The 144,179-nt window shown below is 42.4% G+C and overlaps 2 protein-coding genes across 5 annotated transcripts; one reads left to right on the plus strand and one right to left on the minus strand.

The window, feature by feature from the left end:
* The first annotated feature begins 3,089 nt into the window (after positions 1–3,089).
* tmem267 (transmembrane protein 267) lies at positions 3,090–17,123 on the plus strand. Of its 2 annotated transcripts, XM_078409647.1 has the most exons (4): positions 3,090–3,373; positions 5,685–5,794; positions 9,814–10,199; positions 16,305–17,123. In XM_078409647.1, exons 3-4 carry the CDS (start codon positions 9,843–9,845, stop codon positions 16,638–16,640), a joined length of 693 nt encoding a protein of 230 aa, XP_078265773.1. In that variant the 5' UTR covers positions 3,090–3,373; positions 5,685–5,794; positions 9,814–9,842; the 3' UTR covers positions 16,641–17,123. The 2 variants fall into 2 exon arrangements, with proteins under 2 accessions (XP_078265773.1, XP_078265782.1); XM_078409656.1 differs by lacking the exon at positions 5,685–5,794 and having other exon boundaries at positions 3,092–3,373; positions 16,305–17,122.
* A 7,064-nt stretch (positions 17,124–24,187) lies between these two features.
* On the minus strand, positions 24,188–98,750 carry LOC144609070 (interleukin-11 receptor subunit alpha-like). Of its 3 annotated transcripts, none has more exons than XM_078427601.1 (14): positions 98,628–98,750; positions 74,213–74,283; positions 73,618–73,701; positions 72,075–72,168; positions 69,239–69,295; positions 63,625–63,791; positions 61,091–61,205; positions 57,988–58,154; positions 50,598–50,755; positions 36,913–37,054; positions 34,714–34,815; positions 34,051–34,141; positions 32,416–32,487; positions 24,188–31,007 (listed from the first exon to the last, which is right to left on the minus strand). In XM_078427601.1, the coding sequence occupies exons 5-13, from the start codon at positions 69,253–69,255 to the stop codon at positions 32,418–32,420; spliced, it is 1,029 nt and encodes a 342-aa protein (XP_078283727.1). In that variant the 5' UTR covers positions 69,256–69,295; positions 72,075–72,168; positions 73,618–73,701; positions 74,213–74,283; positions 98,628–98,750; the 3' UTR covers positions 24,188–31,007; positions 32,416–32,417. The 3 variants fall into 3 exon arrangements, with proteins under 3 accessions (XP_078283727.1, XP_078283588.1, XP_078283652.1); XM_078427462.1 differs by having other exon boundaries at positions 69,235–69,295; XM_078427526.1 differs by lacking the exon at positions 73,618–73,701 and having other exon boundaries at positions 69,235–69,295.
* Positions 98,751–144,179: the final 45,429 nt, after the last annotated feature.

Below are 144,179 nucleotides of genomic sequence, written 5' to 3' on the forward strand. Positions count from 1 at the left end.
CAGTTCTTTGTTTCTATGTGGTGGGCTGAACTGTTCTATAGTTCTTTGCAAGCAGAGATGCAGCCTGCCCTGCTGAGTTTCTCCAGCATTTTGTGTCTACCGTCAGTTTAAACCAGCATCTGCAGTTGTTTCCTGCACTGAACTGGTTTTTTCTGCTTTGGATGAAATAGCACTGATTTAATAATACTAATTTGACAGTCCTTCAGCACATAATTGTGCGAGGCAACAGGTTGTGTCCCACTGATAATCCCGGGACCTATGCTGCACTCCCACAATAGCAATAATGTCCTTCCTCAAATTAGGAGACCAAAATTACACACAACACTCCAGTTGTGGTCCCATCGGGGGCCTGTACAACTGCAGTAGGACCTCCTTGCTCCTAAACTCAAATCCTCTCTTTATGAAGGCCAACATGCCATTAGCTTTCTTCACTGCCCGCTGTATCTGCATGCTTACTTTCAGTGACTGACACCATTCAGATAATAATCTGCCTTCCTGCTCTTGCCACCAAAATGGATAACCTCACATTTATCGACATTATACTGCATCTGTCATGCATCTGCCCACTCACCCAACCTATCCAAGTCACCCTGCAGCCTCGTAGCATCTTCGTCGCCGCTCACACTGCCATCCAGCTTTGTGTCATCCGCAAACTTGGAGATGTCACATTTAATTCCCTCGTCTAAATCGTTAATATATATTGTAAATAACTGGAGTACAAGCCTTGAGGCATCCCACTAGTCACTGCCTGCCATTCTGAAAAGGACACGTTAATTCCTACTCGTTGCTTCCTCTCTGCCAACCAGTTCTCTCCATGACAATACCCTACCCCCAATACCATGTGCTCTTATTTTGCACACTAATCTCTTGTGTGGGACCTTGTCAAAGGTTTTATAAAAGTCCAGGTACACCACATCCACTGGCTCTCCCTTATCCATTCTACTTGTTACATCCTCAAAAAATTCCAGATTAGTCAAGCATGATTTCCCCTTGATAAATCTGTGCAGACTTTGACCGATCGGGTCACTGCTTTCCAAATGTGCCGCTATAACATCTTTAATAATTGACTCAAGCATCTTCCCCACTACCGATATAAGGCTAACTGGTGTATAATTCCCGTTTTGTCTCTCCCTCCTTTCGTAAAAAGTGGGGTTACATAGATGGCTATCCTCCAGTCCACAGGAACTGATCCAGAGTCAAAACAACATTGGAAAATGATCACCAATGCATCCACAATTGCTAGGGCCGCCTCCTTGAGTACTCTGGGATGCAGACTATCAGGGCCTGGGGATTTATCTGCCTTCATTCCCAACAGTTTACCTAACACCATTTTATGACTAATGTGGATTCCCTTCAGTTCCTCCCTCCCACTAGATCCTCGATCCCCTAGTATTTCTGGCAGATTGTGTCTTCCTGAGTGAAGACAGAACCAAAGTACTCGTTTAACTGTTCTGCCATTTCCTTGTTTTTCCATTATAAATTCACCTGTCTCTGACTGTAAGGGGCCTATATTTGTCTTTATTAATCTTGTCCTTTTTACATATCTAAAGAAAATTATTTCTTTTATATTCCCCACAAGCTTTCTTTCATGCTCTTTTCCCCCCTCTTAATTGAATTGAATAAAATTTATCAGCCAAATATGTACACATGCAAGGAATTGACCCCTTTGTCTGCCTCTGTTGAGTTCTAAATTTCTCCCAGTCCTCTGGTTTGCTGCTTCCTCTGGCCAATTTATATTCCTCTTCCTTGGATTTAACACTATCCGTGATTTCCCTCGTCAGCCACGGTTGAGCCACCTTCCCCGTTTTATTTTTTTGCCAGTCACGCAGATTATGGGACTACGCAGATTACAGGACTATGCGGGACTACGCAGTTGCAGCATGGGATCCATACACAAATAGAAACATTTCTTCCATCGAACGGATCCAAAGACAGGCAGCTCGATTTGTTACGAATGCCTTTGTGAGAGAAGCGAGTGTAACCAAACTTCTAAATTCATTGGGGTGGAACCCGCTCCAAGACAGACGTATAGCCCACCGTTTGACCTGTTTTTACAAAATGTTAAATGGTCAGCTCAACCAAATCTACACCAAACCCAACCCTATCAGGAGTAGACGAGGGCTTTCGATTCAATTTGAGTTACCAGCTACCAAGACAGATGTGTATAGCAATTCATTCTTCCCTCGCACAATTAAAGCATGCCCCATAGAATAGTCTTCACCCTACTATAGTTACTCAACCAGGCGCAAATAAATTTAAGGTAGCTCTTCTTCTCCAAGAAGCCCTTCTTGTTTAAGTCCATACTCCGCCACCTCCAGTTTAAATTCCATTTGGAATATTTTGGAGGACGAAGAACCAAAGGATGACCAATCCCATGCGGTCTTTACATTTTGTGACTGACCCATAGGACAGACATTAAGATCCACCAATGGAGCGGAGATGTAGCGGCTCGCCGGCCAATGGGGACGTTGGACCGGGCAGAGGGGCGGGTGTAGTGACGTAGCTGGAGGGGGTGGGGCCATACGCGTGACTGACATTGAACATCACCAATGGAGCGGAGATATAGCTGCTCGCTGGCCAATGGGGACTGGGGAAAGGCCCGTGGTGCGGGACCATACGCGTGATTGACATTGAATGATCAATGGTACGGGTCTAGCGCTGACGGCCGGACCACACGCGTGTGACGCTAAGGAGCGGGTGAAGCGGCCGCCGTGTGACTCTGAGGCGCGGGTCTAATGGTCCCCGTGTGTGACGTTGATGGGCGGGTGGCGCAGCCCCAATGTGACGCTAAGGAGCGGGTCTAACGGCCCCCTGTTACGCTGAGGGGCGGGTCTAACGGCCCCCGTGTGTGACGTTGAGGGGCGGGTGGCGCAGCCCCCATGTGACGCTGAGGCGCGGGTCTAACGGCCGCCGTGTGACTCGGAGGCGCGGGTCTAACGTGTGACGCTGAGGGGCGGGTCCAACGGCCCTTGTATGACGTTGAGGGGTGGGTCCAACGGCCCCCGTGTGACGTTGAGGGGCGGGTCTAACGGCCCGGTGTGACGCTGAGGCGCGGACGGGCGGGCGGGGAAAGGTGACGGGCTGCGGGGAGGGGCCTCTGGCGTCCATCTGCGCCGCTCTACGCCTCTTGTGGTGACGACGTGTTGAGGCGACGCTCATCCATTGGGGATGGGAAGACGCCTGGTGCTAGGGTGGGGCCGACTGTTCAAATGACCTGGTCCCGGCGGCGGCTCCGATGTCTCCCATTCCTTCTCTCCAGAGATGCCGCCTGTCCCGCTGAGTCAGATGCTGCAGCATTTTGTCTTTAATTCACCATCGAGCCCGACGCCCTGTTTGTCACCGAGGTCCACCACCGCCACGGCTCTCCATTACGGCAAGTGACATCCCCTGTCCTGGGGAAGTGAGGGGGTCTGTGAGATGTGGTATAAAACATGATTTGGGGGGGGGGGGTTGAGGAGAAAGATTGCTTGCAATACGCAGCCTCCACCCAGCAAAGAGATGGCTGAAGCCTTTGTATCAGAGGCGTCGTTCGGAATTATTTTTGTTAGAATAATAATGATAATAATCACAATGATCATATCATATATAATGCATATTATATAATATTTTATATATAATTGTATAATATATGACGTTATATGTAATTATAATGATCATTTTCCACACTTTTGACACATTTCCAGCGACAGGTTCTCAAGCATACGTTTAGTTTTCTGTATTTACCAATGTATTTCAAACGTAATGCTGCGTTAATTTTGGGGGGAGGGGACAAAGAAATCTGAAGAATTAGCCTGAAGGAGGGTCTCGATCTGAAACGATGCTTATCCATGTTCTCCATTGATGCTGCCTGACCTGCTGAGTTACTCCTGCACATTGTGTCCCTTTGTGTATTAACCAGCATTTGCAGTTCTTTGTTTCTAAATAAGATTCCATATCCATACATATTCCATGCATCAAAGTGTATTTTGCTTATGTGGGTTTATAATCAATTTATAGATAGATGATGAAGTATTATTAAATTACACATTTTGTAAAAATTGTGCTGCTGTTGGAATACACAGGAGGGTACCAACCCAAAATGTCGTCTGACCATTCACCTCCACAGGTGCTGCCTGACCCACTGAGTTTCTCTGGCACCCCCCCTTTCCATTCCAGCATCTGCAATTTCTTCTGTCTTCATCTGTAATATATTGATCGGGAAGTGTTTTTATATTTCAACGCTTCCCACTAGTTTCTCAAATCTCTTTGCCATTTAAGTAAATATGTTAATTCCTTTGCATAGATGAATATGTCATTGGCTTGATATGCAGCAACTGAAATACTTGCCTTCTGCGGAATAACTAACTAAAAATTAATTAGGGTAGACACAAAATGCTGGAGTAGCTCAGTGGGACAGGCAGCATCTCTGGGGAGAAGAAATGGGTGACCCTTAACCTTAAGAAGGGTCTTGACCCGAAACATCACCCATTCCTTCTCTCCAGAGATGCTTCTGTTTCTGTTTTCTACGGCACAACCGCCAACAGCTGGGCTATCTCATACCTGTCCTGCTGAGTTACTCCAGCATTTTGTGTCTACCTTCGATTTATACCAACATCTGCAGTTCTTTCCTTCCTAAAAAAAGTGTCTGTAGAAACGGAGGTGCAGTTATTAAAATTCTAGATATTGTTAATGAATATTTAATATATCAGGCAGCTCAATTTAATGATATTCATATCAATTATGCTTTATCTTGTCCATACAAAAATATGGCAGAATGTTAGTCCAGAAATTAGTGCTGTGGTCACCCTGCACCAACGACCTGGTTCTGATCCTGTACAGAATTTGTACATTCTATTTGTGATTGTGTGGGCTTCCCCTGGGTGCACTGGATATCCTCCCAAAGGTGTGCTAGTAGATTAATTGGTCACTGCAAAATGTCCCTTAATCTGGGTAAACTATAGTAGGAAGGATGTCATTAAGGGTGCAGAAAGATTCACGTGCATGTTACCAGGACTGGATGGCATGAGTTATAAGGGTAGGCTGAGAATTTTCACTGAAGTATAGGAGACTGAGACTGGAACCTCATTGTGGTGTATAAAATCATCAGGGAAATAGACAAGGTGAATGGTCAGTCTTTATTCTCGGGTATTGGTTTATTATTGTCACATATACTGAGATGCACATGATATAAAAATTTAAAACCAGAAGGCATAGATGAGAGTGGAAAAATTTAAAGGGAACCTGAGATACAACTTTTTCCACACAGTGGTGGGTGCATAGAGCAAGCTGCCAGAGGAAGTGGTGGAGGCAGGTACAATTATGTTTGAGTGATACATAGATACGAAAGATTTGGCAGGACATGCGCCAATCGCAGGTAAATGGGTTAGGCACATGATTGGAATGGACGAGTCCCACACTGACTTTTCTGTCATAGGCCTCCCCTATTGTCAGAGTGAGGCCCAGCGCAAATTGGCGGAACAGCACCTCATATTTTGCTTGGGTAGCTTACACCCCAGCAGTATGAACAATGACTTCTCTAACTTCAAGTAGCTCTTGCTTTCCCTCTCTCTCCATCCCCTCCCCTTTCCAGTTCTCCTACTAGTCTTACTGCCTCCGACTATATTTTATCTCTGTACCGCCCATTCCCCTGACATCAGTCTGAAGAAGGGTCTTGACCCGAAACTTCACCCATTGCTTCTCTCCAGAAATGCTGCCTGTCCCGCTGAGTTACTCCGGCATTTTGTGTCTACCATTGATCATAAGAAGGTGGAGATGATGATAATGTTGTGCTGGAGGCTGGCATGGAACAAATACCGTAAGTTGAATGTCCTTTTGCTGTGTCATAATAGATAAGTCATTAAGGTAAGACCATGTTTTCACTGAGATCTGCAGATGTGCTCGTAGATTTGCCATAACTGAGCTAATCTCCCATAGCGGTTGTAACACAGCCTTCCAGTCACCAGAACATTGGATGCAGGAAAACCTTTGAGCCTATTGGGCACAACAACTTTAGATTTCTTTGTTCTTATTTTGAGAAACCCAACCAGATTTGCCTGGAGCAGATTCTCCAGACCCAATAAGGGAAAGAAATTGCCTGCTGGGAGAAAGATGCATTAAATTATTTATTTAATTAAAGGACAGAGGGAGAGGGTGGGGAGAAATAGGTGCAAGTCCAGGTGGGGCAACAGGGTAAGAGGGGGTGTGTATGGGAGAAAGGGGATGGGGAGGTTGTTGGAGGTTTCCTGAAATTGGAGAATTCAATGTTCATGGAATGTAAGCACCCCGAGCAGAATATGTGGTACTATCACTCTGGTTTGCATGTGTCCTCACTTTGGCAATGGAGGAGGCCCAGGACAGAAAGGTCAGTATGGGAATGGAAAGGGGGGGGGGTTAAAATGGTTAGTAACCGAGTAATCGGTGAAATGGTGGACAAGTTTACGATCGGTCTTGCCGATGTACAGGAGGCCACATCGGGAACACCAGATGCAATAGATGAGGTAAGAAGAGGTGCACGTGAAACTTTGTCTCACCAGGAAGGACTGCTGAGTCCCTGGAGGCGAGGGAGGAGGTTTAGAAACAGGTGTTACATCTTCTGCAGGTGAAGGGGAAAGTAGCTGGGATGGGGCTGGTTTGGGTGGGAATAGGTTCATAAGCGAGAGGAGCAGAATTAGGCCATTCGGTCCATCAAGTCTACTCCGCCACTCAATCATGGCTGATCTATCTTTCCCTCAACCTCGTTCTCCTGCCTTCTCCCTATAACCCCTGACACCCGTACTAATCAAGAATCTAGCAATCTCTGTCTTAAAGATATCCATTAACTTGGGCTCCACAGCCGTCTGTGGCAATGAATTCCACAGATTCCCCACCCTCTGACTAAAACAATTCCTCCTCATCTCCCTAAGAAACGACCTTTAATTCTGAGGCTATTCTGCTGAGTTACTTCAGCACTTTGTGTCCTTTCGTGTAAATTAGCATCCGCAGTTCCTAGTTTACATCTTTATTTAATTAAGTTAGTTTAACTTTTATAGTCTTTTAACTTTTACATTTTAAGTAATTATTTTCCTTTCAAGCGTATCGAGACTGGTTTTGAATGTTAAGTGCATTCAACCCCTTTCAATTTAAATGTCTGCTCTGACAGCTGAGCAGCTGGGGGTGGAGCTGCACTCTCCAGCTATCCTGTCATTGCAGTCAGCTACTTGCACTTGCGGAGGCCCTGCTCAGCGTTGGGCCATGACCAGGAGCATTGTGTTGGTCTCAGATTGCACCACAGAGAATTAAACTGGGGCCCAGGGTGCAAGCGACTGGCAATCATGGGAACCATGGAAGATATTCCTGATAAATCAAACCATTGTTGTAATATGGAGATCTTGTAGTTGGAGCATTTATATTACTTTTATCACATGGCACTACTTATAACTTTAAATGTTAGAAATCATTTGGACCTGCTCAAAAATGTTTGTTTTCCTTTATCAGTATTTTATTATCACTGACTAAACCAGCATTTTTCTTCACTGTATTGCCTGGTATCTAACTGAGATAAGGGAACTATACAATAGGCAAATTATGTAAACTCGCACTTACATGAACAATTTACAATAGGTGATCCCGTTTCCTGAATAATCTTATTTTTTTGCAAAGGGTGGATGGCAAGGGCTTCCCTCTGCTTTGTGGATATAAAAGCGTCACCCAGGCTCGCTGCTCTTCCAGTTTTGGCCACCATGGGTCCGGCACAGAGAAGGCAAGGGAGGCTGCGGAGAGGAAGTCCCAGCTGAGTCGCCATCATTTTCCACAAGCCCTTCTTCACCAGCTGCCGCACCGTCAGGTTAATGCGGCTGTTGTTGCAGCTCACGTTGTAGCCCCTGGCCAACAGCACTTTCTTCAGGCTGCCACCACCGACAGGATGCGCTCGTACTCCGTAGGGCTCTCTTACCTCCTGCCGCTTCTTCCTGTTGGCCATCGCTTGTCCACTCTGCCGCTCCCTACTCCATCGCCGCCTCCTCGCCGACACTTCCACCTCTGCAGAAAAGGAGGAGGAGGCGACGGTGGAGGGGGAGCAGCAGAGTGGCCAAACGCATCCTGTCGGTAGCGGCAGCCTGAAGAAAGTGCTGTTGGCCAGGGCCTATAACGTGAGCCGCAAGAACAACCATGTCAACAGTTTCAAGGTGAAACAACAAGATGAAAGTGCTGGAGTAACTTCAGACCCAGTCTGAAACAATGGCGTTTGAAACAGTGCTTCAGACTATCTGAGGAAGGGTCCAGACTCTAAATGTCGCGTATCCTCATTCTTCAGAAGTGCTGCCTGATCTATGGATTTACTCCAGCACTTTGTGTCATTTTGTGTATTAACTAGCATCTGTAGTTATTCGTTTCCACCTCGTTTTAAAGATTCTGACTTGCATAAAATGACTTGTGCAAGGGTTTTCGGATCGTAACCCTTACGTAAGTCGGAGAGTGCCTGTATAGTGCCTGTACAAATGGGAATGAGTGAGCGAACAGGTTAGAGGGAAATAAGTGGGCAAATGAGGTTGTGCTGAGAGACAGCATAGAGGGGATGGGCCAAATGGCTACCTTCTCTGCTTTAAGGAAGTGCATGGAAAAACATAAGACAGTCAGTTTCTCCTGGGAATATTTTGTGGAATGTGTTATTTTTTAGAAGACAGGAGTTACTAGACAACAAAAGACTAGGGTCCTTGCCTTCACATCCTACCATCCCCATAGGATGGCTATTCAGTGATCAAGGGGTGATAGACCAATCTTAAAAAGTGTAGGTGACTTCAGCCAATGGCTAGAAATAATATAAAAGAAAACCCTAATTGATTCAACTCTTTCTATAAAGCATAACGCATCTATATGGAATTCTCTGCCTCAGAAGGCAGTGGAGGCCAATTCTCTGGATACTTTCAAGAGAAAGCTAGAGCTCTTAAAGATAGTGGACTCAAGGAATATGGGGAGAATGCAGGAACGGGGTACTGATTGTGAATGATCAGCAATGATCACATTGAATGGCGGTGCTGGCTCGAAGGGCCGAATGGCCCACTCCTGCAGCTATTGTCCATTGTCTATAACATATGTGATGCTTTCTGCATAATTTAAGCAAAATATACTCTGAAATAAATCTAATTTGTATCTACACAAATCTATACCGAATTTGTTGTAAATGAATTGCATGGATTAGGCTATCATTAGTTTTATGAAATGAGGACTTGAGTGGTGACTTAATGCTTCAGCTTTTAAATGTGATTGCTTCAGATTGTATTATTAAGTGCTTACTTATGTATAGCAATACCTAGATTTGAAAGATAACAGTGATATGTAGTGACAAAATGGGGTATTTGAAAATCAAAAAAACTTCCTAATTCACATTTTTAATAATAGAGATTACTGGAAACCCAGTTATAAAGAAGGATCTTCAACTTGATTTCTCTTTTAACAGATGCTGGGTGTTTCCTATTGTTATTTCCCATTTTCAGCATTCGTAATCTGATATCCAAAAAAGAAGAATTAAATTGATTTGCCATCTGCTCAAATAACTCTGGGTAGCCTCCATAAGGACATAGTTAATGAATTAAGTTAATTAGACAAATATCTGGTGTAGTCAAATTGAAGATTAATATTTCATATAATCTGGAAATTACTGAAGAAACCAGTTCCGTGTGTGTAGATACACTCTTAATAGATAGTTGGCTCACAAAGAGTTTCTTTCTCTGATATACAATTAATGTACAGCAGAATTTTCACTTTCTCAAATCTCATTCTGCCATGAACGTAAAAATGTTTTGATTTAATTGAACTTTCAGGTTGACACTAACAAGACCTGTTACTTTCTTGATCTAGAATGAGAACATGGATGTAAAATAGCATGGATGATACATTTTACGATGTTGAAGTCAAAACAATCCACAATTGCTATGGCAACAGAGACAGAAAATGCACAAGCACTGCTGAAAACGTTCAGCACAGCATCAATCATTTCGAGCATTGGACTAGGAGTTTTCTGCTTCCTCGCTGATCAGTGTTTACAACTTTCATTAATACAGAGCAACATCTGGCTTAAGGCTCTTTCAGACAATGCAGTACATGGTGCCATTGGACTGTGGTCTTGGGCTATTGTGATTGGATTGAGAAAGAAAAGTGATTTTTATGAAGTCATTTTAGCTGGGCTTCTGGCTTCTGTCATTGATGCTGACCACTTTGTAGCAGCTAGATCCCTGTCTCTGCAGGTAAGCACAAAACTAAATTAGATCATTCAACCTAAATATTGGTCCATAAGGTCTGATTTTACTGCATGCTTTGCATCAAATTGTTCATGGGGGCAAATAATGCTCATGATCTAATTGTAAAATGTTGGAAATATGTTCACACTGCCATTAATAAATAAAAGTCACAAGTAAATAAAGTATAATATTCTATAGAAACTGTTTGGTTGCTGTTTAAAATCCAAATTTGGTAACTAAGTAGTAAATGGAGGGTATTCTAATGATGGTGAAGCTCCAGGAAATGGACGGGGAACCAAACACGTAGTATATTTGATCTTTTAGAAGCTGAACAGCTGCATCTCTGACTGATGGGAATGATACTAACATAGAAACATAGAAAATAGGTGCAGGAGGGGGCCATTTGGCCCTTCGAGCCAGCACCGTGATTCATTGTGATCATGGCTGATCATCTACAATCAGTAACCTGTGCCTGCCTTCTCCCCATATCCCTTGATTCCACTAGCCCCTAGAATTCTATTTAACTCTCTTTTAAATTCATCCAGTGAATTGGCCTCCACTGCCTCTGTGGCAGAGAATTCCACAAATTCAGAACTCTTTGGGTGAAAAAGTTTCTTCTCACTTCAGTTTTAAATGGCCTCCCCTTTATTCTTAGACTGTGTCCCCAGGTTGGGAACATTTTTCTTGCATCTAGCTTGTCTAGTCCTTTTATAATTTTATACGTCTCTATAAGATCCCCTCTCATCCTTCTAAACTCCAGTGAATACAAGCCTAGTCTTTCCAATCTTTCCTCATATGACAGTCCCTCCATCCCAGGGATTAACCTAGTGAACCTACGCTGCACTGCCTCAATAGCAAGGATGTCCTTCCTCAAATTAGGAGACCCAAAACTGCACACAATACTCCAGATGTGGTCTCACCAGGGCCTTATACAACTGCAGAAGGATTCTTTGCTCATGTACTCAAATCCTCTCGTTATGAAGGCCAATATGCCATTAGCTTTCTTCACTGCCTGCTGTACCTGCATGCTTACTTTCAGTGACTGGTGTACAAGGACACCAAGGTCTCGTTGCACTTCCCCTTTATGATATTGTTATACTCTGAGTTCTTTCACAAGTTACTGAATAGTCCCGAATAGTCAACGGGAATTAGAAGAATAAATGTGCCGGGAAATTGCAGACAGCTGCAGGTCAAATAAGGTTGTTGTCGGAGGGGATTTTAACTTTGTTAATATAGACTGAGAAAATCATAGCGTGAAGGGTTCAGATGGGGTGCAATTCCTCAGACGTGTTCAGGAGAGTTTTCTTAAGCAGTATGTGGAGGCCCCCACACGTGAGAGGGCAACGCTGGATCTAGTATTGGGAAATTGGGAAGGGCAAGTTAATGAAGTGTGTGTGGAGAAGCCTTTTGGGACCAGTGACCACAGTTTGATTAGGTTTAAGATAGTTATGGATAGAGACTGAGAGGGTCCATGTATTAAAATGCTCAACTGGAATAAGGCCAACTTTAAGGGTATGAGAGAAGGTCTCGCTCAAGTTGACTGGAGCAGGTTATTAGAGGGGAAAGGAACATCGACCAAGTGGGATGTTTTTAAAAGTATACTGAAGAAAGCTCAGGATGTGTACGTCCCCATTAGAGTGAAGGGCAAAGAAGGCAAACGTAAGGAAGCTTGGATGACGAGGGGAATTGAGACGTTAGTCAAAAGAAAGAAGGATGCATGGGACAGGTATAGGCAGCGGTGATCAAGTGCATCCCTGGAGGAGTTTCGGGATCTAAGGAGTAAACTAAAAAAGGAAATCAGAAGGGCAAAAAGGGGCCAGGAGATAGCTCTGGCGGGTAGCATTAAGGACAATCCCAAAAGATTTTGTAAATACATAAGGGGAAAAAGGGTAACTAGAGAGGGAGTGGAACCTCTCAGGAACCAAAGCAGTCACCTCTGTGTGGAGCACAGGAGATGGGCAAGGTGCTAAATGAGTATTTCTCTTCTGTATTTACCAAGGAGAAAGACGGTAGGACGGAGGAAATTGGAGCAGTCACTGGAAGTGTCTTGGGAGCAGTCAGGTTACCGTCAAAGAAGTACTGAAGGTACTGTCGAGTTTGAAGGTAGACAAATCTCCAGGGCCTGATCAGATATAACCGAGGACATTGCGGGAAACTAGAGAGGAAATTGTGGGAGCCCTGGTTGAAATTTACGAGTCGTCCTTAAATACAGGAGAGGTGCCGGAAGACTGGAGGGTGGCAAATGTTGTACCTCTTTTCAAGAAGGACTGCAGGGAAAATGCTGGGAACTATAAGCCAGTGAGCCTAACATCTGTAGTTGGTAAGTTACTGGAGAGTATTCTGAGGGATAGGATATACAGGCATTTGGATGGGCAAGGGCTGATTAGGGATAGTCAGCATGGTTTTGTACGTGGGAGGTCGTGTCTCTCAAATCTGATTGATTTTTTTGAAGACGTGACCAAAAAGGTTGATGAAGGCAGAGGTGTAGATGTTGTGCACATGGACTTCAGTAAGGCATTCAACAAGGTTCCGCATGGTAGGTTGCTCTGGAAGGTTAGATCGCATGGGATCCATGGAGAGATAGCTGAATGGATAGCAAATTGGCTCCATGGAAGGAAGCAGAGGATAATAGTGGAAGGTTGCTTCTCAGACTGAATGCCTGTGACTAGTGGTGTGCCTCAGGGTTGGTGCTGGGCCCGTTTCTGTTTGTCATCTACATCAATGATTTGGATGAGAACATACAGGGCGAGATTAGCAAGTTTGCTGATGATACAAAAGTTAGTGGTTTTGCAAATAGTGAAGATGGTTGTGAACGATTGCAGCAGGATATGGATCGATTGGCCAGGTGGGCGGAGGAATGGTTGATGGAATTTAATACAGAGAAGTGTGAGGTGTTTCATTTTGAGACGTCGAACAAGGGCAGGACCTACACAGTAAATGGTAGGCCTCTGGGTAGTGTTGCAGAGCAGAGGGATCTAGGAGTCCAGGTGCATGGTTTCTTTGGCCCTACTTTGTTCATAGATTCTATAGTCATAGAGTGATACAGTGTGGAAACTTCTGCCCGACTTGCCCACACCGGCCAATATGTTCCAGCTGCACTAGTCCCACCTGCCCGTGTTTGGTCTATATCCACCAAACCTGTCCTATCCATGTACCTGTCTAACTGTTTCTTAAATGTTGGGATAGTCCCTGCCTCAACTGGCAGCTTGTTCCCTACACCCATCACCCTTTGTGTGGAAAAAGTTACCCCTCAGATTCCTATTAAATCTTTTCCCTTTCACCTTAAACCTATGTCCTCTGGTCCTCGATTGACCTAGTCTGGGCAAGAGACTCTGTGCATCTACCTGATCTGTTCCTCTCATGATTTTATACACCTCAAGAAGATCACCCCTCATCCTCCTGCACTCCAAGGAATAGAGTCCCAGCATACTCATCTGCCCATAGCTCAGACCCTCTAGCCCTGACAACATCCTTGTAAATCATCTCTGTACCCATTCCAGCTTGACAACATCTTTTCTATAATATGGTGCCCAGAACTGAACACAATAATCTAAATGCGGCCCCACTAACGTCTTATACAACTGCAACATGACCTCCCAACTTCTATACTCAATGCTCTGACTGATGAAGGACAATGTGCCAAATACTTTTTTGACCACCCTATCTACCTGTGACTCAACCTTTAAGGAACCATGCACCTGCATTCCTAGATCCCTCTGTTCTACAACATTCCCCAGAACGCTACCATTCACTAGGTAGGTCCTGCCCATATTAGACGGCCCAAAATGCAACACCGCACATTTCTCTCTATGAAGCGGCATTTATTACCGCTTCCCATATTCAGTGAAGAACGTACATTTCTAAGTAAAATGTTTATTTAGTACATGTGCATTACAAGGCTAACCATTTCTATTAAATAATTAATAAAATAACTCATAATTATTTATAGATTAAGATCAGCATGTTCTGAATAATCCTCATTGTAAGAGCTGCAGTACCTGAAAACCGTAGATGAAGAACGTGGTTATGGTCCTCCGTAACCATGGCAATTTCCGGAGGAAGATATCTGGTTATTGAGACAAATGATCATGCACAAAGCCTGTTTTGGGTTTGACTCCCACAGAATTCAGTCAAATGTGCAGCAGCTGGCCTTCATTTTAAATGCAAGGCTTGATTCAGACCAGACAATATGGAATAATTTTAATTGGATAGAACAGTGCAAATAGTTCTGCAGTAATGTGTCCCCATAACACATATTGGTTTTAACGCAAGTGATAAATTAGGGAATTATGCAGGTCAAATTGGTTATAACCTAAATTTGATCGAGAGCTTGAGAATTGGTTGTTATTTTGAAAACAAAAAAAACTGTTTCCCTCTAAACCTCCCCCCTCCCCCACAGTTTTGTGTCACCATTGTCACTTAAGAATTCAGCTAATGTTTCAACCACGAGTGGTTACTAAAATTGACACATAATCGCTTCTATTGCCACTTGTGTGATGATACTCTATTAAACAATGTAACACACAACCTTTAGTTTTTAAGCTTGCAGTAACAAAAATAAACACTGCAATTGAAAAGATTTTAGTTTTGAAAATCCTATAGGGAAAATGGCTATGTTAATGTAGGTGTGAAACTCTCCAGCCTTAAACCTTCTTTCCCCCCATTGACACAATTTTCATCTTAACACAGTTTTCTATAACTCAACTTTACTGGGGAACATAATTATGGAGTTACATCAGAACTACCTGTAGTGTATTTGTATTAGTGAGTGAGTGGAGTGGCCAGATTTCTAGTATGTAAAATTCCCCCATCTTTATCTGAACAGCCACCTTTTATCTTGAGGGTTTGCACTGTACTGTTTGACTGTCTGGTCAGGGAAAACACCCTCCCATGATCTATTATTTCGGTATATTTTATATGTCAATGTGATGACCGCCGTTTTTTAAATTCTAGAGTGTTTGGGCGCATCTTACTCAGTTTTTCCTTGTAGTAACTCTCCCTCCTGGCCATTCCCAGATTCCATGTGATCAATCTATTGGTATTCTAATGCAAAGCTATCATTCCTTTGTTATGGATTCCATAACTGCACATAGATGAAGTCTCACTCTTATTCTATAATTACGGCATAGCACATCACTGGCAACTGTCTCCCGGCCATTCAGGACATTTTCTACCGGCGGTGCCTGTGGAAGGCACGCAGCATCATCAAGGACCACAGCCACCCAGTACACAGGCTGTTCTCCTTGTTACCGTCAGGCAGATACAGGAGTATGGCTGCGCGTACCACCAGACTTAAGAACAGTTTCTACCATCAGGCTTCTGAACTCATAAACACATTTCAAATCATATATGTTGATTATTTTTAATATTGTCTTTTTACCTATTTTTAATATTGTCTTCTTACCTTACTAATGTCACTTTTTAAAATTATTTAATTTATTTTTTATACTTGGAATATTACTGCTGAGGTGACCCGTTGTCTTGTCAAATACATTTCATTGTAATGTTGACCCTGTGCCAACCTACATATGACAAATAAAATTTATTATTATTATTATTATTATTATTATTGTTTTTGTAATCTAGTTATCCTTACAATGAAGCCTAGCATATTGGCTGTCTTCCTAATTGCATGTTAAATTTGTTTTATGTATATAGACACTAAATCCTTCTGAATATTAACATTTATTACTTTCTCACCATTTATAACAAAAATGTATTTTCTAACCTTTACACTAAATTGAATGTAATGGTCATCCTCGGATTATGATCCAGGTTCTTTTCTACTCCATTTACGTATATATCCAATTGTAGAGTTCTGTGTCCTCTATCCTAGCTTGCTGACAACTAACTTTGTACTGTCATCAAACTTGGGTACATTACATCCATTCACCACATTGGTATCCTAATCTACTTGTGTTGTAATTGCTCAGTCTTTGTGTACAATATGGATTCTTTCAGTTTGCCAGGGTTGCTTGTCATTATTATTTTTTGAATGGTTTCCAATTAAGTTCTTGGCAAACTGCTTAAAAGTTGTTGATATATTTTATATAAAATTCTGATTGGAATGATTTGAACTTTGCATTAATGGCAGTTTTCTCTCTCTCTCAGGCTGCATTGCATCTCCCACACAGGCCACCTCTACATTGTTTCACAGTGATACCTGTCGTGGCGTTTTCAGTGAAACTTGCCATGTGGATATTTAGACTTAAAGATTCTTGGTGTTTTCTCCCATGGATGATTGCCATTTCTTGGGTTTCTCATCACGTTCGTGATGGTATCCGCCATGGTCTTTGGTTCTGTCCCTTTGGAAATACAGCTCCTGTGCCGTATTGGACCTACATCGCAATTACTTCCTCATTTCCACACCTTTGTTCTGTTCTTATGTATGTGACTGGCACTAGAGAAACAATGTCCATGTCCCATGGAATTGCAATTGATGTATAACAACATGTTACGATTTCCTTTTAAAGGTAAAAATCCTTGCACCGAACTGTGTTAATCTGGAAATACCAACTCGCAGTATACTTTGTGAAACTTCTGTGTAGCAGAGGAAGATGCACTGTGTAATACATTCTGACATAGCCTCATTCCAATCATTGAAGTTGCTTAATGCTTTTAAGAATGTAACTGTAACCTTTTAAATTTACATTCTACATTAACTGTTGTGAACGTGATCAAATCTTCACACACTAGTTTTCTGTTGATCAGATATAAATGTACTGTGATTTAGTTATAAAATAATTTTATTTATAATAGTTTGAGAATTAGTTATGTTGTGATGACATTGGATTATCTATATTTAATAGAAGTTGTGACTATAATTTATGTTTAACAATTGAACTTTTGTAAAAGTGAGCAACTTTGTTTACAATGACCTGAAATTACTAAAAATTTCAAATTAAAGTACAGTGTTTTCAGCTATACCCCAGCTCTCTATTTGTTTCATGTTTAATATTGTACTTGACAGAGAATGAATACAGTCAGCACTCGTTTTAATGGATTTCGGTTGTAGTGGATGGATCTGCCGAAGCCACCTCCAGCTCTTCGCAAGGTGCCCTTCTTCACCCACCCCACTTTCCGGTTGGCACCGCTGTTGTTGCAGCTCACATTGTAGTCCCTGAGAACAGCACTTTCGTCAGGCTGCTGCCACCGACAGGACGTGCTTGTACACCATGGGGCGCCATCCCCTCCACCAGTTGCCCCTTCTTTATCCATGGTTTAATCCACGACCTTCCCCCCCCACCCCCTCCCTCCCTCCCTCCATAACCTCCACCTTTTTGGCGCCTAGTTTCAAGGTCAAACAACACGAAGTGCTGGAGTAACTCAGCAGACTGAATCAGTCTGAAGAAGGGTCCCAACCTCACCTAACCATGTTCTCCAGTGATGCTGCCTGATCCAGTGAGTTAATCCAGGGCTTTGTGTTCTTTTGTTTATTAACCATCATCTGTAGTTCTTTGTTTCAACTACATATGATGATATTGCGGCTATTTTCAACTACATATGATGATATGACGGCCATTGCGGGCAAACGGCAATAACGGACACCATTCCCCCACACACCACGCAAGGTCCGTTATAACGAGGGTTTACTGTAGTTTTGTTTTTTTAAAGAAAAAGATTACCTTGGATAGTTTATAACCCAACAGTATAAGCATTGAATTCTCCAATTTGAGATAACCTCAAACAAAATCCTTCCCTCTCCACTCCTTTCTCTGGCTGCACAATTCACAACCCTTCAATCCTTTTGTCTCACGCCTTCAGTATTTAATCTCTGGCTTTTGAACAACCATCTGCCGATCGAAACCCCTCCCTTGCCCATGTTCACCAATTACCTGCCATACTTTGTCTTGCCCCTCCTCTCATCCAGCTTCCCCTCCCCCACCCCCTCACCCACAATGTCTGAAGGGACCCATCCCAAAATGTCACCTATCCATGTTCTCCAGAAATGCTGCCTGACCCACTGAATTACTCCAGCAGTTTGTCTTTATTTGCTAAATTAAACTAACCCTTTTAGTTTAGTTTGGAGATACAGTGCGGAAACAGACCCTTCAGCCCACCAAGTCCGCATTGACCAGTAATCCCCGCACATTTACCATTATCCTACACTAAGGGACATTTTTTACATTTTTATACCAAGCCAATTAACCTACTAACCTGTGTAGAAAAGAACTGCAGATGCTGGTTTAAATCGAAGGTAAACACAAAATGCTGGAGTAACTCAGTGGGCCAGGCAGCATCTCTGGAGAGAAGGAAATGGGTAGCGTTTCGGGTCCAGACCCATCTTCAGACTGTCAGGGGAGTGGGCAGTACAGAGATACAATGTAGTCCGAGACAGGAAGACTGGTAGGAGAACTGGGAAGGGGGAGGGGAAGGAGAGAGAGGGAAAGCAAGGGCTACTTGAAGTCAGAGAAGTCAATGTCCAAACCTACTAACCTGTACGTCTTTGGAGTGTGGGAGAAAACCCACACAGGTTACAGAGAAAATGTAAACTCTGAACAGACAAGCACCGGTAGCCACGATCGAACATGGGTCTCTGGCGCTGTTCGCGCTGTAAGGCAGTAATTCTACCACTGCACCACCGTGCCTGGGCATGATCCATGTGCCCCCCATTCCTTGTACATTCATGTTTCTGTCTAAAATCTCTTAAATGCCACTATCATGTGATTCCGTCACCACTCCTGGCAGCATGTTCCAATCACCTACCACTCCGTGTATAAAATTTGCCCTGCACATCGCCCTTAATTTCCCCCCCCTCTCACCTTAAAGCTATATTATAGGATATCCTGTCTCTGGCTTGCTCTCCTCACATGTAGGTGGAGTGGCTGAGAAACTGGAGCATAGGATGCTCCTGGGTGGCCTTTTAGGAGGTATAAAAGTGAATTGTTTGCTTTATTTCCCAGGGTAAGGGAGTCCAGAAGTCGAGGGCATACATTTAAAAGAGACCTGAGGTGCAATGTGGATGGTGCATATATGGAATAAACTGCTAGAGGGAGCTGTAGAGTCACGTACAATTGTAATGTTAACTAAATCAATCAAACTATTCCAAGTGTGGGCTCACCAACATCGTGCACAACTGTTTACTTGTATTGGTCCAATCTCTCCAACCTATGTCCAAAATACCTCAAGCCCTTCGTCTCTTTAATGACTTTCTCTTTCCGAGCCCCCACTCCCTCATCTTTACTTTGGACGTTCAGTCATTCTACACCTCCATCCCCCATCAGGGAGGCCTTAAAGCCCTCCGTTTCTTCCTCGACCGCAGAACCTTCCAATTTCCCTCCACTAACACTCTACTCCACCTAGCAGAGCTGGTCCTCAGCTTTAATAACTTTTCCTTCGACTCCTCACACTTCCTCCAAGTCCAAGGCATTGATAACTGCATAGGTGCTACCTCCTGCACCCATGCAGAAGTCATGGACTTCATCAACTTCACCACCAATTTCTATCCTGCACTCAAATTTACTTGGACCATCTTCAACACCTCCCTCCCATTTCTTGATCTCACATTCCCCATCACAGGAAATAAACTATCGACTGACATGTATTACAAACCCACTGACTCCCACAACTATCTCGACTACACTTCTTCCTACCCAGCTTCATGCAAAAACTGTCCCCTACTCCCAATTCCTCCATCTACACCGCATCTGCGCCCAAGATGAGGTGTTCCATACCAGGACATCCGAGATGTCCTCATTCTTTAGGGAAGGAGGGTTCCCCTCTCCCATCATAGATGAGGCCCTCACTTGTTCTCCTCAGTACCATAGCTCCGGCCTTGCTCCCCATACTCACAACAGAGTCCCCCAAGTCCCTACTTTTCACCCCATCAGCCGTCGCATACAACACATAATTCCCACCACCTCCAACGGGATCCAACCACTAGCCACATTTTCCCATCTCCACCCCTTTCCGTCTTCCACAGAGACTGTTCCCTCCGCAACTCCCTGGTTAACTCATCCTTTCCCATCCAAACCACCCCCTCCCCAGAAACCGCAGAAGATGCAACACCTGTCCAGGGACCCCGACAGTCCTTTCAGGTTAGGCAGAGGTTCACTTGCACCTCCTCCAATCTCATCTACCGTATCCGTTGTTCAAGATGTGGACTCTTATACATCAGCGAGACCATAAGTAGATTGGGCGATCGTTTTGCTGCACACCTGCACTCAGTCCGACTGAACCTACCTGATCTCCTGGTTGCTAAACACTTTAATTCTCCTTCCCATTCCCACACAGACCTTTCTGTCCTAGGCCTCCTCCATTGTCAGAGTGAGACTAAATGCAAATTGGAGCAACAGCATCTCATTTTGCACGGGCAGCTTACAGCCCAGTGGTATGAATTTTGATTTCTCGAACTTCAAGCAGCCCTGTCATTCTCTCTACTTATCCCCCCCCCCCCACCCCACCCCACCCACCCACCCACCCAAGTCACACTAGCTTCTCGTCTTCACCTAACGAACAGCTAACAATGGCCTGTTTCCTTTATCATCGTTACTTTTTTGCATACCTTTCATTCATTGTTCCTTTATCTTCCTATATCATTGCCTATATCTTTCATTTCCCTTATCCCTAACCCGTCTGAAGAAGGGTCTTGACCCGAAACATCACCCATTCCTTCTCTCCAGAGATGCTGCTTGTCCTGCTGAGTTACTCCAGCTTCTTATATCTACCTACTTGTATTCTGAGGTCCCTGTCTCCAGGACAGTCCCCAGGACTCTACCGTTTACTGTAAAGCTCCTGTCCTGATCCGACTTCTCAAAATGCAACACCTCACGCTTACTTGAATTAAACGCTATTTGCCATTCCTCGGCCCACTTGCCCAGCTGATCAAGATCCCATTGTAATTGTTGTCAACCATGTTTATTGTCTATGATACACACATTATGACCACTTTGTTTTATCTCTATAGTTAACCTTCTTTCTGTAATATTCTGAAATATCTCGTGTCCACTTTTTACCCTCCTGATTTCCTTCTTAATCTATATTCTTGCTATTGAGGGCGTGCAGCGTAGGTTCACTAGGTTGATTCCCGGAATGGCGGGACTGTCGCATGTTGAAAGGCTGGAGCAATTAGGCTTGTATACACTGGAATTTAGAAGGATGAGGGGGGATCTTATTGAAACATATAAGATAATTAGGGGATTGGACACATTAGAGGCAGGAAACATGTTCCCAATGTTGGGGGAGTCCAGAACAAGGGGCCACAGTTTAAGAATAAGGGGTAGGCCATTTAGAACGGAGATGAGGAAGAACTTTTTCAGTCAGAGAGTGGTGAAGGTGTGGAATTCTCTGCCTCAGAAGGCAGTGGAGGCCAGTTCGTTGGGTGCTTTCAAGAGAGAGCTGGATAGAGCTCTTAAGGATAGCGGAGTGAGGGGGTATGGGGAGAAGGCAGGAACGGGGTACTGATTGAGAGGATCAGCCATGATCGCATTGAATGGCGGTGCTGGCTCGAAGGGCTGAATGGCCTACTCCTGCACCTATTGTCTATTGTCTATTGTCTATACCCCTTCAGGGTTATACTTAATCCCAGCTGTCTGTACCTGACCTACGCTGATCAGAACCTCAATTGTTATCATCATCCAGGGTTCCTTACTCCCACCTGTTTTGAACTCTCTATCACAATTTCTAAACACCCCTTTGCCCAACTCCAAACAACTTGCAAGATCCTGCTGTATACTAAAGTTAGCCTTGCCCCAATTTAGAACTTCAACTTCTGGACCATCCCAAAATCTTGCCCAGTCCAATTCCCTAAGTCGATCACTTGCCCAGCCCAATTCCCTAAGTCGATCAAATTTTGCCCTCTCCTTTAAGGGATCCTTTACACATTGCCTAAACAAACTTTCTGAACACACTTGACAAATTCCACCACATCGAATCCCTTGACACTAAGGCAGTCCCAATCTATTTTGGAAAGTTAAAATCCCCTACTCTGACAACTATTAATCTTGCAACAGATATGTTGTATCTGCTGCAAACAGATACGACAGGCAGTGAAGAAAGCTAATGGCATGTTGAACTTCTTAAAGAGAGGAGTATAGGAACAAAGAGGTCCCCCTGTACAGAGCCATGGTGAGGCCACACCTCTGGAGTATAGTGTGCAGTTTTGGTCTCCTAATTTGAGGAAGGACATTCTTGCTATTGAGGGATTGCAGCGTAGGCTCACGAGGTTAGTTCCCGAGATGGTGGGACTGTCATATGATGAAAGAATGAAGCGACTGAGCTTGTATTCACTGGAATTTAGAAAGATGAGTGGGGATCTTATAGAAACATATAAAATTATTAAGGGATTGGACACGCTTGATGCAGGAAACATGTTCCCGATGTTGGGGGACTCCAGAAACAGGGGGCATAGTTTATAAGGGGTAGGCCATTTAGAACTGAGATGCGGAAAAACTTTTTCACACAGAGTTGTGAATTTGTGGAATTCTCTGCCTCAGAAGGCAGTGGAAGCCGATTCTCTAGATGCTTTCAAAGGAGAGTTAGATAGAGCTCTTGGGGCAGAATCAAGGGGTACGGGGAGAAAGCAGGAACAGGGTACTGATTGTGGATGATCAGCCATGATCACATTGAATGGCGGTGCTGGCTCAAGGGGCCGAATGGCCTACTCCTGCACCTATTCTCTATGTATCTATGTATGTATCTATATTTATTTATGTAAATTAGCAGTGATTATTTGTACAGTACAATTCCAACTCGGTGATCATAGTTATTGACTCTTACAATGTGGAAACAGGACCTTTGGCCCAACCCCCCTAGTTATACAGGAAAATGGTGCAAGGTAGCAATAGATGGTGGAAGAATGGAAAGAGAGCAGTAAAGGGAACCTTCCTTTCAGAATGATGGAAATGGAGGAGAGGGAAACATGTCCCTTGGTGGAATCTGAAAGTGGCATCAAGTAGGTAAAGAAGGCATATGGTATGCTTGGCTTCATTCGACAAGGCATTGAGAAGGGTCTTGACCCGAAACATCATCCATGCCCTCTCTCCAGAGATGCTGCCTGTCCCGCTGAGTTACTCCAGCTTTTTGTGCCTTTGGTATTTTATTTCCTTCTTCATGTTTAAATTATGTTTTATTTTTAATTGTCTACTGTATATCGTGCTATTACTTGCGAGCAAAGCACCAAGGCAAATTCCTTGTATGTATACATTTTTGGCTAATAAAATTTATTCAATCTTCAGTTTAAACCAGCATCTGCAGTTCCTTCTTACGCATTGAGTATAAGAGTCAGGAGGTTATGATGTAGCTTTAAAGGACCAAAATGTGAGATTTAGAGAGATGCAGCATGGCTCAACCAGCTGCGCCACTGTGCCACCCACTAAATGGTGTTGCACTTTGAGGAGTCAGAACCTTTATAGCGAAAGGTAGACCCCTGGGGAACATTGTAGAGCAGATGGATTGAGCACAGGCACACAGTTCCTTGCAAATGATGTTATAGACAGGATGATAAAGACGGCTTTGGGTACATCGGCCTTCATCAGTCAGGTATTGAGTATAGAATTTGGTGCATTTGGCCACATTTAGAGTATTGTGTTCAGTTTTGGTCACCTTGCTACAGCAAGGATGTTGAGACACCAGTTGAGATGCTGGTTTACCTGGAGAGAAGGAATGGGTGACATTTCTTCAGTCTGAAGAAGGGTCTCGACCCAAAACATCACCCACTCCTTCTCTCCAGAGATGCTGCCTGTCCCGCTGAGTTACTCCAGCATTTTGTGTCTACCTTCGATTTAAACCAGCAACTGCAGTTCTTTCCTACACATCCTGCCAGAGGAGGTAGTTGAGACAGCTATAAGAACAACAATGCAAACAGCACATGCAAATATAGATTGTATTTGTGCATGGCCCATCCAACATAAGCAAAGTTTCATAGAGTGGTTGGTTTGGGCACAGGTAATATTCCCAGAATGGAGTTGCATTCATCATGATATGGCTTGCGTGGATGTGATGTGTATTAAGTAAGCAAAGATACATTTTATACATTCAGAATGTTATAACCTGTTTATTTTGTAAAGACTAGTAAATACAAGAAAATTCTAATTACATTGTGACAAAAAAGTGTATTCATGAGCAAGATAAATACTGGCATTTTTCATAAAAATTGCAAATGCAATTAAACCAATCAAATTTTCTCGAATGAAAAAAATTGTCAAAAGCTTTTCCTCAGAACAGATGCTAAAAAAAATACATAGCTTCTTTCATTAAAAATCACATTTGATGTATTGAAAATAGATCTTTGGAACCAACAAAACATAGCTTATTAAAAATCTTACAGATACAGAAAATATTGAATAATACTGATGCACAAGTATTGAAGGATCCATTAATATATTTTACCACTGGCATTAATTGTTCTCATTCATGAGAGAACACACAACATCCACAATTTGTCATCACTTTACTGCTACAAGTTAATTTACAAGTAAAAAATAAAGGGAACTAGAGAATTGATGCTTCCAAATGAAATCAAATTCTAATTTACTCACCAATATTTAAAAGTCGTATTTCCTCCACTTACAATATGATTAAAAAATACAATGCTGGAATTTTTAATTCTCACATTTAGCTGTAATTTCTCAAATAGTTGAAATCCCCAGTATTTGATTATCTTTTGCCACTTTTCTTTGCAGATATAATAGGACAATTGCCAAACTATCAAAAATAAACCATGTTCCTTCAAAAGATAGTTCGGTTGGCTATTAAATCTGATACTGAAGTGGCAAATACAATATTGCCCACACTAAACTAGGGTCTAGTGCCAAATTTGAGTATATGATATCGTAAATGGCAGAACCTTTGCAGTCTTTTCTGGACAGATTATTTTATAAGGCCAGAAGATCCAACATGTTGGTCGACTTGCTAAACCTAGATGAGAGAGTTCTACTTCATCCACTATTGATCCATTCAATCAATTTTTCAACTTTCAGCACAACTCAAGCAAATTATTAATCCTCCATTACATTTCATGGAAACTCATTAAAATTACCGAGTCAAACCTCACCCATTGCATACCACCAAAATGTCTTTACTGCATAGGTAATCTCTAAAAAAAAAAATTCAACACAGGACGAAGTTACATTATTAAAATCTACGGGAGTCAAAATGCTTCAACTCATCGAGACATCACATGCAAGTATCGCGAGATTTCCTGATTGTCATCCCCTTTTCATAATTGGCATTTCGTAAAACAAATAAAGATGAGGAACAAAGCTTGCTGGCTAATTAAAACTGGTCCAACATGTATTTACTTTGAGGATACAGCAAAACTTATGATTTTCATAATCAACAAAGCTTTGTTTTCAGAACTTTCCTCTAGTTTCTACTCAAGTCATTTGTATGCAAAATCTCCCCGAAATCAATACCATTTGGCTTTCAATCAATGTACATTTTAGAAAAGTTAAAATAATTACAGCATCTTTAACATGACATTTGTGACAGTGGCAATCTATAAATTGGGAGTAACAATTTTAAATTGTGAGAATATAAATTAATTTACTGTCAGAGCACTAAATCAGTTCAAATCTTTAACATCTTTATTGGTACACATGTGTTCAGAAGAGCCAGTTTATTTGTCAAGCTTTCCTAAATGGTCTGTGAAATAAGTGGAAACTCCCAAAGTATATTTAGTCAACCTAGGAACATGGTTAGTTTTTTGGGTGGCACTACCTTGTGCTGTTTTTCTTTCTTAAAAGTAGCACAAAAGATCAGGGAACATGGATTCCCACTGAAAGCTCCAGAATCCTTTGCACACAATACAATTATTTTGGTTGATTGGCTCCAAAATAAATACATGTTGGTATTTTATCTGCTTCACTCAGAGGAAGGTGGGTATGTGGAATGAGCTGCCAGAGGTGGTAGTTGAGATAGATACAAAATCAACATATAAAATACACTTGGACCAGTACATGGATAGGAAAGATTTAGGAGGGATATAGACCAAATGGAGGCAGATGAGTAGCTTAGATGGGGCCTCTTGGTTGGCATGAACGAGTTGGGCCAAAGGGCCTGTTTTCATGCTGTACTCTATGATTCGCTATCAACATGCCAAATGTCTGGATTATTTCCTCAAATAAATGCAATCTGGTATGTGGCTAAACAGATTACAAAGACAAACATGCGCCTAAAGATTTAGTGCCGGGACAAGGGATTCCATTTCACATGTTACAACAGGTTGACTACTTAAACCAAAGCAGCCCAAATTGACCTGGGACCAGGCTCCGAACAGAGAAATGTAGGAAGGACTCAATGTTTTAAAAAATGCTGCAGGAGTTGCCTTTTTAAATTGGCATTAATTTTTTTTCCTAAAGTTCTATGGTGATTTAGCAAAGCAATATTTTAAGCAGTGAAGTATACTCACAGGTTTCGTCCATATCAAATGAACATCAGGGATCACAAGGCAATGGATGATTTTTGAAATATTGGATACAATTCATAAATATGTTCCTGCCTGAGGCTGGAAAAGTGTTATGAACGTTCCGAGATGGATAAATCCTTACTGACAATTAGGAATAGGGGTCAATAAGCATTTAAAACTTATTTTATTCTGAGGGGATTTTTTTTAAATTTACAAATCTTAATGTCACTGAACAGGTTCTGTTGAGATTTGTACGAGACATTTCAAGCTACAGAAATACGTGGGGGATGCACTGAAGCTTAGTGCAGCCTATGCTGAGGCTTTGTGGAGAATTATTGCAGTCTAAGGTCATTCTCTGACAAGACACTGAAAGGGCTGACTCCTGTGCAAAAGCATCTCAAACACAAGTTGTTTTGTATCACTCAAAAGGGCAGTGGTGCTCTGTATACAGAATGTGCTCACATTGCTATAATGTTTTTGAACTAATAACCCTATGAATATATAGACGACACAACACTATGAATATAAAGAAAGCCATGTACTTTTTTTGTATTCCTTGCATATATTCTAATGAATAAAGTTTATATTGAAAGAAAGAAATATGTGAAAGAGCATTCATTTGCATTCTGTAGATTATTTTACAATGGTCAAAAATATAGCAACGTCAGGCAATGTATTCGATTTTGTCAAGCCTGCATTGCAAGTCGAAATCAGGCTAATAATATTTTAACATTAGCTACTCTAGTTGCTTTATGGAATTTGGTATTTTGGGCTATCATGGTTTAGTTTACTTTGAATAACTAATTTATTGTATATTTATTTTCATTATTGTTGAGTCCAATGGACCCGTAAGCCGAGGTAAGAAAGAATTTCATTGGTCTAGTTCATATCTGGTGCATTGACAAATAAACACTCCTGATCCAGATTCACGGTGTTCTTCATTATATAAAGGGTAGCTTTTTTAGATTGACATTTGATAGCAAGACCAGCCTCAGGGTTACTGAGTGCAAAGTAGTCAGTGTATGGCATATTTCTGGTGCCAATTAAGAAACAAGAATGAAGAGAGAGGGTTCTCAGAGAACAGAGATTAACAGCATTGAAGCACAAAGACAATCTGTTCTGAACTGCACTGAAGCTCAGCATCTGGCTGCGAATCTGTGACATTTGCCCTTTTAAGCTTCAGGACTAAATGCATAACTTCTAGACAGCAAAATACTTGAAATAGATAGAAGATAGACAAAATGCTGGAGTAACTCAGTGGGACAGGCATCATCTCTGGAGAGAAGGAATGGGTGACGTTTCAGGTAGAGACCCTTCTTCAAACTGGTTAAGGATAAGGGAAAAGAGAGATATAGATGATGATGTTAAAGAACAATGAATGAAAGATTGTTGTTGAACTCTCGTCAGAGAGAGGAGAACTTCTTCAAAGTAGATCAAGACATACCTTGACATCATTGTCTATATCTCTCATTTCCTAACCTTTATCCCTAACCAGTCTGAAAAAGGGTCTCGACCTGAAACGTCACCCATTCCTTCTCTCCAGAGATGCTGCCTGTCCCGCTGAGTTACTCCAGCTTTTTGTGTCTATCTTCGGTTTAAACCAGCACCTGCAGTTCCTTCCGGCACAATTGAAATAGATATCTATATTTACCAGCCTATCAAGAAAAGTCTCACGCATGTATCAAATACATTATAAAGCATAGCACATACAGAATAGGCTATTCAACCCACAATGCCCATGCTGACCATAATGCCAATTTAAACTCATCCTATCTGCCTGCACCTGATCCATATCCCACCAACTCCTGCCTGTTCAAGTGCCAGTCTAAATGCCTCTTGCATGTTATTGTGTTTGCTTCTATCACCTCCCCTTGAAGTATTTTACAGGCACCCTGTATTGAAAAAAAATGTCCTTTAATTCTCCCCCTCACTTAAACCATGTTTTCTAATATTTGACATTTCTACCCCAGGAAAAAGACTGTTCATGGCACATACTGATGCCTCTAATAATTATAGACTGCAATCAGGTTGCCCCTCAGCCTCCAAAATCCAGAGAAAACATTCCAAGTTTGGCAAATTTGCCTTATAACTAATATTCTTTAATCCAGGCAGTATGCTGGTGAACCTCTTCTGAACCAGTTCCAAAGCCTGCAATTTCATCGATTGGAACTGCAAATAATATTCAGAATTTAGCATAAATGATTTTATGCATCTGCAGCAGAGGTAACTGCCTACTTGCATTGCTGGTCAATTGTAACAAAATGATGCAAGACAATTTTGAGAAATTACTAGCCCCCATGCATCTACAGAGTTATAGACTATATATCCAGTATAAAATTCTCTCAAGTGCAATAACAGTGTCTTTTTAAAAAGTTCAAAACATTTGATAAACTCCTGTGCAAATCACCATTATTTGGACTTCAATATCATCTCCTCAAATGGCAATTACCTTCTCCTGAGTTTCAGCTATATTTTTTTAACAATAACAAATGTCCAACAATAATGCAATTTAGAATTACAGATACTTCAAAAGGAATATGATTGTGGATAACTTATAGAAAACCAGGCAAAGCACATTGCTAAATGTGAATGACAATATCTGTATGCCATAAAGAAATATTAGCAACTTAGTTTAGCGATTTAACACTTTCAAACCTTATCATTTGAGATATTCTTCTGGCAGATGCAAGCTGACTGGTTGGTTAGTAGAAGAGTTTCATAGTGACTCCCCAGACAGTTATGGCCCTGCAATTAATACAGCCAAATCTGTGACTAATAGCTGTCAGATGTTGGCCAGTTTAAGTTACATTTTCCCATCCAAGATGCAAGAGTTGCTTCACAACAGAAAGCATGGTTGTACATTTCTGACAATACTTAGACAAGGGCCTTTTCTCCTTGCACCAACTGCTTAGCAACTGATTTTATTATCATTTATATGGCAATGCTAATTTGCGGTTACCAATTATGCAATGTGCATTGAGCTGCTGCCTACTGGGGGGGGGGGGGGGGGGGACTGCCTTTCTTGTGCCATTCACCATCTCTAAATTGTATTGTCAGACTGCCTTTCAGACAGTGTGCTGAATCAGCACATGTATCTCCTATTGAAGACAGGGGATGATGAAACCACCATTTTTAGTCTCCATCATCCATTGATACCTCTCAACTTTTCCAATGCACATCTGATTTGCCTTGCTCGACTTCCCATAACCTTACAATGATTGAATATTCTCACCACCAGTTTTCATCTGCCAAGACCCCACATTCTGAATTTCCTACTGTTTCTATTTCTTCCTCTGACCTTCAAAAATCTCATATTTTAGACCAAGGTTCTGAACATCTGACCTACCGCTTCATTGCGGCTTGCCCTCAGGGTTTGTTTGATTCTGCCTATCATGCAACTTCACGACAATAAAAATACAATGGCAGATCTTGTAGTTTGACTCATTCACAATACTTAAAAGCTGATGTTGCAAACCAGTTTTAACATCTCCAAGACCTTCAATAGTAATTTTGAGATACAGTATTAAAAAGCATAAATTACCTCAAAATATTGGGGAGGGGAGGGGGAAGAGGAAGAGGGAGTTGCACAGAAATTGACCCAATTTTGAAATATCTCCATTAAATAGGCATTTAAATGTCTTACTAAATCATTATCATGGTTTGGCAAGGTATCCTTTTGAATGAAGAGCAGCAGCAACAATTAAAATGATGCAATTTGACATTTCAATAATAAAGAACAAAAAAGCTTGGAACCCGATTAAGCCACCCTTACATATTTTTGTGGCTTTTATCCAAAATGTTTGATTTCTAGCACAATTTGTGCAAAAATATTAAACTAAGAGCCCCACCTGCTCTCTAATGGATAGTTTATGCTCTACAGAAATGAGCATGGCTGCACAGACAAAAAGCATTGATGTGCATAATCCATATCTTATGTGTTTTCCCTTCTACGCACATCAACACCTGTGCTTCAAGTTCAAACACAGGATATTTCTCCTTCGCAATTAAAAAGGCACACTTATTTGGCTGATGTAATTCTATGCTCAAATGGTCAGGAGCTTTAAAGTAAGCAAAGACCAAAACTGGCTCAGACTGCTACACGTAATAATCACTATTTCCTTAGCACTTAGCTCCAGCTTCCTACTGTAACGCTTGTAAAGGTATCTTGTGGCTGCAGGTTACGGAGACAGTTAAAATTACGAATGATTTTCTCTTCTGTACACTGCGGACATTTTGCGTCACGATGCAGATCTGATGGTTCGCCCCATTCTTTCCAACAGTTATCCTTTGTTAGTCTTCAGAAGCTGCCAACATTTTTTCTTCTGATAACAAGTAGATGTTTTTGGTTGTAATAGAGCATGTTGGGTTCTTCGTGTTTAAACTCTGCTTTCCAAAAACCAAACTTAGCGGCAGAAACCAAACTGCATCAAACAATTTGCGACATTAGGCCATGATAATATAGCCAAATTCTGGAAAATACATAAATGGATATTGAAAGGTCATTAACAAGGAAATTTAACAACTACAACAAATCAATCTCCAATAAACTTATACAGTTTTGTAAAAACATTGCATTTAGTACGTGCTGTTGAGAAGTTCAACCAAGTTCAACGTGGAAACTGGTTGGAAGCATCTAGACATTTTCTTCAGTTTATAGGACCTTTATCATCCCAGTCATTCCCTCCTCTCCCCTCTCCTGTCAGGCAGAAGATACAAAAGCTTGAAACCACACACCAAGAAATTCAGGAATTGCTTTTTCCCTGCTGTTATCAGACTATTGAACAGTCCTCCCGTAGGCTAAGATGTCTGTCAACCTACCTCATTGTTTGAGGTACAACCTATCGCCATCAGGCTATTAAACACTACAACCTCCAAATAATCTCTGAACTACGTGGACTTGGAGGCAATCATTAGCAAAAAAATAAAAATCAATATAGATCTATACATACACACTGAATTTTTCTGTTGATTATTATGGTGTTTACAGGGTACTTTGTGTACATATCTATTGTGCTGCTGTAAATTAAAATTCCATTGTTCCATTTCAGGACATATGACAATAAAACACTATTCTTGCGGACCATGGATGATTTCTCTGTAACTAACACCATAATGCTGTAAAATTATATTCTGCATTCTGGCATTTTTCTTTTTGCACTACCTGTTGGATTGTGTATTTGACTATGGCTTGATTACACCGATGTATGATATGATTTGATTGGATAGTGCACAAACAAAACTTTGCTATATCTTTTTGCAAAGCTTTTTCACCCAGAGTTGTGAATCTGTGCAATTCTTTACCACAGAAGGCAGTGGAGGCCAATTCACTGGATGTTTTCAAGAGAGAGTTAGATTTAGCTCTTAGGGCTAAAGGAATCAAGGGATATGGTGAGAAAGCCGGAACGGGGAACTGATTTAGGATGATCAGCCATGATCATATTGAAAGGAGGTGCTGGCTCGAAGGGCTGAATGGCCTAACCCTGCACCTATTTTCTCTGTTTCTATCTTAGTACATGCAACAATGATAAGGCCTAATCAATGGCCCAAAATTTTATAAATAGAATTAAATTTGTTCTCATAGAACTTGCAGAAAAAATAAAAGAAACATTTTTTTTTTAACTTCTATTTGTTGACAAACACTCACGTGGCTCTGTGCTGCAGAAAATTGTGAGTTGGACGTTTTACGAGGAACTCAATCTGACCCATAATACAGGGTCACCAGTATGTATTCCAGCAATATGTTCCAACTTAAATGCAGAAATTTGTGCCAATACCTAAATACTGAATAATAATGAATCTAAATGTTCTAAATGTTCCTCAGTTCTGGTTTATTTTAAAAAGATTGCAATGGGGAAGGAGCCAGAGTTGTATACATACCATTAAAAATATGCTAGCTTCTTCTTCATCACAACATTGGCCTCATGTTGTTCTTGCCTTTTCTTTTGGACCCTGGAAAGAAAATATATGTTCAATCATCCTAAAGGTTAAAGTTTGGATTCACATTCAGATAACAATTAAGGTGATTTACAAAGCAATACTCTAAAAATGCATTTGGAGTAACTGGTCAGACTATAGAGTAATGACTGATAATATATTGGCCATTCTCTAATTTTGATCAATATCAGGAGCTGCGTCTTCAATTTTGTCCTGCAAAATACATTGCTTACATTTTGTTCCAAGTAGAACTAAAAGGAGGCAACTAATCCTTTGGCTAGTTCCCTGGGTGGTGATTACTGAGCAATTTTCCCATTTATTCATTTTCAAGATCTGTGCATTGCTGCAAAGTCAACATTTATTCCCCAAACACAAAGGCCTCGAGAAGATGGTGGTAGCTGCCTTTGTGAACTGCTGTAAACCTTCTGGCAAAGTGCTGTTAGAGTGGAAATTCCAGGATTTCGACCCTGTGACAACAAGTGGCCTGTCGTACATTTTCAAGTCACTGCGACATGGAGGGAACTAAACTACCTTGGTGGTGGAGTTCACAGGTTTGGGAGATGCTGGAGCAGCCTACCTTTAGTCCAACCGCAGTGCATTTGGCAATTACTGCACGCCAGCCGTGGAGGGATGAATGGTGCTGAGGACACTGCTAAATAAAATGGACCAATGGTGTACACTCTGAAGATTCATCTCTCCCCACCCTTCACTTCTGGAGGTCTCAGTCCCACCCATGGGACAGGATGTAGCCTGGGATTATGATATGGGATGATTCAGTGCTTACAATTACGCTAGGTTGCTGCTTAACTAATCTACGGGGCAACCACCTGGTTTGGACACAAGACTCGAGGCGTTGGAGGAGAAATTTGCCACATTAACAGAGCTGGGACTTACTTTGCCATGTCTGAATTTGGTGTGTTGGGTGACATCAGTTGGCTGGTTTAGTTTTAGTATTTGTTTTTAATGTAAAATGCAAAGAGCTAAGTGATCTGCAAAACCGTTGCACGAAGCAAGAAAGAGTCATGTATACGCAAAAGGAAAATGAAAACAAATGCAGTTGCTGGGATCCAAAACTGAGAACAAAGCAATTTGCTGTCCTTACACGGTCTGATCTCTGCATGAAACAAGAGAGATGCTGGAAAAACTCAACCAGTCAAAGAACATCCGTGGAAAGCCAAACCAGTCAATTTTCATCTGATACAGACATTAACTGGTTTCTCGTTCCACAAATGTTGCTTGACCAGGCCAGTTTGTCCAGCATTTCATTTTGTTTATACACAAGTTAGAATGAGTAAGGCCAGTAGATTTCTTCCTCTGAAGAAAAAACATTAGTGATCCTGATGTGTTATTACAAAAATCTGCAAGGTCAGGGTCATCACTACTACCGTTTTTCTTTCAAATTCCAGATCAGTAACCAAACATAACTACCATACTAGGATTTGAACTCTGCAAAATGTAACCTCTGCGCATTTACCACACCTTGTACTTAAAATAATTAATTTCTGATTAATAAATTAAACATAACACTACCTCAGAGTAACATATAAAAATATCAAAAGTAATCCAAATTTTTTATACCATAACACAAACACGGTCGTCATTGTGAGTAGTCCAACCAAGATGGCAATCGAGATCAATATGACAGCGTACTTATCCAACACATCAGGACCTATGGTCAAAGCATTAGAAACATGGTCTGATTTTAATGCTACAGAATAACACAAAAAACACACATCTCACCATTTAGACTTTATTTGCGGCAGAATTTTAAAAACAAAACATGAAACTTATCCACAGTTTGTCAATTTATCTTCCCTGCTTATGTATTGGAACAACCATATAAATGCAAGTTGTGTTATTGTTGCTTTCACCGTGGAAGTATTAAAATGTATTGCATAATGTGAAAATGGGTTCAATTACATTTCTATAATTAACTTGCTAGTTAGTGTTCGTGGCATATTTAAATTATTATTCACCAATTTGTCATTTAAAATTGGTTTTCAAAAACAGAAAATATACCACCTTGGGAAAACTGTTGGAGCATGTGCAAAGCACTAAGGAATTCATTCTTCCAAAACAATCACATCAGAATTCCTTCCCTTCAAGTGATTTATTCCACCAACATTATTCCCTTCCACTGGCTTGGACCCGATTCTACAACTTACCAAGTTCTATTACGCAGTGACATTATACACTGATCCTTTACAGAGTACCAAGAATAACATTAAACTCTGAACTTACCTGAAATTATTGAAGTCGGAGAAGAGGCAAATACTGTTTGTTGACTGTGAGAGTCCATGTGAGAGTCCATTGTAAATGTGGGGACAGTAGTTGGGATCATTTCTGCATTGGAAAATAGTTAATTTACAAATTTCTATAAGAAAACAATCACAAAAGTTTAAATCTCATATGCTTGCACTCAAAAGATTTTAACATTCAGTATTCACAAGACAATGGCCAGGCAAATTAAAGACAAAAGCCTCCAGAAAAAAAGCTGCAACATCCCCAATGACTGTCAATTCTTGGGGTCCATGAATATCCAATTCTATACGCATTGAAAGCCCTGTGAAAACTGAGTGAGAATGATATCACTTGCCTCAATAGGCATGTCCTGCCTCTGTCTGTGGAAGATGCTGGCACCTGGAGTCACCTCAGAATCCACAGAACCTAAGTGGAAGCAAGTCATCCTGGATTGCAACAAACTGCCCAAGCTTAAAAAAAAATTCGGGTACAAGGTAGCGAGGAAAGCCAAAAGAATGTAATCATTTTTTGCTTGTGGAATTGACTAAAAAGGGAGGTTACACTTGAATTATTGAGGGCACTGTTGAGACCACATCCAGTGTACAGTATTGGTCTTGTTATTTAAGGAAGGATGTTAATACACCGGATTCAGATCAGGGGAAGCTGTAACGAACTGACATCTAGAAAAGGCAATGAGGTATTTTTTAATTTTTGGAGAAGATAAAATCGGGCCATGTGGGGCTGGGGAACGATAAGGTTGGAGGCTTTAGAGGGCAGAGAGCCAGAAGTAATAAAATCAGAAATGTTGTGTGATATTAAGGTCTGGTGCTCAACTGTGGGGTCATGGTCCAAGGACCATTGTCCCTGGTCAACTCATCTCGTCCCACCCAAACCACCCCCTCCCCAGGTACTTTCCCCAGCAAACGCAGGAGATGCAACACTTGTCCCTTTAGCTCCCCCCTCGACTCCATCCAAGGACCCCGACAGTCTTTTCAGGTGAGGCAGAGGTTCACTTGCACCTCCTCCAACCTCATCTACTGTATCCGCTGTTCCAGGTGTCAACTTCTGTACATCGGCGAGACCAAGCGCAGGCTTGGCAAACGTTTCGCTGTACACCTCCGCTCAGTCCACCTTAACCTACCTGATCTCCCGCTTGCTCAGCACTTTAACTCCCCCTCCCATTTCCAATCTGACCTTTCTGTCCTGGGCCTCTTCCACAGTCAGAGTGAGGCCCAGCGCAAATTGCATGGAACAGCACCTCATATTTCACTTGAGTAGCTTACACCCTAGCAGTATGAATATTGACTTCTCCAACTTCAAATAGCTCTTGCTTTCCCTCTCTCTCCATCCCCTCCTCCTTCCCAGTTCTCCCACCAGTCTTACGATCTCCAACTACATTCTATTTCTGTCCCACCCACTCCTTGACATCCGTCTGAGGAAGGGCCTCGACACAAAACATCCTTCTCTCCAGAGATGCTGCCTGTCCTACTGAGTTACTCCAGCATTTTGTGTCTACCCTAGAAAAGACAAGTTGTTTTATGAGAAACTTATGGGAAAGTTGGGTGTACAAATTAGGCTGGAGTTTATGAAAATTGGGGAAATTGAAGAGAACTGAATATTTCTAAGACAGAGCCAGGTAGAAACTAGATAAAGAAAGGGGTGCAAGAGTTCCCCTGGGGAGGATGGGGATGTGAAGTTGGGGATGGGAGACCATGATTAATGGGCCAAATAACTAGCCTCTGCTCCTATTCCCAAGTGCAAGCAAGTTCTTCAGATACTCTGGCCAATATTTAACTTGCCGAAAGAACCTATATTATTCCTGTCCTTCAGAAAAAAAGCTGAGCTGCAAAACAATGAAAGCTATCTAATTAGAACAAGGTATTTTTATCCTGCATCTGAAGGTCAGATGCATTAAAAAAAAGTCTTCTCCTTCATCAATGAGATTGTTAATTTTCTTTTATTGCCACATCACTTTAGGTCAATTAGTTATTTTATCCTTTGATCATCTTTATAGACCTCTCAGCCATCTGTGAAAGCTGTGATTTGCTATTAAATTTTACTTGCCTAACAAGACCTGCTACTGCGAGTGCTGTAGAATTTATCTCAAGCACACGCATTAAGTTCAACATGCCACAAAACCACAACTAATTTTACTTTAGATTCTGAAACAAAGATTATGATCTTCTGTATTTTGCTTACCACTCCATGTAGTGACAAATACTTCAGAACTCCAGTCACTCCACTTCCCAAAGTCTAAAGAATCTTTTGCTTTAACACGAATCACAAACAGTTGAGCAGTGATGGCATCAGTAATAGTTTCTTCTTTCTTGTTTGTCTCTATCTGAAAATAGTTTAAAGGAATAGGATTCTAAATTGTTATTCTAGAGGAAATATTTATTTATAATAATATAATTATTAATAATGTGATATGATCTATTGGGCAGCACAGTGGCTAAGGGATAGAGTTGCTGCCTTACAGCACCAGAGACCCGCATTTGATCCTGACTGCAGGTGCTGTCTGTACAGAGTTTGTACGTTCTTCCCGTGACCGTATGGGTTTTCTCCAGATGCTCCGGTTTCCACCCATATTCCAAAGCGGTGCAGGTTTATAGGTTAATTGGCTTCTGTAAATTTTACCTAGTGTATAGGTGGAACTGGTCTACAGGGATCGCTGGTTGACACGGACTCGGTGGGCAGAAGGGCCTTTTTTCTTGCTGCATCTCTAAACTAAACTCTAAACTAAATTATTCTCGTAGTTGGATTACTATTCCAACATCACTATTCTTTACAAGCAAATGCTTTATTTTGAAAATACTGACAACAAAAGTTTCAAGTTTTCTGAAACTTGAAATGGAATGCAAGATCACTCCACTTCGTATATCCCACCGTATGTTTCCTTCTGCTGTATAGTGGAGACTTTTCAACACACTTGCCCAATGCCATCCTTTCAGTTTTACACACAGCTCCTCCAAAAATGCCCAAAGCTGATAATGATTCTTGGACAAGCTACAGATTTTCCAGACTCATGCATGTTATTCCTATTAATACCCCAACTCATATTTAATTAACTTTTTCAATAAAATTTGCTCTGTTATAATAAATTTTCCAGGGACATAGCTCATTGGAAAAAGGCATGGTAAACCTCAATGTTCAGCCAATTAGGGGTTGAACTCAGCATTATCCTACTCAACTAAAACTTATTTTCATGTGGTGAGCCAGATGACAAACCATTGGAATCTCAAAATATGTCAGATTACAGCTTATTGGAGCTCTGCCATACTGGTAGCTCTGCTGTAACGGAATAGTTGTGTTCCTAAGAAACCTCGCGTTATAGAAAATTGCAGTCTATAACATAATTGTGCCGATGTGTAAAAAGGCATGGGGGGTTACAACGTTTCAGAATTGCAAAGTTATTTTTCCTGCAGGATTTTGAAACAAAAACTAAAAATATGAGAGGGGAAAGATTTAATAGGAATCCAAGGGGCACCTTTTCCCCCACAGAGTGGTGGTGAAACACGGATCACAATCACATACAGTTGAGCAGTGATGGCATCAGTAATAGTTTCTTCTTTCTTGTTTGTCTCTATCTGAAAAATAGTTTAAAGGAATAGGATTCTAAATTGTTATTCTAGAGGAAATATTTAGATTTAGAACCAGAGGAAATGGTTGAGGGAGGTACTACATGATATTTAAAAGACATTTGGACAGGTAAATGGTTAAGAAAGATTTAGAGGGGTATGTGCCAAACACAGACAGGACCAACGTAAATGGTCAGCATGGGCAAATTGGACCACAGGGCCTGCTTCTATGCTCTATGACTGATTTTATGTTAAATGTTACATTGTTTAATTGCACAAGTGTCAATTGAAAAGATTCCTGCCAATTTCAATAGCCGCCAGCAGGGAACGGTGTTATTAAGAGACAATGGTGCATGATCACTGCGAGGAGGGGAAGTTACATGGACAGTTTATTTTCCTTAATATTTTTTTCCAAGACAACTTTTATTCTGCTTGTACGGATGGCCCCAGCAATGGCTGCGTCGCCAACAATCTGTCTCTGTCTGTTCCTTCCTCCTCTGTTGTTTTATAGTACATGTTAAATTTATGTTTTTAGTGCTCTTTAACTTGTTTTATGTGGGGGGTGGGCGGGTTGGGGGAAAACTTTAAAATCTCTCGCCTCGACGGAGATGCGATTGTTTTCCATATCGTATCTCCATCCGCAACTTGGCCTCTGCTGGAGACCGACTTCGGGAGCTCCAACTGCGGGAGCCTGCGGACTTACCGTCATGGAGCACGCGATCCCTTTGCCAGGGATCAACCTCTGAGCTCCGACTGCGGGTGCCTGCGGACTTTAATATCGTGGAGCTCGTGATCCATGGTTAGAGACAGACTTCGGGAGCTCCATCCGCAGGAGCTTTGACCGCCCTGACGCATGGTTCGACTGCCCCGACCCCAGGAGAAAATTAGGGAAGATTAGATTTTATTGCATTCCACCACAGTGAGGAATGTGGGAAATCCGCTGTGGTGGATGTTTATGTTAAATTTAATGTAGTTGTGTGTTTTGTTGCTTTTTTTTTAGTATGGCTTAATGGTAATACAAATATCACTATACCTTAATTGGTACACGTGACAATAAAAGATCTTTGAATTTCCAAATTAATTTTAAAATAGCCAACACAGATCCAGAAATTAGAGTCGTACAGCGTAGAAACAGGCTCACCTTCTCCAAACTGACCAAGTTGCCCCCATCCATGCTGATTTCATTTGCCCACACCTGGCATGCATCACTTTCGAGTGTTTCTATTCATAAACCTAACCAAATGCCATTGAAATGTTGTCATTTTTACTGCCTCAACTACTTTCTCTGATGGTTCACTCCATTAATCCACCACCCTCTGTGTGAATGGTCACCTTAAATTGATGTCATCTAGTTACTGGTTTCACTACCCTGGGAAAAAGACTGCATTCACCCCAACAATTTCCCCCAATGGAACATAGTACAGGAACAGGCACTTCATGCCCAATGTCTTTGTCATACATGATACCATGACAACTCTGATTTTATACGTGTAAGAAGGAACTGCAGATGCTGGTTTAAACCGAAGATACACAAAAAGCTGGAGTAACTCAGCAGGACAGGCAGCATCTCTGGGGAGAAGGAATGGGTGACGATTTGTCTCGAAACCTAAAACGTTACCTATTCCTTCTCTCCAGAAGTCTGAAGAAGGGTCACAACCCTTTCCTTCTCTCCAGAGATGCTGCCTGTCCCGCTGAGTTACTCCAGCTTTTTGTGTCGACCTCTGATTTTATACACCTCTAAAAGATAACCACCTCGGCCTCCTGTGTTCCAAGGAATAGTCCTGGCCAGTGCAACCTCTAATATATCAGGCTCTCAATACCCTCATAAATCTCTTTCAGCTTGGTGACATCTTTCCTATAGCAAGTTGACTAAAATTGAACTCAAATTTCCAAGTGAGCCTCAGCAACATCTTGTATAATTGTAACAATAGACAATAGACAATAGGTGCAGGAGTAGGCCATTCAGCCCTTCGAGCCAGCACCGCCATTCAATGCGATCATGGCTGATCACTATCAATCAGTACCCCGTTCCTGCCTTCTCCCCATACCCCCTCACTCCGCTATCCTTAAGAGCTCTATCCAGCTCTCTCTTGAAAGCATCCAACGAACTGGCCTCCACTGCCTTCTGAGGCAGAGAATTCCACACCTTCACCACCCTCTGACTGAAAAAGTTCTTCCTCATCTCCGTTCTAAATGGCCTACCCCTTATTCTCAAACTGTGGCCCCTTGTTCTGGACTCCCCCAACATTGGGAACATGTTATCTGCCTCTAATGTGTCCAATCCCCTAATTATCTTATATGTTTCAATAAGATCCCCCCTCATCCTTCTAAATTCCAGTGTATACAAGCCCAATCGCTCCAGCCTTTCAACATACGACAGTCCCGCCATTCCGGGAATTAATCTAGTGAACCTACGCTGCACGCCCTCCATAGCAAGAATATCCTTCCTCAAATTTGGAGACCAAAACTGCACACAGTACTCCAGGTGCGGTCTCACCAGGGCCCGGTACAACTGTAGAAGGACCTCTTTGCTCCTATACTCAACTCCTCTTGTTACGAAGGCCAACATTCCATTGGCTTTCTTCACTGCCTGCTGAACCTGCATGCTTCCTTTCATTGACTGATGCACTAGGACACCCAGATCTCGTTGAACTCCCCCTCCTCCTAACTTGACACCATTCAGATAATAATCTGCCTTTCTATTCCTACTGTGGGTGATTGAATTAACATTTTGTTCAAGATGGCCGCGCCGTTGTGTTTGGCTGCCTGCCACTGTATGTTTCTTTTTTTCCTAGTCAGATGTGCAGCACTTTGGTCAACGTGGGTTGTTTTTAAATGTGCTATACAAATAAATTGACTTGACTTGACTTCCAAAGTGAATAACCTCACACTTATCTACATTAAACTGCATCTGCCATGTATCCGCCCACTCACACAACCTGTCCAGGTCACCCTGCAGCCTTATTGCATCTTCCTCACAATTCACACTACCCCCCAACTTAGTATCATCTGCAAATTTGCTAATGGTACTTTTAATCCCTTCGTCTAAGTCATTAATGTATATCGTAAATAGCTGGGGTCCCAGCACCGAACCTTGCGGTACCCCACTGGTCACTGCCTGCCATTCCGAAAGGGACCCATTTATCCCCACTCTTTGCTTTCTGTCTGTTAACCAATTTTCTATCCATGTCAGTACCCTACCCCCAATACCATGTGCCCTAATTTTGCCCACTAATCTCCTATGTGGGACCTTGTCGAAGGCTTTCTGAAAGTCGAGGTACACCACATCCACTGACTCTCCCTTGTCAATTTTCCTAGTTACATCCTCAAAAAATTCCAGTAGATTTGTCAAGCATGATTTCCCCTTCGTAAATCCATGCTGACTCGGAACGATCCCGTTACTGCTATCCAAATGCTCAGCAATTTCGTCTTTTATAATTGACTCCAGCATTTTCCCCACCACTGATGTCAGACTAACTGGTCTATAATTACCCGTTTTCTCTCTCCCTCCTTTCTTAAAAAGTGGGATAACATTTGCTATTCTCCAATCCACAGGAACTGATCCTGAATCTATAGAACATTGAAAAATGATCTCCAATGCTTCCACTATTTCTAGAGCCACCTCCTTAAGTACTCTGGGATGCAGACCATCAGGCCCTGGGGATTTATCAGCCTTCAGTCCCATCAGTCTACCCAAAACCATTTCCTGCCTAATGTGGATTTCCTTCAGTTCCTCCATCACCCTAGGTTCTCCAGCCCCTAGAACATTTGGGAGATTGTGTGTATCTTCCTCAGTGAAGACAGATCCAAAGTAACGGTTTAACTCGTCTGCCATTTCTTTGTTCCCCATAATAAATTCCCCTGCTTCTGTCTTCAAGGGACCCACATTTGCCTTGACTATTTTTTTCCTCTTCACGTACCTAAAAAAACTTTTGCTATCCTCCTTTATATTATTGGCTAGTTTACCCTCGTACCTCATCTTTTCTCCTCGTATTGCCTTTTTAGTTAACTTTTGTTGCTCTTTAAAAGAGTCCCAATCCTCTGTCTTCCCACTCTTCTTTGCTATGTTATACTTCCTCTCCTTAATTTTTATGCTGTCCCTGACTTCCCTTGTCAGCCACAGGTGTCTCTTACTCCCCTTAGAGTCTTTCCACCTCTTTGGAATAAATTGATCCTGCAACCTCTGCATTATTCCCAGGAATACCTGCCATTGCTGTTCTACCGTCTTCCCTGCTAGGGCCTCCTTCCAATCAATTTTGGCCAGCTCCCGCCTCATGCCTCTGTAATCCCCTTTGCTATACTGCAATACCGACACTTCCGATTTTCCCTTCTGCCTTTCCATTTGCAGAGTAAAACTTATCATGTTGTGATCACTGCCTCCTAATGGCTCTTTTACCTCTAGTCCCCTTATCAGATCAGGATCATTACACAACACTAAATCCAGAATTGCCTTCTCCCTGGTAGGCTCCAGTACAAGCTGTTCTAAGAATCCATCTCGAAGGCACTCTACAAACTCTCTTTCCTGGGGTCCATTTCCAACCTGATTTTCCCAGTCTACCTGCATGTTGAAATCTCCCATAACCACCGTAGCATTACATTTTTGACACGCCAATTTTATCTCCTGATTTAACTTGCACCCTAAGTTGAGGCTACTGTTTGGGGGCCTATAGATAACTCCCATTAGGGTCTTTTTACCCTTACAATTTCTCATTTCTATCCATACTGATTCAACATCTCCTGATTCTATGTCACCCCTTGCAAAGGAATGAATATCATTCCTTACCATCAGAGCAACCCCACCCCCTCTGCCCACCTGTGTGTCTTTTCTATACGTTGTGTACCCCTGAATATTCAGTTCCCAGCCCTGGTCCTCTTGTAGCCATGTCTCAGTGATCCCTACAACATCATACTTGCCCATGACTAACTGAGCCTCAAGCTCATCCACTTTATTTTTTATACTACGCGCATTTAAGTACATAATGTCCCAACTTCTACATTCAATTCCTTGACTGATGAAGCACAGCATGCCAACAGGCTTCTTCGTCACTATCTACCAGTTATGTCACATTCAGGATGCTGTGTTCTTGTACACCAAGATGCCTGTGTTTTACAACACTCCCCAGGGCCTCACTATTATTCACTGTGAAGGTTCTGCCCTGACTTAACTTCTCAAATTGCAACACCCCATGCTTATCTGAATCAAACTCCCAATGCCATTCCTTGGCCCAGTTGCCCAGCTGATTTTAGTGTCATCTGCAAGCGTGCAAATTACAGTTTGCACATTCCTAACCAAATTGTTGCTCTAGATGACAAACAGCGATGGGCCCAGTATCAGTCCCTGTGGCACAACACATCATAGGTCTCCAGTATGGAAAAACTACCTTCCATTTTCACCCTCTGCATCCCACCATTAAGCAAATGTATCTGTATCTTGTTGGTTAACTCTTCCTGGATTCCATGTATTGTAACTTCCCAGAGCAGCCTACCTTCCTTAATTAATAAAAGGAACAAAAAACTCTTATTTATAAAATTTACTTTATTTCTTTAAAACATGCCAAATCACTTTAAAGCCAGGAAACATTTGCGTTCAGTCAGTGTTGTAACGTGGGGCTATAAAGCTGCCAATGGTCCCACAAAGGGTATTCCACAAAATCTGTTCTACCAAAGCAGAAAGCTTAAGGACTGGCAAACACTTCCTTATTTAAACATTGGCATGGGATATTGTGTGTGTACTCAAAGATGATGACTGAACCCGTGATTCACATCCCACAAGAAAGAACACATCTGATCCATACCTTTGAAACAGTAGGGAAAATTCAGGAAAAAGGATGATATCAATTTATTCCCCAACTCTTCCTTCACTACATCACTACTGCATCAGGGCCACCTCCTGCACCCATGTAGAACTCATGGACTTTACTAACTTCACCACTAATTTTTACCTTGCCCTTAAGTTCACCTTGACTATCTGGGACACCTCTCTCCCCTTTCTCGGTCTCTCTGTTTCCATCACAGGAGACAGACATCTATTACAAACCTAGTGACTCCCATAACTATCTTGACTACACTTCTTCCCACCCAGCCTGTAATAAAGATGCCATTCCCTACTCTCAATTCCTCTGTCCCTCCAGCATCTGCTCCCATCTGTCCTTATACCTCCTCCCTCGACTCCATCCAGGGACAACAAAAGTCCTTTCAGGTTAGACAAAGGTTCACATGAACCTCCTCTAGCCTCATCTACTGCATCTGGTGTTCCCGATGTGGGCTCCTGGATATCTGCAAGACCAAATGTAGATTTGGTGACCACGTCGCTGGACATTTGTGTTCAGTCTGCCTAGGCCTACAGGATCTCCTGGGTGCCAACCTGTTCAACCCCCCCTGCTCATACTGACCTTTCTAACCTGGGCCTCCTCCATAGCCAAAGTGAGGCCATACGCAAATTGGAGGAGCAGCACCTCATATTTTGCTTGGGTAACTTACAACCCAGCAGTATGAACATTGAATTCTCTCATTTTCCGTAACCTCTACTTCCATTCACCTTCCCTTCGCCTTCTTCCTCCACCCGAGTCATTTTACCAGTTCTGAAGTTCACCACATTGTTTCCCTCTTGAGATCACACCTTTGTTGGCCAACAATGGGCCTACCAGGCAACACCCTGCCAGAGGTCAATTGTGGCCGGCCCTCACCTTTTCTCACCTCCAGCTCTCCACCTCTCCTACCCCCTACTTTCAGTCTGAAGAAACGTCCCAATCCAAAACGTCACTCATCCTTTTTCTCTAGAGATGCTGCCTGACCCACTGAGTTATGTCAGCACAGGAAACAAGGAGTAGGGTGACTTGGACAGGTTGGGTGAGTGGGCAGATGCAGATTAATGTGGATAAATGAGGTTATCCACTTTGGTGGCAAGAACAGGAAGGCAGATTATTATCTGAATGGTGTCAAGTTAGAAAAAGGGGAAGTACAATGAGATCTGGCTCATCAGTCACTGAAAGCAAGCATGCAGGTACAGCAGGCAGTGAAGAAAACTAATGGCATGTTGGCCTTCGTAACAAGAGGAGTTGAGTAAAGGAGCAAAGAGGTCCTTCTGCAGTTGTACAGGGCCCTAGTGAGACCAGACCACACCTGGAGTACTGTGTGCAGTTTTGGTCTCCAAATTTGAGGAAGGATATTCTTGCTATTGAGGGAGTGCAGCGTAAGTTCACGAGGTTAATACCCGGGATGGCGGGATTGTCATATGTTGAAAGAATGGAGCGACTGGGCTTGTATACACTGGAATTTAGAAGGATGAGAGGGGATCTTATTGAAACATAAGATTGTTAAGGGATTGGACATGCTAGAGGCAGGAAACATGTTCCCGATGTTGGGGGAGTCCAGAACCAGGGGCCACAGTTTAAGAATAAGGGGTAGGCCATTTAGAACAGAGATGAGGAAGAACTTTTTCACCCAGAGAGTTGTAAATCTCTGGAATTCTCTGCCTCAGAAGGCAATGGAGGCCAATTCTCTGGATGCTTTCAAGAGAGTTAGATAGAGCTCTTGGGACTAGCGGAGTAAGGGATATGGGGAGAAGGCAGGAACTGGGTACTGATTGTGGATGATCAGCCATGATCACAGTGAATGGCGGTGCTGGCATGAAGGGCCGAATGGCCTACTCCTGCACCTATTTGTTTATTGTCACTTTGTGTCTATCTTTTTCAAACGTTTGCAAGGTCAAGTTTAAAATTATTGGCAAGACATATTTGAGAAAATTGATACATTTATCCTCCTTTAAATTTCTTACCATGTCCTTGGAGCAAATTACTTGTTTTGGGAGTTTGGTAGTGCCCATGCAAAGTTGGCCAGTGGAGACAACTGAATGTAATTCATATTTTGGTACATAGGACAATTAAGCACTCTTGACTCGACTCTTGGATGAACATATTGTTATTTGAAAATTCAAATTTAGAATTAAAAGTATAGCTTGGATAGAGCCGAGCACGTATTATTTGGGGGAAATCTGGGGACGGTATGGAAGGCAATGTATTAAGCATGACCATTAACTCCGTTAAGTACAGGTTTGTGACTGGTTTTAAGGGGAACAGCAGTTTATTTACAGTAAAAAGAAGTCCAAATTTCTTTAAAATGTTGTCAAGGTACTTGTCTTAACTACCACCTAGTGAAAAAGTTGCCCATTAGGTTCATATATTACCTCATGTCTCTATGTCTCCTATGTCATCGATTCATTTACCATTGGTAAACGTCTCTGCACGCACTCTCAATTACCCTCACAATTTTACAAAGTCTATAATATTACACCTTTGCCTTCTGTGCTCCAATTAAAGAAGTGTTCGCTTGCCCAATCACTCCCTCTTGCTCAGGCCCTCGAATCCTGGCAACATTCTTGTAAATGTCCTCGCGGAAACCAGATTCAAAATTAAAATCTTGAATCATCCATTTTGCTCTGCTTGTCACTCAAATCAGGGATTCATTCAGAAGAGAAATCACCAGCATATATCCATCCCACATTGAAAGCTAAATGTCTCAGCAGGTTAATCACAGTTTAGTTCACAGAGTCTTTGATGAAGCGTACATTTTCTGCTGCCATCGTTTAATTGGAATCCATCCAACAGTTCATTTAAGATTGGGGAATTATCAAGTAGTCCCGTACAAATAATAAAAACCCTGTGGGAAAGTTTACAACACATTGTTGGCAGCTCCCACGAATGCTGGCTATCACATGCTAAGCAAGGAGTTGTTGGCATTGGACAGAAAATATACAAATTGAATTGTATATTTTAGGAGCTCGTATAATTCTGAGAATAGATAAATCTATATCACTGCAATAGTAAATTGGTAATTTCTCATATTCACCACTTTACTATTCAACAAATTTTATCTGTCAGTTCAATACTCAAAATTCACTCGCACTTCAAAAATATCAACATCCCAAAAAGCATGATTTCCACATGCTAAAGCAGTCCAGAGTCTTGGGTATTAATCTTGGAACATATTGTTTATCTAGTTATTGGCCAGCTTTGAGACACAAGATTTGATAATGTAGAAGAGTTAGAAAAGAGTTGAATGGGAGTTCCTACTACATCGCAGAAAGAGTTGCTCTCCAAGCTTAGGTATATTATTGGCATGTTCAGTTTAGTTTAGAGATACTGCACGGAAACAGGCCCTTCGGCCCACCGAATCTGTGCCGACCAGTGATCCCCGCATATTAACACTATCCTACACACACTAGGGACAATTTACACATACACCAAGCCAATTAACCTACATACCTGTACGTCTTTGAAGTGTGGGATGAAACAGAAGATCTGAGAAAACCCACGTGGTCACGGGGAGAACGTACAAACTCCGTACAGACAGCACCTGTAGTCGGGATCGAACTTGGGTCTTCGGCGCTGCATGCGCTGTCAGGCAGCAACTGTACTGCTGCGCTACCGTGTGCAATGAGGTACTGTGAAAAGCTTTGTTCAGCATGCTACCCAAAGAGATCTGATAAACTGTACAATCAACTCAAACTCAAGATCAAAAGAAGATGAAGATATATGCATTAAATCACATCTTCCACCTTTGATAAAACTGAGGGCCTGTGAATTTACACAAGTGTGAGATTTTACATTTTGGGTCCAATTAGTAGGCCTGACCGGGGTAGCAATAGGATGACAGCAGAAAGCATGGACCTTTAACCTGATTCCTTGGAGTGCAGGAGGATGAGGGGTGATCTTATTGAGGTGTATAAAATCATGAGTGGAATAGATTGGGTAGATGCAGAGTCACTTGCCCAGAGTAGGCGAATCGAGGACCAAAGGACAAAGGTTTAAGGTGAAGGGAAAAAGAATTAATAGGAATCTGAGGGGTGACTTTTTCACACAAAGAGTGGTGGGTGTAGGGAACAAGCTGCCAGAAGAGGTAGTTGAGGCAGGGACTATCCCAACATTTAAGAAACAGTTAGACAGGTACATGGATAGGACAGGTTTGGAGGGATATGGCCCAAACGCGGGCAGGTGGGACTAGTGTAGCTGGGACATGCTGGCATGTGTGGGCAAGTTGGGCCAAATGGCCTGTTTCCACACTGTACCACTATGACTCTGACCATCACAGAAGGGTTGAGACACTGCACAGAATGGTACAACTAATGCTCATCAGCACCAGGAGTACTATTTTCTATTTTTTTCTTTACCAGGAGCATTTATTTTGCAATTTTATGCATCAGTACAATTCCCCACCACTAATACCAGGCAAAAAATACAAATGAAGACCGATGTTGATACATTAACAAAATTGCAATTTGATTGCAACATAGAAACATGGTAACTTTGTAACATGGATCCTTGAAATTACATTAACAATCCTTGATTTTTTAATTTAACAATACAAAATACAAGAAAGAGTATGTAATGCATTACATAAATCACTATGCTTTGGATCTCAAGACCATTTGCTCCATTTGTTCTGCTCAATATTTTTCCAGTTTCCTTATAAAAGCATTAACTAAAAATTTGCAGTGGCTCTAGAAATCGTGGACGCATTGGTGATCATTTTCCAATGTTCTATAGATTCAGGATCAGTTCCTGTGGATTGGAGGGTAGCTAATGTTATCCCACTTTTTAAGAAAGGAGGGAGAGAGAAAATGGGAAAATATAGACCTAGCCTGACATCAGTGGTGGGGAAGATGCTAGTCAATTATAAAAGAAGAAATTGCAGAACATTTGGATAGCGGTAACAGAATCGTTACGAGTCAGCATGGATTTATGAAGGGGAAATCATGCTTTACTAATCTTCTGGATTTTTTTTGAAGATGTAACTAGGAAAATGGACAAGGGAGAGCCAGTGGATGTAGTGTACCTGGACTTTCAGAAAGCCTTTGATATGGTCCCACATAGAAGATTAGTGAGCAAGATTAGAGCACATGGTATTGGGGGTAGGGTGCTGATATGGATAGAAGATTGGTTGGCAGACAGGAAACAAAGAGTAGGGATTAACGGGTCCCTTTCAGAATGGCAGGCAGTGACTAGTGGGGTACCGCAAGGCTCGGTGCTGGAACCGCAGCTATTTACAATATACATTCATGACTTAGATGAAGGGATTAAAAGTAACATTAGCAAATTTGCGGATGACACGAAGCTGGGTGGCAGTGTGAAATGCGAGGAGGATGCTATGCAGATGCAGGGTGACTTGGACAGGTTATGTGAGTGGGCAGATGCAGTTTAATGTGGATAAATGTGAGGTAATCCACTTTGGTGGAAAGAACAGGAAGGTAGATTATTATCTGAATGGTGTCAAGTTAGGAAATGAGGAAGTACAAAGAGATCTGGGTGTCCTTGTTCATCAGTCACTTAAAGTTAGCATGCAGGTACAGCAGGCAGTGAAGAAAGCTAATGGCATGTTGGCCTTTATGACAAGAGGAGTTGAGTATAGGAGCAAAGAGGTCCTTCTGCAGTTGTGCAGGGCCCTGGTGAGACCACACCTGGAGCACTGTGTGCAGTTTTGGTCTCCAAATTTGAGGAAGGATATTCTTGCTATTGAGGGCGTGCAGCGTAGGTTCACAAGGTTAATTCCCGGAATGGCGGGACTGTCGTATTTTGAAAGACTGGAGCAACTAGGCTTGTATACGCTGGAATTTAGAAGGATGAGAGGGGATCTTATTGAAACATATAAGATTATTAAGGGATTGAACACATTAGAGGCAGGAAACATGTTCCCAATGTTGTGGGAGTCCAGAACCAGGCGCCACTGTTTAAGAATAAGGGGTAGGCCATTTAGAATGGAGATGAGGAGAAACTTTTTCAGTCAGAGAGTTGTAAATCTGTGGAATTCGCTGCCTCAGAAGGCAGTGGAGGCCAATTCTCTGGATGCTTTCAAGAGAGAGTTAGAAAGAGCTCTTAAAGATAGCGGAGTCAGGGGGTATGGGGAGAAGGCAGGAACAGGGTACTGATTGTGAATGATCACATTGAATGGTGGTGCTGATCACATTGAATGGTGGTGCTGGCTCGAAGGGCCGAATGGCCTACTCCTGCACCTATTGTCTATTGTAATTAAATTAGCTGCCCAGTAGCAAAATGCATACTTCCCTACCTTTATTGACTAGCATCAACATCAATTGTTAGTACTAATGTATTTTCCATCAGATAAAGTTCTAAGATTTCAGATCCCTGACCACAAGAAGATGAAGTGCAATGGGAACAGCCAAGATCACACCAAACACATGACAGCAGAATCAGTCAGAAAACAGTGCCGGAGCCCTGAATAGATCTCCAAATTCATCAGAAAATTCAACACAAGCCACAAATAGTAACCTCAAACCACCAGTGAGCTTACCCTAGACCAGAAGTTGTTTTGCTGAAGTTTATATTCCATGACGAATTTTAATTCAAAATGTGGACTCCATGATAATGGAATATTCCACTGAACTTTTATTCTTCTAGGAGATCCAAAAACAGGCTCGGCTTTTACATTTGAAGGTGGATCTGGCTGAACTGAAACAAAATAAAAGCAGAAAATAATGACTGGTTAAACTGTCAGAAATGTTTACAACTGCTGATTATGTAGGCTTGTATGCTGACGAATTGTAAGGGGTTTTCTGTGCCGAGCTTTCGCCCGACCTAAGGTCCCCGTGCCTTGCTCTGATCCCGTGACCAGGCCGCGCACACTGGTTCCCCGTGAGTGGTTCGACCCACTCACCCCCTATGGTTCTAGACACTGGACTTAGATGCAGGAGCGTTGATAGTGCAGAAAAACTCAACCAGACCAGATTTGAAGACCAGGGTTTAAATGGAAAAGGCTTTTATTAAGCACTTGGGACTATTGTCCATGAATACTTATACACAGTTCTATTAGACATATGCATAACTACACGAATACTTAGACACAGTTCTATTAGACATATTCTTGACTGTAAGATGGGGAACGTACGACACATCGCAAACTTGACCAACACATATTCATTTACACACCCACGTTTATTCAAACCACCCTCCCCTCTACACTAAAACTATGTCCAGGATGTGCAGGATCGGGGTACATGCTCACCATGGGGCTATTACTGGGGTTACTGGCTGTTCGTGCTGCTTCTCCACTGCTTTCCGTGAGGGTCGTGCTTGTCCCCCGAGTTTCTCCCTTCCGTTTCTTGCGTTCCTGGCCAGTCATTGCGAGCGTTGCTGTCCCTGCTGCGAGCGTGTCTTTCTTGCCCGTCTTTTTCGTCTTCCTCCTGGCTTGCGTTCCTTGCAGGTTTTCTTGCATGAGTTTAAAACCCAAAAAATCGTGGCCAGTTATACTAATTCTGGCCCGTCCTATCTCCCGCCAGATCTCGGGATCTCTTTGTTTAAAAGATATGTATTGAGTTTTCCCTTTGTCCTGCGTTATGTCCGGGGGGTACCGGGGATGGCCAGACGGTATGTTAATTGGTATTTCGTTGCGAGGTGATGGGTTTAACTGGTTTCCCATCACCTACCAGGTAGTTTTCTATGGGCTATTGTGCCCCCTTAACGAGATTAACTGTGTAGGTCGGCTTGGGGCATTGTGAGTATGCTGATGTCAGCGCCCCAGTGTCTGGACTTCGACCTGGTTTCGCAGGTTTCTGCATGGCTAATATCCATCCATTGTTCTGGCCGTGGCTTTGCAGAAACCTAGAGACTGGGCTGTAAGGTTTTTGCTTTTGTGGCTGGTCACGAGGTCCCGCGGCCATCTTAGGACCCACGGATTGTGACATCCCCTGGTAAACTGACCGCAGCCTTTCTCCGCTATCAGCCCCGGTCTCCCGTTTAAAATGTCCAAACTGCAGCTCTTTGGTTTGGTGTTGCTTGCAGAATGAGGGAAAACTTCTCAAATCTTACAGAATAGTAGAAGTTATGGAGACAGAAACTCATGCCCATTTTGAAAAGTCCTCTGACGTCCATTAAATAAAGTGCTGGAGTAACTCAGCAGGTCAGGCAGTAGTATCTCCGGAGAGCATGGATAGGTCACCCTTCCGATTGAGACCCTTCTTCAGGATTAAACCCTAATATTCCTATATTAAATAATCTACGAGGTCAAGGACCCAAATTTAGGAGATGGTGTTTGCCCAGAGAACTTTTCTAGCTGGAATAATGCTATGGGTTGATGGCTTCCTTCGATGCCATGACCATCTCCAAATCAGAGATCATGAGTGTGGGTTCTGTATGAATACAAAGTCATAATTCCATTCAAGAGAAAAGGAGGATTTTTGATCCACTATGACAGCTCACCCATTATCCCAACTAGTTTTCCCTGCAATCTATTCTCCTACGTTTCCATCGGTTCTACTACTCACACACTTAGAGGCACAGCATTAACAACAGCCAATTAACATGCCAACATGCATGCCTTTGGTAGGAGAGAAAACTGGAGCAGCCAGAGGAAACCGAGGTGGTCACAGGAGTGCATGCACACCCCAAACATGACCTTTGATGCTGTCTCTGGGCACTGGAGTCATGAAGCAGCAGCATTATTAGCTGTGTGCTAGCCCACAATTAACTAAATATGCCAAAATAAATGTCAAACTCAAATCATACCCCATTCAATCTGGACTTAACGGAGACGGGACACAAACTGTCTAACCAACCCAATCCCAAGATGGAGATGCCTGCTGCATAGAAGAGCTTAAGTACTTTTCTAGCATTATAGAGTCATGGAGTCATGCAAGACAGAAACGGGCTCTTTGGCCTAACTTGCCCATACCGAGCAAGATGCCCCATCTACACAAGTCCCACTTAGATACATAGAAAATAGGTGCAGGAGGAGGTCATTTGGCCCTTCGAGCCAGCACCGCCATTCAATATGATCATGGCTGATCATCCAAAAATCAGTATCCGGTTGAGCACCCAACTGAGTATGGAAGTTGGAAGGTCGTGTTGCAGTTGTACAAGACGTTGGTGAGACTGCATTTAGGGTATTGTGTTCAGTTCTGGGCACAGTGTTATAGGATATTGCCAAGCCTGAAAGGGTTCAGAGAAGATTTACAAGGATGTTGCCAGGACTAGAGGGTGTGAGCTATAGGGAGAGATTGAGTAGGCGGCGTCTCTATTCCTTGGAGCACAGGAGGATGAGGGGGTCATCTTATAGAGATGTGTAAAATCATGAGAGCAATAGATCGGGTAGCTGCGCAGAATCTCTTGGCCAGAGTAGGGGAATCAAGGATCAGAGGACAGAGGTTCAAGGTGAAGGAGAAAAGATTTAATAGGAATCTGAGGGGTAACCTTTTCACACAAAGGGTGGTGGGTGTATGGAACAAGCTGCCAGAGGAGGTAGTTGAGGCTGGGACTATCCCAACGTCCAAGAATCAGTTAGACAGGTACATGGATAGGACAAGCGTGGAGGGATATGGACCAAGCGCAGGCAGGTGGGACTACTTTAGCGGGTGGGACATGCTGGCCAGTGTGGGCAAGTTGGGCCGAAGGGCCTGTTTCCACACTGTCACTCACTCCATGACTCCTGCTTTTTCCCCTCCATATCCCTTGATTACTTTAGCCCCAAGAGCTTGCAAGTGTTTGGCCATGTCCCTCAAAACCTCTCCTATCCATGTACTTGTCAAAATGTCTTTTAAATGATGTTATAGTACCTGCCTCAGCTTCCTCCTCTGGCAGCTTGTTCCATATACCCACCACCCTGTGTTAAGAAGTAGCCCGATGGGTTCCTATGAAATCATTCCCATCTCACCTTCAACCGATGTCCTCTGGTTCTCGATTCCCCTATTCTCGATAAAAGACTGTGCATTCACCCCATCTATTCCCTCATGATCTTAAACACTTCTGTAAGATCACTCCTCAGTCACCAGCACTCGAAGGAATAAAGTCCTAGCCTGTCTAGTACTCTTTAAGGAATTTTTCTTCTGAGCATTCTTTAAAGGCAAAGGAGAACAAAATGTTTGTACACCGGACCCTAGGAAAACTGCCAGCCTGTCCAACATTTGGATTCCTCCATACAATCAGTTGCTGTACTCAGCCTGCAATCAGCTCCCACATAGGTCACCCACAATTTTAGCCCACCTCTCTAAATCCTCTCTGGCACCTTCCCTACTTTTCACCCAAGCTGCTCATATTTTGTTCCCATTCTCTCCTTCACTCCCTCCTGGCAATGGTGACCCCATGCACAAATGTTCATCGGCCAGCTGGGAAGGTGAGACATGGTATTCTTTCCGGAGTATTCACTGGAACCATTCAGGAGGATAACATCACAGGCCAGATGAAGACACAAACAGCAGAAAGGAAGTATAAGAAAATAACTGCAGATGCTGGTACAAATCGATTTATTCACAAAATGCTGGAGTAACTCAGCAGGTCAGGCAGCATCTCGGGAGAGAAGGAATGGGTGACGTTTCGGGTCGAGACCCTTCTTCAGACTGATGTCGGGGGTGGGACAAAGGAAGGATATAGGTGGAGACAGGAAGATAGAGGGAGATCTGGGAAGGAGGAGGGGAAGGGAGGGACAGAGGAGCTATCTGAAGTTGGAGAAGTCAACGTTCATACCACCGGGCCGCAAACTGCCCAGGCGAAATATGAGGTGCTGCTCCTCCAATTTCCGGCGGGCCTCACTATGGCACTGGAGGAGGCCCATGACAGAGAGGTCAGACTGGGAATGGGAGGGGGAGTTGAAGTGCTGGGCCACCGGGAGATCAGTGGCGTTAATGCGGACCGAGCGCAGGTGTTCAGCGAAGCGATCGCCGAGCCTGCGCTTGGTTTCGCCGATATAGATGAGTTGACATCTAGAGCAGCGGATGCAATAGATGAGGTTGGAGGAGGTGCAGGTGAACCTCTGTCTCACCTGGAAAGAATGTTTGGGTCCTTTGATGGAGTTGAGGGGGGAGGTAAAGGGACAGGTGTTGAATCTCGTGCGGTTGCAAGGGAAAGTGCCCGGGGTTAGGGTGGTTTGGGTAGGAAGGGACGAGTGGACCAGGGAGTTGCGGAGGGAACGGTCTCTGCGGAATGCAGAGAGGGGAGGGGATGGGAAGATATGGCCAGTGGTGGGGTCCTGTTGTAGGTGACGGAAATGTTGGTGGATGATATGTTGGATCCGCTGGCTGGTGGGGTGGAAGGTGAGAACGAGGGGGATCCTGTCCTTGTTGCGAGTGGGGGGATGGGGAGCAAGAGCGGAGCTGCGGGATGTAGAAGAGACCCTAGTGAGAGCCTCATCTATAATGGAGGAGGGGAAGCCCCGTTTTCTGAAAAACGAGGACATCTCGGAAGCCCTAGTCTGAAACACCTCATCCCGGGCACAGATGCGGCGTAGACGGAGGAATTGGGAGTAGGGGATAGACTTTTTGCAGGGGACCGGGTGGGAAGAAGTGTAGTCCAGATAGCTGTGCGAGTCGGTGGGCTTGTAATAAATGTCCGTCGCTAATTTTTCTCCTGTGATGGAGATGGTGAGGTCCAGAAACGGGAGGGAGATGTCAGAGATAGTCCAGGTATATTTAAGGGTATCCCTTAAATATACCTGGACTATCTCTGACATCTCCCTCCCGTTTCTGGACCTCACCATCTCCATCACAGGAGAAAAATTAGTGACGGACATTTATTACAAGCCCACCGACTCGCACAGCTATCTGGACTACACTTCTTCCCACCCGGTCCCCTGCAAAAAGTCTATCCCCTACTCCCAATTCCTCCGTCTACGCCGCATCTGTGCCCGGGATGAGGTGTTTCAGACTAGGGCTTCCGAGATGTCCTCGTTTTTCAGAAAACGGGGCTTCCCCTCCTCCATTATAGATGAGGCTCTCACTAGGGTCTCTTCTACATCCCGCAGCTCCGCTCTTGCTCCCCATCCCCCCACTCGCAACAAGGACAGGATCCCCCTCGTTCTCACCTTCCACCCCACCAGCCAGCGGATCCAACATATCATCCACCAACATTTCCGTCACCTACAACAGGACCCCACCACTGGCCATATCTTCCCATCCCCTCCCCTCTCTGCATTCCGCAGAGACCGTTCCCTCCGCAACTCCCTGGTCCACTCGTCCCTTCCTACCCAAACCACCCTAACCCCGGGCACTTTCCCTTGCAACCGCACGAGATGCAACACCTGTCCCTTTACCTCCCCCCTCAACTCCATCAAAGGATCCAAACATTCTTTCCAGGTGAGACAGAGGTTCACCTGCACCTCCTCCAACCTCATCTATTGCATCCGCTGCTCTAGATGTCAACTCATCTATATCGGCGAAACCAAGCGCAGGCTCGGCGATCGCTTCGCTGAACACCTGCGCTCGGTCCGCATTAACGCCACTGATCTCCCGGTGGCCCAGCACTTCAACTCCCCCTCCCATTCCCAGTCTGACCTCTCTGTCATGGGCCTCCTCCAGTGCCATAGTGAGGCCCGCCGGAAATTGGAGGAGCAGCACCTCATATTTCGCCTGGGCAGTTTGCGGCCCGGTGGTATGAACGTTGACTTCTCCAACTTCAGATAGCTCCTCTGTCCCTCCCTTCCCCTCCTCCTTCCCAGATCTCCCTCTATCTTCCTGTCTCCACCTATATCCTTCCTTTGTCCCACCCCCGACATCAGTCTGAAGAAGGGTCTCGACCCGAAACGTCACCCATTCCTGCTCTCCCGAGATGCTGCCTGACCTGCTGAGTTACTCCAGCATTTTGTGAATAAGCAGAAAGGAAGTGTTCACTTTGTACCATCACTTCTTTCGCCATGCAAGCATTCTTGCCAGTTTCACAACAATCTAGCACAGAGTTACCTTCTGGTTATCTTCACTTCTCTTTGCATTTATTTTTTAATTAATTTTTTAATAAACTTTTTCCCGTTCTCATGAAAATCTATCAACGTGAAACATTAGCTTTCTTATGAAAAATGCTACCAAATTTGTTTAGTATCTCCAGTCTTTTTTATATTTTGAGTTAAAAATCTTTCGTATTTTCTTTTGAAATCATTGCATCTCGTACAAGTAATTATCAAGTGCACCAAAACAATGACACTCTCTCCCATTGGACACCTTATTCTAGTCAGGGCCATTTCTATCCATCCCACAAATGATACCCATCAATATTATTGATTAGTCCGCCTAGGCCTACGCAATCTCCCAGTTGCTAAACACTTTGATTCCCCTTCCCATTGCCTTACTGACCTTTCTGTCCTGGGCCTCCACCATTGTCAGAGAGACCAAACACAAATTGGAGGAACAGCACCTCGTATTTTGCTTGGGCAGCTTACAACCCAGCGGTATGAATATTGATTTCTTTAACTTCAAGTAACCCTTGCTTTCCCTCTCTCTCCGTCCCTCCCCACCCTGGTTTTCCTACTAGTTTCACTGTCCTCCTGATTAATTTTACTGTTTGTATGTCTCATTGTCATCTTCTCCTCAACTAACTATGAACCATTCTACATTTCCTTGATCATCGTCTGCTTTGATCTGTCCTTATATACTCTTTGTACCCTGCCATACCTCTAGTTTGGACTCAGTCCAAAGGGTCTCGACCTGAAACGACACCCATTCCCTCTCTCCAGAGATGCTGCATGTCTTGCTGAGTTACTCCGGCATTTTGTGTCTATCTCTCGTGTAAACCAGCATCTGCAGTTCTTTCCTGCGCAATAATATTATTCACCTGCTTTTCTTTCCTCAATAGTTTAGCTAACAAAACTGTAGTTAACAAAGTTTCCATTTTATCACTGTTGTACTCATGTTAGTTGACCTTTATCAATGGAAGTTGAACTGTTTTTACTATTTAAGTATGCATGTTTGCCAAACAAAATTACTTACCAATGTCCGGTGTTAAAATTTCTAACATTGTAGTCCTGTGGCCAACTGGATTGACAGCCGTTATATTTATTACATACGGGAAGGGTGAAAATAATTCAGGATTGTCTATTTGACAAATATTACTAGGTACATGTGTAGTGCAATTCCAAACTTTGCTCTCCGGATCCCTAAAAAACAAAAAGATATATATTTTAAACCCAAATAATACCTCAAATATTGCAAACTGCAAATGTTAATCAATAACATCTGAGTGTTGTAGATAATGTCTACATTTTGCAATATGATACATGATCTGTGATAGGCTCTTAAAATTCAAGAAATATCCATAACACCTGTAAAAGAATAAATGTTGCAATATTTGAATTAAATATTTAAAGTATTGCAAAGAACTAAAGCTAAAAGGTTGATAGCAACAAAATGTCATAGTCCTGTTCTTTGGCTTTCGTAAGATTGAATCAATGATACACTCTGAACTCAACATATTCTCTAATTATGGATAAGAAAGGTTCAGAGGGATATGGGCGAAACACAGGAAATTGGACTAGCTTAGATTGGGCATCTTGGTTGGCATGGTCAAGTTGGGCCTGTTTCCATGTTATATAACTTTAAAAATTTAGTTTAGAGATACAGCATGGAAACACCTTCGTCCCACCGAGTCCGCACTGACCAGCGATCTCCGCACATTAACGGTATCCGCGCGGCATGGTGGCGCAGCTGTAGAGTTGCTGCCTTACAGCGAATACAGTGTTGGAGACTCAGGTTCGATCCTGACTACGGGCGCCGTCTGTACGGAGTTTGTACGTTCGCCCCGTCACCTGCGTGGGTTTTCTCCGAGATCTTCGGTTTCCTCCCACACTCCAAAGACATACAGGTTTGTAGGTTAATTGGCTGGGCAAATGTAAAAATTGTCCCTAGTGTGTGTAGGATAGTGTTAATGTGCGGGGATCGCTGGGCGGCGCGGACCCGGTGGGCCGAAGGGCCTGTTTCTGCGCTGTATCTCTAAATATAAAATCTAAAAATCCTACATCCACTAGGGACAATTTACATTTCTACCAAGCCAATTAACCTACACACCTGTACGTCTTTGGAGTATAGGAGGAAACCAAGGATCTTGGAGAAAACCCACACAGTCACGGGGAGAACGTACAAACTCCGTACAGACAGCACCCGCCGTCGGGATCGAACCCAGGTCTCCGGCGCTGCAAGCGCTGTAAGGCAGCAACTCTACCGCTGCGCCACAGTGACCGCCCAGTCTGCATATTTTGAAATGGATTGCTCTCAATGTTCAGGAACCACTGAGCACACACATTTTCCAAGGTACCCGACTTGTTGACAACCAGCCAGCTAGTCAATGAGGAGGCGCTGGCCAGCAGCAGTACATTTGACAGCAATAACAAATTTCAATGCAGGGATACTGCTGGAAAAGAACTTGAGGTTAGACAAGCACATTCTTGACTTGTGTGTGCATCTGACACTTTGCTCCACCTCTGGATTCACTACTGTGTCCAGGTAGTTTGCATAGGTTACTGCACCAAAGGGTCTAGACACTCTCACACCTGGCCCAGGCACTGTACTCCAGCCACAGTCCCCGCATCTGGCACAGCCCCATCCATTTAACTGGGGCAATCAACCAAAGAATTAAAAAAATATCTTAATGTGCAAACATTGAAAAAGCTTTTGATCAGCACAGTGTGTGGGTGGTTCCTTATTACCCACTTTCTGAGGCCTATTCACCACTTGCAACGCTTCATAAGTATGCAGTGGTTTAGAGATATGTTGTTGCATTGGGGCTGGCACAGGCACAGATCGAGACAGAGACTGAAACCAATCCAACAATTCATATTATCTGATTAATTCTCCCTTCATTTTTGTCGTTAAAAAAAATACCAATTCAAAATTAAATTATGATGACCTTGGACTACTTGGGGAGCAAGAGCCGACCACAGTTTCCCTACATGAACTTGACTCAAAAATAGAAAATAAAATCAGTAAAGTAAAAAGTATGAAGTGCGTGACCCGGGTAAATGATAGATTAAATCTTGGTCTCATAAGAAGTTATTTTAATTGCTGTCTTTTATTAACACATTAATGGAACGTTTTCCGACTGGCAAATTAATTATTATGCCATGACTCATATTCCTGCACTTACTTTGAGAAATATTTAATCTATGCCTCACTATGGACCAGCGTGCAGGAACACTGAAGTAAACAACATTCTGGAAACCGCCACTAGGAGAGCTGGTGGAATCAGACACAATTACTGCACACAAGAGGCACTTAGATAAAAAACATCGGTAAGGTAGAGAGGATACAATACAATACAATATATCTTTATTGTCATTGTACAGGAGTACAACGAGATTGGGAATGCGCCTCCCATATGATGCAATAATTTAATTAGCTAGTCAGTATTAATTTAAACAACCCAACAAAACAAATTGTAACAGTTTTAAAACAGAATAAAATGCAAGTAGATCTGTGCCGGATCACTGTGAGATGTGACCATCCGGCTCAGCAGGACCGGTTCATGGCGGCTATGGCCCTGGGGATGAAGCTGTTCCTGAGTCTGGAGGTGCGGGCGTAGAAGGCCTTGTATCATCTGCCCGATGGAAGGAGTTCTAACAGACTGTTGCAGGGGTGTGAAGAGTCTTTGTGGATGCTGGTGGCTTTTCAGAGGCATCGTGTGTTGTAGATGCCCTCCAAGGCTGGTAGCTGTGTTCCGATGGTCTTCCGAGCTCTATGGACTACCCGCTGAAGAGCTTTCCTCTCTGCCTCAGTGCAGCTGAGGTACCACACAGGGATGCCATGTGTTAGGATGCTCTCTATGGTGCAGCGGTAGAATGTCGTCAGCAGCTGTTGGGGTAGACCAAACTTCTTCAGTGTTCTTAGGTAGAACAGTTGTTGCTGTGCCTTCTTGACCAGCGCAGCAGTGTGATCCAAATGTGAGCAAAATAGATTACTATAGATAGGCAAAAAGCTCAGTGGACACACTGGGCCAAAGGGCTGTTTCTGTGTTAAGTGACTCTATGAACAGTAACACTCAAATAGAAGTGTAGCATTACAATCAGATATAACACAGTGCAGGTTTGTGAAGACATCTTACCTATAGGTTGCAGAGTAACTGGCGGGAAATAATTCCTTGTGATTCTTTTCCAAAGAACAGCAAATTCTATAAAAATTTAGAGCCTTGCAAAGCACCAATGGCTTACTTGGAGGGTCTGAAAGTGAAAAGAAAACAATTCCGTTTTCCCAAAGTCCAAAGTAAGGTAGTTACAGGAATCTTCTGATTTAAGAAAGCAATACTTGATCAACTGAAATGTAATACATTGAAGTAAAATCCTTGAAATAATTAGAGGAAAAAAGCCAAGTGTTTCAACTCGGCATTTAAATTATATTAAGGAACGTCTTAAATGCTAAAGAAAATGTAAAAATACCACCAGAAAATCATAAAAAAATAAACAACTTTTCTATTAAGTTCATCTTGGCTCACCCTGCAACTTATTCTGCTTGAAAACCAGAAGGCTCGCAAAGATGGGCACATGTAATCACTTGGAGGAAAGTGCCAGTTCCTCAACATGCAGACTGAGGAGTGCTACAAATGACAAACCGTGTTCCAGATTCCCGAAGGAAAGCACATTGGACCCCAGCTGTATTGCACTGGTTGCTGCTCGGTGACTAATTTGTTCTAATACTGGTATATACACTGGCAATCACAAGAATTCTCCGGCATGCGGTCTAGCCTTAATGTGTGCTCTGCAATTTTTTTAATGTTTGAAGGTAACCAACTTCCACTCCAGTTCCATGGATTCTGACACAACTGATCAGTCCAATATGGGAACCGTAGACTCCTCCAGATGCGGCTAGGAACCTGTAGTTTGTGAAGTCGTGCCCTCCTTCTGCTGTTTGTGTGCTCAATGTACAAATGAGGTTTTTTTAAAATACCATCCCAAATGCACCTACTTCACTTTAACCTGAGACCACACCTGGAGTATTGCGTACAGTTTTGGTCTCCTAATCTGAGGAAAGACATTCTTGCCATCGAGGGAGTACAGAGAAGGTTCACCAGATTGATTCCAGGGATGGCAGGTCTTTCATATGAAGAAAGACTGGATAGACTCAGCTTGTACTCGCTGGAATTTAAAAGATTGAGGGGGGATCTTATAGAAACTTACAAAATTCTTAAGGGGTTGGACAGGCTAGATGCAGGAAGATTGTTCCCGATGTTGGGGAAGTCCAGAACAAGGGGTCACAGTTTAAGGATAAGGGGGAGGTCTTTTAGGACCGAGATGAGAAAGTTTTTTTTCCACACAGAGAGTGGTGAATCTGCAGAATTCTCTGCCACAGAAGGTAGTTGAGGCCAGTTCATTGGCTATATTTAAGAGGGAGTTAGATGTGGCCCTTGTGGCTAAAGGGATCAGGGGGTATGGAGAGAAGGCAGGTACAGGATACTGAGTTGGATGATCAGCCATGATCATATTGAATGGCGGTGCAGGCTCGAAGGGCCGAATGGCCTACTCCTGCACCTATTTTCTATGTTTCTAACCTGTTATGGACTAGGGATTCTCACAAGTGTGGTATGCACCTCTACTCCCCCACTGCCTAAGGAAGTTTTGAACATATCCTTGAATGTCTTCCTCTGTCCACCTGATAACCTGATCCCATGCCTGATGGAAACAACTTTGTCCAACCAGGGTTTTAATATTGGGGAAGTTGAAAGTGATGTTGGTTCACTTATCCTTCCTTTGTGGTGATAGCACTGGTGCCTTGACAAGTCTGCTGTAGATAGTCATATCTGAATCATATCTGAAACCTGAAACCAGACTCCTGAAGCAGAATGCACTATTTGGAGCTTTCGAACAAGAGATTACCAGGCAGACTATGGAAAGGATTCAAGCGTTTGCCCAAAATCTCCCTGGAAAATGCAATATTCCTATTGCTGCAGAAATTGGTCAATAAAAAAATTCATTGTATTGCAAAAAGTCAATTCAATACTCCCAGGCATTAATATTGCTTGTATGACTTAAATTGCTTTATCTATAATTCCCACAAAAGCCTCAGTAGATTATAGGCAATAGACAATAGGTGCAGGAGTAGGCCATTCGGCCCTTCGAGCCAGCACCACCATTCAATGTGATCATGGCTGATCATTCTCAATCAGCACACCGTCCCTGCCTTCTCCCCGTACCCCCTGACTCCGCTATCCTTAAGAGCTCTATCTCGTTCTCTCTTGAATGCATTCAGAGAACTGGCCTCCACTGCCTTCTGAGGCAGAGAATTCCACAAATTTACAACTCTCTGGCTGAAAACGTTTTTCCTCATCTCCGTTCTAAATGGCCTACCCCTTAGTCTTAAACTGTGGCCACTGGTTCTGGACTCAGAACATTGGGAACACGTTTCCTGCCTCTAACGTGTCCAACCCCTTAATAATCTTATACATTTCGATAAGATCCCCTCTCATCCTTCTAAATTCCAGTGTATACAAGCCTGGTTGCTCCAGTCTTTCAACATATGACAACATATGCATTTTATCAAATGCATTCATTCATTTACAGATTGGAAAATGCATTGTAGGTGTGCACTCCAAGTTTATGATGTTATCTGCCGATAGACAGTTATCAAATTATAAACTTCACTTACATCCAAGTTTTAATTGAGTTGAATGCAACATTTCCCCAGCTTCACCGTGACAACTATAGTTTCCTTCCACAGGCAAGCTTGCCATTAACAGTAGGAGGTTTCCATTTTGTACTTTGGTATTATTTGTTTGGACCACTAGGCTCCCATTAACTTTCCACTGAACAATCCTGTTAAAGTCACAGAAAGAAAGAAATTACAGCATGCATAAAATGCCAAGAAACAGTATTTCAAAACATTTATCCCATGGCAATTTTTACCCATATAGGCAACAATAATTAGCAATTTTATTTATTCCAAAAAGCATATTAATACATTGACTAGAATATCAGTCAACTCGAACTTTTGAAAAATCTTTTGCAGCTTTAGAAACTTATTTTAGTTTAGTTTAAAGATACAACGCGGAAACAGGCCCTTTGGCTCACCGAGTCCAGGCCGACCAGTGACCCCCGTACACTAACACTATCAATGCCAATACTGAGGAAGCATTTGAATAACTTTTGTTCAGTGTTCCTATCTACAAAATCACAGAATGATAGAGCGCATCAAAACTGGAAATAATTTTAAGAACCAAATGAAGATTGGAATTAAAAGTGCAATTGCCCTCACTCCAAAAATAACCTGAGTAAAAACAATTCACAAAAAAATTGTATTTCTACATTTTATCACAACTGCAAAAGATCATGCTTGGCTAGACAGCAACAACATTTGTTCATATATTATCATCAATGGGACAACCATCAAGATATTTAATAAAATTCATATGGAACATATTTGCAAACAGCTTTAGATGAAGAAATTCGGCCAGATGACTTAAAGGAAGGTGGTCCAACAAACTTGGAGGAGAAACCCGAGATAGATAAAGATGTGGGTTCAACGTAGGAACACCAATTTAGGAATGCAGATGTAATTAAAACTGATGATATTCAGGAACCTAGAATTTAGAATGAGGTTGCGGACAGCATATACAATAGACCTGTGTGACAGATCAGCCACAAAACTAATTGGGAACTTAGCAAACAGGAAATTAAAGTTATTTGTGTAAAGCTTCCAGCAAAGACTGCTTTTTCCTCATTTTGCTCTGCAACCAGTTTGGGTTAACATATGCCATTGAATTGCTTTGCCAGCATTTTCCAATGGCCTGTCCAGGCTCACTTCAATACACCAACCCATGGAAATTAAGTCTCACAAGCCCAAGAAAGTCAATACTGTTGGTAAACAATATTCCTAAACCACATCATTGAGTAATAAAGAAGCAAGAAAAGGAGAACTAATAATGAAGCTTTAGTCTTGAACTCCTAGTCAGCCTATTCTATTTTGGGGAAGTCAGACTCAGAGGTTTTTCACTGCCAACACTTTACTGTGTCCCTTTTACTTCATCACCATCTTTAGAAATAGACTGACACAGCACAAATGTCAAGAGAAACAGATTAGCATTTATATGTGGCTCAAATATTGACCACGTTAATTATCACTTCATTTTAAAAAACAACATTCACAGGACTTTTAATCTTAATTATCTCCAAATTCCTTGAAAACTCACTTCTTTTCAAGTATTTTCATTTTTCTTAGTTCCTTATTTAAATTTCTTCAACCAATCTACAACAATGTAGTTGGCCCTAACTGAAACAAAGTGACTTCACCTGAACCCAAGACGCAAACTTGATACTCATTCTTATCCGCAACCTATTCTCAGTTCTGGGTGCAACATTACAGGAAGGATGTGGAGGCGATGGAAAGGGTACAGAGGAAGTTTACCAGAATGATGCTTGGATTAGCGGGTATTAGCTACGAGGAAAAGTTGGACGGACTTGGATTGTTCTCTCTAGAATGCTGGAGGTTGCGGGGAGACCAGTTAGAAGTGTATAAAATTATGGGAGACATAATGGGTAGAACCTTTCGCCTAGTATGAAAATATCAAATACCAAACGACATAGCTATAAAGTGGGATGGCAAATCAGTTTAGTTTATTGTCAAGTGTACTGAGGTTACCTCAGTGAGGTACAGTGAAAAGCTTTTGTTGCGTGCTATCCAGTCAGCGGAAAGAAAATACATGATTACAACTGAGCCATTTACAATGCATAAAAATATAAGGGAATAACGTTTAGTGCAAAATAAAGCTAGTAAAGTCTGATCAAAGATACAGATGTGTGGGACAGTTTTTTTTTTAAACAGGCAGATAAATTTGGTCTTGGCATCAGGTTCAGCACAGACATTGCAGGCCAAAGGGCCTGTTCCTAGCCGGTACTGTTCTATGTTACTCTCTACACCGGTTGATGCAGATGACTACATCCAATCCTTCAGTACTAATCCTCTGTGCAACTACACTCATCCTTTCTTTCCTGTTTATAAAGATTCCATTCCTATCTCTACCAATGTAACCATGAAGATAAACAGTGTTTATCTTCCTACAAAATGAATACAGCTGAAGCCACCTCATCTACCCGTTGATGACCCTGCGACAGGTTTGCATCCAGACACGTGTGTACACACACACATACATGCACACACAGTGACTACTGCACTGTCAGGTTGTCCGACCAATGTCCGAATTTAGAGAACTTTAGGGCAACACTGGCTACATTCCCTTTGCCCTACACCATTATTTTTGTTCCCAGCGATAGATTTCATCCCACTATCTAGCGACCTTTAGTATGAACTGGACCTCATAGCATCTTGTTGAACATCATGCTGAACTTCAGGCCTATTTTCCCCTCCCTTGCAAGGCTATGACTTTCTCCTCTACATCACTACAACATTTCAACTCTAATCCAGCCCTAATGCTCCCAAAAGTCACTAACTTTGTAACTTTGTAAATTTGTAAATTTCCCCGGTGTGGGATGAATAAAGGAATATATTAACTTCTTTTGCCAACAATAAACCACATTACTACAAGACCTGTAGGAAGGAACTGCAGGTGTGGGTTTACACCGAAGATAGTCACAATTGCTTGAGTAATTCAGCAGGTCAGGCAGAATCTCTGGAGAAAAGGAATAGGTGACGTTTTGGATCTAAATCCTTCTTCAGACTGAGCCGAACCTGAAGGGGTTTCAGCCTCAAATGTCACCTATTCCTTGTTCCAGAAATGCTGCCTGACCCACAAGCTTACTCCTGCATTTTGTGTCCATCTTACCACAAAATCTAGTCCTTGATGCACTACAGCAAATTTGTTGCCTTTCAAATTAAAACATAGACTCCTTGGTAAACGCATCCCACCATTCTTCACATCTCCCTCCAGCCTTGCATATCCACTAGCCACAATATCTCTATTTCCTTTGTTCCACTAGTGCATCCCTGCCCATTTATCCCATCAGTGTCAAGTTTCAACAGTTTAAGACTTATTCCCCAAACTGTTCCACTTTTTAAAAACACTTAAATCCCATCACTTTGACTGACTACGTTAACATCCCTTCGACTTTACATTTTATTTGATCATAGAAACATAGAAAATAGTTGCAGGAGTAGGCCATTCGGCCCTTCGAGCCAGCACTGCCATTCAATATGATCATAGTTGATCATCCAGAATCAGTACTCTGGTCCTGCTTTCGCCCCATATCTCTTGATTCCGTTAGCCCTAAAAGCTATATCTAACTCTCCCTTGAACACATCCAGTGTATCAGTATCCAAATTTCACATGTCAGCTCCGGAATTTGTTTGTGACTGATAGAGTTGCTGCCTCACAGCACTAGACACCAGGGTTGGAACCTGTCCTCGGCTGCTGTCTGCGTGGAGTTTGCACATTCTCCTTTTGACTGCGTGGGTTCCCACCGCATACTCCGGTTTCCCCCCATATTCCAGAGAGAATGCAAAAGTGGGATAACATTGATAACTCTTTAGATTCTGGAGTAGTTCCTGAGGACTGGAGGGTAGCTAATGTAACCCCACTTTTTAAAAAGGGAGGGAGAGAGAAAACGGGGAATTATAGACCAGTTAGCCTAACATCGGTAGTGGGGAAAATGCTAGAGTCAGGTATTAAAGATGTGATAGCATCACATTTGGAAAGTGGTGAAATCATCGGACAAAGTCAGCATGGATTTACCAAAGGCAAATCATGTCTGACGAATCTTATAGAATTTTTCGAGGATGTAACTAGTAGAGTGGATAAGGGAGAACCAGTCGATGTGTTATATCTGGACTTTCAGAAGGCCTTCGACAAGGTCCCACATAGGAGATTGGTGTACAAACTTAAAGCACACGGTATTGAGGGTTCAGTGTTGAGGTGGATAGAAAATTGGTTGGCAGACAGGAAGCAAAGAGTAGGAATAAACGGGTCCTTTTCGGAATGGCAGGCAGTGACTAGTGGGGTACCGCAAGGCTCAGTGCTGGGACCCCAGTTATTTACAGTGTATATTAATGATTTGGACGAGGGAATTGAATGCAACATCTCTAAGTTTGCGGATGACACGAAGCTGGGTGGTAGTGTTAGCTGCGAGGAGGATGCTAGGAGGCTGCAGAGTGACTTGGATAGATTAGGCGAGTGGGCAAATGCATGGCAGATGCAATATAATGTGGATAAATGTGAGGTTATCCACTTTGGCGGCAAGAACAGGAAAGCAGAGTATTACCTGAATGGTGACCGATTGGGAGAAGGGGAGATGCAACATGACCTGGGTGTCATGGTGCACCAGTCATTGAAAGCAAGCATGCAGGTGCAGCAGGCAGTAAAGAAAGCGAATGGTATGTTGGCATTCATAGCAAGAGGATTTGAGTTTAGGAGCAGGGAGGTTCTGCTGCAGTTGTACAGGGCCTTGGTGAGACCGCACCTGGAGTATTGTGTGCAGTTTTGGTCTCCTAACCTGAGGAAAGACGTTCTTGCCTTAGAGGGAGTACAGAGAAGGTTCACCAGATTGATCCCTGGGATGGCGGGACTTTCATATGAGGAAAGACTGGATAGACTGGGCTTGTACTCGCTGGAATTTAGAAGACTGAGGGGGGATCTTATAGAAACATATAACATTCTTAAGGAGTTGGAGAGGCTAGATGCAGGAAGATTGTTCCCGATGTTGGGGGAGTCCAGAACCAGGGGTCACAGCTTAAGGATAAGGGGGAAGTCTTTTAGGACCGAGATGAGAAAACATTTCTTCACACAGAGAGTGGTGAGTCTGTGGAATTCTCTGCCACAGAAGGTAGTTGAGGCCAGTTCATTGGCTATATTTAAGAGGGAGTTAGATGTGGCCCTTTTTGCTAAAGGGATCAGGGGGTATGGAGAGAAGGCAGGTACAGGCTACTGAGCTGGATGATCAGCCATGATCATATTGAATGGCGGTGCAGGCTCGAAGGGCCGAATGGCCTACTCCTGCACCTATTTTCTATGTTTCTATGTTAACAGTGAATGGTCATTGGTTGGCCTGGACTCAAGTGTGCCAAAAGGCTCTGTTTCCATGCTGTATTTCTGAAACTAAAATATTACGGGCACGCTCTTGAATGAAGGATGTGGTGTTTGGATTTGTTGATCTTAGCCAAAAGATTAAAGAACATGATAGTTCTCTTGATACACAGTCAACTGAGAAAACATTGCAAATGCCAATAAACACAAAACTTGAATCAAAGAAAGAAATTTAAAATAAAGTCACTTTTGACACAGATCCATGGTTAATCAGTATTTATGGGTACCTGCCATTTGCAGCATTGCATATCAAAGTAATATCTGTTCCTATTCTTCCATACAATACTTCTAGGAGAGAACAAAGATAAACAATTACTCCAGAGGTTTATTTCTCCATCTTGCGATCTGTAGGACTGGTTATTGCACATTACACATGCTGACGTTATGCAAACATAGGTCAATGGCACTTGACAACATGGTAATCTAAGTAGGCCATTTAAACATGCACCCCTTACTAACAATCGTGAAACAAAATGTTACGTATTTCCATTGTAACACTTATTTTCAACATTACATTACCATCATAAATAAACGTATCCCATGGAACAGGGTGGCTCATCAGATTAGAAAACAGTCCAGAGTAGAAACCTGTCTTAACACAGGATCTAATTACTAGCAAAATAAATCTGTATTGCAACATCCATTAGCTGAAAATATGGCACAGATCATATTCTTATGAGCAGATAATTTACAATGTTTGCTGTCAAAACTCCCTTCAGATGAACCAACATTTTAAGACCAGTATATTTAATTTTGTTTACATGCATATATTAGCAGAAGCTTCTCAAAAATTATTTTTAAAGCAACAAACATGACAAGTCGGCAAGAATTCTTAACGCATCCCCTAATGAATCATGTTCTATTAAATCGGTTGGACGTACAACCAAGTACAGATAGTTCTGCTGTAATGCATTTTCCACATGGTGAATTGGATGCAACATGATCGATGAATTAGGATAATAGTTTTTGCATGATTTCAATCAGGAACTAGAGAACCACTTAGAAGTCACTCTGGAAATTGACAATAAGAGTAAATTCTGCCTTGGGGGACAAAATAAAATGGTTTCTGTACAATCTCCCAGCAGCCTCTTAAAAACATAGCTGCTGCTTTCACAGATGGAGGCCACTGAAATTGATATGTGATTGCTTCTATTGATGCGTGCAACAATACTCCATAGGATCCATCGGAGGTGCTGCCTAGAAAACGTAGCCAGTTTCATCCAGGACCACACCATTTCACTCTCATTTCACTACCATTGGGAAGAAGGGAAAGAAGTCGGAAAACCGTGACTGCCAGGTTCAGGAACAGTTGCTTGCTAATAAGCATCAGGCTCTTAAACGCTACAAATACCAACTAAATTACAAACTGTTTTGGTTACACTCAGGACTTTGGGGTTTTGTTTTGCACCAATATTGTATTTAGTTTAACTTATTCCTTTTTTGTTTATTATGTTATCAACAAAAACTGTTATGTTGCTGCAAGTAAGAATTTCATTTTTTTGTTTCAGTACACATGACAATTACTCTCGAACAACATAGCATACATCCTTTATTTATAGCTTGCAGTAACAAAAATAAGTATACTTTTTTTTTTAAATAACCCCCTCTTTTCCCCTCTAGCGTGGATAGCAGGTTGACTGTACGGCAGAAGACAAAGAGTGGCAATAAAGGGGGCTTTTTCTGGTTGGCTGCCAGTGACAATCCGATTTCCGCAGGGGTCGGTGCTGGGGCCGCTTGTCTTCACGTTGTATTTTAATGATTTGGACGAGGGGATTGAAGGCTTTGTGACCAAGTTTGCGGATCATTCAAAAATAGGTGGAAAGGTAGGTAGTGTCGTGAAACCAGGGACTCTGCAGAAGGACGGACAGGTCGGGAGAGTGGGCAGAGAGGTTGCGGATATAGTGTAGCAAAGTGTGGAGTCGTGCATTTTGTTAGTAGGAATAAAGGTGTAGCCAATTTTCTAAATGTGGAGAGAATCGAGAACTCAGAGGTGCAAAGGGACTTGGGAGTGCAGGTGCAGGATTCCCAAAAGGTTAATCTGCACGTCAAATCAGTAGTAAAGGAAGCAAATTCAATGCCAGCATTTATTTCAAGAGGGCTTGTATACAAAAACAGGGATGTAATGCTGAGGCTCCATGGCCACTTTTGGAATATTGTGAGCAATTTTGGGCACCATATCGGAAGAAGTATGCGCTGGCTCTGGAAAGGGTCCAGAGGAGGTTTACACGAATGATCCCAGGAATGAGTAGGTTAACCTGTGATGAGCGTTTGTCAGCACTGGGCCTGTACTTGCTGGAGTTAAGAAGAATCAGGGGGGACCTCATTGAAACATACAGGATAGTGAAAGGCTTCGATAGAGTGGATGTGGAGAGGATGTTTCCACTACGGGGAGGGTCTAGGACTAGAGATAATAGCCTCAGAATTAAAGGATGTTCTTTTAGGAAGGAGATGAGGAGAAATGTCTTTAGTCAGAGTGTGGTGAATCTGTGGAATTCTTTGCCACACAAGGCTGTGGACGCCAAGTCAGTGGATATTTTTATGGGTCAAATGGCTTAATTCTACTCCTATCACTAATGACCTTATTGATATTTGTTGTTGTAACACGATTGTCAGTAATGCACGGTTTCTTTGGAATGAATGCAACTATGGCCTTATAGCAGAACTATTTGTATATTGCACTTATTTGGAAAATTTCTCAGGATGATATTATACAAAGGTGAAAAGGCTATATTTATATTGCCCTTTTCATGACCTCACCTAAACCACTTTTCAGTCTGTGAGGTGCTACAGAAGCATAGCCAATGTGCATTCCTTTCATCCTACTCCTTCCCCCAAGGCCATTCAGTCATGTCTTGTGCAAGATTTTCATTAACTTTAACAATTTAGTGGTTTCTCTTATCCTATGTCAAGCAGTGGTTTGGATGGTGGAAAAGACCAAACATCTGATCAACTCTCTCCAGCCACGCCTTAAACCACAAAGGCAATGCACTTCTAGCTTCATTGATAATTAGTTGATCAAAAGCAAATTTTGATAGTGTCTTCTTTTTAAGAAAAGCAACAAGCTTACCATTCCCTCTGAAACCATTTGCATCCACTGGAATACAAAATGAGGCAATGGCCAAAACAAATACATTGTAAATGCAGGAGGTAGAACCAATCATCTGAAATAAGAACAAAATAAGAGGTACTTAAGTTCAAATGTATTATCCAAAATGACTAATTTTATTTTCCCCACACCCAGACAGAACTTAATTCCATAAACCTTAAAATACAAACTTCAATACAAATCGTGAATAGTATGTTATTAAAGATTTCCACCAGATTGCGGAAAAATAATTGATTATTTTTTAAAGTATTGACCTTTTATTTTTAATCAGAAAGTAGAGGTAGAGAAACACCAGTGGATTTAAGGCTTATCAGGATAGGACAAAGAATCAGATTTTGCACAGATCTGTTAAAACTCCAAATGTCAGAAGGGAAGTAAAAATGTTTAAAATGTAAAACACTGAAAGATGATCGAGTGTTTAGCTACTTCCAGACTATTTATATTAGTTTCCTTGGGGAAAGGGGAAAATAAATCCTGTTTACATGTTCGCACGTGATGCACCTTTACGTTACAATTGAAAACAATTTTAGAGAAGTTATGATAGACAATAGGTGCAGGAGCAGGCCATTCGGCCCTTCGAGCCAGCACTGTATGTTGTAGGATCTCGACGCAAAATGTCAACTACTCCTTTGCCTTCATAGGTGCTGCTTGACATAGTTCCTTTGTGCATCCCTTCCTAACCCCCCCCCCCCCATCACCACCACAAGCCACTCCATTTCTACTTACTCCTCTATTCTCAACTGTGGAAGTCTAAAGAGCTCGTGGTCTCTATCTTGGAGAAATAATCAGTCTGCTCAGATTCATCTTCCGTATACTCTTCTTTCTCTGGATGACTACGCCAAGCTACTCAAATCTATTTAATTATTGCCAGCGCATCTCCATCAGTAGTTCCTTCTACTGTTTTAGTTTTAGTGTTCCTTGGTTTGTTTTATGTGGGGGTCGGGGTTGGGGGAAACCTTTTTTCAATCTCTTACCTCGACGGAGAAATGCGATTTTTTTTCCGTATCGTATCTCCGTCCCCACAGCGGCCTAAAATCGTGCAGTTGGTGGCCTTTCCTTGAGACCGACAAGCGCTCCAAGCCGCGGAAGTCTGAGGGAATTTAACATCGCGGAGCTTGCGATCCCTTTGCCAGGGATCGAAGCACCAACCGTGGGGCCTGTGGCAAGAAGAGATCGATGCAGGAACTCCATGCTGCAGAGAGAGTTTCAACCGCCTCAACGCGGGAGTTTCGATCACCCCGACGGGGGCTTTGATCATCGGCTGCAGGGGTTTTGATCGTCCCGACTGAGGATGGTTTTTGACTGCCCCGACCACGGGAGAACAAAGAGGACGAAGATTGAACTATATTGCCTTCCATCACAGTGAGGAATGTAGAATCCACTGTGATGGATGTTTATGTTAACTTTCATGTGGTTGCGTGTCTGGTTGCTTTTCACTTAGTATGGCTGTACGGTAACTCAAATTTTACTGTACCTTAATTGGTACATGTGACCATAAACTGACCTTGAAACCTAGACCATCCAATGATCCATCCTTGGCAATGTTCTCCTTCCTCATATGCATAAGGTCAGATTCTGCATTTAAGTACTGGAATTTAGAAGGGTAAGAGAGAATCTTATAGAAACATATAAAATTATTATGGAATTAGACACACTAGATGCAGGAAACATGTTCCCGATGTTGAGGGAGTCCAGAACCAGGGGCCACAGTTTAAGAATAAGGGGTAGGCCATTTGGAACTGAGATGAGGAAAAGCTTTTTCACCCAGAGAGTTGTGAATTTGTGGAATTCTCTGCCTCAGAAGGTAGTGGAGGCCGAATCACTGGATGCATTCAAAAGAGAGTTAGATAGAGCTCTTGGGGCTAGCGGAATCAAGGGGTATGGGGAGAAGGCAGTAACAGGGTACTGATTGTGGATGATCAGCCATGATGTCATTGAATGGTGGTGCTGGCTCGAGGGGCCGAATGGCCTACTCCTGCACCTATTTCTATGTATGTATGTAATACCAGGCTGCACTCTATAACTTCAATACCATCTCCTTCTCAAAAATCCTTTTTGTGAATCTCACAACCTCAACCAAACACTTGAAGATAACTCACCTTTTTAGCTCTACATCAGTTTTCCTTCTGCTTAGGATAGCTCCTTGGAATAGCTTCTACATGAAAAGTTCCTACATATATTTAAAAAAAGGTTAACTTAATGATTGCTAAAGTAGAAATGTTTAATAAGCAAAACAAACAAGTAGACGTTGTCTTCCAAGGCTGGAATTTGATCTATACCGTGGCAGCAAATTAGCATTCAACATTAGTACCCTCTTTGATTGTTTGCCAAAAAATAATTATCTTAAAAAGACATCACCATTCAATGTTAATAACACTCAAGAAACACTTTCCTGATAGTCACTTAAAATTGGACATGGAAGAATTCATTCCCAATAGCAAAACAGAGAGAGCATTTATTATAATGGGTCAGATCACATTGATAATAAATTTGCATGCTGTCGTGGGAAGAGCAGACAACATCAGAGGACAACGTGACCATAGGTGACCTCTCGCTCAAACCCTCTATCCTCACCACCAAGTCTGTGACCACTAAACTGAAGAGTTAGATGTAATTTACATTATTTAAACTAGGCTCAATACATCAAAATCCAAATGTTCACTTCAACAATGCAATCCAATTTTAATTATCATATCTAAAAAGGAGGAAGAAAGACTTTCAGGTTTAATCTACAGCAGGATCCATAAAATTTGTCTTTATGTTGAAAGGCTGGAGCAATTAGGCTTGTATACACTGGAATTTAGAAGGATGAGGGGGGATCTTATTGAAACATATAAGATAATTAGGGGATTGGACACATTAGAGGCAGGAAACATGTTCCCAATGTTGGGGGAGTCCAGAACAAGGGGCCACAGTTTAAGAATAAGGGGTAGGCCATTTAGAATGGAGATGAGGAAGAACTTTTTCAGTCAGAGAGTGGTGAAGGTGTGGAATTCTCTGCCTCAGAAGGCAGTGGAGGCCAGTTCGTTGGATGCTTTCAAGAGAGAGCTGGATAGAGTTCTTAAGGATAGCGGAGTGAGGGGGTATGGGGAGAAGGCAGGAACGGGGTACTGATTGAGAGTGATCAGCCATGATCGCATTGAATGGCGGTGCTGGCTCGAAGGGCTGAATGGCCTACTCCTGCACCTATGGTCTATTGTCTATTGATATTTTTACCAGTTTTCTAGTCCAGAATGATACCCGATTGGCTATTATTTGGTTTAGTTTAGTTCAATTCAGAGATACAGCATGGAAAAAGGCACTTCAGCCCACTGAGACCAATAGACCACTCATTCACACAAATTCCACGTTATCCAACTTTTTCACCCTGCACACAAAGCCTGTACGTCTTTGGAATATGGGAAGAAACCGAAACAGCTGGAGAAAAGCACGTGGTCACACAGAGAACGTACAAACCCCACACGGACGACACCCGAGGTCAGGATTGAACCCGGGTCTCTGGCTCCGAGAGGCAGCAGCTCTTCCACTGCCCCACCCTCTTGCATTTAAAACAATAGTATAATTTCATAATTTATTTTATTCATCACTATTCACAACTAAATACATCATGCCAAACAGATTTTGCATTACCTGACTTTCCATTAAAGGACGTTGCAGTACAATACCACTTTAACAAGTTTGTATTTCTAGATTGGAAGATAGCAAAAGTAATGCTATTATTATTATTAGTGGAAAGTAGGAGTGACAATGTTGGGAGCACTTGGTCTGTTCGTCTAATGCCAAAAGCCAATAAAAAGCTAGAATCTATAGTATGGGATATTATATCAGGGCACTTAGAATGTACAATGGGAAATAAGATATGTATAAATACAATATCAGAGCAGGAAAATAAAAGCAGAAGCTTCTTAGGGGCAGCACAGCAGTAGAGTTGCTGCCTGGGTTTGATCCTGACTATGGCTACTATCTGTACAGAATTAGTACATTCTCCCTGTGACTGTGTGGGTTTTCTCCGGGTGTTTGATTTTCTTCCCACATTCCAAAAAGTGTAGGTTTGTAAGTTAATTGGCTTCTGTAAATTGTTCTTAGTGTGTAGGATAGAACTGTGTGGGTTTTCTCCGAGATCTTCGGTTTCCTCCCACACTCCAAAGACGTACAGGTATGTAGGTTAATTGGCTGGGTAAATGTAAAAATTGTCCCTAGTGGGTGTAGGATAGTGTTAATGTACGGGGATCGCTGGGCGGCACGGACTTGGAGGGCCGAAAAGGCCTGTTTCCGGCTGTATATATATGATATGATATGATATGATAGTGTATGGGTATCACTGGTTGGAGCAGACTTGGTGGGCCAAAGGGCCTGTTTCCACACTGTATCACTAAACTGTAAACGTTTACGAGTCAGAGACGTGCATGCATGTGCTTGTTACCTTTAAACTTCATCTCTTGGGTTGTATATCAAGGCTGAGATGAGCCTTACACATGACAAATCCTGGATTAATACAGATCAAATACACACAGAGAACGTGCAAAGAGAAGAGATTGAAAGAAAAACACAAGTGGTGCAAAGAGCAGCAGATAAAAAGCAGAAACGAAAGACCTTATAACCAGCAAAACGGTAAAAGATTTGTTAAGGAGCTCGAGGTTCAAAAGTTAATCTTTATTCAAAGATGTTAAAATGTTGATGAGCACCTATCCATTCTTTTGCTAGTGAATATAACAGAAATAAAAGTTTATTCTGTAAAACACTTAATCCACCTACCATGATGACTATAGTGGTGCCACACATTTCACACCATTGGATGGTATTACCAGTATTCTTATTTAAGAAGAAACAAAGATCTGACACAGTACTAGTATAACATTTCCAAGCCCATGAGTCGCAAGGGAGGAGGGGCACCAAGTGTGCTTGATGCTGGACTTTCAGCATTTCCAAACAACAGGGTACATTAAATTATACCTTGATTGTTCTACACACAAGAAATGAATAATATGCTCACTACATTACAGAAAAGAGAAGTTATTAATGAGGATAACTAAGGATGAAATCAAGACTTTAAAAAAAATCACCTGTTACACCAAGTGGAAAAAGCAATGCCCTGAAGGCAAACAAGTTAACACTACAGTACAGAAAAAGGAAACAACATCCTTTGGAGCATCCTTCAACATGGAAGTTACGCTCAAGAACTGGAATGTTTCCAACACTGTTCTGCTGTTGAAAAAAAATTATCATGAGAAAGCAAATTCAGTAACATTTCTCAAAAGGGAGTTGGCCGCTTCTTGGAGAGCAGGAGATTTGTTGGGCAGGAGAATAGTGATAATCGGGTAGGTCTTTCACAGAGTTGAAAGGCCCAGCGAACCCCTTCCCGCACCATTCTGCCCCTCAATTCATCCACTGTTGGTTCATCCACACTTCCACCAGTTATGAAACAATCCCATGGGAATGTTGCCAGTTTTGTCTTCACTATCCATATAACCAGGCTGCCCACACACTCCCATTCACATTGTCACAAGTGTTGACCCTGAAAAAGGCTTGGCACCACATCTTTAAATGAAAATGTGTAGGCAGACAATAATCCATCAAATACCATGCCACAAATAGAGGAAGCACAATCTGTAATGATTACCAAGTACAAACACTCCCCTGAAAGAGCAGTTCTTTCCCACAGTATGTGTAGGAAGGAACTGCAGATGCTGGTTAACACCGAAGATAGACACAAAATGCCAGAGTAACTCAGCAGGTCAGGCAGCATCTCTGGAGAAAAGGAATAGGTGACATTTCAGGCCGAGAACAGGAAAAAAAGGTCACCTGGCCTTCAACTTTCACCCCACCAGCCTCCGCTTCCAACACATCATTCTCCAACATTTTTGCCACCTTCAACGCAATCCTACCAGCAGTCGTATCTTCCCACCAACACCAGTTTCCACCTTCAGCAGAGACCCTTCTCTCCGAGACTTATTCGTTCGCTCATCCCTCGCAACCCAACTCTATCCCTTCCCACACACTTTCCACTGCCACCACAGGAGGTGCAACACTTGACCATACACCACCTCCCTGACCACCAAACAGCCCTTCCAGGCGAAACAGGGGTTTTTCTTGCACGTCCTCCAGACATGTCTATTGCATTTGATGCTCTCATTGTGGCCTCCTCTATATTAGCAATGTCAAGCCTAGAATACTTAACCATTTCACCAAACACTTGATCACTGTCCGCCAGGAGGTCCTGGTTGCTAGCTAGTTTAATTCCACTTTGCATTCTTGTGCCGGGTTTCATCTGTAGCATCCTCCACTTCCAGACGATGCCATACCAAATGCACAGGAACACGTAGCTTTGTTCCCATCCCTCCCTCTGGTTCCACATTTCACTTCCCATCTTCCTTATCAGATTCTACATCTGCACCCTTTTGACTCCATCTTACCTCTAGCCTTTGTTATCAACTCCGTCCATCTGCCACTCTTGCCCTCCTCACCCAAACCCACTTATCACAGTCAGTTCGACCCCTTCCCCTCACCCCTCTTCACCAGCTTTCTCCCCTCCATCAGTCTCAGTGAAGAAAGCGAATGGTATCAGTGAAGAAAGCGAATGGTATCAGTGAAGAAAGCGAATGGTATCAGTGAAGAAAGCGAATGGTATGTTGTCATTCATAGCGAGGGGATTTGAGTATAGGAGCAGAGAGGTTCTGCTGCAGTTATACAGGGCATTGGTGAGACCACACCTGGAGTATTGCGTACAGTTTTGGTCTCCTAATCTGAGGAAAGACATTCTTGCCATAGAGGGAGTACAGAGAAGGTTCACCAGATTGATTCCTGGGATGGCAGGACTTTCATATGAAGAAAGACTGGATAGACTCGGCTTGTACTCGCTGGAATTTAGAAGATTGAGGGGGGATCTTATAGAAACTTACAAAATTCTTAAGGGGTTGGACAGGCTAGATGCAGGAAGATTATTCCCGGTGTTGGGGAATTCCAGAACAAGGGGTCACAGTTTAAGAATAAGGGGGAAGTCTTTTAGGACCGAGATGAGAAAGTTTTTTTTCACACAGAGTGGTGAATCTGTGGAATTCTCTGCCACAGAAAGTAGTTGAGGCCAGTTCATTGGCTATATTCAAGAGGGAGTTAGATGTGGCCCTTGTGGCTAAAGGGACCAGGGGGTATGGAGAGAAGGCAGGTACGGGATACTGAGTTGGATGATCAGCCATGATCATATTGAATGGCGGTGCAGGCTCGAAGGGCCGAATGGCCTACTCCTGCACCTATTTTCTATGTTTTTATGTCCCAACTAGTCTGCCCATTGTTGTTCATTTCCTCCCCGGATGCTCCCCGGCCCGCTGAATTGCTCCAGCATTTTGTTTTTCGCTCAGGGTTCCAGCACCTACAGTCTCGTGTCTTGACTGAAAGAATGCCTTCAGCCCTGCAAATCTCTGATTCTTTTACGGTATTTTCGACATTGTTATTTCAGACCCAGTGCCAACCTAGTCATACTATTAAAAAATTAACTGCAAAAAGCACTGACATGCCAAAACCTTTGCAAAAATTGACATCAATAGGATTTTGGCACCTGTTTTTTTTCCCACAGTAGTAATCTAAAAGGTATGCAGTTTGATGTCTATAGAATATTTGATCAAAATTATGATGAACTTGTTCTAACTTGGTTCTTTACCCATTAATCCCTTATTGGGTACAGCTATATATGCTTGAAGGAATTTTAATGGAATTTGAGAATGTCCTTCAAAAAAAGTCGACAAGACAAGACATCAAAAAGACGAGCAGACATGAAACATGGCAGTTTTATGTCCATGAGCGAAAATGGCCCAGGGTACCTGTGTAAAATAAGTGATGGGGAATTGGCTGCAAGCTTTTTACCTAGGTCCTCTTTTGCACTGGTTGCTGATACACTATATTCATTTTAAAATCACTATTTGGATAAATTGCAAACCAAACTCAAAAAATGTAATTACCCAGGGATCAACATAATTTTCTGTCATTGGACAGGGATGGATGGATTGGCAGCCAACCCATCTCTGGTGGTGTGGATGTTTAGGTTAAATGTATCGTTGTTATGATGGCGGGTTTGCAGGCAAGACTTTGAGCTTCAACAATAAACACAAGTCAAAAAGCTGCTGCTTCTGGAAGCGGCAAATAAACATTTGAATAGCTGAACGCACTCAGGTCATCAAAGTGTCAGCGTGTCGGGTGAAGCAACGTTCAGTTTTCTGATTTCATATCTGGAATTTCAAGCTTTTACTCTTTGTCTAGTCTTTTTCCTGCCTATTAGAGGAAAAGGGGCTTTTGCAGGTGAAGCAGTTTCTCACTTGCTTCAAGGTGGGAAGCACCTTGCTTCCAAAACCACTGCACAGCAGACAGTCTTTGGGCTTTTGGGTGTGTGCTTGCCAAAATTTGAGCTATTAAAGTTACTTCCATTCATTTGCCTCAGTCGACAGCTTGCAGTTTCCAGCTTTTCAAGTGCTTGTTCGGGTATATTATAAGCAGAACACTGGCTACTGCCTCCACCATACTCACAGCGAGTACCAGACATGCACTATTCTTCAGGCAATCTTTTTTCCTGCTACTCCTCCAATCCTTATACTAATTACGTTAAATCTACATCACCTAGTTATCTGATATTATCTAGTTATTATCTAGTTATCCTAGTTATAGGATCAGTCTGAAGAAGGGTCTCAACTGAAATGTCACCCATTTCTTCTCTCCAGAGATGCTTCCTGGTCCACTAAGTTACTCCAGCATTTTGTGTCTACCTTCAATTTAAGCCAGCATCTGCAGTTCTTTCCTACTCACCTAGTTCTCTGTCAGGGGAAGGGGTAGCCATTGTACATATTGGAGGGCTTCTCAAAATTTAAATACCCAAGTTAAGCTTCCACTCAATCTCCCGTTTCAAAGAGGTGTTAAAAAAGCCTAGTGTCCCTGAACTATAATTCTGCAGACTTGGAAGTCCTTTCAGGAAGCCCTCTCCACCCTCTTCAATGCTATCAGATGTTTCCAGTACTGCAGTGAAAACAATTGCAAGCAAAACTCCCATTAATGCCTGGTCAGTGTTTTCCACTGTTTAGTTTAGTTTAATTTAGAGATACAGCAAGGAAACAGGTCCTTCAGCCCATCGGGTCCATGCAGACCAACGATCCCTGCACATTGACACTATCCTACACCCACTAGGGACAATTTTTACATTTACCAAGCCACTTAACCTACAAACCTGTGCGTCTTTGCAGATCTCAGGGAGAATGTACAAATTCCATACAGACAGCACCCGTAGTCAGGATCGAACCCGGATCTCCGGCGCTGCATTCGCTGCAAGGCAGCAAATCTACTGCTGTGCCATCGTGACCGCCCTAAAGGAATATGATGTTTTGGGTCGCGACCCCTCTTAATAGTGTGAAACGTGCAGACTTCGTGCAGAGCCGATGTTAGGATCGAACCCGGTACCCCAAAGCCGAGACGACAGCATTAAACCGCACCACCATGGTGTACTGACCCGCTCCACAAAGAGGTACAAAAATACAGTGCAGAAACACCAAGTCCGCACCGACCAGCGATCTCCGCACACTAACACTATCCTACACACACTAGGGACAATTTTTACATTAATACCAAGCCAATTAGCCTACAAACCTGTACATCTTTAGCGTGGGAGGAAACTGGAGCACCCGGAGAAAACCCACGCAGGTCACGGGGAGAACGTACAAACTTCGTACAGACAGCACCCGTAGTCGGGATCAAAACCAGGTCTCTAGCGCTGTGGGGCAGCAACTCTACCGCTGTTCTGATATTGAATCCATGTTCTGACACCATCCTGCACATACTCGGGACAATTTTTACATTTACCAAGCCAATTAACCTACAAACCTGTACGTCTTTGGAGTGTGGGAGGAAACCGAAGATCTCGGAGAAAACCAACGCAGGTCACGGGGAGAACGTACAAACTCCGTATAGTCGGGATGGAACCCGGGTCTCCGGTGCTGCATTTGCTGTAAGGCAGCAACTCTACCGCTGCGCCACTGTGCCGGATTGAGAGGGGAAATTGCAGCACCAAGGGGAAACCCCACAAATAAAGCATGCAAATAAAACACAGACAGCACTGAAGATCAAGATCAAGTCAGGATCTTTGGAGCGAAAAGGCAGTCTCAATAAACCCCACTGATCCCATCGTTATCCTGATCTTGTGGAGCTTCTCATAGTCTCCTCGATCAAGCAACATGGAATTTGCAGCACTTCCCAATCCAAATGCAGCAAAACCTTCCCGTTGGCTCCCTGGAACCTGTTCATGTGTCAATCACTAGAGCCCAGAACCAAACACTAGTCATGGGCCTCGTGTCCAGAAAACAACCTTCCACCGTCACCCTCTGCTTCCTTCCATGAAGACGATTTTCTATCCATTCAGCTATCTCTCCATGAATCCCTTGCAATCTAACCTTTCAGAGCAACTTATTCTGATTCGAAGGGATAAGATATACATGCATTTAGATGGACAAGGGCTGGTTATGTACATGGAAGGTTGTGTCACATGAATCTCATTAAGTTTTTTAATGATGTGACCAAAAAGGGTGATAAAGGCAGAGCTGGAGATGTTGCATACATGGATTTCTGCAAGGCATTCAACGAGGTTCCACATGTTTGGCTGCACTGGAAGGAATCCATGAAGAGATAGCTGATTGGATAGAAGATTGTCTTCATGGGAGAAAGCAGAGTGATGGTGGAAGATTGCTACTCAGACTGGAGGCCTGTGCCTAGTGGTGTGCCTCAGGGTTCGGTGCTGGGCCCCTTGCTGTTTGACAAGTATATCAATGATTTGGATGAAAACATACAAGGCATGATTACCAAGTGTGCAGGTGACACAAAAGTGTTTGGTATTGTAGACAGTGATGATGGATGTCAAAAATTGCAGCAGGAACTTGATCGGCTGGGCAGGTGGGCTGAGGAATGGTTGATGGAATCTAATGCGAGGTGTTGCATTTTGGAAAGTCCAATATGGGCAGGAAATACACAGTGAATGGTAGGGCTCTGGGGAGTGTCGTAGAGCAGAGGAATCCAGACGTGCAGGTACATCATTCCTTGAGAAGCAGGTAGATGGGGTGGTCAAAATGGCTTTCGGCACTTTGTCCTTTATCAGTCAGATTAGATCAGTCTGAAGCAGGGTCTCGACCCAAAACGTCACCCATTCCTTCTCCCCAGAGATGCTGCCTGTCGTGCTGAGTTACTCCAGCATTTTGTGTCTATCTTCGGTTTAAACCAGCATCTGCAGTTCCTTCCTACACATATTAAATACTGAAGTTGGGGGGTTATGTTGCAGTTATACAAGACATTGGTGAGGCCACATTTAGAGTATTATGTTCAGTTCTGGGCACCATGTTATAGGAAAGATGCCAAGTTGGAAGAGATATAGAGAAGATTTAGAAGGATGTTCCCTCAGAGGGACTGAGCTGTAGGGAGATTTTGAGCAGGCAAGGACTTTATTCCCTGGAGCGGAAGATGAAGGATGATCTTATAGAGGTGTACAAGAACATGAGGGGAAAAGATAGGGCTAAATGCACAGTCTATTACTCGGAGTAGGTGAAATCGAGAACCAGAGAACATAGGTTTACGGTGAGAGGGGAAAGATTTACTTGGAACCAGAGGGGCAGCTTTTTCACACGAAGGGTGGTGGGTGTATGGAGAGAGCTGCCAAAGGAGATAGTTGAGACAGGCACTAAAGGACATTTGGACAAATCAACATTTAAAGGACATTTGGACAAGTGCATGTATATTAAAGGTGCAATTTCCACCTGGCACGCAAATACACTAGGACCATAGAAACATAGAAAATAGGTGCAGGAGTTGCCCATTCGAACCAGCGCCAACATTCAATATGATCATGGCCAAACTCAGTACCCCGTTCCTGCTTTTCCCCCATATCCCTTGATTCTGTTAGCCCCAAGAGCTAAATCTAACTCTCTCTCTTGAAAACCTCCATTGAATTGGCCTCTACTGCTTTCTGTGGCAGACAATTCCACAGATTCACAACTCTCTGGGTGAAAATGTTTTTCCTCATCTCAATCCTAAAAGGCCTACCCCTTATTCTTAAACTGTGACCTCTGGTTCTGGACACCCCCAACATGGGGAACATTTTTACTGCATCTAGCCTGTCCAATCCCTTAAGAATTTTATATGTTTCGATAAGATCCCCTCTCATCATTCTAAATTCCAGTGAATACAAGCCCAGTCGACCCATTCTTTTCTAATGTCAGTCCCACCATCCTGGGAATTAACCTGGTGAACCTACGCTGCACTCTCTCAATAGCAAGAATGTCCTTCCTCAAATTAGGAGGCCATCTCCAACACATCCCTCCCCTTTCTTGATCTCACCATCTTCATCACAGGAGATCGACTATAGACTGACATCTATTACATGCCTACTGATTCCCACAGCTATCTACACTACACGTCTTCCCACCCTGCCTCCTGCAAAGACTCTATCCCCTACTCCCAATTTCTCCATCTCCGCCACATCCATGTCCAAGATGATGTGTTCCATACCGGGACATCCAAAATGTCCTCATTCTCTAGGGAACGGGAGCTCCCCACTTCTATCACAGATGCGACCCTCACTTGTGTCTCCTCAGAATCCCGCAACTCCGCTCTTGCTACCCCTCCCCCCAGACACAACAGCAACAGAATCCCCCTAGTCCTCACCTTGCACCCCATCAGTTGTCACATACAGCACATAATCCTCCAACATTTTTGCCACCTTCAATGGGATTCCACCACAGGTCACGTCTTCCCATCTCCACTGCTTTCCACTGAGACAGTTCCCTCCACAACTCCTGGGATCACTCATCCCTTCCCACCCAAACCAACCCCTCCTCAGCCTCCCTCCCCTGCAACCACAGGAGATGCAACACCTGTATCCGTACCTCCTCCCTCAACTCCTTCCAGGGACCACAACAGTCCTTTCAGGTGAGGCAGAGGTTCATTTGCACCTCCTCCAACCTCATCTACTGAATCCACTGTTCCAGTGGATATATCAGCGATACCATGCGCAGACTGGGCAATCATTTCCCTGAACACCTTCACTCAGTCCTCCTGGGCCTATGCGATCTCCCTGTTGCTAAACACTTTAACTCCCCTTCCCATTCCGACCTTTCTGTCCTGGGCCTCTTCCATTGTCAGAGTGAGGCAAAGTGCAAATTGTAGGAACAGCACCTCATATTTCGTCTGGGCAGCTTACAACCCATCAGTATGAATATAGATTTCTCCAATTTCAAGTAACCCTTGCATTCCCTCTCTCTCCATCCCTCCCCACCCTAGACATCCTACTTGTTTCCCTGTTGTCCTACTTAGTTTCATTGTTTGTATCTGCTCATTATCATCTTTTTCACAGCCAACAATGAACCATAGAGGGCACCACCTTTCCTTGATCATTGTTGCTGACTGATTTGTTCTTTTCATACCTGTCATTCATTTGTTCTTTGTACCTATTTATGCTTCTAGTTTCCCTCTCCCCCAACTCTCGGTCTGAAGAAGGGTGGCGCCTTATCCTTTTGCTTCTTTTGTTGTTTTTAGTCGGTTGTTAAATGGACGTTTTAGTGTGTCTTTAGTTTTGTATTATGTGGGGGGTGGGGGAAACCTTTTTTAATCTCTTTCCTCGACAGAGATGCGATTTTTCCCGTATCGTATCTCCGTCCGCACTGCGGCCTAACATCGTGGAGCTGGCAGTCCCTTTGCTGGAGATCGACTTCGGGAGCTTGAACTGCAGGAGCTTCGATTGCCTTGATCGCGGGAGCTTCGATCGCCCCGACTGCAGATGGGTCGACTGCCCCGACCGCGGGAAAAAAGGAGGGAAGGAGATAATACGTTGTTACCTTCCATCATCGTGTGCTGTGATGGATGTTTATGTTAATTTTTATGTAGTTGTGTATCTTGTTGCTTTTTTGGTATGACTGTTTGGCAAATCAAATGCCTTGTATGTTTTTACATACTTAGCTAATAAATTAATTACAATACAATACGAAACGTCAGCTATTCCTTTTCTCTAGAGATACTGCCTGACCCGTTGAGTCGGTCCTGCGCTGTGTCGATCTTCGGCATCAACCAGCATCTGTAGTTCTTTCCTACACAAGGTTTGGAAGGATTTAGGTTAAATACAGGAAGGTAGCTCTACTCAATAATCAAAAGTCTGTAGTCTCTTTTTGCTCTGGTTTATTTCACTCACATGGTTAAACCGTAATTTTGTATTCTTAATGTTGTAATTGTTTTATGTTTTATTCTTAATTGTTTACTGTATGTTCGTGTTGTTACTTGCGAGTGGAGCACCAAGGCACATTCCTTGTATGTGTACGTATTTGGCCAATAAACTTATTCATTCATTCAAGTGCAGATGGGGCTTCTTGGTCAGCATGGGCAAGTTGTGCTGAAGGGCCTGTTTCCATATGTATGACTCCAAGTCCCACCAAGTGTTTAATTCTTAACTGCCTCCTCATTCCAAGCAATTAGAAAGTGACAATAAATCCCAGTATTTCTAGCAACATACACAATAATTAAGCAAAGAAAAAGGAAAGGGAAAGAAAATGAAAATGGAAGCTCTGGGGAAGAGCTATGACTGGATACTTGTTGTTTGTGAAATTGCTGAATAACATGAATCAAGAGTAGATTAGTAAAAACACTTGATAGCTACAGTGCAAGTTGAAGCAGTTCAAAACTCTGAAGATCCTTCAATAGATGTCACAGTTAGTATGGACTTAGTAATGAAAGCATTTTACAGAGGCAGAGTGCAGAAAGACAGTCACCACAGAGTCCAAAGTTTGGAGATGAGCCAGGAAACCAAAGTTAGAGATGAACTCAAAAGTGCCAGCACTAGAGAGATGTCCAGTGTCCCTAGGGAGTAAGAGTGGGAATCAGGACATTAAGATCATGTGGAAGTGCATGCACAAAAATGGACAACTTTTAACAAAGCAATGGAAGTACAAATTGCTTCGATTGTCTTCATGGTATCCAGTAATAAAACATATAATGTATCATTATAACCACTGTGGTAGGGGATGAATTATTGGCCCATTGCCACGTTTCATGATAGCAGTTGATAAACAAAGTGTGCGAGTGTGGAAAGGGATGTAATATCAGATGTGCAAGAATCCAATATAGAGAAGTGACCCATTGCAATCATCATTCCTTCACACACAACTAATTAATGCATTTTTAAAAATAAATGGATAGGATAAGTTTAAAAAGATATGGGGCAAATGCAGCCAGGTGGGATTAATGTAGATGGGGCATGTTGGTCAGAGTGAGCAAGTTGGGCATATCCCTCTATATCTTTCTTCTCTATGTACCTAGCCAAATGCCTTTTAAATGTTATATACCTGCCTCATCTACCTCCTCTGGCAGCTCATACCATATACCCATCACCCTCCGAGTCAAAAGGGTGCCCCTCAGGTTCTTATTTAATCTTTCCCCTCTCACTTTAATTTACGTCCCCTTATTTTTGATTCCCTGTTCTGGGTAAGAGAGTGTGATAACTGACATCCAACCACCAAACCCATATTAATAATAAGACTATCATAAGATAAGAGAGTATAACGTGGTGTGACTTATGAAATATTGCGATATCAAACACTTCTGTTCATTAAGAGCATAGTGCTTTCATTTGAGCATTTCGTTTCACAGCTCCCCGGGTTAATTGCCTTTACAAAGAGCACACGACTCTGCAACATCTGCCCCCATAATTTTATAACACATACGGTACACTTTTCCGGTAAGGAGTTTTGCTGCTCTGTTATTTACAAAATTAACTTGCATTCATGGATGATGAAAGAGATCAAGTAACCATTAATCTTTCTGAAATGACATCACAGCACACATTTAGGACAACTTCACAATGCAGTGCAATCAACCAAATAATGGTTTAACACAGGAAAGCCATTTTAAAGGAAGATTGCATCTACGAGAGCAATAGATGGTATCAAATGTTCTATCTATCCACTGGTGCATAATCATTAGAATGATGGTCACTATCATTGCACAGGGCAACGCTTTATTATTAATTTAAAATCCATTACAAGGCAAAGAGGCATAAATCTCTCACGACTGGCACACTTTAAAACTCTTCAAATCAAATCAGAAATTTTAAGGCAGGTACTTTAAATGTAACATATAGAACAGCCCAGCACCTTAGGCCCACAATGTGCATACTGAACATAATGCCAAGTTAAACTCATCTCTTCTGCCTGCACATGATCCATATCCATGTACCAAACTAAAAGCCTCTTAAATCCCACTATTGTATCTGCCTCCACCACCACCCCATCACCTTTGTGTAAAAAAAACCTTATCCTGTACATCAGATCTCTCCTCAGCTTCAACAATCCAAGTTTACATTATCTCAGGATTAATTTTAAGCTTAGTTTATGCCCTCCTCCCTGTAAACGGCAACACATAAGCAGCCTTCTAATTCTCTAGCAATGCTCCTACAGTCAGGGATGACTGAAGATAGAGCACAGAACCGGAAAAGACCCTTCAGCCCATCATTTCTGTCCTGGTCATGATATCAATCTAACAAACCTCGTCCGCTTTTCCGAGCTTTGTAGTGCTCAGATCGTTGCCTGTCCATTGTCTGTCCAAAAATAACTCAAATTTTCATATCATTTGCAAACATACTAATCAGACCACCTACATCTTTTTCCAGATTATGGAACATAGAACAGTACTGCATAGGAAGAGACCCTTTAACCTCATCTACTGTATCCTTTCTTCAAGATGTGGACTCTTATACATCGGCGAGACCAAACGTAACGTAGACTGGCCGATCGTTTCGCTGAACACCTTCGCTCAGTCCGCCTGGACCTACCTGATCTCCCAGTGCCGAAACACTTTAATTCTCCTTCCCATTCCCACACTGACCTTTCTGTCCAAGGTCTCCTCCATTGTCAGTGAGGCTAAACGCAATTTGGAGGAACAGCATCTCATATTTCACTTGGACAGCTTACAACCCAGTGATACGAATATTGATTACTTCAAGTAACCCCGGCATTCCCTCTCTCTCCATCCCTCCCCCACCCAAGCCACACCAGCTTCTCGTTTTCACCCAACAAACAACTAACAATGGCCTGTTTCCTTTATCATCGCTACTTTTTTTGCATATCTTTCATTCAGTGTTCTTTATCACTCTGCATCATCATGGTCTCATTTCGCTTTTCCCCGACTAGTCGGAGGAAGGGTCTTGACCCAAAACGTCACCCATTCCTTGTCTCCAGAGATGCTGCCTGTCCTGCTGAGTTACTCCAGCTTTTTGTGTTCATCTTCAGTTTAAACCAGCATCTGCAGTTCCTTCCTATACATGTCCATAATGAACATGATGCCAAATTAAACTAATCTCCACTGCATGCACACGATTCAACTCAGTCATTCATACAACCATTTCTATAGCTGATCTATATCTTGCTGTATACTTTGACACTTGCCCTCAGGATCTGCAACTCCACCAATTTTGGTGTTGCGTGCAAACCTTACTAACAACCCACATTAACAGACAAGTCATACATAGAGCATCACAGATGTCGAAGCACAGATCCCTGCGGAACTCCACTGGTCAAACACCTCCAGTCTGAATAAATCCTTTCCACCGCTGCCCTCTGTCTCCTATGAATAAGCTAGTTCTAAATCCTAATGACACTGTGGATCCCATGCACCTTAATCTTCGGGATAAATCTACCATAAATGACTTTATCAAATGACTTACTCCAATCCATATGGATAACATCCATTGTCCCAGCTTCAATAATCAACTTTGTTACCTGCTCAAAAAAACATGATCAAGTTTGTAAGATGTGACCTGCTGCGGGCAAAACCACGATGACTGTCCCTACTTAGTCCATTCTCCCTATCCCAAAGAATCCACTCCAATAGCTTCCCAATCACTGTTGTGAGGTTTACCATATAATTTCCTGGATTACCTCAACTTCCCTTCTTAAACAAATGTACAACATTGGCTATTCTCCAGTCCTTTGGGAGCTCGCTTGTGACTGGAGAGGATGCAAAGGGCTTCTTCAGGGCTCCTCCCCTGCCTCTTTCAATAACCTGGGCTATTTTATTAAAATTTCCAGTAACTATCAACAGAAATCTCAAACTATATCCTTCCCTTTAGTAATTGTTCTGGATTATCACTATAATTTAGCATCCCTTTACACTCAATGGATCTGTTACCTGAATTAATGTATTCAAGAGAATGTTAGATATAGCTCTTAGGGTTAACATAATCTGATTTTGGACGATCAGCCATCGTATTGAATGGCAGTGCTTGCTCGAAGAGACAAATGGCCTACTCCTGCACCTCTTTTCTTTGTTTCTATGTTAATGGATATCTTTTGAGACTTAGAGATTGAAATGAATAACTCTTAATACAGATAAAAGTAATTACACTTTCTGCAATGAAACAAACTTAATGTTAAATTTGATATCAATCCAACTTTTTGACTGAAAAAAGGTCCCGACCCAAAAGATCACCCATCCATGTTCTCCAGAAGTGCTGCATGACCTGCCAAGTTACTCCAGCACTTTTGTTGTCTATATTGCCTGCAGCAACTGGACGACATTGGTCATTTAAAAATTAACTTTGTACCTCTAATACAAGGACATCTGGTCATATGTTGTAATTTCACATGAATGCAACAAGGTACAACAGGTACCTTTCCAGGAAAGTGAAAAAAAGACTGAACAGGTTTTTTGAGCTTGGATTGAAATTGTACACTTCAAAATCCACATCCAGTACTTTAAATTGATTTAATTCTATACATTATGGAATTATTCAAGTCTGAACATTAGTCAGAAGTCTCTGGTTATCAAGGACATTTGTTAACAGCTCAAATGCCTTTCATCACAACTAGCTGCCAAAAAGCAATCTGGACATACCTGGGACATAACCTCAAGATGGGATACAAGTGTCCAAGTTTCCATTTGTATCCAGTTCCACCTTGTGGGATGACTAGAATGGAAGGAAAGGTTAGCCAAGGCCTCCATATGTGGAGCAGGTTAACATGAGCAGGTGGGTATCTACCTCTAGCAGTGAGCTTGGGAAGTCAGTTGTATCCAGGGCAAATGAGACATGCCAACTTGCTTAAAAAAAAAATCTCCTACAATATCTTCAAGATCAGCAAAATTCAATTTATCAATCCCTAATATTTTCAAAATTTGTGCAATTAAAATTTATGAACTTGACAGGAAGTACTGGGCAGAACAGCAAATGACTGAAAACAAAAAAAAGTGCTCTGCCTTTTTCCTATGGGTGTGGAAGCAGGAGGAAAAAGGAAAGGGCGGTCAAGATTAGTTCATAGATTTCCTCAAAATGATGCGATTTTAAAACTACTAAAAACAACTTAAAAATGTGAAAGGAGGATAAATTTAGCTAATAAGATTCAGTTTTATTGTTATCAAAATGATCACAAAGCACAGTTGCTGTGCCTAGTAACTTCATGAGAAGATAATGCTCCATAAAGAAATCTTGGCACAATTGAAAAAATATTATACTGTGTAAGAAGGAACTGCAGATGCTGGTTTAAACCGTAGACAAAAAGTGGGAGTAACCCAGCAGGACAGGCAGCATCTCTGGAGAGAAGGAATGCGTGACATTTCAGGTCTGAAGGGTCTCGACCCAAAAAGGCAAGCATTATACTGTATCAACCATGGTGTGTGAAGGCCTTCAATTGTCCACCATGTTTTCTGACAGGTACATGGATAGGGCAGGTTTGGAGGCATATCCCTCCAAACTTGCGCAGGCAAGTGGGACTAGTGTAGCTGGGACATTGTTGGCCGGTGTTGAAATCTTGACTCTATGCCATTAGCTACAATTGGCCTGGAGGGTACATGAGCTGTTACTCCTCAAGGACTGTCTCTCTTGCTAACACCCCAAATGTACACTTTAAAAACATTTACTTACACTAAATTGCACCAAAGAACTGCTCTCTTCATCAAGCATTCAAGCATTAGGGCAAAAACAGCTGCAAAACCTATCCAAAACAACTAAATGTCCTCATGGATAGGTGGAAATTTATATTTATAACCTCGAGAATATAAATAATGGCTCAGATTTGATTTTTAGATTTTTTTTAGATTTAGAAATACAGCGCGGAAACCGGCTCTTTGGCCCACTGAGTCCGCGCCGCCCAACGATCCCCGCACATTAACACTATCCTACACACACTAGACGGCGCCTGTAGTCAGGATCGAACCTGAGTCTCAGGCGCTGCATTCGCTGTAAGGCAGCAACTCTACCACTGCGCCACCGTAAAGAATGTTCCAAAGGATACCATGAAGAGTACTTAAGACAATTGGAATGAAGGATCAAGTGAGAATAGTAAAGCAATAGCCTGGTGCAGTTACAATGGAGGCAGAAAAAGAATGGTACAAGATTTGATGTTAACTAACCAAAGAACTTAGGTATAAGAAGATATTAAGCTTTTGATGGTAGGGTAATGCCGCTTATTGGGCAATGAGATGAAAAGCTAATGCCGAGTTTTATTGCTGGATTTGCCAATTAATTGCAACTCCGTACATACAGTATCCATGCACAAAGCTGCGTTGACAACTATATAGTTGATATCTGTATGCCTGGAAAGCCACAGGAAAACTGTTCTTAACTGAACGCACACTAATCAGTTCAAATATTAAGTTTAATACATCCTATGCAAGCCAGCATGTCACCTGGAAACCTTTCAAAGTCTATCCAACACATGATACAGTTTCAATGAATCAGATACAAGGACAAAGTGTTCAAAGACTAGTTCACAGCTGTTAATTTCTGTAGAATTAATGGGGGGTGGAGAGCGAGAAGAGACAGTCAACTCTACATGATTGACTGACATTATAAATTACTAATTAAGACAAGGCAGAAGTTCTGGTTGAATACCAACATCTTTTTCATTTAAGGTTTTAAATCAATTAAGACTGCACTGCAAACAATACACGTGTAAGAAGGAACTGCAAATGCTGGTTTAAACCGAAGATAGACACAAAAAGCTGGAGTAACTCAGCGAGACCGGCAGCATCTCTGGAGATAAAAAAAGGGGGGATGTTTCAAGTCAAGGCCCTTCTTGATGCTGCCTGTCCTGCTGAGTTACTCCAGCTTTTTGTGTCTATCTTTGGTTTAAACCAGCATCTGCAGTTCCTTCTTACACATGTATTGTTTGCAATGCAGCCTTGATTGATTTAAAACCTTGAATGAAAAAGATGTTGGTATTCAACCAGAACTTCTGCCTTGTCTTCATTTGTAAGCGTTCCGTAAGCTTCAGTCTGAAGAAGGGTCTCGACCCGAAACGTCACCCATTCCTTCTCTTCTGAGATGCGACCTGTCCCGCTGAGTTACACCAGCTTTTTGTGTCTATCTGCAAACACTGCAGATGGATACTGCCTCATCAAAAGTCATCATGGAAATAAACAGTTAGAATGGACCTAAAAATATAACTTAAGTGGTATAGCAGATGCATGTTGCATGCACATTCAACACGGTTCTGCCATTCCACATAATGATTAACTCTCCAACATTGCTACATGATCCTTATGCCCTTCTATTAGGATCCAAAATTCTGTTAAATTTCAGCTTTGTAGTAAAGAAGGTGTATGGCATGCTTGCCTTAGTTGGACAAGCGTAGAGTATAAGAGTCAGGGAATCGTGATGCAGCTTTATAAGATTTTGGTTAGGCTGCATTTGGAATATTGTGTGCAGTCCTGACTGCCCCATTGCAGGATGAATGTGGAGGCTCTGCAAGAGGTGCAGAAGAGGTTTATCAGAATGCTTCCTGGATTAGAGGTCACAAGGAGAGCATTGACAAACTTGAATTGTTTTCTCTAGAATGCCAGAGTTGGAGAGGAGACCCGATACAAGTATACAATATTATGAGAAGCGTAGATAGGGTAAAAAGCCAAAAATCTATTTCTCCCAAGGTGGAATAGTCAAAGACTAAGGTAAGATTTAATGTGAGAGGGGCAAGTCTTTTTGTACAACAGAGGGTGGTGGGTACCTGAAACACACTGACAGGTGTGGTGGAAGCAAATACAATGGTGACATTGAAGAGGCTTTTAGACATGCACAGAAATTTAGTAACAGGCGGTTCAGCTAAACATTGTGGGCCAGAGGTTATAAGGTCATAAGTGATAGGAGTAAAATTAGGCCATTCAGCCCATCAAGTCTACTCCACCATTCAGTCATGGCTGATCTATCTCTCCCTCCTAACCCCATTCTCCCCATAACCTCTGATACCTGTACTAATCAAGAATCTATCCATCGCTGCCTTAAAAATATCCACTGACAGCCTCCACAGCCTTCTGTGGCAAAGAATTCCACAGATACATCACCCTGTTCCTGTGAAGTGCTTTATATATTCTACTAGTCCAAGTGGACCCGTTGGGCCCAAACCTCTCCTGCATTGGTGCAGCACCCTCTCCTCTCCCCCTCCCCTCTTCCTCCCCCTTCTCCATCCCCCTCAACCCCCCTTATCCTCTCCCCTCCCTCCCTCCCTCCCTCCCTCCCTCCCTCCCTCCCTCCCTCCCTCCCTCCCTCCCGAGGAGATAGATTTAAACTTTAAAATGTGAATAACTTTAAAAATATAACACCAATTTCAATGAAACTTCTTCCATTAGCACCAAAGGGATGACAGTGGGCCTAAAATTGTCATGCTATCGTGTACCGTTTTGGCTGTAGTTCAAGAACAAACAAACAGACGAGATTTTTAGTATTTAGATAAATGCTTGAACCTTTATGAAGACTGAGTGCCAATAGTCCAATTGATCATACAATTTGAAATAAAACTGGATATTCAAGATGTGCAGAACAATGTTATTTTCATTCCTCATTTCTGCCAAATAACGGAGAGCCGGTCTGGCCAACATCTTTCAAGTTATAACAAATCTTGTCTTGACCAAATGGAAAAGATCCAGTATAACTAAACTATTACACATTAAAATAACAGTAAATCTGGTAAATTTACAACTCCACATACCAGCCAGCATTTTTAGCGCCTAATATTCAAACCCACACCCAGAGATTTTGCTGTTATTTAATGTTTAAAATCTGTTTTCATTAATTGCAGCAACACATTCCACTGCTTCCCTATGAATCAGCCAACAAATCATTTTATGCAAGAATGTTTAAGAGCAAATCTTATTCAACAATCCAACTGATTTAATCTTCAAATTACTTTAGTAAAACAAAATTTGTCACCCAATTAAAAATAAAATTTTTGAAACATGTTTCAGTAGCATTGATGATGTTAGTATGTAAAAAAATAGGCATGCAAATTCAAAATCCCATCCTTCCCCGATGTATTCAAAACATTTTTTTTTTTTTCATTATAGCCAAGCGATTTAAATTATGCTTTTCTAGGTTCATAAATTGTAAAAAACATGCTTTCGAGGCTCTTTATTTGTTTTATCCTACATGTCTAAAGTTTGCAAAGTTTAATGAGATATGATTCACGCATTGAAATCACAGTAAAGGTTACTTGCATGAAATTCCTGGTCACTCTCATAAATGAGGGACTTTTTCAAATTAATGCCAAATTAGAATTTGATAAAGTAATACTATCTGTACAAGCCTTTGTTTCTTTCTCCCCAGAAGAAATAGTTTTTTAAAAAAAACTTTGTTTGACCAAGCTTTGGGTAATTTGTCCTGATGTTGTCCTCTGACAAAATGCCGTGGGTTTTTGCACCATTTTAAACAAGGTTCTTGTTGCTATCGCTCGGGAGATTTAAAGCTTTGGAGTGGTTCCAAAGACATCAATCTCTGTACAAACTTTATTTTTGCAATTCAAGGACTTGAACCAAAGGTACTGTTAAAAGAAAATCTAAAGCAGATGATTTTCACTTATTGACTCAAGCAATTTTGCCTAAAATGATACAAAGCTGAGGTTTGCATGTGTTGAGGTGGAGAAATAAGATATTTGGTGAAGAAACAGAAATGTCCAAGTGCTATTTTCTAAAAATGTGAAATGATCACTAAAAACTCAGTCAGTGAATTAAAACAAGATCATTTGGAAATTGGAGACACAAGGAACTGCAGACGTTGGTTTCCACAAAAAAAACCCACAAAGTGCTGGAGTAACTCAGAGGTTCAGACAACATCTCTGGGGAACATGGATTGGCAGCGTTTCAGGTTGGATTCCCACTTCAGACTGATTGTGTCAGGATTGGGCTGAAAGCTGGAAGAGAGGGGGAGGAGGGCAGTTGGAAGAGAGGCAGAGGTAGGACAAAGCCTGGCAAGTGATTGGTGGATAAACGCATATTTTGTTATAGGTAGGTGGTTGCACAAAGGCCAGTGATGAAGAGAAAGTGTGAGATAAGGATAGAAGAATGCAAATTGCGAAGCTAGAGGAAGGGATATTGATGGAAGAAGGGATGGGAGAAATGAGTGCAAATCCAAATGCAATCCAGGGAAGAGAGAAGGGGTGAGTCGATTGAGGTTAGTTACATAAAATTGTAGAATACAATGTCCATATCATTGGTATTGGTGACATTTGGGGTAGAGACATCCAAGCGACCCAATCCAGATGGGGTCTTCCCCCCCCCCCCAAACACAGTCAGTGTGAAGAAGGGACTCGACCCAAAATAGCACCAATCCACATTTTTGCATCCATTTCTCTCTTTCCCCTTTTCCCAATTTTATTTCCATTTGCTTCAAACCCTTATCTGACACCTTTTTGTCTCCCATTCAGCTCCGGCCCATGTCCATCCATCTACTCATCAAATTTCCCCCCTCACATAGAAACATAGAAAATAGGTGCAGGAGGAGGCCATTTGGCCCTTCGAGCCAGCACCGCCATTCATTTTGATCATGGCTGATCATCCACAATCAGTAACCTATGCCTGCCTTCTCCCCATATCCCCTGATTCCACTAGCCCCAAGAGCTCTATCTAACTCACTTTTAAATCAATCCAGTGAATTGACCTCCACTGCCTTCTGTGGCAGAGAATTCCACAAATTTACAACTCTCTGGGTGAAAAAGTTTCTTTTCACCTCAGTTTTAAATGGCCTCCCCTTTATTCTTAGACTGTGGACCCTGGTTCGGGACTCCCCCAACATTGGAAACATTTTTCCTGCATCTAGTTTGTCCAGTCCTTTTATAATTTTATACATCTCAAAAAGATCCCCTCTCATCCTTCTATCTCCAGTGAATACAAGCCCAGTCTTTCCGATCTTTCCTCATATGACAGTCCCACCATCCCACTGCCTCACCCATCAATTTATCCCACCTCATCTCTCTTCCAGATTTCTCTCCTTCACACCCTCACTATAATCTGTCTGAAGAAGGCTCCCAACACAAAAGGTCACCCTTCCATGCACAGCACAGTGTCATTCAGCAAATTTTGCCCACTGGCCAATTCCAGACTGCAGGAGTCAATTTTGAGGGAATCACTGAAGCTTGATTTAGCCAACGCCAAGGTTCTGTGGGAAGACCCTAATCTAGGGTCCTTCCGCTGCTGAACATTGAGGGGTAGAGTCTGACACGAACACCCCTCAAACAAGGGAATGGCAGGGACACCCCTCAAACAATGGCACAAGCATTATTTGTTTAAAGATAGGTGTGAACACTACCGAGTATGACTGAACTGAACTAAAACTGAAAACAGGAACTGATGATACTAATCAATGTACAGACGCTAAGAATATCTGGAGTTTTTGCACGTTTTGTATGCCTTTTTTTTTTATTGTAAAAAGTTCAATTTTCGAAAAATCGTCCTCCAGAGATGCTATGCTGCCTGACTGTCAAGTTACTCCAGCACTTTGTCTTTTTTTTTTGTAAACCAGCATCTGCAGTTCCTCGATTCTGGCAATTTAGCCGAAACAATTATGTAGATGATAACTCAAGTAAATGGCCTACAAAGTAAACATCAAAGAATTCAGTCCACTAATAACTGAAAATAATACACTCTGATTACTCTTCAAGTAAACAAAAATATACAACAATTCTAGAACTCTATACAGAAAATAAACACCTTGGGGGAAACAACAGATGCTGGAAACATGATCCAAAAAAGAACCGGTAGAACTATATATTTAAAAAACTAGCCTTTCAAATAAATATTTGAAATGAAAAATACTGCTTTGAAGATAAACAGACCTTTAAAAAAACCCACATCTCAACGAGTTAAAGTCCGATAAAGCGCCTGATTTCTTGAATAGGTCAACGTGGTTTGGGTTTTGGAAGTCAAGTGGTTAACGTTGTCATGGAGCCAATAGTCAACTATTTGTAACGCCGAATTTCAGTACAAAAAAGTTAAATGATACTATTTTAAATTGTTTGGCTACAATGTTTTTTTAAGCTGAGAGAACAAACGCCACGTTTGGTAGCGTTTGACAAACAATCCTCTCACGGCATGTATCCCACGCCAAGTAAACCACATCGCCACACGGAGAGTGGAGGAAAAAAAACCTCTTTCCAGAAACTTTTACAGCAGAGCCATCATTAGGGGAAAGTTTATTTTCCCACGTCAACAGCGGAGATCCCGCACTTAATCCCTATATAGTTTGTATATTGCACTGGTTACCTTATGCGTTAGGTTCTGGATCATCCAGCAGCACTAACCACGTCTCCCTGGCGCTTTATCACTGCTCCAAGCTCATGAGCGCTGGACATTCCTGCGTCTGCAGCCCAGCCCGTCAATCAGTCACACAACTCCTGCTTCCAACCAGCGAGAAACCAAGAAAACCTCCACCAACACCGGATGCACCGCCCCCGGCAATCCCAAAAGCACCATAGGTTGTTCCCACTGTCCATCCGACCTGCTCTCTTGGTGGTGGAAGAAGAAACGTCCCCAGTGTGTGGCGGATGAAAATGCTGAAATGAAATGCCTGCGAATTATTCACAAGTGTTATGCACATCTGTAGCCATCTGTAAGATGTTGCATACACAAAAGAGCGTCACAATTCTTTCCTGAAGATATATAGGAGAATCGCCGTTAGCTGACAAACTTACAGGAAAATACTCTGGTGAAAGGGTTCCAACGAAGGGTCATCTGGACTACTCAAACATCTGTTTTAGAACAACTGTGAACTTTGCCTTTCTGTATGTTTCAGCGACACTGAACAGTTTATCGTAGCGACCTTAGAGTTTTGGAGAAGTGCCACCAACACAGCTTTTAAAAACCCGCTGGCAGGATGGGCGAATCAATGCCTATGACTTCTCTGATGCTAACATTCATCACATTCCAATCAACGCCAATGGACAAGCCAAGTAGGGTCTACGTGCCTGACCCCAGAATCCCTAAACAAGCATGCTTCAAGTTCCAACATGGCAAAGGATCACCAGGAGGACAAAAAAAAACTTTTAAAGGATGCCCTCAAAGCCACGAGGGAAAAAAAAATTCTCACTACCATTATGAGAATCACTGACCCAAGTTAGCTCAGGCAAGTGGAGAAACACGGAGCCGTAGAGTCATGCAGTGCAGAAATGGGTTATTCGGCCCACCATGTCCATGTCCATGCCGTCCATAAGAACATAAAGCCATAAGACATAATAGTAGAATTAGGTCAGTCAGAGTCTACTCGGTCATTCAATCATGGCTCATCTAGTTTTCCCTCTCAAACTCTCCATCAAGTACCATCTACATTAGTCACATTTTCCAATGCATGGCCCATGGCTTTCAATGCGTTGATAATTCAAATGGGAATATTTTTAAATGTTGTGAGCCTCTCTGCCTCATCTCCCATTCAGGCATTGCGTTCTGGATTCCAACCAAGATTAGGACAAAAATCGATTCAGTCTGAGAAAATAGACGGGGAACAGTGTGGAATAAGAGGCAAGGAAGCAGAGTTTGTGGTGACACTGAATAGCTTGCATCTTCCAGAGGAGGCACAAGGAACAGCAGATGGTGGCTTACACGATAAAGACAAAGTGCTGGAGTAATTCAGTGGGTTAGGTAGCATCTCTGGAGAACATGGATGGATGGCATTTCGGGACAGGACCCTTGATCAATCTGAAGGAAGATCCTGATCTGAAATGTCACCTATCTATGCTCTCCAGAGATGCTACCTGACCCGTTGAATTACTCGAGCAACTTGTGTCCTATTTTGGATCTTACAATGTTTAACTAAGAAACTGTGTTTCATCTATGGAGTCGAGGTATGACTGAGATAGAGAGTGAATAGATCATTGGGAGGACAGGTTCAAAATTGCTATTGGGAAGATGAGGTGTGTTGGGGCTGGGGGAAATGCATGTGGCAAGGTGGCAGGTGACAGAAACCAGTGCAGTTTTAATGTAGAGATGGTATTTACGTGTCAAGTCCATAGGCAAGAGTTACTGTTAAACTAATAATGACATTAACACTTCCATGATTGTTTATGCAGAAACTGCAAGGCAAAAAAACCCATTTGAGGGCATATTCCTCGTTAAATGTTGAGGTCCAGGATTGTACCACTGCCCTTGCAGTGAGTTGAAGTGCTAGGTCTGAGTTTCTTAATTTTTAAACACCTTTTTTTTCTCAATCAATCAAAGGCTATCTTCTCTGCCTCAGAAGGCAGTGGAGGCCATTTCTCTGGAGAGAGTGAGATAGAGCTCTTAATAATAGCGGAGTCAAGGGATATGGGGAGAAGGCAGGAACGGGGTACTGATTGTGGACGATTAGTCTTGATCACGGTGAATGGCGGTGCTGGCTCGAAGGGCCGAATAGCCTACTCCTGCATCTATTATCTATAGTCTATTGTCTATACTTGTACTTTAATGCCATTTGTGCATGTTATCATTGATGCTTGCAATTGCTGATAGATGGCTTCTGACATGGCAAGTGGTCCATGTTTTCCAGGGTCTCGTTGTGAACCTTTATTGTCAGAGGGCAATATGTTGCACTGGGGACAGGTCGGTAGAGAACCTTTGTCTTACAGATGTAGAAATAAAGGACTGCAGATGCTGGTTTATACCAAAGCTAGACACAGTGCTGGAGTAATTCAACAGGTCAGGCAGCATCTCTGGAGAAAAAGGATAGATGATATTTCAGTTTGGCACCTTTCTTCTGACCATGCAGAAGGGTCCCAACCCAAAACATGACCCATCCTTTTTCTCCAGAGGTGCTGCTTGACCCGCTGAGTTACTCCAGCACTTTGTGTATATCTTTTGTCTTACAGATGTTGGGCATAAGATCATCCAGTCATATCCTTCAGCGAATGAGCCAAACATCGCTTGAAGCATAACCTCTGTGCCAAAGCAAACTAGCAGTTATCTGTATATCACAGTTCAACTGCTGAAGTTTGTGTAACCTTGGTTCTAGAGGGAGGTTACCATAGATTAACAGTTTCCAATTAGTTTAGAAAATTAGCTATACTCCTACAAGACATTTGTTGGAATTGAGATGCAGCATTATAATTTTTTTTAAAGATTGAGAAAATTGATGAAGCTATGACACAGCCTTGTTTGAAATTGGTCTTCACTTCTGTTACAGATCATGGACCAAATTTTTGATGTTCTCTGACAGTGCTACCTTTAATATCATCCTGTTAGACTGTTTGCAGCTGAGGTTTTCCTGAATGCATCTCGTGGTGAGTGCCTTCAGATAATTCAAAATTGCAAGTGGGGACATCAGCAAGCTTTCATTGTCTCATGATATCAAAGGCATAAATCCCAGAGACTAGCTGTAAAACACATCAGTTGTCATATTTTCAAATACCAGTTTTATGACAACTAAGTTTCATATTACATTGTATTTCTATTGCAGCTCATTTGCTACTAAACTCCTGATTATGACTGCATGACTCTCTTGGCCAACCTTCCAAGATGAAATCATGCAACGTCTGTTCCAAACTCCATCAACACAAAATTATCCAAAACTCTGTTACCTTTATCCTACCTCGCTTCAAATCCCATTGTTAATGCACACCCTTCATTTCCCTTTGGGAAATAGAGATAAGCTACCTTATTGAATAACCATAAAACATCTAAGAAGAAGCACTTTCATAGTGGTATCAGGTAGTGTCTTCAAGGATGTCCCCATGACATTCAAATAACTATGATGCATGGTTTTGATCAAGGCTTTGTTTAATTTGAAGGAGAAATTGAAGATTGTGGTATTCCTAAGTGGAAATTGCCTTGCACAAGTGGATGCTGCAGATGGTAGAGTTTGGAGCTACAGTTCATCAATGGTGAATGAAATGTCTTCCCCGAGAGTGTTTTCACTTCTTGGAGTAATAGGTTTAGGGTTATGTTTAGGTTTATTATTGTATGTGTACCAAGGTGCAGTGAAAAGCTTTGTTTTACCTGATAATATATTTCATTGGTGTTGTAGTGGCCTGGCGGAGGCCAGAGAAAAGGCTGGACGCCAGGCAGGTTTAGCAAAAAGTCTTTATTTGGCTGTGAGCTCCTACTCACAGCGAAGTCCACCTAGGGATAAACCACACCTCCCAACGGGCTGACCTTTAACCCCTTAAGCCTGTCCGTCATGTGACGAGGGGGCTGACCCAAGGAGTGGCCTGATCCCCAGGACCGCCACATTATATTACTGCAGTGATATATTATTTATATTTTTCTAAATTGTATCCCCTCATTACAATTTTGTATTAGATTATAATATGTTGGCTTTTAACATAAGTTGTAATAAAGGGAAATTGAGGTTTACACATAATGTCAACTGAGGCCAGTCAACATTTTAATTTTTTTGGTAGTTTTGTCTGTGGTTTCAATTATAGAATTGGACTCTGATAAATTTGTGTACTGCAAATATTGTTTATGAGCAGTTTGCATGATTTCACATCAGAAATATATATATTTTCTTCATCTTTCTCCAAAATTCTAGTTTACAATCTCCTTAATCCCTTCTGTACTCTTTGGATATTGGGAATTGTTATTTTTATGCATTGCATAGTCTGAACTGTAGTAACATTAATGATTAAAGTGTTGAACCAACCATATTCTAACAACCATGCTTTATCCCTTGTGATAGTGATCTAATCCTTGAAAAAGAAAAAGAAAATTTGGACTGACATCATGTATAAAAATAGTGATCGATAGTCAGGTCTATTTTTAAAAGAATTGTTGGGTTAAAAGAAAATTGTTAAAAGAAAAAGCTTTGTGTTGTGGTCTTGGGATCTTTGTGCATTCCTAAATTGATTAATGGTTTCCAACTCTGTCAACAGTTGCCTTATTTATTTATAGGATTTCCAAGAAAACAAATTCAGCATGTGTAGGAAAGAACTGCAGATGCTGGTTTAAACCGAAAATAGACACAAAAAGCTGGGGAAACGTCACCCATGTCTTTTCTCCAGAGACGCTGCCTGTGCCTACAAACACATCATCATAGGTTAACCTACTCATTCCCAGGATAATTCTTGTAAACCTCCTCTGGACCCTCTCCAGAGCCAGCACATCTTTCCTCAGACATGGTGCCTGAAATTGTTCACCATATTCCAAATGCAGCCTTACCTTATTCCAAATCCAGCCTTATAGAGCCTCAGCATTGCATCCCTGTTTTTGTATACACGCCCTCTTGAAATAATTGATGGAGTGTTTGTGATTCCTTACTAAGCTACACAGCATAGTATGCAAAACACAACCCTGAGACCTTAAAGAGAACCTTGAAGCCATGCAGCCAGATTACATCATATAAATCTGAATGTCTTTGTACACTTTTTACAGTTATTTCCGGCAGTCCAAACAATTGTATTGGCATGAGTGCCACCTACATAATACAAAACCTTGTGGTTTAGATTTAGGTATATTATTGGCACGTGTACCAAGGTGCAGGGAAGAGCTTTGTTTTGCATACTATCCAAACACTTCAGATCATACTATATATAAATATAATCAAGTCAAACATAGGTAGATAAAAAGGGGAAAGCTACAGAGTGTGGATTATAGTTCTCAGCATTATATCACAACAGTTCCATAGACAAAGTCTAATGTTAGCAATGTGGTAAAGGTGAATTGGACAGTACCTATGATAACATAGAACAATCCAGCACAGGAACATGCCCCTTGGCCCATAATTGCCCATTAAGCCATCTGGTCTACTCTGCTATTCAATCATGGCTGATCTATCTCTCCCTCCTAGCCCCATTCTCCTGCCTTCTCCCCATAACCTCTGACACCCGTACTAATCTAGAATCTACAGTATCTATCTCTACCTTAAAAATATCTACTGACGGCCTCCACAGCCTTCTGTGGCAAAGAATTCCACAGATTCACCACCCTCTGTCTAAAAAAAATTCTCCTCATCTCCTTCCTAAAAGAACGCCCTGTAATTCTGAGGCTATGACCTCTAGTCCGAGACTCTCCCACTAGTGGAAACATCCTCTCCACATCCATCCCTCCCTCCATCCCTGCATATTCATAGATACATAGAAAATAGGTGCAGGAGTAGGCCATTCGACCCTTCATGTGGCTATCTAAAACACCACAATTGTATCTATCTCCACCACCACCTCTAGCAGTGCATTCTTACTAACCAACTGCAAACTTATGAACCAACCCATCTACATTTTCATCCATATCATTATAAGTAATAGAGGTCCCCAGCACTGAACCTTGTGGAATACCCACTGATCATAGACCAGCCAGCTAGAATAACACACTCTCTTCATACCCTCTGTCTTCTATGGGTAAGCCAGTTCGGAAGCTAAACTACTTAGTCATCGCGGATCCCATGTATCTTAGACTTCTGGATCAGCCTGTCATGAGGGACCTTGTCCAATGCCTTACCGAAATTCAAGTAAACAACTTCCACTGCCCTGCACTCATCAATCGAGTTTGTCACTACCTCAAACACTCACTCAAATTTGTAAGACATGAGCTTCCCCCGACAAAGCTGTGTCGACTGTCCATAATTAGCCATTCTCTTCCAAATACGAGTAAATCCTATTCCTATGAATTCTCTCCAATAGCTTTGCTATCACTGATGTGAGTTCCTCTGGCCTTAATTTCCTGGATTAACCCTATTTCCCTTCTTAAACAAAAGAATAATATTAACTATTTTCCAATTCTCCGGGACCTCACTTGAAAACTGAACTTTTATTAGCTTGGAGAAACAAAAGGGTTAAAATAGGAAGAAAAATTATGGATTATTTTATCACGATAATGTCTGTTTCTACACATGACATTCATAATCTGATGTAAATCTTATCAGAAAATGTTTTCCTTTGGTTCGGAAAGACCTGAAGTGGATGGGTTGTGTTTACGGGTTCATTACCCTGTGTCAATATTATTTGAAATATTTTCAGCAAGGTCAAGCTGCATTACATAGCACAGGAATCCCAGTGAACTTTGGGTTTTGCTTTGAGCTCCACATGATTAATTGAGAGAATCCATGAGTATTTTCAGTTTAGTTTAGTTTATAGTTTAGAGATACAGCGTGGAAACAGGCCCTTTGGCCCACAAAGTCTGCACCGACCAGTGATCCCCACACATTAACACTATCCTACACCAGGGACAATTTTTACATTTATACATTACATTTATATATTACATTTATACGCATTTGGATAGCAGTAACAGGATCGGTCCAAGTCAACATGGATTTATGAAGGGGAAATCTTGCTTGACTAGTCTTCTGGAATTTTTTGAGGATGTAACATGTAAAATGGATAAGGGAGAGCCAGTGGATGTAATGTATCTGGATTTTCAGAAAGCCTCTGATAAGGTCACACACAGGAGATTAGTGGGGAAAATTAGAGCATATGGTATTGGGGGTAGGGTATTGACATGGATAGAAAATTGATTGGCAGACAGGAAAAAAGAGTAGGAATTAACGGGTCCCTTTCAGAATGGGAGGCAGTGACTAGTGGGGTGCCGCAGTAAGTGAATGATGTTACCCTAAAACATTTTCACCCAGAGAGTTGTGAATCTGTGGAATTCTCCGCCACAGATGGCAGTGGAAAGCCAATTCACTGGATGTATTCAAGGGAGAGTTGGATATAGCTTTTAGGGCTAATGGAATCAAGGGATATGGGGAGAAAGCAGGAACGGGCTACTGATTCTGGATATTCAGCCATGATCATATTGAATGGCGGTGCTGGCTCGAAGGGCCGGATGGCCTACTCCTGCACCTATTTTCTATGTTGCTATGTTTCTATGAGATGCCATATTACTCAGTAAAATTAATCTTGGGATCTGATGTTTGGTAATAGGGGGTTGTCCTGCTCATCAGATGTTTGAACAAGATTTTGGGCAGCTGACCGTGTGTTCAAATCAATCCCATTATTTGTTGCAATGTGGATTTCTGAAGAATTTAAACTTATTGCAGAACCGTATACTCCAATCAGTTAAGAAAAAAACAAAAATAAACAGATCCTGGCTGGTGAACACAAACAAAAATGGGAATTAATGTTCCATTTCATAATCTGCATTTGTATTTCTGCCAGTCACATTCAGTATGGCTTCAATAAACTGTTTTTTGAAGCAATGTGTACAGAATGTATTGTAAAAAGATTTAAAATGTGTTTATTTTAAGCAGCCTTTATTGTGCTTTCAGTTCATTAAAGAAAACAAACAGGCAAATCAGAAATCAAACTTCACAAAAGAATAAAAAATACCTGCCAATTTAGCAAATTTAATTGTTGATTGTCGTCAAAAATCTACTACTTCTTTTTCTAATTTCAACATTGCGTGGTCATCTTTACCAATTTTGTTGAATGTCTGTTTATCACATTTGATAAGAGAGGGATCAAATAGGAAATAAGCAAGGAGATAAATCCAAGAATATCTCCTGCAAATATAACCTTTAATCTGTGGATGCTTGTGATTGTAACCCTGAACATATAGCAACATATGAGAGAGAATGTTAAATGGCTTTAGACGAATTAGGAAAGGGGGAATAGGATCGATTAAATTGCTCTGCCTGGAGCCAGGATTAACCTGATGGGCCAAATGGCCTCCTCATGTGCCATAGTAAGTGAAAGATGTTACCCTAATCTCCCTGTTCAGGATCACTGCCTGTGGTCACCTCACATTCTTTCTCGTCTGTCTGAATGTGGTGGACTTTACAGAGACATCATAGAACACAAATGTTCAGCTTGAACAAGGCAGAGCATAACACACTTAATAAACCTCTCAAAATAATACACAAGAATGCTTGGGCAATTGGCAAAGGTCCATTCCCAACTTGTCATGCTTCAAAGTTCTGAACATCATCACATAGTTTTTAGATGTCTTAGGCATACAGCAACACTTGCAAGAACCATAAAACTGAAAGAAAAAAAAGTAAAAGTCAGTAAGTTTCAAAATTACTGAAGTTAACCAAAACCATCTGTTAAGTTAAAATGTAATAAAATAAAATTAATTTAAGAATAAAACCCACTCTGTCCCCTCTGCCTCTTATTCTGCAGCCTCTGCTGTTGCATTTACAATCATGCACCATATTTTAATAGAATATGCTTAGAAGACTAGGATTTACAAATAAATTCTAGGGTGTTCAATTTGGCATTAGTTACGAGACCCAACCACTCATATCCCAGTTTCAAACTGAATTATAGAAACATAGACAATAGGTGCAGGAGTAGGCTGTTCAGCCTTTCGAGCCAGCACCGCCATTCAATATGATCATGGCTGATCATCCCAAATGAGTGCCCCGTTCCTGCTTTCTCCCCATATCCCTTGATTCCGTTAGCCCTAAGAGCTATATCTAACTCTCTCTTGAAAACATCCAGTGAATTAGCCTCTACTGCCTTCTGTGGCAAAGAACTCTCTGGGTAAAAAAGGTTTTTCCTCATCTCAGTCCTAAATGGCCTAGCCCTTATTCTTAAACTGTGACCCCTGGTTCTGGACTCCCCCAACATCGGGAACACTTTTCCTGCATCTAGCCTGTTCAATCCCTTAAGAATTTTATACATTTCTATAAGATCCCCTCTCATTATATTGTTAACTGCTCAGTACATTGTCATTTTCCACTGACATAAACAAAACTAATTACATTAGCTAATATAAAAGGTGGCAAAGTGACACATCTGGTTGAGCTGCTGCCTCACAGTGCTGGAGACCTGGGTTCAATCTTGACAACGGTGCTTTCTGTGCGGAGTTGTCCCATTCTCCTTCTGACCGCCCGGTGCTCCAGTTTCCTCCTACTCCCAGGTTAATTGACCTCTGCAGATTGACCCTATTGTGTAGAGAGTGGATGCGAAAGCGGGATAACATAGAACTCGTGTGAACGGGTGGTTGATGGTCAGTGTGGACTCGGTGGGCTGAAGGGCTTATTACCATGTTGTATATAAACTAAACTAATTACTTTGGGATTATGTGTACGAAAGAACTGCAGATGCTGGTTTAAATCGAAGGTCGACACAAACTGCTGGAGTAACTCAGCGGGATAGGCAGCATCTCTGGAGGGAAGGAATGGGTGACGTTTTGGGTCGAGACCCTTCTTCAGGGATGGATCACATCAGACTCCCTCATCTTCTTTTGAACATCTTGCTCAAATTCTAGACTGCTGATTTGCAGACAGCAAAGGCCTGCTACCAGTAATGAGAAAATAATATTTTTATTGTTAATAAATTATATTTATTAATAATAATAATAATAATAATAAACCAAGGTTACTTGAACTTCAATGGTTGAGCAGCAGTGTGCAAGCAATACTTACCTTTGCGTTTGCTCAGAGGCTAAATTCCAAGCTAATATGGCTCCTTCACTTGAGAAAATACAAAGATGGTTCTTACACTTAACATTCACACGACCAAAACTTTTACCAGCTTTCTCCCACTGTACAACACTACCTTGTGAAAAGAAAAGTTCAGGGCAAGACCTAAATAATATCAACCACTGTTTGCAGCTTGGCAGCCGTTTGTCAGTAAAGACAGTTATGGATGATAACATTTACCATTGCAATTGGTTAATTGAGATAAAGGGCATTTGAAGATCAACACCTCGAATCTGGCACAAAGCTCATGGTTTACTCAGCACAGGGCATCGCAGTAGGGCAGCTGGTAGAGCTGCTCCCTCACTGCGCCAGGGACCTGGCTTCGAACCTAACCTCAGGTGCTGTCTGTGTGGAGTTTGCACATTCCACTTGTGATCGCTTGGGTTTCATCCGGCTTTCTCCCACATCCTTTCTCATTCTAATTGAGAATGATCAGCCATGATTACATTGAATGGCGGTGCTGGCTCGAGGGGCTGAATGGCCTCCTCCTGCACCTATTGTCTATTGTCTATTGTCTATCCCAAAACCATGCAGGTTTGTAGGTTAATTGGCCTCCGTAAACTGTCCCTAGTGTGTAGGGTGTGGATAAGAAAGTGAGATAACATAGAATAAGTATTTAACCGATGACCCATGGTTGGCTTGGACACGGTGGGCCGAAGGGCCTTTTTCCATTGATATATATCTAAACTAAGCAGTGATATCCATACTCCCTTCAGAGACCTGGACCACTTACAGCAACCAGCTCAACACTCTGGGAAAATACCACGAATGACCTTTCCATTCAACTCTCCAATTTCATGAAAAGATGAGCAAACCAATGTCAATGTATTTACCAAGCCAACATCCACAGCCTTAAGGTCCTAATTATCCACAGGCATCTCATTTGGACAGGATTCTTTCCAAAACCCATTGCAAAACAAATGATTCTCAGCCATATACAGAGATTTCCAGAAGTTTGATCACAACGGCTGGACTTACAGAGCATATTAAAGGAAGGAGTAGGGACAGAGGCATACGACTAGCTGAAGGGCGAGCTGCAATTTATGGTCTTGTTAAAATTGAGGAAGTTTATCATGCCAAAATTCGATGAGTACAGATGTAATGAAAGATTTCAGGACCGGAGGAAGGGTGAGGCCTTTGAAGGATTTAGAAACATAGAAACATAGAAAATAGGTGCAGGAGGAGGCCATTCGGCCCTTCGAGCCAGCACCGCCATTCAATATGATCATGGCTGATCATTCTCAATCAGTACCCCGTTCCTGCCTTCTCCCCATACCCCCTGACTCCGCTATCCTTAAGAGCTCTATCCAGCTCTCTCTTGAATGCATATCCCTTGATTCCACTAGCCCCTAGAGCTGTATCTAACTCTCTTTTAAATTCATCCAGTGAATTGGTCTCCACTGCCTTCTGTGGCAGAGAATTCCACAAATTCACAACTCTCTGGGTGAAAAAGTTGCTTCTCACCTCAGTTTTAAATGGCCTCCCCTTTATTCTTAGACTGTGGCCCTTGGTTCTGGACCCCCCACAATATTGGGAACATTTTTCTTGCATCTACCTTGTCCAGTCCTTTTATACTTTTATACGTCGCTATAAGATCCCCCCTCATCTCAACTCCAGTGAATACAAGCCCAGTCTTTCCAATCTTTCCTCATATGACAGTCCCTCCATCCCAGGGATTAACCTCATGAACCTACGCTGCACTGCCTCAATAGCAAGGATGTCCTTCCTCAAATTAGGAGACCAAAATTGCACACAATACTCCAGATGTGGTCTCACCTGAGCCCTAAACTTTCTTCCGATAAATTTCCCCGGTGTGGGACGAATAAAGGAATATATTATACAACTGCAGAAGGACTTCTTTACTCCTATACTCAAATCCTCTCGTTATGAAGGCCAACATGCCATTAGCTTTCTTCTTGCCTGCTGTACCTGCACGCTTACTTTCAGTGACTGGTGTACAAGGACATCCAAGTCTCACTGCACTTCCCCTTTCCCTTATCTGACACCATTGAGATAATGTTCTGCCTCCTTGATTTGCCGCCAAAGTGGATAACCTCACATTTATCAACATTATACTGCATCTGCCATGCATCTGCCCACTCACTCAACCTGTCCAAGTCACCCTGCAAGCTCCTAACATCCTCTTCGCAGTTCACACTTCCACCCAGCTTTGTGACGTCTGCAAACTTGCTAGTGTTACTTCTAATTCCTTCACCCAAATTATTAATATATATTGTAAATAGTTGCGGCCCCAGCACCGAGCCTTGCGGCACTCCACTCGCCAATGCCTGCTATTCTGAAAAGGACCCATTCATTCCTACTCTTTGCTTCCTGTCTGACAACCGATTCTCTATCCATGTCAATACCCTACCCCCAATGCCATGTGCTCTAACTTTGCTCACCATTCTCCCGTTGGGGAGCTTATCAAAGGCTTTCTGAAAGTCTAGATACACTACATCCACTGGCTCGCCTTCATCCATTTTACTTGTCACATCCTCAAAAAATTCCAGAAGATCAGTCAAGCAGGATTTCCCCTTCATAAATCCATGCTGACTTGGACCAATCCTTTTACTGGTATCCAAATGCACCATTATTACCTCTTTAATAATTGACTCCAGCATCTTCCCCACCACTGATGTCAGCCTAACTGATGTATAATTCCCCGTTTTCTCTCTAGCTACTTTATTGAAAAGTGGGGTAACATTAGCTACCCTCCAATCCGCAGGGACTGATCCTGAATCTATTGAACATTGGAAAATGATCACCAATGCGTCCCCGATTTCTTGAGCCACCTCCTTGAGTACCCTGGGATGTAGACCATCAGGCCCTGGGGATTTATCAGCCTTCAGTCCCATCTACTATTTCTTGCCTAATACCCAATACTATTTCTTGCCTAATGCAAATTTCTTTCAGTTCCTCTGTCTCCCTTGATCCTCTGTCCACTAGTACATCTGGGAGATTGTGTCTTCCTTTGCAAAGACAAATCCGAAGTACCTGTTCAACTCTTCCGCCATTTCCTTGTTACCCATAATAATTTCATCCGTTTCTGCCTTCAAGGGATCCATATTTGTCTTTACTAATCTTTTTCTCTTAACCTACCTAAAGAAGCTTTTACTGTCCTTCTTTAATTTCTTGGTTTGCTTCGCTACGTACCTCATCTTTTCACCCCGTATTGCCCTTTTTGCTATCTTCTGTTGTCCTTTGAAAGTTGCCCGCTCCACGGGCTTCCCCCTACTCTTTGCTATCTTATACATCTTTTCTTTTAGTTTTATTCCATTTCTAACTTCCCTTGTCAGCCACGGTTGCCTCTTACTCCTCTTAGAATCTTTCTTCCTCTTTGGAATGAAATGATCTTGCACCTTCTGGATTATACCCAGAAATTCCCGCCATTGCTGTTCCACCGTCATTCCTGCTAGGATCCTTTTCCAGTCGACCTTGGCCAGCTCCTCTCTCATGCTTTGTTCAACTGCAACACTGACACTTCTGATTTAACTTTCTCCCTCTCAAATTGCAGATTAAAACTAATCATATTATGTTCACTACCTCCAAGTGGTTCCTTTACCTTGAGTTCCCTTATGAAATCCAGAATTGCCTTCTCTCTGTAGGCTCCAGTACAAACTGATCTAAGAATCCATCTCGGAGGCACTCTACAAATTCCCTTTCTTGGGATCCAAAACGAACCTGATTTTCCCTTTCTACCTGCATATTGAAATCCCCCATAACCACAGTGGCATTACCTTTGTTACATGCCAGTTTTAACTCCTGCTGCAACTTACACCCTATATCTGGGCTACTGTTTGGGGGGCTATAGATACCCCCATGCAAAGATGTACAGGTTTGTAGGTTTATTGGCTCTGGTTTGCATACTTGGTATAAGTGTAAATTGTACTGAGTGTGAGTAGGCTTGTGCTAATGTGTGGGGATCGCTGGTCGGTGTGGAATCGGTGGGCATAAGGGCCTGTTTCCGCGCTATATCTTTAAACTAAACTAAAAAACGAAGCTCTAAATTAACCATGGACGTGCTATCCATGCTCCCTCTTAGCACTGTGCAGCGCCATTTCTTGCGTTCTTTTTGAACTATGAGGCATTATTCCCTGCACTCCACTTAAACTCGTCAAGTGCTGTTGCTTGTGTTCCCTTTAAACACATCAGAACCCAGTGTTCCCAGCTACTTTTAAACTCACAGGGAGCCTTAGCTTCCACACTTCCTTTAAACACACCAAGTTCTCCCTTCAAATGCATTGGAGCCTGTACATCATATGCCCCATTTAAACTACAGAATGCTGTTTCCAGAGCTTGTTTTAAACGCTCATTATAAACTGTTACACCGTATAAACACATGATTAGCTGTGATCTCTTTAAAGTTACTGGCATCTGTTTCCTGCACACCCTGTAAACTCACTGGGCCCCCTGTTTCCTGCACTCTCTTTAAACTCACTGGGGCCCCTGTTTTCAAGAGATTATCCAAGAGAGAGTTAGATATAGCTCTGAGGGCTAATGGAATCAAGGGATATGGAGAGAAAGCAGGAACGGGGTACTGATTTTGGATCATCAGCCATGATCATATTGAATGACGGTGCTGGCTCAAAGGGCCGAATGGCCTACTCCTGCACCTATTTTTCTCTGTTTCCGGCACTCTCTTTAAACTCACTGTGGCCCAGTTTCCTGCACTCTCTTTACACTCATGTGTACCTCCTGTTCCCCTGCTCTCTGTAAGTACATCGGGACCCACATTTCCACATTCCTTTTAAGATGACTGGGCCCTATTTTCCCCTACTCCTTTTAAACATATTGGGTTCATTGGAATATTTAGTGTACAACTCTATATCATCTAAAGAAAAAATCTGAATTGAAAGTGGATCGGGGTATTGGTAGTAGTGATATCCAATGGCCCAGACAATCTGCCAGTCCGCCACTGCCAACATCCTGATGGTACCGATTATTGGAAATTTACTGTATGTGTTTAACCATACAATACACAGTAAATTTCATTTTTGCTTGGTTTCCATTAGCATCACTAAAATAGTAAGCTGAATTTTAACACAAACATATTTGTTAAAGCTACAATTTGGAAAAGTTGATTATAATTGAATTACTTCTCTGTTTATTTTAAAGTTATGAGCGATAGTTATGATCTGCATTTCCTTCCTCCTAGGAAAGATTATAATTAAAAATAGATCCACCCAAGCATAAAGTCTGAGTAGCCAATTACAGTTTACACTTGTAAACAAAGGGTATTGCTCACACCAGAACAAAAGATCAATTTTAAGTTAAATTAAATTTCTCAATTCATTGCCTTTCTCTGTGCTTTAAAGAAATTATTTTGTGGAACTGTTTTATAAACTCTGTGAGGAGTTCAGCTATAATGAGGGTCTCGATTTCTGAAAGGCTTCTCCCTATAATACAAAACATATTCTGGCACTTCTGGGTGGCTATTGCTTCACTATAATGGCTTAAGCTATCAGGTTTATTTTTGTCTTTGCCAGACAATCTGCCAGACTGGATCATTTGTTTTTTGCAAGGTGTCAATTTTTCCATTCAATTGATGTGAGGCAACTATGGTTTCTGTGAGTTACTTCCTTGCAATATGCACATGTCTCCTCAAGGTTTATTAAAACTTTATAGAAGTAGCTTATCAGCACATGAATTTATATTGCTGACTGCAAGCAGTAAGATACAGAGTGGTCTAACTCTTGCATGAGGGCAGACAGTAAATCATATCAGAGTCCTCTAATATCACTATTATCCACAAGGCAGTAGATTGAGTAGCGGATGGGAGATAAATATGGGTTCCAGTTGGCCACTGTTCTCTAATCTCAGAAGATGGACTGAATGAAAAAATAATCTTTACCTGAAAGGGTTTCAGGGGTAATGGGGAGAAGGCAGGAGAATGGGGTTGAGAGGGAAAGATAGATCAGCCATGATTGAATGACGGAGTAAACTTAATGGGCCGAATGGATTAATTCTACACCTAGAGTTTATGAAGATGACTAGCTGAATACAGATGCCTGGTAACAATGCCTGAGATAATCAATATTACAATTATGCGATTGGGCAACAATGGGCCGAATGGCCTAATTCTACTCCTATTCCTTATGACATTATGACCTTATGAGGATGGACCATGTGTGTGCTGGAGGTCGGACGCGTAACCGAGAACAAGGGGGTGGGGAACTGCCGAGAGGGAGAACAGAGAGTAGATTTGATGGGCCGAATGGATTAATTCTACTCCTAGAGTTTATGAAGATGACTACTAGCTGAATACAAATGCCTGGTAACAATGCCTGAGATAAGCAATAATACAATTATGTGATTGGGCAACAATAAGTGATCTTGAGCTATAAAGAGTTTGTAATGTAATAATCAAAAAACGGTGAATGAAACAAGTTTCCATGTTATATTACTCTAACAAACATTAACCAAGGGCTATTTGTAAGATCATTTCAAAGATTCCCCATTAACCAAATATTATGAACAATGTTTTCAACTAATTTTCCTTGTTGACCTTTTTCAAAAAGTATTGGATAATAATTGTTTTTGCCAACATTGCGTTCTGCGCTATTAATGAGATAATGAGCATAAAATGCAAGCTGTAAATTGTATTTTTGGAAACATAGGAAATGAGTAGGTGTGGGGCATTTGGTCTTTCTAGCTAATATAATAATGACTGATCTTCTGGCTCAATACCATATTTCCAGTCAAGTCAGATTAAGTCAAGATTTAAATGTTTAATTGTCATATGCACCAGGAAAGGAACAAAACACTGCAGCTTTACAGGCACATTAATGGAACTACAGAACAAATAAATATATAATAAAAAACAATAATGCTGTAAATTATCACTTATTTTAGGTAACATTTGGGATATGGTGGTTGGCGTTGGCAAGTTGGGCCGAAGGGCCTGTTTCCACGCTGTATGACTATGACTCTAATCAGGTCATAACAGTACAAGTCAAATTCCGAAGTGCAACACTTATACAAAGTACTTCGTTGTTTGATGCCGAGGTAGGGTTGTGGTTAAGGTTCCATAGTATGGTTCACGAGCCTGAGTCCTGATGGAGCTTCATAGGAATTTAGTTAGGCTGCATTTGGAGTATTGTGTGCAGTTCTAATTGCCCCATTACAGGAAGGATGTGAGGTGTTGGTAAGGGTGCAGAGGAGGTTTCCAAGATTGATGCTTGGATTCGGGGTCTTAGCTACAAAGAGAGATTGGAAAAACTTGGATTGTTTTTTTGCTGGAATGCCAGAGGCAGCGGGAAGAATTAATCGAAGTATATAAAGTTATGAGAGGCATTAAGAAGACCAGTCAGAATCTTTTTCCAAGAATGGAAAAATCAATTACTAGAGGGCATAGTTTTGAGAGGGGATGTGCTGTGCAATTTTTTTACACAGAGGATGATGAGTGCTTGGAGCATGGTGGTTGAAGTAGATATGTTAGTAGATATGTAAGTAAAATACATTTGGATAGGCATATGGAATATGCAGGGAATGGAGGGAAGGGGTTATGTGCAGGTGGATGTGATTTGTCTTGGCATCATGTTCGGCACAGACATTGTGGAGTGAAGGGCCTGTTCTTGTGCTGTACTGTTCTATGTTCTAGATAAATTGCTAATCATCTTGTTCTTATAATTCTTGTATCGAAATGGTACCCCAGTGCCCTGTTCACACATTGGTGTAATCGAAATGTCCTTGCCATCGAGTACTTTGCTGAGAATGACTCAGAGCTACTTTAAGCATCACACATAAACCCTAATTACAAACATAAATTGCAACAGATGTACAGGGTGAGTCACTGGTTGAGGAGAGGAGGAGAAGTTTTTTTATTGACATTTGTTCTTTGTTTTTTTTATATTGGCTTTGCAGAGATTCTGTTATTTCAGCCAACTGATTTATTTTACGACCATGACTGTTAGTAATGGGGAAATCCACAAAATAAATTACGTTGATTTCTGTGTGGTGAAGAGTGGCTGATTATATATGACATTGGTTTTGTAACTGTATAACTATGACGAACAACTAAACACTGTGTCAAGACTAGATAAGCGATTTAATGGTACAGCGAGTAACATTTAATGAGATAAACCTTTGATATCAAAACCAAAGGTAAAATTCTGGAACAAATATTGGGACAACACCCAGACTGAAAAAAATTGTAGAGGGAGGGGTAGATGACATTTTTGATGAGTCTTAAAAGCATATGACATCAGAGGGGAGGGAAGAAAGAGTAAACTGAAAAATACATTTTTGATGGCACAGGAAAACATGAATCAAAAATGAAGATAATGTGAAGAATCATGATTTAAACATTATGAGGACACAGGGTTTAGGAGGACCAGTGAGAACTGGTTTAGTGAGCAAAGAGGAAGAATCTACTCAGGAGGCAGGTGCATGCAATGCACACATTTACAGTATTTGAACATATAACGATGGCAAATGATAAAAGAACTGCTGGCATGATGCATCTTGGGTTAGACAATAGACAATAGACAATAGGTGCAGGTGGAGGCCATTCGGCCCTTCAAGCCAGCACCACCATTCAATGTGATAATGGCTGATCATTCTCAATCAGTACCCCGTTCCTGCCTTCTGCCCATACCCCCTGACTCCGCTATCCTTAAGAGCTCTCTCTTGAATGCATTCAGAGAATTGGCCTCCACTGCCTTCTGAGGCAGAGAATTCCACAGATTCACAACTGTCTGACTGAAAACGTTTTTTCTCATCTCAGTTCATAGCTGATCACTCACAGCTCTTAGAACAATGGACAATGGGGTCCTGGCATGGGGGGACCACCGTAAGGGACAGGGGAGGGGGGGGAGAACAAAGGGAGAACAGGCGCGGGGGTGAATTTGTAACTTTGCAAGAGCTCTTTATGGGCGACTATTTGCATACCTTGGGAAGGTATGCAAGCAATGAATTTCACTGTGACTTACCACATGTGACAATAAAGTATTTTATTCAATTCTCTACTCCCTGCTCTTAGAATCCTCCATCCCACCCAGCTCTACACACCAACATTAGTCTCTTTGGAGAAGCAAAAAAAAAATTGGCTACATTGGGGGGAGTGGGGATGTGAGGGAGAGGAGTGAAAAGAAGACAAATCCTCCTTAAGTCAGAATGTTAATATATCATCAATTCCAGGAGACCATGGTGATCATGAGGCAGATTGATCAATAGCTCGGCTTTTTTTAAATGCGTGGAATCATCTGCCACAGCAAAGATTTCGCTTAGCTCTCCATCATTTAAGATGGCTACAGACTTGCACTTGCTGAACAAGGCAGCAAGATATTCCGATTATTTTCTGTGGAAATAATTCTTTTTTGACATCTCACCTAGAAGAGAAGATAGTTTATTTAGCTTCTTTCAACATCTTATGAGGTCCCAAAGTAGCTTTCAGCACACAATCATAATGTAGTAAATATAGATAGCAAGATTGCTCCCACAAAAATGCTCCTACAGCTTTTTCATATGAAGAGTGGCAGGGTTGCGTAGCAGTAGAGCTGCTGCCTTACAGCGCTAGAGACCAGGGTTTGATCCTGACAATGGATGCTGTCTGCATGGAGTTTGTACGTTCTCCTCTTAACCCGTGTAAGTTTTCTCCAGGAGCTCCCACATTTCAAAGATGTACCGGTTTGTGGGTTAATTGGCTTCGGTAAAATTGTAAGATTGTCCCTAATCTTCTTCTTCTTAAGCCATTGGCTCCTCGAGGGAGCATAGGCCATTGACAAATGTCCTCCACCTCACTCGGTTGTTGGCGGTTCTTTCGAGATCTCCCCAGTTGAGCCCACTCCCAGACATTTCTGCATGGACACCTCTTCTCCAGCTGTTCCTGGGGCGACCTCTTTTCCTTTTTCCTTGGGGGTTCCATTTCAGGGCTTGCCGGGTGATGTTTGTGGCTGGTTTTCTGAGGGTGTGACCAATCCAACTCCATTTTCTCTTTCGAATTAGTAAGTCAATGGGATCCTGGCTTGTTCTTTTCCACAGGTCCACATTGCTTACTTTGTCTCTCCTCCAGATGTATAGTATTCTCCTGAGGCTGGTGTTAATGAATGTTTGCAGCCTGTTTGTTGTGTGTTTTGTTGTTTTCCATGTCTCTGATCCATACTGCATCACCTGCTTCACATTTGAATTAAATATGCAAATTTTGGTGTTGATTGAGATGTATTTTGAACTCCAGATCTTCCTGAGCATGTTAAATGGCTCGAAGGACCGAATGGCCTACTCCTTCCTGCACCTAATGTGTGTAGGATAATGTTAGTGTGCGGCGACACTGGTCGGTACGGACTCGATAGGTCGAAGGGCCTGTTTCCATGTTGTATCTCTAAACTAAACTAAACTAAACTAAATTAAACTAAACTAAATACCAACAGCATAATAACAAAAGACTTTGGCTTTGCACCAGTATTACAGTAATTAATTTATTGAATTAAAAAATATATTATATTATATGATCTTATATTATATTATTTTATTTTATATTATATTATATTATATTATATTATATTATATTATATTATATTATATTATATTATATTATATTATATTATATTATCTTTATTCTATATGTGCTGGATCAGCTGGGCAAGTGGTCTGAGGGATGGTTAATGGAGTTCAATGCAGACAAATGCAAGGTGTTGCAAGTCAATCCAAGGGAAGAACTTCACAGTGAATTGTATGGCCCTGGGGAATGGTGTTGAGCAGTGGGATCGAGGAGTACAGCTACAGTACATAGTTCCCAGAAAGTGGCATCATAGTTTGGTACAATGGGAAAGACGGATTTTGGTATATTGGCCTTCATCAGCCAGGGTTTTTAGTATAGAAGTTGGAATATTGTGTTATAGTTGCACAAGAAGGTGGTGAGACCACACTTGGGGTTTTGTGTTCAGCTTTGGTTACCCTGCTGTAGGAAGGATAACATTAAACTGGAAAGAGTGCATAGAGCATTTATGAGGATGTCGCCTGAACTCGAAGGCCTGAGCTACAGGGAATGTTTGGGCAGATTAGAACTTTATTTCTTGAAGCACAGGAGGCTGCAGTGTGCTTTTATGGTGCATAAAATCAAGAGGGGATTAGATAGAAACATAGAAACATAGAAAATAGGTGTAGGAGTAGGCCATTCAGTCCTTCGAGCCATTCAATGTGATCATGGCTGATCATCCAAAATCAGTACCCCGTTCCTGCTTTCTCCCCATTTCCCTTGATTCCCTCAGAGCTACATCTAACTCGCTCTTGAAAACATCCAGTGAATTGGCCTCTACTGCCTTCTGTGGAAGAAAATTCCACAAATTCATACTCTCTGGGTGAAAAAGTTTTTCCTCATCTCAGTCCTAAATGGCCTACCCCATTCTAAAACTGTGAACCATGGTTCTGGACTCCACCAACAATGGGAACATTTTTTCTGCATCTAGCATGTCCAATCCCTTAAGAATTTTATATGTTTCTGTAAGGTCCCCTCTCATCCTTCTAAATTCCAGTGAATATAAGCTCAGTCGATCCATTCTTTCACCATATGTCAGTCCCGCAATTCCAAGAATTAACCTGGTGAACCTACGCTGCACTCCCCCAATAGCAAGAATTTCATCCTCAAATTAGGAAAACAAAACTGCACACAATACTCTAGGTGTGGTCTCACCAGCGCCCTGTACAACTGCAGAGTGAATGCATGGACTGTTTTATGCGGAGTGGGGGAATCAAGAATCAGAGGTCATAGGTTTAAGGTGAGAGGGGCAAGATTTAATAGGAATCTAAGGGGCATCTTTTTCACTCAGAAGGTGGTTTGTATATGGAACGAGTTGCCAGAGGAGGTAGTTGGACTAAGTAATTGAACAGCATATAAAGATACTTGGACAGGTGCATGGATAAGAAAGGTTTAGAGGGATATGGGCCAAAAGCAGGCAAATGGAACTAGTTTAGGTGGGGTATCTTGGTCGGCATGGATAAGTTGGGTCAAAGGTCATCTTTCCATGCTATATGACTTTATGACTGTGACCCTATCTGTGTACTATTTAATGGCCTGTTAACATGCTGCAAATAAGAAGTAATTTCATCATTCTGTTGTCGGTGCATATAAGTTAAATGATCTTGACGTTTCGTGACTACTTGAGGGATAGATTTTAGCTGGGATTCCAGGGAGAAATTTCCGTAACCTTCTTGAAACACCCAAGAGAATAGATACAACTCCGCTTTAACATTTTGCTTAAAATAATGGCATCTCCCAACAGTGCAGTCCTCCCACAGTAATGAGGTGAGGTGTCAGCATAGATTTTGTTCACATGCATGCCAAGATTAGAGGGTTTCCGCTGCAAGGAGAGGTTGGATAGACTTGGATTGTTTTCTCTGGTATGTTGGAGGTTCAGGGGAGACGATAGAAGTATATAAAATTATGAGAGGCGGAGATAGGGTAGACAGTCATAACCTTTTTCCCAGGGTAGAATGAGAGGGGATCTTATCAAAACGTATAAGGATGAGAGGGGATCTTATCGAAACGTATAAGATTATTAAGGGGTTGGACACGTTAGAGGCAGGAAACATGTTCCCAATGTTGGGGGAGTCCAGAACCAGGGGCCACAGTTTAAGAATAAGGGGTAGGCCATTTAGAACGGAGATGAGGAAAAACTTTTTCAGTCAGAGAGTTGTGAATCTGTGGAATTCTCTACCTCAGAAGGCAGTGGAGGCCAATTCTCTGAATGCATTCAAGAGAGAGCTAGATAGAGCTCTTAAGGATAGCGGAGTCAGGGGGTATGGGGAGAAGGCAGGAACGGGGTACTGATTGAGAATGATCAGCCATGATCACATTGAATGGCGGTGCTGGCTCGAAGGGCCGAATGGCCTACTCCTGCACCTATTGTCTATTGTCTATAAATGTCCAACACGAGAGGGCATAGCTATAAGGTGATAGGGGAAAAGTTTAATGGAGATGCGTGACGCAAGTTTTTTTACACAGAGAGCAGTGGGGGCCTGGAATGCATTACAGCAGGAGGTGGAGGCAGATAAAACAGTGACTTGGGAGAGGCTTTTAGATAGGCACATGGAAATGCCGGGAATAGTGGGATGTGGATCATTTAGTTTAGTTGAGATTAGAGATACAGTGAGGAAACAGGCCCTACAGCCCGCTGAGTCCGCACCAACCAGCGTTCCCTTCACACTAACATTATCTTACACACACTAGGGACAACTTTACCACGAGCAATTAACCTATAAGCCTGTATGTCTTTGGAGCAAACCCATGCAGGTCACGGGGAGAACGTACAAACTCCATACAGACAGCACCCGTGGTCAGGATCGAACCTGGGTCTCAGGCGCTGTAAGGCAGCAACTCTGACGCTGTGCCACCATGCTGCCTTGTACATGTACAGGCAGATGAGATCAGTTTAACTTGACATCATGTTTCAGCACAAGCATTGTGGGCTGAAGGGCCCGTTTCTGTGCTGTACTGTTCTATGCCTCTGATGATGAACTTAACCCACAACCAGCAACCATTGAGGCACGAGTGAGTGCCAAACAGGTCAGCCAAGGGCACGTTTCATTCTAATCACGTGCAACCTATATACACCATCTTCAAACTTTAGGAGAGAAGGGCTTGAAAGGGGATTTTAGTTTTAATTGGAAGAAAAAATGTTTGTTTCATTTGGGCCAACATTTTTTTTAACAGATATGAGTTATTAATGATGAGGAAATTCTAACTGGATATATGATGCAGGATGTTCACTGACAAGTAAGAGTGGCTGATTTGCATTATATTAAACATTGTGTAATTGTAGCAATGAACAAGATGCTGTGTCAAGGCCAGTCATTTGATTTATTATGACTGCAAGGGACATTGATTAGGTAACCTCTTGTTATCAGATGTGTGGGTGAAGTTCTGGCCAATGTTTGTGAACAATGTCAAGGCTGAAAAATGTGGAGAGAGGTTGTAATAAATCAAGATTGAAACTCGGAGTAGGGAATCCATGGTTGTCATCATACTTTAAAGAGGCAGACATATGTTATTTGGACAGATACATGGATGGGAAATGTTTAGAGGGATATAGGCCAAACACAGGCAGGTGGGACTAGTGTGGATGTGCTAATTGGTTGACAAGGACAAGTTGGACTGAATGGCCTGTTTCCATGCTGTGTCACTTTCTCTATGACTCTAGGCCATTGAAAATTATTTTAATAGTTTTATGCATACTATCATTCATAAGGTCATAAAGTCATAAAGAATAGGAGTAGTGTAAGAAAATAACTGCAGATGCTGGTACAAATCGAAGGTATTTATTTCACAAAATGCTGGAGTAACTCAGCAGGTCAGGCAGCATCTCAGGAGAGAAGGAATGGGTGACGTTTCGGGTCGAGACCCTTCTTCAGACAGATCCTATTCAGAAGAATAGGAGTAGAATTAGGCCATTTGGCCTATCAAGTCTACTCCATCATTCAATCATGGCTGATCTATCTCTCCCTCCTAGCCCCATTCTCCTGCCTTCTCCCAATAACCTCTGACACTTGTACTAATCAAGAATCTATCTATGTGCCTTAAAAATATCCACTGACGGCCTCCACAGCCTTCTGTGGCAAAGAATTCCACAAATTCATCACCCTCTGACCAAAGAAATTTCTCTTCATCTCCCTAAAAGAACTTCATTTAATTCTGAGACTATGACCTCTAGTCCTAGGCCCATCCACTAGTGGAGACATCCTCTCCACATCCACTCTATCCAAGACATGCAATCATTGAGATTGCATTTTTAATCCCTGATTTTACTCAACAACTCGCCTTTAAATTCCTAGACTTCCATTGTGGGATTGAAATGCACGTCTCTTGTCCAGTGACAAAACCACAGTTCGACCATACCACACTTCACACCACTTTGTGGTGGCAACGGGTGGAGATTGGTGGGTGCTGGAATGGAGGGCAGGGTTCATTTGGATTGTACTGTGCTGCAACCCTGATGTTGAGTAAATTCTGCTGAAACATGGTCCTTCTACAGTTGTACCGGGCCCTGGTGAGACCGCACCTGGAGTACTGTGTGCAGTTTTGGTCTCCAAATTTGAGGAAGGATATTCTTGCTATGGAGGGCGTGCAGCGTAGGTTCACTAGGTTAATTCCCGGAATGGCGGGACTGTCGTATGTTGAAAGGCTGGAGCGATTGGGCTTGTATACACTGGAATTTAGAAGGATGAGGGGGGATCTTATTGAAACATATAAGATAATTAGGGGATTGGACACATTAGAGGCAGATAACATGTTCCCAATGTTGGGGGAGTCCAGAACAAGGGGCCACAGTTTGAGAATAAGGGGTAGGCCATTTAGAACGGAGATGAGGAAGAACTTTTTCAGTCAGAGGGTGGTGAAGGTGTGGAATTCTCTGCCTCAGAAGGCAGTGGAGGCCAGTTCGTTGGATGCTTTCAAGAGAGAGCTGGATAGAGCTCTTAAGGATAGCGGAGTGAGGGGGTATGGGGAGAAGGCAGGAACGGGGTACTGATTGAGAGTGATCAGCCATGATCGCATTGAATGGCGGTGCTGGCTCGAAGGGCTGAATGGCCTACTCCTGCACCTATTGTCTATTGTCTATTGTCTATTGTCATTTTGAACACAGCTTTTACTGCAGTAATATGGCCGCATGAGTTATTTATTTTGACATCGCTTCTTGTTTATTGAGTTTCAGGTTTTGCAGTGATGAAATTACATCATAACACCATTTCCTTCAATTACCAGAGATGACAAACTCAGCTTATTAAATATTTAAACTGTGTTTCAAAGCAACTGGCCTCATTTTCTCCACAAAACTGGTGACTCATTTTGGCAAAATGCAGAAACCAAGCTGAAGGGTTAAGAGGCATAACACCTCACGCTACAAGGTCAAGGAGAGATGTGGTAGCAGGCTGGAGATGTGGCACAAATCATGGCCTTGTTGCTGGACTTGGGTTAGGGGTGCTGGGTATTAGATGGTGCAGTGGCGGCATGGTGGCGTGGTGGTAGAGTTGCTGTCTTACTGCGTTTACTGCACTAGAGACCAGGGTACGATCCCGATTACAGGTGCTTGTCTCTGCAGAGTTTGTACATTCTCCCCATGACTATGTGGGTTTTCTCTGAGATCTTTGGTTTCCTCCCACACTTCAAAGATTATTTGAGGAGATCTTATCGAAACGTATAAGATTATTAAGTGGTTGGACACGTTAGAGGCAGGAAACATGTTCCCAATGTTGGGGGAGTCCAGAACATGGGGGCACAGTTTAAGAATAAGGGGTAGGCCATTTAGAACTGAGATGAGGAAGAACTTTTTCACCCAGAGAGTTGTAAATCTCTGGAATTCTCTGCCTCAGAAGGCAGTGGAGGCCAATTCTCTGAATGCATTCAAGAGAGAGCTAGATAGAGCTCTTAAGGATAGCGGAGTCAGGGGGTATGGGGAGAAAGCAGGAACGGGGTACTGATTGAGAATGATCAGCCATGATCACATTGAATGGCGGTGCTGGCTCGAAGGGCTCACCCCTCCATGACACACTGGTCAACCTGAGGAGCAGAAGGGGGAGGAGTTGTACAGTTTGATAGCCACAGGGAAAAAGATTCCCCTGTGGCGTTCTGTGCTGCATCTTGATGGAACCAATCTTTTGCTGAAGGTGCTCCTCAGGTTGACCAGTGTGTCATGGAGGGGGTGAGCTGTATTGTTCAAGATGATCTGCAGTTTGAGGGGCATCCTCCCCTCCAAGACCACCTCCAATGAATCTCCCAGGACAGAGCCAGTCTTCCTGATGAGCTTGTTGATTCTGCTGGTGTCTGCAGCCTTCGCCCTGCTACCCCAGCACACACACGAAGAAGATGGCACTGGCCAGCACCGATTGATAGAACATCTGCAGCAACTTACTGCAGACGTTGAAGGTGCGGAGCCTCCTCAGAAAGTACAGACAGCTCTGTCCCTTCTTCTACAGTGCCTTAGCGTAACTGGACCAGTCCAGTTTATTTTCCAGGTAAACTCCAAGGTACTTGTACTCCTTGGTAATCTGCACATCCACACCCTTGTTGGAGGCAGGGGACAGGGGTGTTCCTCTTCTCCTAAAGTCCACTGCCAATTCCTTAGTCTTGAGGGGGTTGAGCTGCAGGTGATTCAGCCCACACCACTCAACAAAGCAACTAAATTAGTCGATTTGTCACCTATGATGTCCAGTGAAAAGAAATTACAAATAAGATAAGATAAGTAGGAAAACATTACTTGCATCGTCCTTCAGTGAGGGAGAGCAGGTATCCACCCAGGGGAAATTATATGTTTGAAAAAAAGAGGGTAAGGACAAATGTGAAAAATAGATGTGTGACTGTTAAAGGGGTCAATTTATGGAATAGTTGCAACAATGAATTAAAAGAGTGTAATAATGTGTGTAAATTCAAGAAAATCTTCAAAAATATTATATTTGAAAGATATAAAATATGTGATCAGCACTGAGAAATGACTGACATGACAGAAATGATGGTTCTTGACTATATTTGTGTTTATTTCTATGTTTTAGAAACATAGCAACATAGAAAATAGGTGCAGGAGTAGGCCATTTGGCCCTTTGAGCCTGCACCGCCATTCAATATGATCATGGCTGATCATCCAGCTCAGTAACCTGTACCTGCCTTCTCTCCATACCCCCTGATCCCTTTAGCCACAAGGGCCACATCTAACTCCCTCTTAAATATAGCCAATGAACTGGCCTCAACTACCTTCTGTGGCAGAGAATTCCACAGATTCACCACTCTCTGTGTGAAGAAATGTTTTCTCATCTCGGTCCTAAAAGACTTCCCTCTTATCCTTAAGCTGTGACCCCTGGTTCTGGACTTCCCCAACATCGGGAACAATCTTCCCGCATCTAGCCTCTCCAACCCCTTAAGAATTTTATATGTTTCAATAAGATCCCCCCTCAGTCTTCTAAATTCCAGCGAGTATAAGCCTAGTCTATCCGGTCTTTCTTCATGTGAAAGTCCTGCCATCCCAGCGATCAATCTGGTGAACCTTCTCTGTACTCCCTCTAAGGCTAGAATGTCTTTCCTCAGATTAGGAGACCAAAACTGTACACAATACTCCAGGTGCGGTCTCACCAAGGCCCTGTACAACTGCAGCAGAACCTCCCTGCTCCTATACTCAAATCCTCTTGCTATGAATGCTAACATACCATTCGCTTTCTTCACTGCCTGCTGCACCTGCACGCTTGCTTTCAATGACTGGTGCACCATGACACCCAGGTCACGTTGCATCTCCCCTTTTCCTATTTGGCCACCATTCAGGTAATACTCTGCTTTCCTGTTCTTGCCGCCAAAGTGGATAACCTCACATTTATCCACATTATATTGCATCTGCCATGCATTTGCCCACTCTCCTAATCTATCCAAGTCACTCTGCAGCCTCCTAGCATCCTCCTCACAGCTAACACTGCCACCCAGCTTCGTGTCATCCGCAAACTTAGAGATATTGCATTCAATTCCCTCGTCCAAATCATTAATATATATTGTAAATAACTGGGGTCCCAGCACTGAGCCTTGCGGTACTCCACTAGTCACTGCCTGCCATTCCGAAAATAACCCGTTTATTCCTACTCTTTGCTTCCTGTCCGCCAACCAATTCTCTATCCACCTCAACACTGAACCCCCAATACCGTGTGCTTTAAGTTTGTACCCCAATCTCCTATGTGGGACCTTGTCGAAGGCCTTCTGAAAGTCCAGATATAACACATCGACTGGTTCTCCCTTATCCACTCTACTAATTACATCCTCGAAAAATTCTATAAGATTCGTCAAGCATGATTTGCCTTTCATAAATCCATGCTGACTTTGTCCGATGATTTCACCACTTTCCAAATGTGATGCTATCACATCTTTAATAACTGACTCTAGCATTTTCCCCACTACCGATGTTAGGCTAACTGGTCTATAATTCCCCGTTTTCTCTCTCCCTCCCTTTTTAAAAAGTGGGGTTACATTAGCTACCCTCCAATCCTCAGGAACTACTCCAGAATCTAAAGAGTTTTGAAAAATTATCACTAATGCATCCACTATTTCTGAGGCTACTTCCTTAAGCACTCTGGGATGCAGCCTATCTGGCCCTGGGGATTTATCGGCCTCTAATCCATTTAATTTACCTAACACCACTTCCCGACTAACCTGGATTACCCTCAGTTCCTCCATCTCGTTAAACCCCCGGTCCCCTGCTATTTCCGGCAGATTGTTTATGTCTTCCCTAGTGAAGACAGAACCAAAGTAGTTGTTCAATTGGTCTGCCATCTCCTTGTTCCCCATGATCAATTCACCTGTTTTCGACTGCAAGGGACCTACATTTGTCTTAACTAGTCTTTTTCTCTTCACATATCTGCTTATCTGCTTCTGACTTATGATGTTGTGTATTTTTTATTATATTTTGTTAAGTATTAAAGGTAGGCAGAATAAGCTTTGGCTTCTGCCTATACCTTTTTTTTTGGTCAGAAAATATCATGTGTGATTATATTGTTTTATTTTTGATACAATGATTTTGTACTATTTCACTTTCACAATTGTATGGTCAATCTGTTGCATTGTATTGACCGGAAAATAAATAAAGAAATAAAATGATTTTTTTATTTTTTAAAAGACACGATATGCTGCACGATATGCAGCAGGTCAGGTAACATCTCTGGAGAACATGGATAGGTGATGTTTTATGTCGGGATCCTTCTTCAGACAATCCAATTACTTGTCTCATCTTCTACCTTAGCCATTCAAACTAAATATAACTTCTGTGCAGCAGAAATACACTTAAGTATATTATAGCATGCAATTAATCTTGCGTGCGATTTCCCCACTTCCAGATTTCTCGCCACACATGTAAAGGAATGAAGAACAACTAAGTACTGGATCACTCCCAGCTGTAGAAATTAACATCTGTATTTTAGTACCAGATGTACCTCTAACCAAACTTCTCAAGTAGTTACAATACTGACACCTACCTGTCAATGTGGAAAATTGCCACAGATGTTCTGTTCACAGAGCAGGAGAAATCCAACCTGAAAATTATCACTCAATCATCAGCAAAGTGATGGAAAGGGGTTGAACAGTGTTATTTAGTGGCATTTACACCCAGAGAATTGTGAATCTGTGCAATTCTCTGCCACAGAAGGCAGTGGAGGCCAATTCACTGGATGTTTTCAAGAGAGAGTTAGATTTAGCTCAGGGCTAAAGGAATCAAGGGATATGGGGAAAAGGCAGGAACGGGGCACTGATTTAGGATGATCAGCTATGATCATATTGAATGGCAGTGATGGCTTGAAGGGCAGAATGGCCTACTCCTGCACCTATTTTCTATGTTTCTAAGTTACTCTCCATTATTCCTGTCAAAACACAAGGAAATGCAGATGCTGGAATCTTGAGTAAACCGCACGCTGCCAGAACAACTCAGTGGGTCAAGAAGCAACTGTGGAGGGAATGGACAGGTAACATTTTGGATCAGGATCATTGCTTATCCATTCCCTTCACAGATGGTGTCTGACCTGCTGATTTACCCCAGCACTTTGTATTCTGCTCCTGTTAATTAATGAGCATTTTGAGATTCACTAGGATCACCAACTCCAAATCTTAACCAAACATATGGCAAAGAGCAGAATTTCAGCGGTGAGATGGTCAATGGTTTCTTTATTTTCACGTGTACAAGGTGCAGTGAAATACATATTTTGCATACAGATCCACGAGACTATCCCTGTACATAAACAAAATCACCCCGTTATACTGCACCCAGTTAGTGCAGAATACACAGAGCAGCCCACCGAGTCCATATGCACGAGGTGCCATTTTGGGGCCATTTTACAGTCGCAGCTGGCCATGAAGGCCGTTGCAGCCTTCTCCTTCTCCATTTCAGTCATCGTCACCGTCATCCCTCTCCACGCCTGGCCCTCTTCAGCCATGGTTCCCCGGGTGGCCACCTCCTGCAGTCCCCTTTGAAGATGCAGAAGGTAAGACCTCCCCGCATGATATCCATGATTCCTCTTGTGTCTGCCACCGTCGCCGTCTCCTTCTACCTCCTCTCACATACCCGATCCAAGGGGCAAGTTGTGGGCGGATTCGACGGCCTTCCCTCTCCGTGCGAGCCTGGCCCTGCAGTTAGCATGCCGGGCCAAGCCTCAGTCTGCTGCTGGGCCTCCAGCGGCCTTGTCCACTGTCGAGGCCCAGCCCTGATTTCTGCCTCCAGTCCACCTAGTGGCCCTCGGTCTGTCTTCGTCCCCTCAGAGCGAGCAGAGGCCGAGCCGGGCGGCAACACTGCGGGCCAGTTCTTGTTGCCATGGCAGTGAGCCATGGCTCGCCGGGAGGCGACTTTCTGCCATGTAGCTTGCCGGGTCGCTCACCGCGTCTCTCCTCGCTCTGCCGGTGGCCAAGCCGGTCCTGGTCGGCTCCACGCTGGTGATTGGGCCCAGTCCATACAGCTGTGCAGCGCTCGCCAGGAGCTCCAATCTAATGATGATAATGATTATAACCATAGGTAGCATGGCCGCAATTGATCAAATGTAGCATTGGGAAAGCTGAAGTTAATGAGTATCAATGTGAAAACATTTCAGTGGTTGGATTTATGGTTTGCACAAAAGGATGATGGTTGTTGTTTTTGGAGATCAGTAATCACAGACATAGAACATCACTGTCATAGTTCCTCGGAGTGGTGTCCTAAGCCCAACCATCTTCAACTGTTTTACCAATGGCCTTCCTTCGATATTGAGCTCAGAAGTACCGATGTTCTTTGATGATTGCACAATTCTGAATTACACTTGAAGCTCCTCAGAATTTGAAGCAGCCCATATTGCTTGCTGTCAGACTGTGATGCATGAAAGCGTGGAATAATAAATGACAATGACCACTTGTGGAAAGGTGTAAGAAAGAACTGCAGATGCTGGTTTAAATCGAAGGTAGACACAAAATGCTGGAGTAACTCAGCGGGTCAGGCAGCATCTCTGGAGGGAAGGAATGGGTGACGTTTCGGGTCAAGTCCCGAAGAAGGGTCTCGACCCGAAACATCACCTGTTCCTTTTCTCTTGAGATGCTGTCTGACCGGTTGAGTTGATCCAGCTTTTTGTGTCTATCTTCTTGTTCCACATTGGACTCCATTTGATGTGGGGTTGAGAATAAGGTATATTTAAAGAGGAAGTATCAACAACGTGGGCAGATGCAAATGCACATGATGTTTTGGTCATTTAATTAGATGCCAGATTCAAAAAATGGTAATCTAGATTACCATTCTGAAGAAGGGTCTCGACCCGAAACGTCACCCATTCCTTCTCTCCCGAGATACTGCCTGACCTGCTGAGTTACTCCAGCATTTTGTGAATAAAATGGTAATCTAGATGCCATGTTACTTGTGTTGATTACTTGCTCGTGTGATGTGTCGCCTGTATATGGTGAGTGGTTACAGCATACGTCTGAAATGAAAGCTATTTTGCTTTTATTTATCGTGACTTGGTGAGCCTTAACAAATGTATTATTCTTCAATGTGAAGGAAAGAACTGCAGATGCTGCTTTAAATCGAAGATAGACACAAAATACTGGAGTAACTCAGCGGGACAGGCAGCATCTCTGGAGGGAAGGAATGGAGAGAGATGTTTTGGGTCAAGACTGAAGTCGGGTCTGAAGAAGGGTCTCAACCAGAAACATCACAAAATTACTTCTCTCCAGAGATGCTGCCTGTCCTGCTGATTTACTCCGGCATTTTGTGTCTACCTTTGCATTATTCGTCAAATTTGTTTTAAATTGGCGTGATATCAATACAATGAGCACAATGAGGCACATTTTGGAGGGAACAAGGAAGAACTTAGTGGCACAGTGGCACAGCTGGTACAGCTGCTGCCTCACAGTGCCAGAGACCCAGGTTCAATCCTGACTTTGGGTGCTATTTGTGTGGAGTTTGCACATTCTCCCTGTGACTGCGTGGGTTTCCTCCCACATTCCAAATATGTGTGGGTTTGTAAATTGCCCCTAATGTGTAGGGAGTGGATGAGAAATTGGAATAACATTGAACTAGTGATAATATGGAGTGGAATCGGTGGGCTGAAGGGCCTGTTTCCGTGTTGTTTTTTTCGACCTAATGGAAGAGACAGAGGTAAAACAGAATCAAGCACTTAAAAGATTATAATTAGTGGCTGAGATAAACAATTTACACAAGTTATAGAAATAGAGAGCAATGTAGCATGACAAAAGACCTTTGGCTCACCAAGTCTGTACTGGCCCTTCGGCCCACTGTTTTCATGTTGACCATTTGGTCCATCTCTACTAATCCCATTTTCCTCCATAAGGATCGTATCCTTTTATCAGCACCTATTTGTATTTCTGCATGAATGCTTCTTACATCGTTTAAGTTTACCTAATTCTTCCCCCCTCCCCCACCTCCTCTGGCAGTAAATTCCTGATATCAATCATTGTTTGTGTAAAAAAACATACCCCTCTGCATCCCTTTAAAACTCCTAAGTTTCATCTTAAAACTATACATTTCCATCGGATATTATGTGAAATGATGTATCCAAAATGGTTGAAATGAAGAGGATCTATTCTATTGAGGAGAAGTTCGGTGAATATATGATGCGGAAAGAATAGGACATGTTGATCAGGTGCATTGAAGCAAGATAGGATAAGATTCGTGTTGTGCACATACACTCGCCAAGGTCTGTTTCAATGCTGTAAATTGCAGGTAAAAAAGTAAGCATATTATGCCTTAACTGGTGTGTTGCTATCTTTCACCACCAGAAGGAGCCATTGGCCACAAGTAAAAGAACCTGTGCTGTGATGCATCCCGATAAAATGTTTTCTACGGCACATCTGTAGACTTTGGTGAGGGTTGTTGGGGACATGCCGAACTTCCGAAGCCTTCTAAGGAAGTAGAAGCGTTGGTGCGCTTTCTTGGTCATAGCTTTGATGTGGCTGGTCCAGGGCAAATTGTTGGTGATATTTATTCCTAAGAATTTGAATGGAGCCACATGTCAGGTTTCGGCACCTGGGATCGTGAATCCCTTGAGGAGTAGAGGGGGTTAAGGGGGAAATCAGAGAATGAAAAGGGGGCATGAGAAAGCTTATACTATAAGACAAAATGTAAAATAAGAAGTATAAAATCATGAGAGGAATAGATCAGGTAGATGCACAGAATCTCTTGCCCACAGTAGGGGAATCGAGGACCAGAGGACATAGGTTCAAAGTGAAGGGGGAAAGATTTAATAGGAATCTGAGGGGTAACTTTTTCCACACAAAGGGTGGTGGGTGTATGGAACAAGCTGCCAGATGAGGTAGTTGAGGCTGGGACTATCCAAACAGTTGGACAGGTACATGGATAGGACAAGTTTGGATGGATATGGACCAAGTGCAGGCAGGTGGGACTATTGTCGCTGGGACATTTTGGCCAGTGTGGGCACGTGGGCTGAGGGGCCTGTTTCCATACTATATCACTCTATGACTATAAATAGAGGAGAATCCAAACAGGTTCTACTAGCATATTGCAGCCAAAAGTGTAACCAGAGGGCAACAATGAGGCATGAGAACATTTATGCTACAAGATAAGATAAAGGAGAATCCAAACAGATTCTACAAGTACATTTACAGGCAAAAGAGAATAGGGAGAGATGGGGCTCTTGAAAGATCACCAAGGTTATCTGTGTGCCGGGGCATGGGAGATGTTACATAATTATCCATTGACTGTATTATGGAGATTCGAGGGAACTCAAGGAAGCGAATAGTTGTGCCCTGAAGTAGGTCCAGACTACAGTTGGGTAGCATTGGATGCAAGTGATAGTGGATCCAAGGGAGGAGGAATCAATGGCCAGACGGAGTCATGTGGGGGAGGAATGGTGAAGATGGCATTAGAGACTGAGAGGTGAGAGGTGCTAAGTGGAGGCATTAAAACTCTACAAGAAAGGAATGAACATAAGGGATGATTGCAGGGCAGATAGGAACAATAGGGGTAAGTCTGATGAAGTGTTCAGACCCGAAACGTCACCAATTCCTTTTCTCCAGAGATTCTGTCTGACTCACTGAGTTAATGCTGCATTTTCTATCTTAAGTCTGAAACAACCCAGAGAATTGTGAATCTGTGGAATTCTCTGCCACAGAAGGCAGTGAAGGCCAACTCACTGGATGTTTTCAAGAGAGAGTTAGATTTAGCTCATAGGGCTAATAGAATCAAAGGGTATGGAGAAAAAGCAAGTACTGCTTTTGGATGATCCGCCATGATCGTATTGAATGTTGGTGCTGGCTCGAAGGGCCGAATGGCCTACTCCTGCACCTATTTTCTATGTTTCTGTTCCTATCTGTTGATAGCTGTTTCTTAAAGGCATCTATGTGGTTTTGATACTCATTTTAGGGCAGGTAGTAGTTCTCAGGGTGTGTGGCCAATTTACCACCAGCTGCCCTTATGCTCAGTGTGCACATTTCAAAATTCTCTTTCAATTGTTGCACAACCATCTAATAGCCAATCATTCAATCGCAGGCAGGTGGGATTAGTGTAGAGGTGGCATGTTGGTTGGGGTGGACTAGTTGGGCTGAAAGGCCTGTTTCCACACTATATAACTGTATGACTCTATTGTGGCGGTGCCCGGGGGCTAGGCCACTCCCTTAGTCATTCCCCTCGTCACTGAGTGGACAGGGGGGATTAAGTTATTGTTACTTCTTACCTGGTGTCTGGCCTGATTCCTGTCGCGTCCAGACCCACTACACTATGACTAATCAGCATTAGATCTTTCATTGGTAAATGTCCTCCCAAATTACACACATCATCCGCACAGGCCAACCACAGACCCACAGACCTCTCTAGAACAGTGCCTTCTGCTTCACGGTTGTATTGGACTCTTCACAATATTATAGGCTCCTAGGCAAAGAATTGTAGTATTCGCACGCTTTGTGATCACTGCTTAAGGTCTTTGAGTAAGCACTTGCACATCCAATTGCTTGATAATCCATTGCCCACAGCTTGACCAGGTATATGGTATGGGAATTCTATGGGAATGATTACAATCTCTGTTAAAATAGTAGAAAAAGGAAATCCATTTGAACACATTAGAATTTGTAGACTATGACTCAAAGCTGGCGGCTCTGTACATTTTGTACACATGGCACAAGTTTGCCTGAATGTCTACCGCACATGTGTTTGTCTGGGGTGAGCTTGGAACATAAAAGCCTTTTCTACTTGCAGTGGCAAAAAAAAAATGTTTAAATGGTGCATGCCATGTTTTTACTATTTACAAAATAATAAAAATGATTGATCGTAGGGAGTTATTCATTGGAGGATAGTTTTTTTTTAGTTATCCTATCTTAATTTAAACTTAAGAGCTGAAGTTTAAGAAGTTTCTTTAAAAACTTTAGAACCCTGGGTTATGAATAACCTGATTCTTTTGAAAATACTTGCTAATGAAAAGGGACACTTATCAAATGCCAGAGGCTGGCGTCAAATTGTACAACACGAGAAATTCTCACATCCTGCCACTGTCAGTAATGTCATTTCTGGAGACTTGCAGCTACAATTTAGTCTTGTGGGAGGTCTTCACGTCAAGACCTGGTTTGTCCCTAACAAATTAAAAAAATAAAAAAATGTAACCTGTGCTTATGGCTGATCACCTAGCACCAACTGCTACATAGCTGCTTGAAAGTGTTCTAGATTGTATTCAGCCTCAAGGGAGAATAAATCTCCCAAAATGCTGGGGTAACTCAGCAGGTCAGGCAGCATCTCAGGAGAGAAGGAATGGGAGACGTTTCGGGTCGAGACCTTTCTTCAGACTGATGTCAGGGGGGCGGGACAAAGGAAGGATATAGGTGGAGACAGGAAGATAGAGGGAGATCTGGGAAGGGGGACGGGAGGAGAGAGACAGAGGAACTATCTAAAGTTGGAGATGTCGATGTTCATACCACTGGGCTGCAAGCTGCCCAGGCGAAATATGAGGTGCTGTTCCTCCAATTTCCGTTGAACCAGCACCTCCTCCAACCTCATCTATTGCATCCGCTGCTCCAGATGTCAACTTATTTACATCGGCGAAACCAAACGCAGCCTTGGCGATCGCTTTGCTCAACACCTGCGCTCGGTCCGCGTTGGCCAATCTGATCTCTCGGTGGCCGAGCACTTCAACTCCCCCTCCCATTCCCAGTCTGACCTTTCTGTCATGGGCCTCCTCCAGTGCCATAGTGAGGCCCACCGCAAATAAACACCTTCGATTTGTACCAGCATCTGTAGTTATTTTCTTATAAATTTCCCAATATATCCACAGCCTATTTTATAGCAGGGGCCCTGTGCTGTGTTGTCATGCATTTTTAAAAACATACTTAAAAGGGATAAAGTGATGCAGTCAAATAATCAAATGAAGGATACCAGTAATCGACCTATTCAATAAGTTATTAATTTAGTTGGCCTGACATGCTTTAAGAAATTAGTTTTCAGATTATGGGCAACACATTTATTGTTGACAGTGGCAGGGATACGAGAACTTTGTGTGCTGTATATTTTGATGACTGCCCCGTGAAGATTATAAGTAATCCTTTTCAGCAATTATTTTCAAAATTATTCATGACTCATGGCTCTACAGCTTAAAAAATCATTCTTAAGCTTCAATCACGGAGTTACCGAGAAATACGGCATGGCAAGGGGTCTTTTGGCCCACCTTGTCCATGCTGGCCATCAACCCATCAACCAACCATTTACACTGACCCTACATTAAGTCTCAATAGACAATAGACAATAGACAATAGGTGCAGGAGGAGGCCATTCGGCCCTTCGAGCCAGCACCGCCATTCAATGTGATCATGGCTGATCATTCTCAATCAGTACCCCGTTCCTGCCTTCTCCCCATACCCCCTGACTCTGCTATCCTTAAGAGCTCTATCCAGCTCTCTCTTGAATGCATTCAGAGAATTGGCCTCCACTGCCTTCTGAGGCAGAGAATTCCACAGATTCACAACTCTCTGACGGAAAAAGTTTTTCCTCATCTCAGTTCTAAATGGCCTACCCCTTATTCTTAAACTGTGGCCCCTTGTTCTGGACTCCCCCAACATTGGGAACATGTTTCCTGCCTCTAACGTGTCCAACCCCTTAATAATCTTATATGTTTCGATAAGATTTTAATAATCTTATACGTTTCGATAAGATGTCTCGTAAAACACAGAACAGAACAACACAGAAATAGGATATTCGGCTCACAAAGTCCTTGCCGATCATGATGCCAAGACCATCACTTGTCTACCTGCACATAACCCCTGTCATCCTTTCCTTGCATCTCCATATTCCTATCCAAATGTCTTTTAAATACCACTAACATATCTGATTCAACCACTACTCCAGGCAACATATTCTAGCCACTCATGGCCCTCTGTGTAAAAAAACGTGCCCCACACATCGCCATTAAACTTTGCCTGTCTCATTTACACCTATGCCCTCTAGTATTTGATATTTCCACCTGAGAAAAAAATATTTTAAATGTCTATCCAATCTATGCCTCTAATAATCGTATACATTCTTGTTCTCCCACCATTGTTATCAACTTCCCTCAGATTCTATCACCCAACCCAGACACCAGGGGCAAATTCCATTGTTCAGTTAACCTGCACTTCTTTGGGACATAGGAGGAACCCAGAGCGCCCAGAAGAAGACCGCACTGTCACAACGAGACTATGTAAACTCAAACAGGCAGTACCAAAGGTCAGGATTGAGCCTTGTCTCTGATGTATTGGATCTACTAGCTGTGCCACTGTGCCATCCATTATGGGCATCCTTCTGAATAATCATTTGGCTGCCTGAGTGGAAACTGACTGTTGTGCTGTGCATATTTTGTCCTGTATACATAGAAACATAGAAACAGAGAAAATAGGTGCAGGAGTAGGCCATTCGGCCCTTTGAGCCAGCAATGCCATTCAATATGATCATGGCTGATCATCCAAAATCAGTACCCCATTCCTGCTTTCTCCCCATATCCCTTGTTTCCTGATAGCTCAGCTAAAAGTCAAAGCTAAGGCCAGGGAGACAGTTGGTTGAACATCCTGGATGAGCTATTTGTAATGTTGAATTCGGAGCCAATGGAAGGATTAAAAAAAAAGATAATTTTAAAATCAATGTGTTGTCAGACCGAGTGACAATGGGGGTCATGTAAGAGCATGCGATTATTCTCTTTTTGTTCTGGAAGGAAAGGTTGTGAGGGACATCACCAAATGCAGGCAAGATGGGTCATCTTGGTCAAGTTAGGCCAAAGAGCCTGTTTACGTGCTGTATGACTCTATAACTTGACTCTATGACAATGAATTTAAGGGTCAACAGTGGGAATAGTTTCATGTTGTTTCACTCTCTGTCTCATCATGGTATGATAATTGTCCTTATACATTTTAAGGGCCTGTCCCACTTAGGCGATTTTGTAGGCGACTGTCAAAGTCGTAGCAGATCACCGAAATTTTCTATTACCCTAAGACAATGACCACGACAATGCCGAGTCAGGTTGAGATTACACCGTCTTCGGAAACATCGCAAAATTCCCACGCTTCTCCGGCATCCTAATTTTCACTGAAATCACTGACAAGTCGGTAAGTACTTGAGAGTTTTGAAATATAACATCTTGCCCGAGTTACTTGAAAACCAAGCTTCATGGTAACAAGGCATAAACTGGATTTACTTCCAGTTTACTAATAGCAGTATTAAGAAATTTAATTTTTAAAGTGGTTAAATGGATTTTGGTGCAGAGTGTGGGCATTCTTTGAAAATGTACGGGAGTTGCATATCTGGGTTGGGAGCCTACTTTAAATGTAATCACTGATGGCCATAAACATCATGAAAATTCCCATGCTTACCTGACCGTCCAATCTACCTGTCAAATGTCCTGACGGTAAATAAATTGGTTAAACACAAGTATTTTATGGTATCTTCAAATGACTTTACTTAATTTAATATTATGTGCTTCTAAATGCATCTAAGAGAACCTAGCAAGCCCGGGGACAGCAGGCGACAGCGCCCGCAATAAGCAACGATACCTGGCGACAAGCCAGCTGTCGCCGAGAAATTTCACTCCGGTTGATTTCTCAGCGACGCGCTGAGATCCACTACGATTCTTGGAAGACTCCTCACGATCATGCCCGCGACACCCCGGCGAACTGTCGGCGACAGCCTAGTCGCCGGCAGTCGCCTTAAAATCGCCTAAGTGGGACAGGCCCTTCAATGAGTATTTAAAAAAAATATTGTGAGCATTTTTGTGAAAGGATGCCATGGAGCTACTAATCTAGAAATGAATCATTGTCAGTGATTAGGACAAAAGATAGACACAAAATGCTGGAGTAACTCTGCAGGACCGGCAGCATCTCTGGAGAGAAGGAATGGGTGGCGATTCGGTTCGAGACTCTTCTTCAGATTGACGTCGACTTGGAAGGGAGATAGATACATAAGGAAGCGTGAAGGTGTGAAAACAGGGCAAAGGGAATGGAGATCAAGGAAAATGTAGAATGGATCATTGTTAGTTGGGTGAAGGTAAAAACAAAACAAACAGAGATAAAATGTAGTCGGAGACAGTAAGACTGGTCGGAGAACTGTGAAGGGGGCGAGATGGAGAGAGAGGGAAAGCTAGGGTTACTTGAAGTTAGAGAAGTCAATGTTCATACTGCTGGGGTGTTAGCTGTGCTTAGGACTGCTGCCTCAGAAATCAAGGGATGGAGTTTGACCCTGACCTTGGATGCTTTAAACATAGCTTTGCCATGAGCAAGGTTGAATGCGCATGGTGTTCCAGTTTCCTCCCACATCCCAAACACATGCCGGGAGGTTAATTGACTGCTGTAGATAATTCCTGAGTATAGATGACAGTCATTTTTTTTAAATGGTTAAAGTGGAATAGATGGGTATCTGAGAGAGAATACTTTGCAGGGTGATTTAGATCGATCTCTGAAAGCTAGAATGAATCTAATGGCTGAATGGTCTCCTGCTTCAGCATTTAATATGAAATTCTATTCTTAAAGCAATGGATCAGTCTTTCACTGAAGCAGTAAAGTAGTAGCCTAGAACTTGCTTAAGACCTGCATTCGGATCTGAAGTCTTGATATTCTGATACAGATAGTGGAGACTCTGGGCTAAGTCCTCACATGTTGCGTATTGAATTGTTGTGAATGGAAAGGGTGGCACAGTGATGCAGCAGTAGAGTTTCCACCTTACAGTGGCAGGGACCCGGGTTTGATCCTGACTGCAGGTGCTGTAGTTGTAAATTGTCCTTAGTGTAAGGATAGTGCTAGATTGTCCCTAGTGTCTGGAGTGATCGCTGGTCGGCGTGGACTCGGTGGGCCGAAGGGCCTGTTTTCGTGCAGTATCTCTAAAGTCTAAAGTCTAAAGAAATTAATTGATTGATCAAATTGATTGAAAGATACCGCTCGGAAAAAGGCCCTTTGGTCCTTTGAGTCCATGCTGACCATCGATCACCCTTTCACATTAGTTCTCTAAACACTAGGTGGAATTTACGGAGACAAATCTACCTGCAGCCCACACATCTTTGGGATGAGGATGGAAACCGGAGCACCCGTTGGAAACCTGTGGTTACGGGGAGAATGTGCAAACTCTACACAGACAGCACCTGAGATCAGGATCGTACCTGTGCCTCTATGCTGTAAGGCAACAGATCTGCCACACTGTGCCACTGTGTTGCCCTAACAACTAGAACAAAGTTGAATAATGATAAGGGAGGAGTGAATTTTGGATGGGGCAGGGGAAGGGTCTAGTTGGGTTGTTCTTCCATCAAAATAATATGAATTTGATGGACCAAATCAGTTCCATCATTGCCGTGGCTATTCTACTTTTCTATGATTCTCAACAGTTGTGAATCACCTAAAACTTGTGAATGATGGACACCTTACAATTAAGAAGATACCCATGAGAAAATCAGTCATTGGCTTGATGAAAAGATAAGATGCTCCAGCAGCAGTGGTAGATATAAAAATAGCAACATTCAATTGATTGGAATAGCCTTTTGTATTTCCAAAATGGATATAGGGTTAAAATCCCAGTGCAGGATCTTAGAGAAAGTCTAAATTTTGCCTAAAGGATCATAAGGTTATAAGGAATAGGAGTATAAATAGGCCATTCGGCCCATCCAGTCTACTCCGTCATTCAATCATGGCTGATCTATCTCTCCCTCCTAACCCCATTCTCCTGCCTTCTCCCCAGTAACTCTGACACCCGTACTAATCAGGAATCTATCTCTGCCTTAAAAATATCCACCTACTTGGCTGCCACAGCCTTCTGTGGCAAAGAATTCCACAGATTCACCACCCTCTGACTAAACAAATGTCTCCTTATGAAAGTCACATCGCATAAAGGATTGTTTGATGGTTCTCTGAAACACCATGAAGAAGAGCACGAGGGGTGCTTGTGTGTTTTAGCTATTATTTATTCCTCAAGCAACATCACTAAAATAGTTCTGCTGTCATGGTTGATGCTGTCAGACCCAAAGGTATGTAGGTGCTGGCAGCAGCTGAAAAGATTGACTTTGGTTATGATGATCTGAACTGAAATAAATGTTGACTTATCCAAAACCTAATATCAAAGAGACCCAACACAAAATATTCAAATTGATCTGAGTCCAATAACAGTAACAAAATGGGTAAGGTAAAGATTTAAAAAAACTAACAGAGAAGTCCTAGTGGGATTTACAGAAGCAGCACCAACACAAACCTTTCATTCCATGGAGTCAGAGCTGTGATCAACCATCCACTTTTACATAATCCTGCCCTGACTCATTTTATTCTCCCCATGTTCCAATTAAGTCTTCCTGAGATTCCACCGCTCACCAACACAAAGAGTAATTTGCAGAGGGCAATTAATCTACCAATCCACATATTTGTGGGTGTGGGAGGAAACCACCATTGACTCCATCTACACTTCACAATGCCTTGAAAAAGCAGTCAACATAATCAGAAACCGAAGGGAACCTGTGTGGTCACAGAGAAAACATGCAAACTCTACAAAGAAGCACAATAGGTTGGAAACAAACCCGAGTCAGTGGAGCTGAGAGGCAGCGAGACCAAACGCAGACTGGGCGTTCGTTTCGCGGAACACCTTCGCTCAACCCGCGTGAACCAACCTGATCTCCTGGTTGCTGGACACTTTAATTCTCCTTCCCATTCCTACACAGACCTTTCTGTCCTTGGTCTCCTCCATTGTCAGAGTGAGGCTAAATGCAAATTGAAGGGACAGCATCTCATAATTCGCTTGGGCAGCTACAGCCCAGTGGTATGATTATTGATTTCTCTCACTTCAGGTAGCCCCAGCATTCCCTCTCTCTCTATCCCTCCCCACCCAAGTCGCACTAGCTTCTCATTTCCATCCTACAAACCGCTGTGGCCTGTTTCCTTTATCGTTGTTACTTCTTTGCATATCTTTTATTCATTGTTCTTTATCTCTCCATTCCACCGTCTATATCTCCTGTTTCCCTTATCCCTAACCAGTCTGAAGAAAGGTCTCGACCCGAAACGTCACCCATTCTTTCTCTCCAGAGATGCTGCCTGTCCCGCAGAGTTACTCCAGCTTTTTGTGTCTATCTTTAGCAATAATATTAGCTCTACTATTGTGCCATCCCAGGTAGTTTGCACAGGTCCTGTAAAATACTTTCATGGGTGAACAATGGATCGGTTATAGCTACACTGCTGATTATTACATTGCATAGTCACATGACTATCTTAGCCAGAGGAAAATACGTTATAGCTTTAGAGTAATTTTGTTCTGTTTTTTGTTCTGAGTGCCTTGTAGTTAAAAAATAAAGGGAAGTAACTGAAAAATATTTGGGCATAAATGGCAGAACAAAATCGGGATCAGTCAATGGAAAAACCAGATAGCTCCAAATTCCTCATGTGCTTTCCGTTTATATTCAATACAAAAATCTAAAATATACTTTTGAAATGTTGATAGAAAAATAAGCATTGGAAGGGAGAGGATAGACTCTGGAATATTTTCCAAATCCTGCCTAGACAGATGAAGTAGAAATCTTCTCTCACTGAAGCAGCTTCAAGAATGCCACAAACTTATTTAACAGCTTCAACCATATTTTCAGTTAGAATTTAACATATCATGGATTCATGGATAGGGTCACATCGCACTGAAGCACATAACACCTTCTGTCACCATATCCATATCCACATCAAATGCCCATCTATACCAATCCCATTTATTAGTACTAGCACTGTAACTTATGTTCCTTGGCAATTCAAGTGGTCCCCTAGATATTTTTTAAATGAGTTGAGAATACCTGCCTCCATCACCTACCAGATTTCAACCATCCTCTGGGTAATAAAAAAAAATCTCATCCTGTCTAACTTTCTTATTCCAATGTCCTCTAGTTTCGGGCATCTCTTTTATGAGGGTTTATTTTACAACCTACCCTATCTATTCCTCTCATAACTTTGTATACCTCCATCAAGTCCCTCTTCAGCCTCCCCCTTTCTGAAGAAAACATGCCCAACTCATCCAGTCTCTCCCTCACACAATATTCCATTTGCGGCCTGTCCAAAATATCTTAAAGCTGTTAAAGTTCCCTTCCTGCTCTTATGCCATGCCTCAGATAATGAAGGCCAGCATCCCTATGCCTTTTCACCATCTTATCCGCCAGTGTTGCCACCTTTAAAAAATTTATAGACTTGTACACCAAGGTCCCTCTGTTCCTCAATAACACAGCCCTTCCACCACCCTGCGCATTTTTCATTCATGGTGTATGCCCTATCCTTATTAGGTCTCCCAATGGATGTATTAACTGCACTTTTCAGGATTAAATTAATCCTGCATTGCTTTGCTCAATTTATCAGCTAGTCAATATTATTTTAGTTTAGTTTAGAGATACAGCGCGGAAACAGGTCTTTTGGCCCACCGAGTCCGCACTGACCAGCGATCCCCACAACACTATCCTACACACACTAGGTTGGTCTTGATGTTTGGTACGAGGCTTGATTGTTTAACGTGAACTTTACTCCATTTTATGGCAGGGATAACTTTCACTTCAGTAAACTGAAAACATGAACATTGAAATGGGAAGGAACCTGATTAGCTTTCACTTACATAGCGTCCTTAACTTTTGAAAAATCTACAGATGACTTCACAATTGCAGAAATTGTTGAGAGTTGTAGATGCAGCCCAGTCCATCACACAGACCAGACTTACCACCATTGACTCCATCTACATTTCACATTGGCTTGGAAAAGCACTCAACATAATCAAAGACTTGTCTCACCCTGGTCATTCCTTCTTCTCCCTGCTGCTGTTCAGCAGAAGGTACCGAAGCTTGAAAGCATGCATCATCTGACTCAGGAAAAGCTTCTTCCCCTCTGTTATCAGGTTTCTGAATGGTCCTTCCATAAGCTAGGTTTCCTCAAGCTCATTACAGACATTGGAGTTTATCTGTGAAACTGTTGTGCTACAAAGCTGACAACTATATTCTGAAATGTGTAACTTCTCGTTTGCTCTATCTATTGTACTTGAGTTTGATTTGATTGTACTTATGTATAAAATATCTGACCTATTTGGATAGCATGCAAAACACAGCTTTTTAACTGTACCTCAGTACAC

The sequence above is a fragment of the Rhinoraja longicauda genome, chromosome 1 (genome assembly GCF_053455715.1).
Source record: "Rhinoraja longicauda isolate Sanriku21f chromosome 1, sRhiLon1.1, whole genome shotgun sequence".
Taxonomy (NCBI): Eukaryota; Metazoa; Chordata; class Chondrichthyes; order Rajiformes; family Arhynchobatidae; genus Rhinoraja; species Rhinoraja longicauda.

Coding starts and splice junctions, on each gene's coding strand:
- tmem267 (XM_078409647.1), top strand. CDS start 9,843: ATGATACATTTTACGATGTTGAAGTCAAAACAATCCACAATTGCTATG. Junction 10,200..16,304: donor CTAGATCCCTGTCTCTGCAG/GTAAGCACAAAA, acceptor TCTCTCTCTCAG/GCTGCATTGCATCTCCCACA.
- LOC144609070 (XM_078427462.1), bottom strand. CDS start 73,677: ATGCATATGAGGAAGGAGAACATTGCCAAGGATGGATCATTGGATGGT. Junction 37,055..50,597: donor AAAACAACTTCTGGTCTAGG/GTAAGCTCACTG, acceptor AACTATTTTCAG/ATAGAGACAAACAAGAAAGA. Junction 32,488..34,050: donor ACGACCGTGTTTGTGTTATG/GTATAAAAAATT, acceptor TTTTCTTTCCAG/GGTCCAAAAGAAAAGGCAAG.